The sequence below is a fragment of the Phoenix dactylifera genome, chromosome 6 (assembly GCF_009389715.1).
Source record: "Phoenix dactylifera cultivar Barhee BC4 chromosome 6, palm_55x_up_171113_PBpolish2nd_filt_p, whole genome shotgun sequence".
NCBI classification, from domain to species: Eukaryota; Viridiplantae; Streptophyta; class Magnoliopsida; order Arecales; family Arecaceae; genus Phoenix; species Phoenix dactylifera.
In genome coordinates this window covers 18,101,764-18,242,982 of record NC_052397.1, presented here as the reverse complement: position 1 = coordinate 18,242,982, position 141,219 = coordinate 18,101,764, and the positions used below count along the sequence as shown (strand labels likewise).

Sequence of the window (141,219 nt, the reverse complement as noted above, 5' to 3'; positions counted from 1 at the left end):
CATAACTTGGTTCGGTATGATCGATTTGCATCCCTATAATTACCATCTCTCTATCCACCATTAAATTGTTCCTTCCACTCATAATAAGATATGCCAAGACCTCATAGAAACCAACAATTTTTTTTTGAAAGGGAACAAAAGTTAATTCCTCACTTGCCTAAAAAGTTACTTAGAAACCAAGGTTTAATTATAACCAAAATAATCATCAACTAAATCTTAGCCCCTTTTACTTCCAAAATACCATTTGTCCATGCACTTAACAAGAAAGATCAATTAGATGTGCATTACATCTACTAATTCATCCTCCTCGCACTTGATTTTTATATTCACCAAAGATGATAAGCTATCGTGCCCGCCGTGACAACTCAGGACCTCATACAAAAAAAAGCTTGCCCAAAAATATTATTTAGATTTTTTTGTTCCACATAAATATTTAAGATTTATCCAATACATAGCCGATAGATTAGTGTATAGATCCAGATATTCACAATGCTTCAATTATTTTTCTAAAAATGTACTTTTGAAACTATTGCATCACACGGACTGCATATCATCTTATTAGTTCAATGCAAAGAATTTGGTTTCTCGTTTTATCATTTACATGAATAAAATATTTCATCTAAATTTCTCCGACATTATGTTTTTTAACTTTGAGTCTACAAGGATTGGCTATTTCGAAGAAGTTTCTCAAAAGAACAATAACAATGGTTTCTGAAAACATATTTTTTACAAAAATAATTAATTGGTTCATTAAAGGTCCAAAACAGCTAGGTTTTTACGAACTCTGTGCTTGCACTCACGCCAAATCAGCTCACGATAATGGCCATTGTGGTGGGTTTCATTCCTACGCTGCTACCGATGTAAGAAACTCCTCGACCATTAATCAGTGCGTCGAGTAGCTGCTTCTGCGGGGCCGAAAAGTAGGAGGGAGGGGCACGGCTAACTGGTTTGCCATTTAATACACGGCAATCATATCCTTCTGTCATTTTCCCGCACCAATCAACCACTATTTCTAGCATTAATCGCTCAATCATGACCCCAAGGTTCGGGAAGGGCGTGGGACTATTTATCCGGCACCTTGGTAGAAAGAAACACGACAAAACCCACGAGGGAGGGGGAAAAAAAAAAAAAGAAAAAGCCATTGCACGGTGCTCACGCTATTAATCCTTAGTTCTTGTGACGGTCCGTCTCCCCAATAGCAATATGTATGTGCTCTTGAATTTACAAAGGAAAAGAAAAGAAAGAAGGCCTGCAAAACAATCTATATCATACATTTCTATGTTCTTTTGCTATATATTTTTTCTCTAAAAAACAAAAAGGAAGGCTAAAATGGTTAAAAGAAGATTCATCTCTGTCATTAATCTTCTGTTTCCTTTAATTCTTTCTTTCTTCAACCTTTGACTCCACCCTAACAGCCACTGGAGTCCCTGACCGAGAAGCGGGCGCCCTTCTCTGCGGCATTCCCTCCGGCATGCCGTAGCCCCAGAGTGAGCGACACATCGCCAGCAGTCCCAAACCTCATCTGTGCGGCAGGCCCCAAGGTGGCGGCGGAGGTGGCCCCGTAGCGGTAAGTGTCGTCGGTGGGCCCCATGTGCACGTCGGACCTGCAGAGCTCCGGTGCGCCGATGCCGACGAGGGGGGCATTGTCGCCTCCTCCTCCTCCTCCTGCACCACCACTGGATGGATGACCCACCGCCGCTGGTGGCGGGTTGTCCGCGGAGGAGGAGGAGGTGGCCAGCAGGTGGTGGTGGTGCCGGCTGGTGGGAGGTGGGGCCAGAGATGGGTCAATTTCGGATGGCGCATCGGTGTCCGGTCTCTGGCCTTGTGGCTGCTGCTGCTGTGCCGGTGAATGTGCTCCTTGATCTCTCTCCTCTGGGCCCTCCGTGGCTTCTTGTTGGTACATCTCCTCCACCATGGGCTTCCATAGCCTGACTCTAGCATTAATGAACCAATTGGAGACCTGGAATGGGTGTAGAATTATTAATCTGTGATGTCTGATACCTGTGAAGGATGTGGATGTAGATGTGTGCGCGTGTCTGTGTTTCTGCGTCAAACGGTAAAAAGTGACATGCATGCAGTGTAGAAACTTTGGTCTGGAGGGATGGAATTGAATGCTGCTGCTATTGTGTGGGAGTGAGAGTGCAAGGAAGTGTACGTTGTTCTCTTCTTGGGTCTGACCTGTTGTGGGGAGAAGGAAGGGGAGAAAGAGCATGTGAAAAGAAATCTTGAAAGAGACCGGACCTCAAAATCCTGTGATGCCGAAAAAACATATTTTATATATCCATATATATATAGGCTACTGTTTTGTTCTGTTCCTTTTTTTTCTCTATGCTATCATGCATTGGCTCTGCAATGATTATAGCGGAAAAGGGCTCGAAATATTATTGGTCTTACAAATTTGAGCTTTGTCTGAACTATGAATTGGTATGGTCATGAAATAACGAAATCCGAGAAGAACGCGAGGGGGAAAAGAAAAGAAAGGAAATATATCTATTTTTGGTGCAGAAAAAAAAATAATAATAATTCAAGTTCGATTCCCGGAAGTGATGCAGCAGTGCGAGCAGTCCAAACAATTCACAAACGCCTACTGCTCGACTGAGTTGCTTTGACTGTGCATTCAAGCGTTAGCCAGAGAGTGGAACCCAGAAGAAAATTAGAGAGAGAAAAAAATATAACAAGAAGCAATTGAAGCCCTCAACGAGAATTGCTACTTTCTGGGCAGAAATTATTCATGGGTTCTGAAAAAGCTGCCGTCTCTTATATTATTGAGGGAGAAGAGGACAGACCTGATTTCTGGATAAACCTGTCTGCCTTGCCAACAGATGCTTATCTGCATCACTTGGGTACCTGAGAACAAAAGCAAAAGAGAGGAAAATGACATCAGCCCTGCCCAAAAATCCAGAGTGTCCATCTCTATTCACCAATCATGTGCAACCATAGATCTATGCCTGCTTTTGTGAATTAAATGGCGAGCAAGATGAGTTAGTAAATGCTGTTTCAATAGCTCTTCTTGTTATGGCATCCATGTATATATTAAAAGGAAAAGGAAGCTTTTGCCCGGCTTTCTTGGTGTAAAGACAATGCCTAAGGACAATGCATTGCTGAATCTTTCGATAAAAGTAAACCCAGACTACAGAAAGTGTAAATCATTTACTGCTTGCAGTAATTCTTTTTAAATCACTGCCAAGAAAGTAGACGGACAGAACCTAATGCTTCGCACTGTTCGCTTCCTGGAGAGCTGTGCGCACGAGAGTAAAAGTTAGCGAGTGAATGAGAGAGGGAGAACAGTGTCAACTGCATTGCTGCCGTTGCGCTTTAAATGAAACTAAGCGCAGTATGCTAAACGGCAGAAGAGAGGACAAAAGGCCCCCAAACTTTTGACAGATCTCAACAGTAGTGCGTTGTAAAAGAAGTTGAAATGCAGAAATAAGAGGGAAGCGTATCCATTACCGACCATCAGTAGCAACTCACGAATCAAGAGGAGGACGACAGGAAACGAGATGCTGTTAGCTACTGTAATACATACGAAACGAGAATTATGATGTGGATAGAAGGGAGAGAGCACATACGGATGAAGAAAATGCTCAAAAAGCCATGCTCTCAGAATATTCACTGAGCGTTCTGGAAGGCCACGCTGAGGCCTCCAAGCCTCCTGTTCCATCATCCCCATCTGGTGGAAGGCCCTTTGCTGCCGCAGGCTTTGGTCTATCAACCGAAGCCTTGGGGTCTCCCCCTTGGTCAGGCCTGAGCTGCTCCCGGCTTCCTTCTCGCCAAGGAGCTCGCATGTCTGCTTCAGTTGTTCAGCAATTGCATCCTTGAGACACCGGAAGTGCCGCGACATGGCCTTCTGGGCAAGCGCAGTGTATGGTGTCGCAGCCCCAAAGCCCATCACGGAGTCAAAGGAATTCACCACCATCTGCATCTGGTCACAGTAATGGTTGTATCTTCTGTCCACCTGTAGAGAATTATAGAAGAAACTTTGCCATCAAAACTGCTTTGGAAATTAGGGAAACTATCACAAGTTGATCCGTATCAGAAAAAATAAAATAAAATAATGACAATTCAAAAATGAGATGTAGCCAAATCCAGTACAATAATTATCCTTTTGTTTTATGCGGTTGCTACAATAACGAAATTGAAGAGAGAGAGAGAGAGAGAGAGAGAGCAAAATGAGGTCCACCCTGAAGTCTTGAGCTCTTTTAATTTGGAAGCTCAATTAAGGGCAGAAGGTTGATGAAAACCACATAACTGGAAGTTCGGCTTGCCTCTTCTGCATGCGGTGCTGTCTCACTACGGAAACGGAACAGCATCGCAGCTAAGTTTCCTCGAAGAAAGGAAAATGATACATATGAGGAGATGGCCGAGAATTAGATGACCTCAACTCTGTGAAACCTGTTAGCTCTTAGGAGGTTGTTACATGGAAAGGTAGCAGGAGGGCAGCGCCAAATCGGAACCAACGAATGCCGGAAGCGAAGGGTTTTCATAGTAGTAGAATGGTTGTGGAAGAGCTAGCCTCACAGCGCCAATACAAATATATAGGTGTATCTCTTTCCCTGGTGGGTGTGCCAATAAAAAAATATAGGCGCCCCGCTAGGTCAACTCAAGTAGAAATGAATTGGCATGATGATCGAGCAGTGTTACTACGAAGGGTAATAAGATACTTCCGGAGTTAGGAGCTTACCATATCGTGTCGGGCATGGAAGAAGAAGACTAGAGTGGGCCTTTGGGTGGCGATCTCTGCCCAGATCAAAGGCCAACATTTCTTATTGGAACTACCCCTAATAGTATTCTACCCCACCTATTGGTATGCATATATATCATTACTTATAGATAAATCCAAAGTACAACAAACACTATCGAAGAAATCTCATTAAAAAAGACGTAAGATCAACTCAACCACCTCGGTTGCCCCGGCAGACTCCAACCCCATTTGCCCGCCGGCCTTCTCTTTCCATTCAGAAAGAAGAATCCGGCCAACTTGCCGGAATTCTTGAGGCTCTCCCGGTTGCACTTATAAAACGAAACAATAGGAAGTGAGGCTCCAGATGTGTGTGTCTGTGTGTGTGAGAGATAGAGATAGAGATAGAGAGAGAGCAGTGGTAAAGTAGAAAAAAGCTGTGTCACAAGAGATAAAAGTAGGGGCGAGAGAGAGAGAGAGAGTTTAATACATGCCTCGTCAAGCATGGAGATGAGCTTGGCCTTCTTCCTCTGGTGTTCAAACCTATCAGCAGGAGACAAAGGAGGGAGGTCCTTAGAAGACGAAGAGGACCCGGCAGCGGCGGCAGAGCTAGAAGCGCCGCCGCCGCCGCCATGGATAGGCTTAAGGTTAGGGTTCGAAGAGCTGCCGGCGTGCCGCCCTATTCTACTCCCCTTCAATTGGCTCCTCCCAACACTGCAGAACTCTTCCAAGAGCTCCTGTGCCGCCCTCGCGTACTTGGCGTTCCTGAGCACATTCACCACTCCCATCGGCCCGCACTCAATGTGCACTGCCTGGCCGTGACCGTGACCTTGTAAGTGTAGCGAAGAAAGGTGCTGCTGCTGCTGCTGCTGCTGCGCTTGGTTGTTGAAGTAGAGCACCCCATCTCGAACCCTCAGCTCCTCGGCTTTCGGCATCTCGAATTGCTGCAGCGACGACGACAGCGATAGCGATAGGCCCTGGCTCTCCCCGACTCCCCCGCCGAAGGATGCATCGCTGAAGGACTGGAAGGCTTGTTGCTGGTGGTGATGGAGGTGGTGGAGAGTGGGAGGAGGAGCTGGTGGAGGTGGGGATGGAGACCTATGGTGCTGCTGCTGGGGTGGCGGTGGCTGCAGCGTCGGGTTCATGAGAAACAGCTGCATGGCGGCTGCGGAGTCAGCGTTCAGCCCCGAGATGGGATGCTGCTGATGGCTGCGATCATGGTGGTGCTTCGCTGTGGAGTCACCAAGGGAGCCCAAATTGTCAGTACCACCCAGCACCACCCCTTGTCGGTTGGCACCGTACCAGTCCCCCGAGAATCCGGCCATCGGCCCTGGCCGCGGTGTCTGGCGGTAGATCTGGCCGGCGAGCAAGTCGGAAGTGGGAAAATTGAACATCTCAGACAGCATGTTACTGGCCCCGGCGGCAGCGGCGGTGGAGTCGTAGATGCTGGACTCCTCGCCTTGCTCCTCTATGGGGACAAGAGGATGGCCGCCGGGCTCGAAGCCCGGCACTCTTAGCTTGTCCCGCCGGCTTTGCTGGGCGATGTGCTGCTGCTGCTGCTGCTGCTCTTGGCTGGTGGACCTGTCAAAGCCATCGGAGAAGCCGAAGATGCCGTGGTGGAAGCCTTGGGACATAGAAGTCGGGGAATTAGGCCTGCCGGGGGTTCTCGAGACGGTCTTCGGTGGGCTGAGGTAGGGGCAGGCGGGCTGAGAAGGCGGCGTCGCTATTCCCATGCCGGTGTTCCAACAATCATCATCGTGGTGGCCGGCAGCCCAAATTTCAGGTTAATTTAGCTGCACATGGTAATTATTTCAGGGGACTCCATGTTCACAGAGAATTTAATGAAATCAAGATATGGATATCTATATCTATATATATATACATATATATATATATATATGTGCATGTGTGTATGGATGTATATGTAGAAGAGCAAAGAAGAAAGGGATGAAAGCATGGGAGAACTGAAGTAATTGGCTTTATTTCTTTTTCCCTTCTCACTCTCTCTCTCTTTCTTTCTATTTGTAATCTCTCTTTCTGTTTATTTATTTATTTTTCATCTTTCCCTCCCTCATGGTGGTGATGCCTACCTCGTTGTGTTGTTGGGTGGGGAGGACTCTAGACTTTGAAGCCATCGTTGTCTTTCTGTGGGATTGAAAGCCTCTTCCCGACCTCCATCGATCTTTGTCTCCCGCTCTCTCTCTCTCAGCTCTTTTCTTCTCCACTCTCCTTCCTCTACAATCGCCTTCGGAAAGGGAAGAGCAAGATGGGAAAAAAAGGAAATAGAACGGAGGCCGATATCAGACAGACCCCGAAAGAAAAAGGTCGCTGTTCCTCTCCTCCTCCCCCCTAAGACAGTAGCTAGCCCTTATATTTCTATTATTCCCCACCTCACATAAAAAATGGCGACAATAGAAATGCCTGCAAGGAGAGCGAGAAGAAAAAGGGCAAAAACAAAGGGAGACCCACCCTTTTCTTTTCCCCCAAAATTGACTCCCACTCCAGATGGTAAAATGACCTCCAGATCCCCCACAATTCATACCCCTCGAAAGGATAAGGGCCAGCCCTCCACTCCTTTATTAAAACTACGGTGGGTGGCTCCTCTTTTCTCTGGTGAAACACACGCTTGTTTTAAATAAAACTACCAAAACATGAAGGCCTACTTCTCTCATACCAAGGGCAGAAACCCCTCTTTTCCTCATTTTTTATTGGCATGCATGTTGACTTAGGCAGGTCGCTAATTAATGCCTAAGCCTCTCATTGGCTGGGGGGAGGGTGTTCTTGTCATTCCCCCTACCTATCTTTGAGGCCCAGCTTAAAAGAGGAGATGGCCATAAAAGGGCCTCCGCGTTTGGGCTCACGATTATCATGATCTCCACCACCACTACAGGGGTCCGATCACTACCACATGGTTCAGTTAGATAGCCCTGATGACCGTTTGATCCTATCGGCTCTTCATAGCAAGCATCTTGTTCAATTATTGGCCCATTTGTAATACTGGATGCCACACCGACCCAATCCTAGTCCCATATTTCAATTATTTTATCCTCGCGGTTTCTAAAAAACCTAATCGTCATGATCATGTATGTGCGAGCATGATGTTGTTGATCCGATTAATGGTTTAGATATGCGAAATTTGTTAGAGGAGATATCTGATTATTTCTTAGTTTAGATCAAATTAACTCTTGTACAATTGCTATGGCATTGAAGGATTGGGCGTTATTTTAACTTAACATCAAATAAAGAGTTGATAGCAACAATTATGGAGCAGATTGCATGCTACCCTCGATTGCAACCTGCTTTCCATAATTTAGGACAATAGTGAGATTAACACGGTTAGACAACCAAAAATTCAAGAGACACATGTCGATGGCTTGAGCCAACTAGGTCAAATTCACAAAAAGATAGCGATACAATAAGCATTGCTATGTTAAATGACACATACAAATCTAATACTAAATGAGAAGAGCCGAGAATCACCGAAACAGTTGTTCAAAAAGCATGCAACCGTCAACGTATAGGACCTCATCAACAAAGACTAGTTGAAAGATATTATTTGAATTATTTGACCATGTATAAGTACTCAAGATCGACCCATGCTTAGCCGATGTAAGACTAAATACATGCCCACATGGATCCTCACAATAAAAGAAGTGGCAAGTCGTAACATTTTTAGAATGGTGGAGGGGTGGGCCATGACACATGAGAAACGAGATAGGTTGGGCATGTGGGAGGGAGAGATGGTTACATGTAACTGCTTAGATGTGGGAGATGGCTTCGTTGCTACGAGGAATGGCCACAAACACACAGGAGAGGAGAGAGGGATGGAGGGAGAGAGAGAGAGAGAGAGAGAGAGCAAAGGAAGCCCGGGCAGTGTGTGCAGGAGATTGGCGCCATAAGTTTTTCGCCAATCTTATCAATAATATCGATGGGTTTGTTTTATAGGCTATGATCCTTTTGGTACTTCACGAGCTTGGGTGGGGTTTAGTTCTTGCTTATTAACTGCGCTTAAAAAGAGGTGGGAGTGATTACTGCGCGTATGAAAGATCTCAACTGCAAAACGGATTGATGGGTGACCGGCCAACCTCTCTCTCGCGCGCGCGTCACCTTTTGGGCTGATGTCACGTGAACCTCACACTCCCTCTCGTAGGGCTCCTACTGCTCTTCCTCCCTTGATCTCAACCCCACCATCAACGAGGACCACCGCAGCACCACCCAACCTCCCACCACCATCACCATCATTATCCCCATCGCATTAAATTGCTGCAAGACCAAGGGTGGATACCCACCGTCATCCCTCTTTGGGATCGTACCAATCACCACAACCATGGCTCACCCATCACGTTGCTTTGGCTTCTTACATATAGGCTTTACAACTCTTAAAAAAGAGTACTGTTTATTGCTCATACAACAAACCCCATCAACTTAATTAAGCGCAGAAAGGAGGAGTCGCCTATCAAAATCTCACGATTAAGCCGAGGGGAAAGAAACAGGAATGAAACACCTGAAAGAATTAAAAACAAAGTTTACCTAATCTTATTTGCATGCCATGGACAGGTTCAAATGCTACATAGCATCTGTCGAGATACACCAATAAGATGCCTTCTTTCTTATCGATCGCTAATACTAAGCTGAATGGTGCCGCGCATGGCTTTGATAAGTTGAAAGTATATTTATTTGTTTGTTTGTTTATTTGGCTTGCGTGTTGCGAAGCATCGTCATCAGATTGCAAAGATATTCATTAATGAATGTATGATGCGGCAAAAGGATAATTTTATGTTGCAGCATAAACAATCCCCTTGACAGGACCTTAAATCCCCCATCAGTGATGAATTTCTTGATTGCTTGCAAGATCAAGGTAGTCTTTCTTAATCAACTTTGATTAGGATTCATATATATTATATGATCAATACGCGTTATTGCATATATAGATTATTTTATATATGGAAATAAAAATACAAGTGATTATTACATAAATTTTGTTCTAATATAAGTCCAACTTGTGCCTAGTTTATACTTCTATAACTTGTACGGTGAATTTCTATACTTTCCTATGGACACCATCCATTCTTCAATATGAGTTTTTTTTTTTCTCTCGAGAGTTTAGTTAATGCCCAATCTAATTTTCAAAAGCTAATGGGCCATGCATGATTCGCTATTGATTAGTTTGGGACCGGGGCAAAATATTTGAATCAATATGACTTTGCCAAAGAGGCCCCATAAGAAGAGCATAAATCATCCTGAGATCGATGCAATTCCATCGCCCACCATTATTCATGCATGAGACAACCTGAATCGATGATCGAACACTCACAACTCAAATCTTGTTGCGTGTCTCGCCGTGTTATATCATCCGCCACTTATTAGTGCATCGATCCAAACTCTAATAAGATTTTTTTTTTTTTTTTTTTTTTTTATGAGGGGTTGCGGCAGGTGGGACACGTGATAGTTGGCTGCCGTTGGCCTCCATGGGCTGTTCTCCCGTGACCGTGAACGACGACGACGACTTTTCAAAGGAGAAAGCTCGAGGCAGCTGCCCCGGCTCTCAAGTGTTTTCCTTCCACTTAACATTTAATAGTTGCTGTTGAATTTTAAAAGAAGGAAATACTGGAAGCGAAATTAGGTGGTAACGGGGGGCGAGGGGCAGATGCCGTCGGAGTCCGGCCCGGAAAAGCGACCGAGAGGAAAGGGACAAGCGGGGGCAGCGGGGCCCGCCGCGATGCCATTTGCCGCCTCGTTACGGAAACCGCGGGCCCCGCCTATTCCAACCCATTTGTCACCAACCGGGACCATCTATCTTCATCTTCTTTTTCGTTTGTTTTTACCTTTCTTTCTTTTCTTCAAAAAAAAAAAAAAAAATCCCTCCTGAAGAATATAGATATAAATTTTGGTACTAGGATTTGGGTTATCCTCTGGCCATATCCGGATTAGGGTGGAAAAAAATGGTGGGGACAATCAGGGAACATACCTAAGATGAAGCCAGCTGCTCGTCACCATCTACCTATAATATAAATATTTCAGAGATAAAAATCGTGCAAGCATAGCAACAACAACGATGCATTATTGTGCTAGTCTTTTAGTATTGGTAGGTCCATCCCGCGAAAAAAAGAGTTGGGACTAAGCTCGCATCCAGACATCAATATGGGCCATATCGGAAAAATGACAGGCTGCATGCTCTGACCTACACAACTAATTCAAACTCATTCTTGCTTCCTTTGAATCGAATGGATCCGTAGCAGTACAAGTCGCTGGCTAGGGTTAAAAAGCAGCGGCATGCTCGGTTGTAGCTAGCCACAAATCTATAGTCCTTGCTAGGGCTACCCACGTCACAATACTAAAATATCTAGCACTAGTTTTTTTTTTTTAAATGGTAAAAGAAAATTAGGTGACTGGTTGCTTGGCAATTGGAGAAGAAAGGGACACTTCAGGATTCGAGACAAGGACATCTCATCCTTCCGGTTAATTACAAACTTTTTTTTTTGCTCTATATATATTCAAACATACAGACATATATGTAAATGATGAAGTTTATAGGGGAGAATCGTTGCTGCTGTTTGTTGGAGTTTATAATGAGATGGATGTGGAGTGCGAGTTTGACACTTCGAAGAGCCATAATGGCTAAAAAGAGTGTGGAGACAAAGCTTTTGGGCGCACCTTTCGTCGGTTGAAGCGTCAAAATCGCACCCCATCTCACCCTCTCGCATGCCACCACGACCACGCTTTCTAGCAGTAACGCTACAACCACACCCTGATCCTAAATAAATACATATATATATGAAGCTGAGAGTCCGTTCAAAAAGAAGAAAAAAAACATATAGAATGGAACTTGTTACCAGAAAAGAATATAGAACGAAAAAATATACAGAAAGGAGAAAGGGGGAGAGGTATAGGGGCTATCTGAATTAGACGGGAATGGTAATAAATATGAGAAATAAGTTCGTACAAGGAAGGTTCAACTCGGCCCATCACTTTCTCGTCGGCAGTCTAGACCAGACCGTATGGCAGGGAATAATGGAAAACTAGGACTCGAGCCCAAAAGAATAATAATATTATATGAAGCTTGAAAACCAATAAAGGGAACGAAATCTAATGGTTAGCCGTACACAAAGGAGGGACCCTAATGATAGGAGGGGAGGCCCCCAAAGCTATGCGTCCGTCTTAATGATAGGAGGCCAGGAGCTTGACTCACTGATGCCGGTACTACTCGTGGTATTACTCAACCAGTGGCACCACTTTTATCTCTCTATTATTTTTTTTTCAGCTCTTGGCTTTGACAGAGTGCATGTGACTTTGCGAGAGACCGATGCTCTGAAAGCTTGTCTGTTTGAGAGCACTATCGACCCTGTCTTGGCATCTTCAGCCCTTGTCATCATGTTGCATGGGTTGCAGACCTTCAATGGCTTTGCTCAGGTACGTAACCTTTTTTTTTTTCTTCTTTTCCTTTTAAGGAGCAAATATGTGTACGTTGGTCTTTATGAGAGAAGAATCACGTCAAATTGTTCATGCTTCTACAAGGACAAGACCATGCAGCTGCTGAGACCAATTGTAAAATTAGCATCAACGGGTCTGACTTGGCCTGCGAGAGGCATCGTTATTAATTGACTGCATGTTACTTTTCTTTTTTTTGTTTTCTTTTCTTTGGTACAATAGAGGAGGCACAGAGCCTAAACTAATTAAGATCTAGTGTAACAAACACCACGAGCGCTGGCAGCCAATATGCAACCCATGGCCGGTGGAACAGCAGCCTGGTTTTTTATGACTCGTATAACTTCCAATTGAAGTGGTCTAGTTATTTGACCCGGTAAGCTTGCCTCCGTTTCGGATTTTCAATGATCATTCCATTCTTAGAAACTATCATCAAGTGTTATTCACTAGAGATAGTATGGGTGTCCCACATCTGCCCAGCTAGGGTTGCATAACGAATCCATGCAAGATATCATTGTCCCATAGAATGATCAAGGCCCAGGATAAAATTTTCACCAAAAGAGAAAGTAGCAATTCCTTGGTCCTACTACAACATAATTAGCGGCACTGCCCCGTCCAAATAAAACCCTGGCACATAAGCCATTTGTGATTAATCATTAGATGTAAGGTTTTAAGCACAACTCTCGCCATAGCATGGATTGTGCTCCAAAGAACTGCCGCAGGCATCGGAGAAACCATCTATGGAGGTTGGAAAACTTAAGGAACCTTTTCCATCGAGTTTGTATACATTATGGAATCAATTCTAGTCCATATTCTATTCAACTTGCGCAAATTCATCATCCTTTCGAAGGTAACTCAAAGTTGGCCGAGAACTTCAGTCTAGTCCGCGGCAGGAAAAGCTTACATAAAGAGCCCACAAAAGCGCATACACCCAGAGAGAATGCAAAGATTTGCAGAAAGGAAGAATCTTTGACTAGTGTGAGATTGTAGGTGGGATTTATTTTGTTAGGGCGCGCTGCGAAGTAGGGCCAAATACCTGAGCTGCTTACATATCAGCAAGGGCGGTGGGGGACGAGAGAGAGAGAGAGAGAGAGAGAGAGAGAGATGGGAATGAGAAGGTAAAGATACGTGGTGAGGCGAAAGCTGTGTTCCCGGATCCTCGTACGGTATGGCAATTGGGATAACTGTTGTACGTTGGAAAATGGCATAGGTCACATCGTAATCACGCTACAAGCAAATCACTGCCTACGCCGGCCGTACCCATTCGATTTGGCCATTATATATCCGCTGCGATCCCCCAGGCTTTAGCAGGCGCCCTCCTGCGCCTCTACACCGATCTACGTACGGTAGGCTATCTAGCTACAGCCATGGAACCCCGCCTTGGCCCGTTTGAGCTCCACCAAATATTTTAAAACACACATGCTCCCACCCAAAATAGCCAGTTGGTAGTTATTTTTTGAATTTTTTACTTTTGTATAAGTATTCAAAATCTTCTCTTTTAATAATCGATATAGGACTGAACACATACCCACACAAGTCTTTACATACTCCTCTCGTTCAAGCTCTAATGTTCTCGTCAGACTTAGTATTTAAATTTATTTAAATCTAATTAAAAGTATCATGATAGGCCTGTGGTCAGCTCCTATGAACTTGTATTGTAGTGTCTCCTACTCTACATAAGCTATGGGATTAAATACACGCTCTCACGGGTCCTCACACATTCACTGGACTTCATTATAACAATTAGGTTCCAATAAACGAACCACATACCCTACATAGTTTAGAATCCGCATGTTCATGAGCAGCAACCACTTATATGTTATTAGAATTGTGTGTTGCATTAATTAATTGCATTAGCTATGGCTATCTACGACTATTGGATTGCATAGTAATTTGTCCGTGTCACTCAATTTCCAACTCCAAGTGGATATACTCCACTTAAAAAATGCTTCCACGATGTAACCCATGGGTCATTGCTACAATCCTCGTTCCTACAATATTTGCCTGGAAAAGACAGAAAAAAAGTTGGAAGGCAGCCATGTATACCTTTCTAACAATGTAAAATCGCATACTATTGTTGATCACGTACAATAACTATGGAAAAAGAGGGAGTTATGCCCAACTTTGTTGCAAGTGAATCTCAACATCATTGGTGCCGACTACCAATGGTTTCACCAATAATTTTGATTCAAAAGGTGGTATTTCAAGTGCAACGGGCAATATATGCTCAAAATTATTTCTACAAACAAAATATATCTCGTTAAAGGAATTAATCAATTTTAAAACTAAAATTAAATCTTGGATCTCTTTTTACAACTCATAATTAGATGCATGATATGTAATTAAAAGAAAAAAGCCAAATAGGACCAGCTCAATTAATTTATGATCCTCCATTCTAATCAAAAGTGGGAAATCTGATTTACATTGAAAACATCGGGATATAATTGCTTAATAAAGATAAAGAAAGAGAGGAAATGATGCTCAATTATCGAGCAAAATTGGTAAATTATCATAAATTTTACACCAAGCATGCACCAAGCAATCGATAGGCTATCGTCTTCGTGTGGAAGATGCCCAAGGCTTGACCCTACGGGTAGTGTTGCCACCACATTTCTCAAAGATATATGGGACATAATAGTTTTTTACCTATCACACTTGCATAGGTTCATAATTATGCTGTAATAGTACTATATCTACTCAAATAAAAAAATAGACATGCAATACAAGGCATGACGTGGCTATTGTTTGATGGCAGCAGCTCTATCTTCGATCACATACATGATATTTTAGCTACTTTACCTAGTATACTACAACTGCAGATTCACAATTTTCAATCCAAAAAAAAAAAAACTGTAGATTCACACTTGCATCCAAATCGATTCACACTTGCATCCAAATCAATGCCAACATATATTAAAGAGAGAGAGAGAGTTGAAAATTTGGTGGATTTGTTAATCCACAACTTTTAGTTGCATAAGCAACACCTCTAATTTTCTACTAGAGGAAGATTGCCACAAATTTTTGGCTGGGGGCAAGCAGAATTCATGGGCTGAATCTATGTGTTAGATGCCATGCAACCGTTGCCACTCCATCTATTTAAGTGAAAAGCATCAAATTGAGATCCTCTCTAATTCATACTTGAACTAGAAAGGGTCGGTTCTTTAATCATGACTACCCATGATCGGTTCTTTAAACGTCGCTCCATGTATGGCATGGAGCCCATCCAATCACGACCATCAGGCGAATTATAGTGTCATGAATGGAGAACCAACCCTCTCTAATTTACTTGCGAGTCCAAACTGAAAGGCACCGACAACTCATATGCCCATGGTTAATTAATTCTTTGATCAGAAGCATGGTAATTTAGCCAATACATCATATATGCGATACATCTAAATCATAATTACGCTACAAAACAAATAGTCTTTTTCGACGCTTTTTAGAGTCTATACCGATGCTTATAAGCGTCGGTAATTTTGGCACTGATACTTTGAAAAGCATCGCAAAAGCATCGAATAGATGGAGGTGGAAAGTTTTTTTGCCGACGCTTTCGAAAAGCGTCCGCAAAAACTTAAGTTATGCCAACACTTATAAGCGTGAGCCTAGTTTGGAGTCCACCAACGCTAAAATAACGTCGGGGAAAATCAAAGATAGACCGACGCTTATAAGCATCGGCATAATTATTTTTAAAAAAAATATTTAAAAACTCTAACCCTAGAGGTCTTGAGGACAGCTTCTTCGGGCGATCCCTGATCGTTTGGAGGCGAGGAAGAAGAAGATGAAGAGGCGGAGAAGGAGGCCTCTATTTCGAATCACTGTCTATGCTCTCCATTCCCTTCAACCTATTGGAGAAATAATAAGAAGAAACTTCAGGTTAATCACAAGACAAAAAGATACTACACACCTGAACATATGGTGGGAGAGTCCTAGGTTTTGGGCCTTTTCAGTGGAAATCGATGAACTTTCGGTGGGATACTCATTAAAGAAGGGGATCCCACTCTTGTGCACATGTTCCACACTTAGCAACCTAGAAACCAAAACGTAAAATCCAAATTTGAATTAACAAAAAAAAAAGCGAAAAGGAGAAGAGAAAGATCTTGAATCGAAATGAGGTAAAGAAAGAGCGTTCGAACCAGGGAACATCAACTGCTATCCTGACCACCCTTTCGTTGTCTTCGTCCACCGCCAAGTCTCTATTGCCACTTTGATACCACCCTTTGAAACATCAACCGCCTATTCTAGACCCTCACTTTGCTTATCTTCGCAATGGGCCCCCTCTTTGTCGTCGTCCTAAGGCCTCTTGCCTTTCACAATGTAAAGGACGGAGGCACCGAGAAGGCGGTGGAGCTAGTGGCAATGCTGGAGGGGCAAGGGCGGCCATCCCTCTAGGTGGCGTCAGTAGCAAACTTGGCACCGGAGTAGGTCATGGAAAAAGGAGTCGGACTAGTGGTCAAGGGTCAAGTTCTCCAAATCAAGATCCTAAGGCATGTGACGATGGAGGCATTCAAGAGGAAGGTTGACGGATAGGAAGATACAATAGAGGCCAAGGTAGGTCGCGATTGTGTTTGAGTCCGGTGGGACTGTGAAGAAGCTTGTCGATTGCTGCCATGGTGTCCACCTTCTCCAGCTTCTCTCTTCGCTCTAGAAATCGGGAGAGGTTAGGGATCAGAGGATTTATGTGGGTGGGTGTGGGGAAAAATGGGCCTTCGACGATGCTTTAGAGAAAGCGTTGTGAGGATGGGGGTGGGTGGTTCCCTTTGACAACGCTCTAAAGAAAGCGTCGAGAGGGGGAGTTCATTTGGACTCCGACGACGCTTTAGAGAAAGCGTCGTGGGGGTGGGGGCGGCGGTTCATTTGGACTCCGACAATGCTCTAAAAAAAAGCGTCAGAAAGGGGGGGGGGGGGTTCATTTGGACTCGGACGACGCCTTAGAGAAAGCGTCGTAGGGGTGGAGGTGGGGTTCATTTGGACTCCGACGACGCTTTAAAGAAAGCGTCGGGAGGGAGAGTTCATTTGGACTCCGACGCCGCTTTTAAGCGTTGTCTAATCAACTCTCTTTCATTTGGCCTCCGACGATGCTATCTAGCGTCGTAATAATATCATGGCCGCCGACGCTATTTAAAAGAGTCGGCATATTTTGCCGCGGCAGCCAAAATTACCGACGCTTCTACCTAGCGTCGGAAGGTAAATGTCGGGATAGCCTATTTTTCCTATAGTTATCTTTTCAAGTAATGTCTATCGCAAGCTGCATCTTTTCTTTTTTTTTTTCCCTTTAAAAAAATTTGAGCCAGCTGACCTATGACATGTTAGTGTCAAATGGCCTTCCCTTTTGGTCACGCGATTGCAATCCTTCCTTGCATTTCAAATAAAAATAGTCCCGGCTGGTTATTTGCGTTATGGAGCACTTCGGTCCATAATTGGTCGATCCCACCAAAGGTCTCCTGTTTGATATTCTAAACGTTATCAGGTTGGAATCCAACACGACCTAGATGTGATCAAATTTTGAATCTCAGAGATGGCATCCTTGGATCCATTCTAAGAACTCTGAACCGTGTCCTGTAACTTTCAAGCACCATTCCCCATGTTTAAAGCTCAGTTAGGTGTGGGGTATACATCTACGGAATAGCCAAATCCATGTATAGTCCATACCAACATGACATGTGGTAAGTTCGGAATGGGGCCATCCTACCTCTTTCATGATAACTTAGAATCACAACGGGCTATATCCTATCCGAATTTTTTGTTTGCGTGTGAATAAAATAATCTCCTCGCAACCTAATATCTTTTGTCCTCACCAAGCTAGTGGTATCCCGTATCTGATACCACGCATCGACATTAATGCATGCCAACGTACCCCATATTTTACTTTGGTTCCTAGGGCTCGTGACCTGGCCTCCTCACAAAGGCCCTTTGCCTCCCCTGCAATTGATGGAGAAAGTTGAAGCAAACCCTCGTGCCATTTATTTAATGCCCCATCCCTGGAATAATTTACATCAGGGGCTTCTTTTTTCTCCCTAATTTTAATGGTGCCAATCATGTCGCACGAATGCCTTGGGATTCTAGAGAACGGCCCCGTTCACCATACTACGGAGAATTATTCTAGGGATCCACCCATATATAGCAATATACGAGATCCACCTGGGTCAAGAAAGGGAAGTAGCCTCCTCTGTGACCTAAAACGCTGTTTAGGAGATTTTATATATATTACGATGGCATTGGGGAGCCAAGTCGGCTAATAGACCAATGATATCAAACTGAGCTACGAGACCCCAATAAAATTCTATTAAATATGTCAGATGTTTGTCCATAACTTTTGTGGCATCACAAACGAGGCATCAAATCTTGCATTATGTGGCCTCCTTCGCTTCTTCCCGCTCCGGCCTCCATCATATCTCTAGTACGTAACTGAGACCTCCATAAATTAAAATTTTCGACCTAACGTCTCGCTCTGGTTGTTGCCTTTTATCTTCCCTAGATTTCTTTTTTATTTAAAGAAAAGAAAATAGAACCTCGTGTGGCGTTGAAAAATACCTTCTCCTTGGGCAAAATTATATCCTTAATAAATTGGAAATCTCCTTCACCTTATCGAGCACCAAAAAATTAAGAGGCTCAACAGTTAAGGAGGGAAGCATAGCACTAGTTTGAACTAGTTTATATAATTTTTTTTGTATCTTTTTACGATCAATTAGAGCATACCAAGTTTCACAAGGACAATTAATAAATTTTAGCTAGTATCCAATTTTAGCTGAGTATCTCCAATTATAGTTAAGTAATTCTAGTACATTATTTTTTATTATTAATTCCTATTTCAAACATAATTTTGTACCAAGTTTAATTAATTATATATATATATTTAGTTGACCATACGAAAGCGGCTTTCTGACATATTAATAAAATTTTTCGGAGAGCTTTCTTCATGAAACAATGGTTCTTAAATGTAATTTGCTTTAATTTCGATGACCACATTGCTCTTCATCCTTCTCACAGCGTCGCAGTAAACTCCATATAAGAGAGTGAATGCTAGTTATATAATAAATATGATTGCTTATATGCGGCTTGAATTAGTGCTACAAGATCTACACCTTGCGAGATGATATTAAGAATTATTAACAATGACTCGCGAACATATACGATGAATTCAGCATGGAATCTACTAGTAGTGGGGATCGGTGTCAACCCTTGAGATATGGCTCTAGTTGCGGTCACACATTTTTATTTACCATGGCCAAATTGGTATGCGAAAATATGAGGAATAGAAAATTTAAAAAGTCAAAAAGAAGGAAAAACATGCTAGCAACTTAACACTCAGAGAAGAATGCAGATTTTATTTCTTGGAGAGTTGATAATTTTTCTCTTCATTAAATTGCACCTGGCTAGTTGATAATGTAGGTCATGTTTCTCACATCTATTTTATATGCATGTTGCTGCTTGGAGACTTAAACAAACAAATCTTCATAAATCTTGTAGGTGCTGATCAGATGTGAAATATTTAGTTGATTGGGCATGGATTAAACGTGCGTTTCCCCTAGTACGGCATAAAGTGGTAGCTGGATATCTAGCCATGCATCTCTAAAATCAAGTGAGAATGATTGATAGCAAATAGTAGCACTTTATCTAAAGTGATGTTTTCCCCATCGTTGGTCGGACCCTCTCACACTGCACTCGATGGAGAAACTCTTTATAGAGAAACGAGGGCAGGTCCAATGTCCATGGTGCGCCACTACCTAATCATTGGATGACTTTGAAAGCCTGTCATGTGCAATTTTAATCTTGTGCTGCCCATGGGAGAGAGTCCGCATGCAACGGACGTGCGCAAAATCACCGGCGGTATCGGCACATCGGAGTAATTTTTTTTTTTTTTTTTTTAATTTCCTGCGAGCAGATATATGGAGATATGGCGATTATAATAAATAGTTCCCTAATAGGAATTGAATGAGTTTATCTGCATGGCATACGACAATGCCCTTCCCATGGTTACGTAAACTCTCTGCTTTTTTGCCCCCCTCCCCTACTTTTCACATTTACCAATCCAATTTGCACACACAATTTACTCTTTTCTCTTTCAGGCCATGCCAAAATCTCGATCAACAATATCTCTTCGTAGTACATGCTTCAAAGTACCGTACGCGTGGCTCACACAGACACCTGGCCAACCACCTAGTCGAAGTTATGCTCATGAGATCAATTGCATGCATGAAGTACAGGAAGCTTGCTCCATGCCAAGAATTGCTTAGAGAAATTAGCGGTGATGATGATGTCATTGCATATATAGTTGAGTCATCCTAGAATTATTTTTTAGGAAGCTATCCTTTTTGAGCGGAGAGGAGACCTGATTGATAGAATTTATTTAGCAGTTGGGTTTTGACCGAGTCAAACATTAATGTCACGGGATTAGATCTAATTAACCCCAAACCAATTATGGGACCCGACGACATACTAGTTTCGAGAACAACGTGGTAGTTCGCGAGTCCATATCCGGCCGTTCTCGAGTGGACCCCATTTGGGGCTGCCCTGAAAAGGTTAATGGGTCGAATATGGGACTAATCACCCGGTTTGGATTAGCCGGCATCCATGGTACCGGAACTTAAGCGGGTGGGCGCAGGCCCATGTCCCAGACCTGCCGACCTAGCTAGAATATATCGCAGAGGGACGTCGTAATATCCAAGCCCAATATGGGAAATTGGGAGGCCAGTGGCGGGGGGTGGTAGGGTATCCCGATTCCCGAACGAGCAAGCAGCCAGGCGACAGAAAAGTCAGCAAGACTAGCATATGAATAATTGTAAGCGACTTGAAGGACGCCACAGGTCCCTGATCCTTTCATCATTATTGTATGACTTGTTTAATATTATTCCTTCTCGTTGCATCAACTATATTCTTTTCCTCGTGTTTACTTGGGCCTGGTTAATTATTCCATCACAAATGACAGGTGCCAGCATCCTCCCCTAGTTAGTCACTTTCTACTCAGAGAACCTCGAAAGAGCGAGCGAGCAACATTCTCCTGATGCGAGGGCCCCCCGCCATCTGGGTAACTCGGGGTTTCATCCCTCCCCCACACCTCCTCTCTTTTTCGTAGTGCCCAGGGACGAAGGGATACAAAAGGAAGGAATTTTAAAGGCAAAGGGAGGAGGAGCGAGCTAAGGTGCGAGGGGAGTGCCGTTGGACGCATGTTGGTGCGGGATGGCCCCACGGCCTGACGGCCAGGCCTTTTTGGGCCGTGGGCCAGCCCGATAAAGACATGGATGAATTATTAAAGCTGACAGCACTTTGGAAATCAATGCAACGCCGACGTGGACCGATCGCGAGCCACCGCCGACAGGGATGGCCGGAGCCACCTGGGTGCGGTGGTCCCGACGTGGTCCACGCCGGCAGCTGTGGACGACCGTCGCCACACTTGGCGCCATCCGAGTGGCGCCAGCCTGGTGGGTTTGGTGCCGGAGATTTTAGGCGGGGTGGGTAGGGCTTTTGCAGCTGTGGTACGTGGGATTTATGAGTGCATGGCCCCCCTCCGTCTTGTCCACAACGGCACGGTGGCCGACTTGCTTAATCTCTTCTGCTGTCCACCTCCTATGAGATCACCCCCTTCCTTAACTCAGCCTGGGGCTCTGGCTGCACTCAGTTTGGCTGGGGCTTACAGAGTTACCGATGCTCGCATTATTTATCTATAACTTTGACAACCTTCGTATTTGGTACCTTACAAAAGTTGTGGGGCTGAGGATGCATGCCGCTGTCCATTTCTGCCCTGTCTCCTTCTTATCGGGGATTTTTCCTTAGCAGGATGAATACGTACATTCATACATATATTCAATTCAGCCATCCCCAGCATGCATACATATATACATACGTACGTACGTTACATGAAAATGGATGGACACACACATATTCATCAACTATATATCTTTTTAACCATGTTATGTTAATCATAAAGGATCATTAATCACAGCATGTCCTAAGCAAAAGGCTTCGCTAGGTATCGATCGAGGTGAGCTAGATGTATGAACCGCATGAGCTGCTTATAGCCTAGGATCGATGAATCAACCAGCGATCAGGTGCATCAACGTTACTTTCACTCCGTACAATTTATTAGGAGAAATATATATATATATATATATATATATATATATATATATATATATATATACACACCTGGCTGCCAACTTGCACGTGGATATGTGTTTCATATTGGAAGGCATCAATTCGCCTGGGGTGGTGCTGGCATCAGATTACCTGACCGATGCAGCCTCTCAATAGTTAGCTTGGGACACCTGTCCAAACTGATCAACAAGAGGCCCGGCGAACCCACTCGCAAAGGCTGGAAACCCAGCGAATGTTGCCTCGAACTATTGGGGCCAATTATTTCGCTTCTCCAGCAGCTCAAAATTCACATCGACCCATGCTTGCAGGGCCGAACATAGTATCAACTTTATGGACCATGGCACAGATCGATATAGGATAAACGAGGAAATGCTTACGAAACGCAAGAAAAAGGTTCCTTTTTTTTTCTACTCAAAAGCATAAATGATACGGTAATGGGACCGCAGCTTGGTCAAGTTGAAGAAACGATACTTGCTGCGTTAATCAAACAAGTGTCAGACGAGCAAGACATGCCCCGATATTTACTATGTTACAACATTAATATATAAAACCATCCATGGCAACATAGTTTAAGCTATGGTTCTATATATGTAAAATATGACCATTCTACAAGCCAAGCTAAACTGCTCCAAAGGTGACACGGATGACAATTACGGTTACCTATAAGTAAGAGAGAGAAACACCAACCAAATTAAGCCTCGACGTCGTTTGACATAATCATTAAATAGTTGAGCACAAAGTCTGAGAAATTGATGGGCTTGTCGGTGTTCGACAAGAATGGGAGATGAACTAAAAGACACCGGACCAAAATAATCCTCAGGTGAGAGGTACATCTGCAGAGAGAGAGAGAGAGAGAGAGAGAGAGAGAGAGAGGAGCACATCAGTTAGTTGGCCCTCAATTATGAAGAGAAGCCATGCACTTGAAAAGAGCGAACGGTGGCAGAATTCATGGCTTGGCTCGGCGCCAAGAAGCTCGGCAGAGGTCGTCCGGCGTTGCCGTGGCCATGGGGCCTCGCGGACGAAGACGGGCATTGATGTAATCATGTAATTCCACAGTTGAGTGGGCTATCATTTTCGAGATTTAACAAAGGTCCAAGATCATATAGGATAGGGCACTTCATCCGCACTTCTTTCAGGTTACACCCTTCATCAATCTATACTGCACCTTTTTCCATGTTGCTTTTAAGGACATGACTTCAAATTTTAGCTTTGTGACTTTAAGGGTTGGGCTCTCAAGGTAGCGGTAGTGGTAGGAATGGAGACTGGATGGGGCATTTTACTTATCAAAAAGAGAAGATGGGGGCATTTATTTCTGGTAGGTGAGGATGGTTATATATGGGGCACAGCAGCCCCCTGAAGTAAGGATTATGATACAATGGTACTCTCCTCTTGCCAAGCAATCTCTAGAGTCTATCTCCCATCATACCATCTTTTTAGGCGAGGCTCGCTGAAGAGTCATGAGCGTCCAGCTGCGAACCCTACGAGATTTCTCTGATGATTTGTGAAACCATATCTTCAATAATTTTGACAATTAAAATTTCCATGAATACCCATTTTGATGACACCTTCTTTTTTTTTCCGTTAACAATATTATACTGACACTCTGAAGAGCATCTCCTCCGACCAAAAAACAATGAAAGCAAATCATCAATTTGGGACTGGGCCTGCACATAGGCCATGTTTAATTGCATGCATGGCCACTCGCTTATGGACCCCGCTAAATTGTCCATGTTTGCACATAGAGGGATTTTTTGGGTACCGAAATGTAGGAAAGATTACCTGGAGGTGCATGAAAAGAAAGTAAAGAAAGTGGAGAAATAATTAAAGGATCACATTTAGATCAAACCCTGGTCACTTGTCTCCTCCTCTAAACCTAGAAGTCCCACGATTTAATTTTCCTTTTCTTGCTCCGTTTGAATATAAATGTTTTAATTAAATCATTTGAGACTTTTTCAGACTGCATATGTATTGGTCCAAGAAGCGATCTAGAGCGCTTTGCACTAAGATTCACCAAGGCTTGAGTTCTACTGGGCTTCAGCCCACCAGACATGCTTGTTTGTTTGCTTACCACGCCCATCATTGATTTATCAAATTATATACAGCACCCCTTCTTATCTCCATTTATAAATCAACTCATGGAAGTCTATCTATATTGCCTGGAAAAGAAGTTAACCTAGCTCTATTTGTCAATAGGAATAAGTGCATTTATGCATAATATTTTATAAAATATTGAGTGTGATATGCTGAAAAAAGCCCTTCAAGGTTATGCCTACGGCCAACCTTTTATTTTCTTCTTTCTCTTCCTTTTAACATCAACGTCAGGTTAGAACTTCGAGCACAAATTTACTTTATTTGAGACCCAAGTCCTTGATTAGCTAACTCTTCCAACTGAGCTGCATTGCCTGCCAGCACAAGAGAGCTGGGTCCACCGTGTCCCCAGCCCAATGGCTGAGCAACTCATGAATGTTTGTTTTGTTTTTTTTGTTTTTGTTTTTGTTTTTTTGCGCTTAAGAGGGCGATTCATACCACTTGGATACGAACACATCCAATAAAATCAGAGAATAAAATATTACGAAATACCATAGGCAACTCTCTCTCTTTAGTCCATAGCGTATCTTCAGAGTGGCTTGCCGCGCAAGCAGCCGCTCAATCCGCGGCTCCATTAACCTACCTAACACATGTTTGGCCTGAAAGGCCTTCCCATTCCCATCCATAGCCCATAAGTCTCGAATCAGAAGGTGGTCCGCCCCCGTCCCGCTCGGCGCCCTGGAAGCAACTCATGGGTGTTTCCAGGCACATCCCAACCTACGGCCACACCTAAGCAGATGCTGGAACCATTCCTGACTGCAGAGTTCCTTGACGCATGGACACCAGTGTGACACGTTAATTAAGAGGGCACCTCTAATCCTCTATTGGGCCTCGGAAGCGACCTCGGCCTCACTCCATCGAAGTGGCCCATGTTGGCAATTTCTGAATTCTGAAATTTGATCTTCGAAATTCGAGTGATGTTTACTATTTGTACGAAAGAAATTTCAAATTTGAATTTGGCATTTCATCTCCAATGTTCGATGGAATTTAAGGGATTTTTTCTCTTTCTTTGAGCCTTTTCCTCTTTTGTACGTTCTTTATCTGAAAAAAATATGGGGTGGATCCTCCCTCCCTTTTTCATCAAAAAAAAGGAAAAAATCTAGAAGTTTTTATAAGCATTGCGCGATCGCTGTCCGTTGATTTATTCATACCATGGTACTTCTGACAAATTACTAATTAATGGCTTAAAATAGATGTAAAAAAATTCAAAGAAGAAAAAAAATGATGGGAAGCAAACATTGGGCCCTCTTTCAGAAAGCACTTTGGCAACGCGTCAAGCTTACCTCGTCTATTAAATCTAGAGAGCGAAAGAGGCGGTTTTAAGGAGGCCTTCCTACTCAAATGGCCTTGGATAGCATGGTATCTATTCCTTAATATATTTTTTTTATTTTTATTTTTGGTAAAAACGGCATTCGTATATTATAAAGTACTCTTGGAGGTTGAAAAGGTGATGGTTGGTTACAGGGAGATGCATGTATCCAGACCGCGTAAACAATCAAGTCATAATGCCCAATAACATTCTTTTTTTGCTATAAGCCCAATAACATTCTTAAGATCACAAATCTAGTGTTATGATCCCACTAAATACCTCTTTCTATCAACGACTCTTAGCGCTCTGCAACATCTATGCTCACCACGCAAGAAAACAAGCAATCAACTGCAGCACCAGAACCAAAACAAGAAGCCCCACCAACAGACCTGGTCCTCTTCCTCCTCTCCTTCCCCTTTTTCTCCTCGAACCACTTCTTTGTCCTCTCTGCCACTGTCTCCTTCTTGGAGAAGGTGTAGCTCCTCAGGTACCTCTGCCTGCAGGTATAGCTCTCACGCCATGTCTGCCTTGTGGAGGAACCAGAACTCTCCTTCTCTGCTTTCAGTTTCAGGAACTCCGCATCCGACTCTGCCCACTTGTTCAGCCTCACAAAGCCCACCTTAGTTGGGGCCCGGGCTTCCAAGCACCTTCCTGCGATGCACCCGGAGCTCATCATCTCCATCAGTACCCTCTTCTCTCCCTTCACCTCCCCTCTACTCTTTCCTTTGACCTCCCCCTGATCCCACTGTTCTTACGTCCTCACACGTTCTTTTATGAAAACAGGGCGTCATCTCTCTTTTTAAATCTTCTCTAAGTTCCCTTTCCACGTTGCTTTCCAGGTTCCCTGTATCTCCGGGACTTTTCTCTGTCTTATCGTTCATAGATCCGAGTGCCGGACGCGAAAATGGGCATCATATTCGATGGCGTTTGAACGCAAACAACGCGAGGGAGGGAATCAAAAGTGGGGTCCGCCGTTCTCTCCAGCATGACGGACAGTTCTGAGTCTTTTGACCAGGAAAAGAGAGGGAAAACCAATGACTTTGTGCCACGAACGGAGCCTCGTCCGACCGCAGTGATTGCAATCTTTATCTTTATCAAAAGGCAACGAGGAACATCTGGACTTGGGATCGACATTCTCACCGCATCTGCTGTCCACGCAGCATCTAGCGCACGGTAGATTGGGTAATGCCGCATTGCATCCGACCGTCCCGGATCCACCGCATCTATATATTTCAATCACCATGTACAACATGATGATGGCAAAATATGTAAGACATCTGATAATATTTAAATTCAGATATAAAAAATAATAAAATTTTAAAAAAAATATAATATTTATGTAGTTTAGCCTATTGACATGCGTCCATAAATAAAACGACGCAAAAATTAAAAAATTAAAAATTATAAAATATATATTTTTTCATAAATCTACATCTCCCAGTATACCCGACCGTATTTGGACTTGAATTGGTATTCTATAATGGCTAGGTTAATGTGATTTTAACAACCAGTCGTGAAATTTCTATGTTTTTAGAAGAAAATCTTACGCCTTGTCATCTCTAGGTTCGGCATTTCAAAGAAGCAAAAAAATATAAGAAAAAAGTTGCCACAAACTTTAATTGCTCTTGTTAATTTCTCTCCACATGAGTGTACATACGTACCGACTCACGCCAGTGTCATCCATCCAGGTCAAAGGACAAGTGCTTTAGTTACCGGTGCCAAAAAGTAGGTGCCTATGTTTCTTCTACAGAAGGTCAAGTGCATTAATTGGTGCTTATGTTTGTACTACTAAGAGACACTGGCAATGGCACACAAACCTTTGAGATTCGAGCGTGATTATTTTCCACTGCATCTATCAAACCGCCTTCCTACATTACGTGCCGCATACAATTCTTTTTTAAGAATCCAGCATGGAACATCATATGCCCATGGAAATATAGTTCATCGCACGACAAAAGCACTCTTGGCTTGGCTTGGTTTTGCTTGCAAGCCGAGAGTATGGAAGGGCCAATACCAAAAATAATAAAAGAAATAGATCTTGCATGTAAAAAATTCTGATTCAAGAGCTAAAAAAATTTATTTAGTATTTTTTTTCTACGACAAATGGCTTGTATATTTTTAGCATAAATATATTCAAAAGAATAAAAAAAATAATAAGTTTCAGGGTATTGTAGACATATTTTTTTTTATCTACAGTACCTCTTCCAGTGAGTACCCTTTCACCCAATCTCTCTTCACACGTTCAAGCAATAGTATTTATTTAATCGCAGAACCTACGGACAGAGCCAATCTGTTGGATTAGAAAAACTACAAACGTTACAAACACGTGTCCAACTATTTGATTAAAAAAATGATAAAAGTTCTGATTTCAAACACGTGTCCGATCCGCATTCAATTTTGCTATCAGCTCTTGGGCCCCCTGAAATGCTGTTCGGTGACGTGTCAGCACAAAAGCCACAAGCACTAGAGAAAAACCCTGGCGAGACCTCCATCATGCGTGCGTGATTAGCGAACACGTCACCACACTCTCAATGCGTCAAGAGAGAAAGGATAAAACGGAAAAAAAATTCTTTTGTAAATTAAACCTTGCATTTAAATAAAATTTGCAAGTATGTAATTTAAAATGATCTGTTCACATCAAGGATCACCATTGATTTTAGTTTGGACAGCTAAAATTTATTCTTTATCGTTTTAATTTTTTTTATCTGAATAAAAATTTCTAGATGACGAATCGGTCCTCGCACGTAAAACTCTATCAGGGGTACAATATTGTCGGCAGAGACCGAAGAAGTGGCAGCCAACCGACCATTTGTTTTCAGTTTTATCGTGGAATATTTGATCGTTTCGAGGCAATGGACCTTTTGCTTGTCTTATTTCTTCTTTGGTTAGCGTTCAATTTGTTGAAATATACCGAGCTTTCAGGCTCTTGGACTGAGTGAGAAGTGACCACCAAGTGGGAGTTTTGCGAGGGACTCCAGGCCTTCCAGCAGTGCAACTTAGCCAAGCCAGTTCAAGGCCCAGGCGACGAGAATTACGCGGGCCAGTTATGAAATCTAACCGGGCCAGATCCTCTGAACTCTGGCCAGCCCAATTTATTATTAGGTGGATCAGATCTACATTGGATCTAGGATGAATTAAATCCATGTAATAATTTCGAATAAATCATCTAGAATAGTTTGGATCTGGTCCACCTAATAATTTCTCCGATTTAGAGCTCAGCATTTGCAAGATATCGGCCCAGCCATGCAAATATAGAAATTTCCAACACCTTGTGTCAAAAATCTATATGAGACTATCTCTATGCCCCGGCATCCTTCCAAGGAAAAGAAGAAGAAGAGGAAGAAAATATCTCCGTTGGGAGCCATCACAACTACTAAATTTTGCTAGTACCTTAATTTCTTACAAGAAATATCTTGGTGAATTTAGTATCAGATCCAGGCCACGCTTAAGAGGACGCTTTATCCTATATCCCAACTGGACTCACAGCAGGGAAGCGGGCCTTGAGGTACAAGATGTGCTCGGAGGCAACCCCTATATATTCTTGCCCAAGTGGCAAGGGGGGGGGGGGGGGGGGATACTTGAACATCCGTTTTTCAATTCTCTATCTGTCTAATATGGCTATGTGAGTCGCTTGCATCCTCTCTTTCTACTGTTACGTGTTTTAGATATGTAGTTTTTGCTTTATGGTGTTGAATCAGTCCACACAAAGAAGATCGACTCTCCAAAACAAAAGGAGACTAAGTGTTCAGCTGAGAAGACGAGATCCTAGGACTCTAGGCTGTTACTTGAGTAATCTGAATTTTATTGAAATATCTTATAAATCTAGCTACATATCACGTAGAGTTTGTTACGTCACTCCTATAAATTGGAAGGCTTGTACATCAAATCAAATATAACAACAAAAAAGAGAAACAGAATTTTTTTAACCTCTATCTTAATTTTCATATATAGCTAGGAACATATAGAGTTATTATGCTTCCATTCACCGAAAACACCAAAATACCAAGAGGGTTGTTTTGGTGAAGGACAAGAATGAATTATTTTATTACCACAGAAATCATTAAAAATGCAATAGAAGTGAGATCGAGCAAATGAAGACGATGGATCTTGACCTCTTCTCTTCCAATCCACTTTGCTGTGGTGCCGACGCCAAATTCTACTTGATGATTGGCTGAAACCGGTATTATTTAGATATTTGGTCGACATAATTACAGGCTTCTCTGGCGAAGAAATCCACAAGCTTTTGTTACCACCACTCCTCCAAGCGTCCATTGCCTTCTGCCATTCCAAACAAATGAAGCAGCCAAGTGCCAACGACAACGCAACAATCGCATTCTGCCACACATGACACGCCTACTGTTCCACTTAGATTTGACCAGACTCGCTTAATTAGTCCCCGATGGATGGTCAAAGCCGACTTTTCCACAAGTTACCTGAATTATATTAAAAGCAAACACTCCATGGTCCTGTCATTTTTGACATATTGCACAAGAAAAAAACAAAGGAGATAAAAGTATTCTCTTGAACAAAGGAGGTTAGAAGAGAAAAAAAAAAGAGGGGGGGGGAGTCCCATCCCATTCCTATTCTTGTCAAAATCTAAACCATACCATCTCAAACCACGCAATCATCCTCGAATCATAGAAAAGCCCAAGTCGAATGAGAAGCACCGCCAAACACTCCACCACGATTGGTTAGGTCGCAGTCCCACCATCCTCATTCTAGGAAGCGGTTGTGCTAATTCTCAACGCGACATGATAGCATGGGCTTTTGCGGGAACAAGCGCTAGTGGTGGCCGAACGAATTAGGGTGACATGATGTGCCCCGCATTCGTCAAATTTTATTATTCATCTTGCTGCATTTGTCCCACGTAAGACTTGATGAGAGCGTAAATAACATGATAAATCAAAAGTATTTGAGACATTTCTAGCCCCAAATAATTACACCATAAATTTGGCTAAAAAAAAATTATATTTTTTTGGATTTCTTACTTATGTATAAGTATTCAAGATCACTTTGACAAATAACCGATTTAGGTTTAAACACACGCTCGTAGGGATTCTCGTATTTTTTCTCTAAAATTTTATGGTTGCTTTTAGCCCGAAAATATTCCAAAAGAATCCAATGAAAAGTTTTCTTAGGGTGTTTTGTCCAATTATGTATCCATCATGCCCAATGTGGTCCATGCTGATGCGAATTCAGAATACTTGAATCGATCGGGTCCATGGCGATATGTTGGATCCATGTGTGGACATGGGCCCTATCTCTTGCTATGACAAACCCCACTGGTTAGGCACCTTAATAAATTGGGGTAAAGTTAAAATTTTCCAAACAACAACGCAATGACAAAATCCATGTGGGAATTGAAGCTAAGTATGCTTTTGAGTTGATATCTCGTGCTGGGTTGACAGTTAGCAAGATCATGGATAGTTTTTTGGAAATGAATGTTAAGCTTTTTCCCACAGATGGTGAACCGTTGACATATGCGACTCTATATCGACAATTGGTTGGCAGTTTCATCTATCTGACCATGACACGTCCTGACATTTCTTATGCAGTCATCCTGGTTAGTCAGTTTATGCATGCACCACGCTCTACACACTATGCCGCAGTCTTACGTATCCTTCGGTACATTAAGGGCACATTGTTTCATGGCTTTTATTTTTCAACCCACTCCACTTTAGATATACAGGCCTACTCTAATGCTGATTGGGCAGGAGATCGTACATATCATCGCTCTACCACAGTCTATTGTTTCTTACTTGGGTCATCTCTTATCTCTTAAAAAAAGCAAGAAGCAAACGGTTGTCTCTTGCTCCAGTACAGAGGCTGAGTATCGTGCACTGGCAGATACTACCTCTGAGTTCTTATGGCTTCGATGGTTACTACATGATATGGGTGTCCCCTTGACTAGCAGCTCTCCTCTTCATTGTGATAATATGAGTGTCATGCAGATTGCTCATAACGATGTGTTTCATGAGCCAACGAAGCATATTGAAATACATTGTCACTTCATTCGGCATCATATCAAGAAAGATACTATTCAGTTGATATATGTTGCTTCTGCGGATCAGCTTGCTGATATCTTTACAAAGGTACATCCACCATGGTGTCATCGTAATTTGGTTCGCAAACTCAGGTTGGCATCTTCGCTCTCATTTTGAGTTTGAGGGAGCATGTTAGCTTAGCTGTACACTAGCCGTTGGGATCTGTTGTTAACTTAGCTGTACACTAGCCGTTGGGATCTGTGCTGTAGTTATAGCTGTAGATGACCTGTACTATAGCTGTACATGAATTGTATACGATAGCCACCTTCATTTATAAAAAAAGGGCAATGGCTGTTCTTCAATCATATACAAAAAAAAGTGATCATTTTTCTCCTTTCCCTAGATCTCTTTCTCTCCCTCTCTTCTCCTTTAACACTACTTACAGGAGCCCTTCTTCCCCTCTCCACTGATTCAGTTTCTGTGTGCAGCGTGGGAAGGCCTTTCAAGCAGCAGCTCTGCATGCCGCCAATGCCTGGTCGGAAGGAGACTTCAGCTTTACCGGGATTTTTTCATCTCGACGTCCACTCACCAGTCACTTCCGTTTGGCTCAGAAGTTTTCAGTTTAGGCCAGCGCAGCGCAAATCTAGGCTTTCCAAGGGTTAATTTGGACTGGCCGTCTGGGCCCAGGATACGATTTATGAAGCCACCTTTTAAGGGTCATACGTCAGATTTAAGGCTCGTTTGGTTCGCGGGAAGTATTTTTCCTCTTAAAAATATGATTTCTGGAAATCAGATTTCTAGAAAAAGGATACCTAGGAAAGTACTTTTGGCATGTTTGGTTAACCATGGGAAAGTGACAAATTTCCAAAGTGCTTATGTTTGGTTGACTATCCACTTTCCTAGGAAAGTTAAGTGTAATTCCTATTATGCCCTTAATAAAAATTAGGTCTTTAATGCCTCTTTAATGCTTCTTTAATGCTGAAGGGTCTTTTTGGAAAAAAATAAAAAAGGAGTGATTCCCACCTCATGGGAAAGTAACTTTCCCAAGTTTCTCATGGGAAAGACTTTTCCATGAAATGTGGGAATCATATTCCCATGGGAATACAACTTTCCCATCTCTCTCCTTTGAAAACTCCAACCAAACAAGAGGCATTTCATTACTTTCCCGTTGACCACACTTTCTCCTCTTCTTTTCCTGCGAACCAAACGAGCCCTTAGAGTGCTATTATTCCCAAGTATCAAAACTCGAGCAAGCGGTCGTATACAACACGTGGCTCGTAATCTATTTTGAACAATCCAAAAGCTTGATGTGTCGGTGGATTATAGTTTTAATTTCCAATTTTGACCAACCGTACTTTGTTTTGTTTTGACTCTTGATGCAGCAACTTGGAGTTAATGCCAATCTACATATTGCCTTCCATATTGGACTCATTTGGCTCGTATTAAAACTTTTTACTCATTAAAATAATTTTTTTTGAAAACTGATGCTTGCCTAAAAAATATTTTTTATATATAATTAATAAAAAAATACATTTTGTAGTACCTTATATTTAGTTAAGTACTTTTTTTTCTAAAAAATTTATGTAAAATATTTATTACGCTATTCTATTTAAAAGATTTTACACCATTCTACCTAAAAGTTTAACAATATTTTTTTAAAAAATCTCAATTTTCTATTAATAAAAATTAGATTTTTTCATACCTTACATAAATTTTTATTTTTATAAAATGTAAGAATTTTTTTATGAAAAAACTATTTTTTCATATCTCTCGTAAAGACTCCAACCGAACGTGAAGTAAGTTTTTATTTTTTATTGACTACATTTTTTATTCTTTTTCTCTTCCTTTTGCGAGCCAGGATATGGTACGGAACGACTACATCATGACCGATATGTCGAGCAATGAATAAGTGGTTTGGTTAAATGGATTCTATGTTTTTAATGGTGCAAGAAGCCTAGGCTAGGTTTGCCGAGCCTTGTCAATCTTGTACATGAATTTGGATCAGTAAGTCTGTGCTTTGAAATACCGACATCTTAATATCTGAACAATATCAAAGTATTAGTTTAATCCTGATGACAGCGATGGCTTCTCGGTTAAATCACAGGGACTCCAGCGTCTCAAAGCTTACAACGACCAAACCTAAAATTAAATTGTATTCCACTCGAAGAATAAAAGTTAAATTGGACGCCCGCTTGTATTAGATCAAGCACAATTTTGTTAGTCCCAAATATTATGGAACTTGTTCAACCCAACGTAACTATAGTCTTAAATACCCATGGTTGCCGCTAAATTCCGAGCCAAGGTCGATAACTGCTCGGCATACTTTGGGGTCGGTGGAAGCCGAAGAGAAGTAAAATTGGGTGACACCGAGGTGAGTAAAAACTGGTCGCCGCCGATGCCAACTTGCAAGAAGTTCATTTGCTAGAAAGTTTTTGACGGAGATCTTCCGATGCTTAAGTCATAATAGTAGAGCAACAGTGTGAAAGAAAAAAAAAATGCAGAGAAAATTCTCCAAATAAACTTACGTGAGGATCTCTAAATTACCTTTTTTATATAGGATAAAATACGCATCCGATATTTGATTTGACACTATACATCTTAAGTGAATGGTAACGCTCGGCTGCACATTAATAATATGGTAACCATCCCGCATGAATATCACATGGCGGAAATTGCGCGCTAATCGCAGCCTTAGATTAACCGTTAATCTTTATCATTTCGATCAAAGTAAACACCTCAAATTTTGCTAAAATCATTCACCTCGATTATGGCTGAAGTTAAGGAGGTTGGTTCAAGCCGAGTTAGTGCTTTCTTAATATAGTTATTATCATCCAAGTATTTTGTAAGATCGTCCCATGCAAATCAATTAGTACTTACAGATTTATTGAAACATAGGTACCCTTGGTAAGTCATGGCAATTAGCCTTTGTGTTGTGTAAACTAATAAATACTATGCAAGTCGATAAATTATTATTCATATAAGTCTTTAACTATGTAACCATTATGTCTCACCATAAACTAGCATGAATACCTTCATCTTAGCCACATCCCACCCTTAAAATTGGGGTGGTAGTCAGATCAGATCATGAATCGGGTTAGATTTAGAATAAATTAAGAATCTATTAAATGTAACAAAAATTTAAATTCGAACTCGACAGATAATCTAATCTCCTCTATAATGAATTGAATCAAGCACAAGAACGTAAATAATAAAACATTGCCGTCCGTACTTAAAACTGCAGAGGTCTCCAAAAAGACGACAGAGACCGGCGGGTATGCTTCCAGACTTCCACCATCGTCCATTAGATAATTACAACGATTTAGCGCAATAAAGGTTTATTCTACTGTAACCAGTTACTTTTTTTTCTTTTCTTTTAGGTAAGATACTGTAACTACTAACTTGGGCACCACAAACTGGGTCCTCGTCGAGGGATCCTCGCGGGCCCAAATCCCAGTTAGAACCATGCGAGAGCACATATGTTCATAAATAGCTCAGAAAAGCCGCTCCAAGATCCCAATCTTTGCATCAAAATTTCCACCCCTCGCCATCTCTCCTCTCCGGTTGGTGGGTGGGTTCTGCGCCAGGAATCTCTTCACCCAACCCCCTTCTCCTCGTTGGATCCAGTTTTACCTCTTCGACCCCCTTTCCTCATTTTCTTCCGGAGGCAGGTTGACCTCGTGCTCGAACGGCTGTAGATTTTTACCATTTTAAGACGCCCTCTTTCTTTCCCACTTCTCCCCATGAGTCTCCCTGTATCTGTATCCACCAAAAGCCGCAGAATAATCAAAAGAAAGTACACGAAAAGAGAAGGGAAGCCCGCAGAAGCCAAAAGAGGATAGAATCGAACCTTGTATCCTACTCTCTCGTGCCCCCCTTCCCCCTTTTCCATATACGCACATCTTTCTCACTTCACGCTTTTACCAAGGTTTTGGTTTCTTTAGGGGTCGAGGGGATGGGGGTGGGGGGGTCTTCGTATTCTTATAGCGTGACAAGTAGTCAACCCCTCGCATGCGTCTGATGCCCTCCTACTCCTCCACCAAATCTCCCATGGGCTCGCTGTGAAGCCGGTGTCCATCAAAAGAAGAAGAAGAAGAAAAAAAAAAGGAAACGAAAGCGTAAGGCCGTCCTCCGTTTGACCTGTATTGGAATTCAAACAAGAGCGATTCCCGTCATCGTTTCGTGTCGTTTCGTCTATTCCTTCCTCCATTGATCTTTACCCTGCAAGATTGAAGGTAGAGGGGGAAGTTGCGGGATCCAATCGTGTCGGGGGATTTTTCTTTTCCTCCTCTCTTCCGGTGATCGGTTATTCGATCCGGGTGCTTTTTGGATCTGGGCCTCCCTCGATTCGACAAATTTTCTGCAGTTTTCGTATCAGCTTAAGGTAAAAGGCATGTGGCGTTAGTTGATGTTTTTTTAATTGGTCAATTATTGTTTGCCATTTATGTAGTTGAGGATGGTGTGGCGGTGGATGGCTTTTTTTGGGGTTCGCAATTCAGGATTGACTGCTATCTAGTCTTCAATTAGAATTACTAGCCATCTATTGTTGTCCTGCATGTCATTTCTGGTAGGTGTTTCGCCCGTTCATCTGTTTGCTTCTCTATATCATGGCATTAGGAATCAGTTGATATGTCATGCACTGAATCGCTTGGATTATATCGATATTGGGGGTGCACATAATTAATTGACTGCGAATAGGGATGATATGTAAGCGTATTGCTTTATCACTATTGATGTATAACTGGGTGGTTTAGTATGTGCTATGAAATCGGAGTTCCTAAAACTTCCATAGTATCTGCTTATTGAGAGCCAGTATGCCAGGTCCTATAAATTTTGCTGCGTGATTTTCATGTTTTGATCCCCCCCACCTCTCTTCTCCATTATTTAATCTCTTTCCTTTTTTTTTCGCACTAGCCAACCGTTCGATAATGGTATGGTTGCTAAATATATTGCCCTTGCTAAATGCATTGCCCCAACAAGGAGAGGGTTTGAACTTGTAATGTGAAAACATTGATTGGGCTATGCGGAAATGCCAAAGGAGAAGGCTTGATTCCGCACCCCCCCCCTTCCCCCCCAATTATGACTATATTAAGTGTTTAATCTCAGAAAAAGACTAGAGTAGGTGATTGCATGATATAGTAGACCAATTTGAATTGGGGATACCTTTGTAAAAATCAAATTACAGCATTCAAAGCATCAATTCAGAGGGAATCAAATACCTCTTCTTTATTGGAATAGCAATGCTGTTAAGTCATGCAGTCTTGGTTTCTGATTAGACATACTTAAGTTAGCATTATGAGATGCCACATTCGTATTGCATGAAATTCAAGGTAGAGTTTTTTTACCACTGCCAATTTGTGTCAAGATATTTCTTCGTAACAAATTGGCTCTCTGCCCCAGGGGTTCTGAGAATTTATTGATCCAGTAACATTACACTATCTTCATATATACTTTAGCATGCAAGCTTTTTCTACCCTCCCCCGATCATAATACCTTCTTCCTCCACATTGTCATGTTTCCTGAAGTACTGAGTTTCTGACTAGGGTAAGTGGTTGCATAGTGTCCTTTTGCCTTAGCATAGAGTGATCGGTGTCTCTGCTGTCCACTTTATGGTGTTTTCTGCAATATTATTTTTCATAGGCGTATTTGGCTTAACATGAACATTTTTCATGGAAAAGTTTTTGTTTTCAGTCCAATTTGACTCTCTTTCCTCAAGACTTATTGTTTTGGAGTCCAGCACTTGGTTGAAGTCTGCTTTACTCAAAGGCATACATTCAATATACTAAACTTGGATACTTTTTATTTCATATAGTGAAAACCTAAGTCATCTTTACATGTTACATTGAAAGCTCGGGAATCAACAGTAAAAATAAATGAAAGTTCAAACTTTTTATCGAAACAATGAATCAAGCTACCTAGTATTGTTATTTTCTGTTACAAATTATGAAGCTCTAGTTATTACATTATGCAGAAAACTAGTTATCAATATGGTGTGTCCTATGGAAAGACTGGTCATTGTCTAAACTATGAACATTATGTTAATGTAAATATGCTATGGTGATGTTTTCTGAATAAATTCTTGGATGTTTTTGTTTTCAAACATGTTCTAAATGCTTATTGAAGATTTTATTGTTTTTGCAGCCAAAATTAGCCGTGGCCATGTTCAGATAGCTTTGCGTATTATGGGTTGGCTGAACAAAATTTTTAAAGGTTCCAGCCATAAAATTTCTGAGGGACAGTACCATGGAAGACCTGGGGATGATAGGTTTTGGAATGAACCATCTAGTTCATTGGTAACTGCAATTCATAGCACTTGCTTGTATTATCTTTGTTGCATTTTTTGGTAATCTTTTGAGGTTCTTCACTGTTTTTATATGAAACATGAATTTTTGGATTACATCCAACTATCCAAGCACTCATATTTTAACTTGTATCCCAACTTGGGAGATGAAAGTGAAAAGACAAACTTAAAATAATCCAGGAGAAAGTTAAATATACCCGTTTAAATTGGGAATGATAATGTCTAGAATGGAGGCTTTATTATTTCGATAATTGGAACAGCTGAATCTCCTTTCTAACACTTCCTGATACAATGATACATTATGAGACATCAGATCTGAATACGATGAGGTGAGAATGAATCTCTTAGTTTATCAGTCATTACAGTGGGTGGAACTTGTTTCCCTTACCCCCTATGGCATAAGCTGGTGTTCTTTTTCTCACATTTCTAGCCATCAAGTCGTAAAAGATGCTTGCCCACTCTCAAACTCAAGGAAGAGCTTCCAATGTTTGAGACAGTATAAAAAAAAGTTGTATATCTATTGCAAGTGAATGTTGTTCAGGACTGGCCCTCCATCACTCCCTGAGTGCTTTAAACTTGGCGCCTATCAAAAAGAACATATTCTTGTCGTCTACTCTGCAGTAATTTGTCTTCTTTTTCATGGGCTTTAGCAGTTTAGCTCTAGGCCAGATTTCTCTATATTTTGTAGTTTGTCCTGCATAGGAGAGATGATACTTTGGCCTGTTTGCATCATGGTGTTGATACTTGGTAAATCTTCTCATCTAACTACTAGGCTATTTTTTCATGCCAGGACAATCCTGATCATGATAATGATTGTAGTCAATCCGTTCAATATGCCTTACAAACACATTAATGGTGATCAATATTCCAATCTTTCATCAAAAGCATTGGACAACCATTGTGTAAATAAGTCATGCCGCTTCAGTATAAATTTTTCACTGACCCCTCAACCCTTACTGTAAATCTATAATTAGATTAGCATCTGAAAGCTTTTGCTTCATCGTTTTGGTATCTATCATGCATGGGAAAATTAGAATAGTGGAAGTTTTTTGAAGCTTTATAACCCTAATCCAGCCAAGCTTGAACAAAATATGTCGCTTCATTGTTTATTCAACAATGTTGGATGTACAAGCATTCGTCCCCACCTTGTAACAAAAAACAATGAATGATGTTTCTTCACCTCTCTCTGGTATCAGCTATTTTCGTCCATCTTATGATTACAGTTTGCCAATTATCTAAAAGCAAACCTACTTGTGAGCATTGACTATTCTGTGATCAGTTTTCTATTCTTCTCAAATGCCTTTTGATTCTCTTGTGTTCCCAACACATACAGTAAATACATCATCCTTCCATCTTTGCTCTTCTCTTCATACATATCAAGTTATCCCACTAAAAAAGATTTCCATTCAATTTTTGGAAGTGTGAACAAATCCAAGTTATCCTTCCATCTTTTGATTTTTTTTATGTTCCCAACACGTACAATAAATACATTATCCTTCCATCTTAGCTGTTCTCTTCATACATCTATCAAGTTATACCATTAAAAAAGATTTGCACTCAATTTTTGGAAGTGCGAACAAATCCAAATTACTTTCTTGTGATGGTAGGATCAAGGTTTCTTACCTAAAAAAAGGATCTTATTCAATCAATTTGGTCATGGATCCTACTAAACCATAATCTTTTGTATTATCCACACTCTTTTGATGATGTGTCTAGGTTTCTTACATTAACCAAACAGTGTTTATCTTTTGCATTTCAAGTTAATATATTGTTCCTTAGGGAACAGTTTTCCTTTTTTAAGACATATTACCAAAGGGTTATATTTAGTCAAATGATATTATGCTTTCATATTTGTAACAATATTGGTTCTATTTTATCCAATAACTGTGTTATTCTAATAACGTTCTCCCTCCATTCTATAGTGTGGGCATTTTCTATGTTTTTCATATCCATTATCAATTCAGTTTGCCTTGTATCTTGTTACAGGATGTCCTCTCGGAGAATGAAAATGAAGATATAGATCGTGCTATTGCACTTTCTTTATCAGAAGAAGAACAAAAAAGGGCGAAGGCAATTGGTAAGTATTATGCTTATTGCATGGTCCAGCTGTTAGCTTATTTTGCTATGAGATCATGAATGTACCCCCCATTGGATGATGAAAGCAGGCCTGGTTCCACCTAAAAGTGTACAGATCCTTGCCGATTAAACCTCAGACCCTGTTGTCTCTCTATGTCAGAATAGAAGAATTTCTTTTAAATATATTTAAGTCAATTTTGTAGGTGCAATGTAATCTTTCTTTCTTCCTTTTACATTGGATTTAGTTGATTTTTTTTTTAACAAGGTGTTCGCTATTGTTTCTACTTCTCCTTGATTGGTTATCCACTATGTTAGGCTATGGGTTCATTTAACAAGTATATCAATGATATTAGATGATCTCAATATTACTAATTTTTATGCTGCTTCTTTCCCATTTTATCTTTATCCTACATCAGGGATAAACTACCTGCATTCTTAATGCTGTGAAACACTGTTAAATTCCTGTAGTCTAGTGTGTTTGAGTGATGCATTGTTCCAATATTATATCTGAGGATGCAGATCCTATATGTGGTTTTCTCATCTTCTATATGTCTAATCCTGATCTACTTTATGGTTGTTATTAGATGTCCTTTTTTCGGTAGTATAACTTCTTCCAGTAGAAAGTTGCATTTTCTAGTTGACTAATTAGTTTTGCCCCAAATTTGTACACTGCCATGACATTTGCATTTGTTCCTACGCTGCTGGAATTGTTCATATTGTTGACAAGTGCCACAAATCCATCGCAATTCTGTTGACATAGGGGGTTGCTGAGTATTAGTTCTTCTTACATATCTTTCTTGCTGTGATGTTCTCATGTAAGATTTTGAGAATCTGTGCTGATGGGTGTGCCTGTCACCTGCTCGCATGGTACAAGCTGTGCCATCACAATAAGTATCAATGTGGTGCCAAACAAAAGAGTATCTTAAAACTTTGTTTAAGCAAAGCTATATTGAATAAAGAGTTAAAGATGTATCTAGAAGTCTGACCTTGGAGTAACTGTAAGATTGGTCCATTGTGACTTGGGTGTGACAGGTTTGAAGCATGGGAACAACCTCTCATTGCATGCAGGGTTAAGCTTACATACACTTGAGTCTCGCTAGACCTTGCAGTTGTAGGAGCCTCGTGCACTTGGACACTTTTTTTTAAATAAGTTCCAATGCCGAGTTGTACTAGGTGCCAGTACTGACCTGCCATGGTATGCGCCAGCCTGCATAGCCAGTAGAAGAAACCTTGCTCTCCCATTGATTCCTAGTTACCAGTGTTACCTCATCTAACCAAAAGCTCACTCTTTATTGACAAATAATTATTCTTGCTAGATCTTTTTGTAAATAATACTACACGAGGTATATAGCCAACCCTCCTGCACATTGATTGAGGGATCACCCTGAGAGGGTGTTGTCTGTTGTCGCCAGCATGCTGATTTTTCTTCTTCTAAGGATCATAATAGAGAAACTTGCTGAAATTTTAGGCATTTCCCCCTTATTACATTGGAGTCAGTGTACCTTGACCATATGTCTGAAGGTTAAGTGTTATAACACGACAGATTTTGGTTGTTGGCCCTCTGATAACTTTATAACAGTGAGGAGATCTGGCATATGCCAAAATCTACACCAAACCTAGCAAATTTATCTGGAATCTGGATAGAAGCTAGCCACATGTCTAAGTATTTCAATCTGATTCTACCATCATTTAAGACCCACAAGGAATCAAAACAGTCATTTTGGTCTTCCATCTCCATGATTCTGTTGCTCTATCCCAATGATTGAAATATACCCCTGCAGGGAAGCCTAACAAATCAGCCAGTTCACAACACACTTAATTCTCGTTGTTCTCTTGACATTGGGGTGCTAAACAATTTCTGCGTAGTTCAAATATTTATATAGCAGGATCCTTCTTGATAGTCACCAAGTCATTTTAAAGATCTTTGGAAAAGTCATTCTTTAAGGGCTCGTTTGGTTCGCGGGAAGTATTTTCCTTCCTAGGAATATGATTCCTGGGAAACAAATTCCTAGGAAGAGGATGCCTAGGAAAGTACTTTTGGCATGTTTGGTTGACCATGGGAAAGTGACAAATTTCCAAGGTGCTTATGTTTGGTTGGCCATCCACTTTCCTAGGAAAGTTATATATAATTCCTATTATGCCCTTAATAAAAATTAGGTTTTTAATGCCTCTTTAATGCTTCTTTAATGCTGAAAGGATTTTTTGGGAAAAAGTAAAATGGAGTGATTCCCGCCTCATGGAAAAGTAACTTTCCCATGTTTCTCATGGGAAAGACTTTCCCATGAAATGTGGGAATCACATTCCCATGGGAATATAACTTTTCCTTCTCTCTCCTTTGAAAACTCCAACCAAACAAGAGGCATCTCATTACTTTCCCGTTGACCACACTTTCCCCCCTTCTTTTCCCGCGAACCAAACGAGCCCTAAGAGGAAGCCTTTCCCATTATGGAGCTTGCTCATGGTTCTCAGTTATGAATGCAATTCCCTAAGAGTGAAAACCTTAGTTTTTAGATATTTTTCCCATATTCACCATAATCATGATGCAAGCTTCCACTAGTTTTGTCATATCATTTTCTAATCAAAATACTCCTTAGCCTCATAATGTCATCAGAGTCTCTTCTTCATCGAGTTCTATATTCATGTTATACTAACAGAAATTCCTTCTTCAATAAGCCACATCTTTGATGTAAGATGTAGTCCAACCAAGGCACTATTGCACTTCTCTTGACTTGTTACATTGAATTTGGCTATGAGGATAGTTTCTGAGTATTAGTCATTTTTCTGGACCAGTTAAAAGAACAGCTAATCGATCAAGGCTTAGCTCATTTGATCACTGTTTGAACAGTTAATTGAGGAGGGCTTTTAATAAGGTACGCCATCTCGGCACCGGATTTTGTACTGGTGCCACCCTGTTATTGTTGGTAGGGTTGGTTAGGCGTATCGAGTGATGGTGCACCCTCCGTGCCACATATTGGTACCGATCCGGTAAGGTACGGTATGCTCTGTACCGCCAGATTTGGTACAGTATGGCGTACTTTGGCTTTTAATCAATCTGCCAATAGTTTAACTGGTTGCCGATCTTTAACCAGTGACTTTAACCAATCTGCCATTGATATAACTGGTTCTCGATATTTAACCAGTCATTAACTGTTGAATAGATCATCACTGGTTAAATGACTGAATCACCAGTTAAATCAATGGTCAAATAGAAGCTAGTCTACTAACTGAACACTGGCCGATCACAGGTTAAACAGTCACTGTTTAACTTGATTGATTTTCGGCCAGGTTCTTTGAATGCCTTGTTTCCAAGGTCTTCCTAGTTACCATACAACTGTTATCACGCTATGCTAATCTAAACAATCTAATCTACAAAAAAACTAAATAATCAGCAAGAAAGTAAACAATAAGTAAAGTTTTTTAAAGTAATCTGAGCGAGAAAGTAAGCAAATCAGCAAAGAGTCAAACTAATCTGTAGAGAAAAACAATCAGCCATAACTTAAAGAAAGTAGAAGTAATTTCAAGATAAACTACAAAAAAAATTAAAAACAAAAAAGGGCCAAATGGCCTGAATAAATTCTGTAGTTACATTCTGATGAGTGCCAATGGGGACCGATACAAAGAGAGTCCACTCTCTTTTATAGAGAGGAACCACCTAGTAACTAATTCCCTCCTAAACATTCCCTGCTTGCCAATTGCCCACTTCTAATTCCCACTTAGAAACTAAAATCTGTAGATAATCTCCTTGCACCATGTGTCCCTAGTTGTTCATGCTTAACCACCAATCGCCATGTGGCCACCAATTTGCTATTCCATTTCATGTGCCAAGTGTCGCTGTCAATAATTGCATTGTATGGATGACATCATGACAACACTGAGACCACAGTACTTCATTTTACTAATCTGTTTCACATCATTTAGCATTTCTTTTTCCATGGATCTATTGCTGTTCCAACATTGTTAATTTGTTATTTGATGCCTTAAAGGATATTATTGAAGGAGTTGGGATGTTGTAGTATTCTTTGCTTTTATGTCTCTTTTATCTTTTATTTTCTTCTATTTTGACGGAGAACATATTGGCCAATGAAATGAACAAGTGATTGTTTAAATTTTATTTAATTCCTTTTTATTTAATTTCCTTTTATTTTAATTCCTTTTTCAAGATTCTTAAAAAGTTGGACATTTATTTAACTTTTTAATGATTATCGTGTTCTAATATGCTATATAATCTTGGTTACTCTACTTCAGAAAATGAATCACACTTGGAGGAGGATGAACAACTTGCAAGAGCTTTACAGGAAAGTTTAAATGTTGAATCTCCTCCTCACGAAAATGGTCATAATTATCATCCACTACCTTCTGTCTTTTCTTCAGGGTTCAGGTATCTTTTGTTAAATTTCGTTTGCTAATTTATCACATATATAAACCCTATTTTGTCATCATATTTGTCATCAGGAATTGATAAGAATGTCATCATATTTAGAACTATTTTTCTTAACTGCTCTTGTGCATAAGGTACTCTTTATCATGCTGATTAGGGTTTCTAGCTGCAACATAAGTTGGAAATGGAAGTAATTGAAGGTGAAGACTGTATAACTGTGCCTAAGTAGTGGTTGACTGCATTCTGTCTATTCAATAAAAATAAACTATAATATATAAAAATATGGTACTTGTAATAAACAAAGCCAATTGTTTAGGAAATTAGATTTGGTTGATTTTACAATAATTGATGGTTATCTGGTCATTGATGCTATTATCTCTCTTCGATCAGCATGCCGTTGCTTGAGTGTGAAATCCCGAAATCACCTTAGACAGTTATAGCTATCTGGAACAAATGATTATCACATTTTTTTATGATATATGAAGGCAACATCATCAACTTATCAGCCCCTCATCGTTCCTCACTTCATGTTTTTGACAAATCATGAAAATTATCAACATATATTTCATGTGCAGAAATGCCCTATATGCACTCATTTCTATATTTTATTGCTCATTTCATGTACTTCCAATATAAAAGTTTGCAAAATACAGTCTCCAAATCATCTCCCTTGGGTGTGCTCAAGTCTTACAACTTTTCTACTTTCAGCACTCACAGATCCGCATTAAAGATTCCAACTTTGCTCCATAAATTCTCTTCAAATGCTCTTATGATATTAAAATAAAGTTATCTTATGCAGAGGTTGTAAATGTGTCTAACAAAGTATAGGGCACTTCTGTGAGAGATGAATCAAGAAAATCTCCATAAGCAAGATTAGGCCGAACAACCACCAAAACAGCTACTCCAAATTACCATGAGTTAAAAGTGTGCTTTTTTTATTAATCAAACATTAGGATTAGCAATTACATGAAAGGTTAGATAAAGAACAACCCAAATAAATAAATCCCATGTTGATGTCTGAAACTATGAAATCTACTCCAAAACCTACTAACTGCATACAAACTGGTGAAAAATGATCACATGAAGAAAACCTTGGAAATTTGGAACGAGGAACACAGCATTCTAGACAAATGGGCTTTGTTTAATGAAAGTTTCCATTTCGGTATCCACTAATTATTTGGTGCGTATCAAACTTTATAATGATACATACTAGAATTTTTATTTTTTAAGCTCAAATTTTGATATATATATATATATATATATAAATTAATACCAAAAACATGAAACACTTGCCTAGTATGGTGATGATCCAACCTAAACCAATGCATCTTGACTCTAGATATGATTTTTCATATTTCTTATCGAGAGAATACTAGTGAATTATTCTAAGTTCTAACAATTACTCCTGTAAGATAGAAGGCCATTGTGTTATTAGAAATGAAGGTTCTATTATGACTTGAACTATAGAGCACTGGTCAAGTAGTTAGCAAATCTTAACACCAAAGAATGAATACGACTGCATCCTTACCGTACTTACCATTAAATAAAAAGTAAAATCATATGGAGTATTTCTTGTATGATAAAATCCAATTCCTTTGACCGCCAAAGCAATCCTGCAAGACATCTCGTATATTGGATTCATATTAAACAGTGGCATGTCATTCTGACCCAATCTTTTTTCCCGGTAAAAATAAAAAACCTTCATTTTCTTAATTCATTCTATCTTGTTGTCCTTTTTTTAAAATTCTTAAAAGTCTTTCTTCAACATTTTGCTGTAGAATATGTGCCGGTTGCAATACTGAGATTGGTCATGGGCATTTTCTTAGTTGTATGGGAGCTGTTTGGCACCCAGAGTGTTTTCGTTGCCATGCTTGTAACCATCCAATATCAGATTATGAGGTAAGGAAATTAATAATACCTGCTTGGCATCTTTATGAGAAGTTATATAGAATGAGACTGAAATTCACTAGTCTATTTGTACAGTTCTCTATGTCCGGGAATTATCCATATCACAAGTCTTGTTACAAGGAGCATTATCACCCAAAATGCGATGTTTGCAAGCAATTTGTAAGTATATATAATGCTAAACTTATATTGTTTGGAACCTTTGTTTAAGTAGCAGGATGTGTAATTTGATGCTTGTTCTTGTGTTTAATTGCCAGAAGTATTAAAACACTATATTGTTGAGACTTATTGCAGCTCTTAAGAGGAACGCCAGTCTAATTCTGAGCTAAATATGATACCTTTTGCTAATAATATTGTTAATTTTTTGAACATAAAAAAATATAATTATGGAATTTGAGCGAAATTGCAAATGGGATAGCATTTTGAGGCTATTTTCCGTTCTGATTCTTCTGTCAGCAGAACTTGGCAAAATTCAATTGCATGCCTGTGAAATAATCTTCACATTTCTTGATTCTTTCATCTGCTCAACTGGGCAATATTATTACCTTTCTAATTCTCTCTCCCTCTCTCTCTCCCCCTCCCTGCTCTCCCGAGGGTAATATGAAAGAAATGACAAATCCATGTCAATCCATCCTAAGTTTATTGCTTTTTGAAGGCAATTTGGACCTTCACAATCTTATTGTTGTGACTCTATGGACATTGGATTTACTATTCTTTAAGCCAATGTTTTACCAACTTAACCTCATCAAACTCTTTTTAAGATCTTTCGAGATCTTTGCTGATACTTCAGGGACGTCACAACTAGGTTTGCTACTATCTTGGCCGAAAGTGCCTCCTTACCAATGCATGATCGGTTGTTATTTGTTGGAAGTCTCAAACAAGAGTCAGCATTATGTTGGTGCTTGCTAATGTAGATGATTATTATCAACTTGGTTCCAAAATCTAGCGTTATTACTCTTGTATGAAACATTTGCCATGCTTTTAAACATTATCATTGGTGATCTTGAAGCATTTTGGGATTATAATAAATGCTTGAAATCTTTGTGAACCTTCTGTTGAAGTTCAATGTCATCATGTCCATGTTTGCAGATTCCAACAAATATGAATGGCCTTATTGAATATAGGGCACATCCTTTCTGGCTACAGAAATATTGTCCTTCGCATGAGATGGATGGGACTCCAAGGTGCTGCAGTTGTGAAAGAATGGAGGTTAGTCTAAGCTATTATTTTGAATAATTTTATCTAGGTGTGAAAGTTGATCATTTAGTGAAGTTACTTGGTTAGTACTGTTACATGTGATAGTGCCTGACATTTCTTGTTTATAGATTGCATCTATCATTATTTACAGTGCATCAACTTTTCTATGATCTGACTCATGTCTTGTTTTTTTTGTGTGCTGCTTATTATCTCTTTTCTGTTCCCTCTTAATAAAATTCCAGCCAACAGACACACAATATGTGACTTTAGATGATGGGCGGAAGCTCTGCCTGGAGTGTCTAGATTCTGCAATAATGGACACTAGCGAGTGCCAAACTCTTTACCTTGACATCCAGGAGTTTTATGAAGGTTTAAACATGAAGGTGGAACAACAGATTCCATTACTTCTTGTTGAGAGGCAGGCTCTAAATGAGGCAATGGAAGGAGAAAAGACTGTGAGGAATTGAAACTCTAGAAGTTCTGTTTAGTACTTATGTAAATTTCTTTCTTATCATTTACTGATTTACTTTTACCATGGGGAGCAGGGTCATCATCACCTTCCAGAAACCAGAGGTCTCTGCCTTTCTGAAGAGCAGACAGTGAGCACGGTGAGAAATCTTCTATTTCACTAGCTTAGAATGTGGACTACTATGCTTCTTGAAAGGATGTATGCTAGTTTTTGTTTGATTATTATCATTTCTTAAAACAATAAACTAAGTTTTTTTTTTTTAAAAAAAATTGTAATCAGATTTTAAGGAGACCAAAGTTTGGAGCTGGAAACAGAGTTATGGAAATGGTAACAGAGCCATATAGACTCACTCGGCGATGCGAAGTAACTGCCATTCTTATACTTTATGGTCTCCCAAGGTATCATTAAGTACTACATGTCTTTCCTGTCATTATCTTGGTATGATTTTAGTACCAACTTGCTATATGAGCATGGTTGACCATGCCAGACCATACCACCCTGTACCGGGCATACGTGGCACTGGTATGGAGGGCAAAAATAGTATGACGAATGCATATTTCAAAAACTCAACAGCTAGCAATATGTTCTGCAGACAATTATGAAGTTTTCAAGCATTAATGATGGATTAAATTGCAATAACTCCAATTTTTTATGGTTCTTTTCAACTGTAAATTACAAATAATTTAAAGGTTTCGATATCATACTTATTATTTAAATCCTTATGCATACAGATTACTGACAGGGTCAATTCTTGCCCATGAGATGATGCATGCATGGCTTCGGCTTAAAGGTACTTCCCCAGTTAAGAGGTGGTAAAATTCTATCATCTTTTTCTTTCTTTTTTTCCCTCTAATTGATCTACTAGTTGATGGTAAAAGTTTTCCATTCCAACAGAGCAACACATCACACAATAATGATAGGAGGAATCAGTTAGGCTGAATATTTTGATGTCTATTGTGTAGGACCATTATTTTAAGCTAAGCAGGTTCCTGGAACCTATTGTTTGAAAGCCCTTAGGCTGGTTTTGTTAAACTATATCTCCTTGGCACAAGAAGCAGGTCGCTACTTACTAACCCTAAAAATAATGGCCAGGGTCTATCTTAAATAAAAGATGAGGTGCCAAGTTCCCAACTTGCTCTCACCTAGAGTTAGACATCGTCTGTTGGACACGCACAGTTAGGTGTTTGAATACTTGTGATGTGGTTCAAAGGAAAATCAATTTAAGCGATCAGCTCTGAGATCAAAGTGAAATTATGAACAACGAGAGGGCATATCATCTCTCTCTTCTTCCTAGTGGCTTGTAAACTTGTAGTTGTGGAATCACTCCAATCTTTCTGTCATCTGTATAGTGCATCTTAGATGAAAGCCCTGTAGAAATAAATTGAGGGGATATGGTCTGAAGTATTCTATGCTAACCTTTTGATCTACTAGTTCATCGCAGTCATTGGATCACAAATGACTTCCATTTATGCGTCCTGGTATGAGGAGGTTAGATCTCTAATGATGTATAGCGATGGGCTTGCAAACACTTTCTGATAGTTCACTTTGACTCTTTAAGTTAATTAGTCAAGCTTAATTTTGTTCGTAATTTTAGTAATCTGGATCGCCTATTGCTTAAGGATGATTTATCACATGTTAAAGACAGGCATGGGAATTAAGTGTTGTGCCCATAGCAATCTTCTGGCAGTGCTAGACTCTAGTGAGACCTAAATTGAGGACCTTGCTTCAAAATTGCCGCTACTTGTTTGGTTGTTTTGAGTCTTTCTCCTTGTTCAATAGAATTCATATTTAAAGAAAACATTCTACCTGGACCAATCACCAATTAACTGTTGCAGATGCACTTTTATGAGATTATTGGGAGTTCTAGTGATAATATAATCCAAACTAGGCTTGCTAAAGCATCACTAAGAATAACAGATTTTGGTGCTTTCTAGTGCTAGTTTTGCACTCGAATGTGGCCAGGTTGTGTGCCTGGTCCTAGTATAGCAGGCCATGGGTCAATCAGTTGGGCCAGGAATCAGACCTATGAAGTGGGCTGACTGGATTTTATGAGAGGATACTAGCATAGACAGTATGAACTTTACCAGTTACCACTAAAGACCCTAATACCAAATATGATTTCATATAGAAAGGTCTTGTATCATTTTGGTTGTGTATTAGCCGATTAAGGTGTCATTGTAAAGTATTATCAGGTTATGGTTTGATGATATATTTAGATGATCATCATTAACATTTAAACAAGTTTATTAGCTTAATTTCTCTACAGTCACATGCATATAGATTGACAAGTTTGCTGCAAGATAAATTGAAAGCCAAAATTGGTTTAGACATGCCAAATTTGAAGATAACATTCCTGTAAAACTTCAGCTACTCCTTTCTTGTGTCTTCACTCTTTTTTGAAAGCTACAAATCTTTGCTTTCCAAAGCTTTAAAGATTATATATAATTTGAAAAGCGAAGGGGTTTCATCATACATGCTGTTCAGTCTAGTTTATTTCTCTTCTTGTTGTTTTGTAAACAAAAGCAGAAAACAAGAGGGATACCAAATGGGCCCATAGTTTTTTTTTAATATCTCGGCATTTTGAGAAGAAGAGATGGCAAGTCCTTGCGGCCTGAATCCTTTCCATTTACATCACTAGGCTGTGTTTTTTGTGCTATTACATGTCTAGTCATTGTGTTTTCAAAGTAATAATCATCTGTGCTACTATTTCCCCGATCATCTTACAGGATACCATTCTCTTAGTCAAGAAGTTGAAGAAGGTATATGCCAGGTTCTTGCACATATGTGGCTGGATTCAGAGATCATGTCAGGGTCAGGCAGTAACATTGCATCCACTTCCACATCCTCAGCATCCATGTCATCAAAGAAGGGTTCTAGATCTCAATTCGAGAAGAAACTCGGGGATTTCTTCAAGCACCAGATCGAATCAGATACTTCATCAGCATATGGAGATGGTTTCAGAGCAGGCAACCAGGCAGCTCTTCAATACGGCCTCAGACGTACGCTTGACCACATCCGGTTGACAGGGAGCTTTCCAGGCTGAAAAAAAGTCTCAAACAATGTTTGATTGTTGCACGATTTTCATTGGGCCCTTGTATTTAAATTTTAGGGTTAAAGCTTATAAAGAAATTAGAGTCTTTAGTCATCCGCATAGAAAACTACAGTTTCTATACCTGTAAGTTGCACTCCCTTAATCAGTAACTCCTTTATTGGAACATTGGATATTTATCAATATTGAATAAGCTGGATGATCAATCCACACCCTATACAGCTTTCTTGTGTGTTATGGACATGATGCCATGGAACCTTGCACTTGCGTGTGTTTTACGCTTGATTGTGAATATTTGGCATTATATGATTTTTTTTATGAGATATATTGTTAGCTTGTGATTGTTCCTGAGCTTGATCCAGGGTATAAGCGCACATAGATTACAATAAAACCTGGAAAATTTGGCAGATAGAATCCATTAGTCAGGCATGAAGACAAGTGGAACCAAACAACGTGAAGTCAACAGCCTTGTTCATCAAGTTTGCAGCATCTCTATGCCTGCTGCTCATATCCTTTGCCTGCAAAACTGTTGGCATGGCTGGACCGAGCAACGTTGTCGAGCTGGAAGCAGCAGTACAAATATCAGCTATTTTTGCATCGTATTACTGCTAGCAGCAGAACATCCAAAGTAACTGCCTTTGAGCAACTCATTAGTTGTTTTTCTTTGCGAGGTAGGGAGATTTTGACAAGCGCACAGGATCCAGGGAAAAAGATTAGCATGCAAAATGATATGCAAAGAACCAGTCAAGATGGAGAAGATAACAGTTTGATGCATGCCATTTGCACACAAGATTGTGCTTAGGTGCATGACTGTATCTTGTGGTTTGCACCTTTGCAACCATGTTATTTGTTTTCTGTTTGTTGTAATATTTGTTGCCGGTTGCTCTCTTTGTTGCACTGATATTTCCATCTTTATCCCCAAAATAATGGTGTACACAGAGATACAGAAGGTCAGGTATAAATAAGATAATTAAATCAAGTCTTGTTTACTACGACCTAGCTACATTAAATACTATACAGAGGCGAATAACGAAAAATTATCATGGTTTCATTTGTGGTTGGGCTAACAAGTTAATCTTCTTGTACCTTCTACCATGCATGTCAAAATCAATGTAGAACTTGGTTTTTCCATGGCCTAGACTCTTTCTCGCAAACTAACGCTTCTGTTTTCTTCTCCCTGGACTATTATTGCAGTTTCCTTGGCACACCAGCAAACCTAGTCAAACACCGAGAAGTTAGCAAAACATAAATAACAATCTAAATCTAAACGTATACGCATAATAAAATTAAGAAGGTGATGCTGCACAGAGATTAGCATATGTCCCAATCGCCTTGGACATATAAGGATGCATTGTTTATTAAGTATTCTTACTAAAATGTGAATCTATATATGTTCAAGGCAGTTGGGAAATATGTTAATCAAAGTGCAGCATCATCTTCTTAACTATATGAATGCATCTTAATCTGTCCACATAGAGAAATGCCCTCTAGGCACTTCTTTATTCCCCCATTGCACTGCCCGGCTCAATATATGTCCTCACCAACTCTTGAAAGAGACTTTGGCCCTACCCTCACCAACTCTTGATGGTCCTAGCCCTACCAGTTCTTGCCCGGGAGAGGCCAGACAGACTATTCTGAGTGCCGACAGGGCGATTGTAGGTGCGAGCCAGGGATATTCATATGATGATGAGCAGAGAACCAGTTCAGCAGATAGAGGGAGGACGGATTTGGAGGATGCGGATTCGTCCGCGTGTGGCACTCTTCATCTGAAAGGTGGCATGGGGTTGCTTACCAACCAGGAGCTTGTTAGCATGGTGAGGGGTGAGGACCACTCAATGTTACGAGGTGTGCACGGATACCGAGAAGACTATTGATCATGTTCTTCTGCAGTATCCTAAAGTCAGGAGATTTGGAGTAGATCACCCGACCAGTTGCCTCACTCGATCGAGTCAGCACAAGATTTGATTCATCGGCTGAGAGTTTTCATGCGGAGGCCTAGTACTGTTGAGGCGAGGATCCTTTGGGCATATTTGGCTTATTATATTTGGTTGGACAGGAATGCTGGCCTGTTTGAGGGCAGAAGGTTACCCCCGAGGATGGTGGTGGATAGAACTATGCTTCATGCAAGGGAGATCACTACAGCTACCGCTATGTTCTCTTCTGGGATGGCCAAGGACATCTAGGGTACTCTTTCTGCTATCACAGCGCCTAGGTTTGCCCTTGTTTCTTGGTGTCCCCACCCTTTAGTCATCTCAAAGTGAACTTCGATGGTAGTATGTTGGTGGACGAGGTGTCTGGAGGTGTTGGCTTTGTGATCAGAGATCATCTCGGTAGAATAATAGCAGCTGGTGGCCGCCGCATGCCTGGACTTACTGCAGTTGGGGCGGAGCTGCGGGCAGCTTGAGAGGAGATATTTTATGCGAGGCGGGTACTTGGTGCTGAGCGTATATACCTTGAGGGGGACTCCTCTGTGGTGATCGACTGGGTTCGGGGAGTAGACAGATATGGTGATGGTCATTCTCTTATCTATAATACCTGTAGATTGGCTCAAGAGCTGAGCGACTTTCAGACATTACATGTATTTTGGAAAGTGAACAGTGCAACAGATTGGGTTGCCTCATTTGTTGCTTGGCACTCCGGAGAGATCATATGGACATCTGTCAGAGACATACCTCCTATCTTGTACTTTTTACTTTCTTTTGATATGGGCTGGATGTACTCACGTTAGAGCTATATGAATGCCGTTTTTACTAAAAAAAAAAGAAGAAGAGAGAGAGAGATTTTCCTTGGATATCTTTTGGTGTGTAATTTACACTTTGAGGGTTCGTTTGATTGGAGTATGTCAGATTACTGAATAATCTGATAATTTCTAAAAATTATTTATCTGAGAGGATGATTGTAGAGAAAAATAAATTTTACTAGTTGGTGAAAAAATTACTCAAAAAATGGCATAAAAATTATTATATTTGGTTGAAGGTTATCTTGTATGACTATATTTCCAATTTTCAATAATTTTGAATATTAAAATATATTTACATGAGTTAATAAATATTTTTAAATTTTATATATATTAAAAATATATTTTTTTATTATAAATAAATTTTTATATGCTTTAGGTATATAAATAAATATTAATTCTTAATAAATCCCATGTTAGATTTGTTGATAATTAATAAATATTTGTCAAATATTGATTAATAATTAATATTAATTAATAAATATACTAATATATTAAATATATTATTGTCTATAAATATTATCAACCAATTTATTAATATAATATATATTAATATAGTTAATATTAATTATATCGATGTACTTAATGTAATATGCATGAGGGTATTTTCATCAAGAAATGATATTTTTCAGGTTATCGCCATTTGGTAATCCAGCATGAAAAAATAAATATTATTCTCCTATTTTGTATCATCTTTGGACCTACCATTTATTTTACTATATCTTTCATCCATTTTTCATGCCAAATATGATAATATGATATAGAATTTATTTTTTAATGAAAGATTAGCCCAACTGCGCCCAAGAGATTGTACAACAGATTCAAAGATGAGGGGCATGCTACGCAAATTTCTACTCATAAAAGGAAGACACGGTTCAGGCAACCCACCTGTTATTGCTTTTTTTTTATATATATATATAGATATTCACGCAACATGCTGCGCTAAATCCAAGCCAAAGCCAATGGAATCTGCTAAAAGGAAAAGAGAATAAAGAGAATAAATTAACCATGGGCAGGACAATAATCTCTTATAGGAATTCAGATTTAAAAAATGCCTTTGACAGCGCCACATTAACCAAGCTAATCTCACCTTTGCACCAAATTGAAACAGAAGCTTCTCTGCAGTTCAATTGGACCTCACAAACAAAGGCGACCCAACCAAAATGGAACCATCCCTTCTCTCCTTTCAAGCTCTCCCCTTCATCTTCCTTTTGTTCCACACCTCCCTCGTTGCTCCTCAAACCATCGATACCAACACCACACTCTTCTCATGCTCTGCGAACTCGTCCAGCTCCTGCAAAACTTTCGTCGTGTATCGAACCCAGTCACCAGAATACTTGGAGCCTGGAGACATTTCTGACCTCTTCGGAGTCAGTCCCTTATCCATAACGAGAGCCAACAATCTGTCATCTGAAGAAGGTGCTTTTCTTCCAGACCAGCTCTTGCTCGTCCCGATATCGTGCAGTTGCACTGGAAACCAATCCTGCGCTAACACTACATACCAGATCAAGGAAGGCGACACTTTCTACTTAGTTTCGATCTACAATTTCGAAAACCTCACTGATTACGACGTCATCATGGACTTGAATCCAACGCTGAAGCCTTCCAAATTGAAACCTGGCCAAGAGGTGATCATTCCATTGTACTGTAAGTGTCCTACAAATACCCAGATGGATCAAGGTATCAATTTCCTTATAACTTACGTATGGCAAGCAGGAGATGAAATATCTAAATTGAGTGAGATGATGAACTCTTCGACTGACGCCATAGCAACTGAAAATAACTATAGAGATTTCAGTGCTGCAGCAGCTCGTCCCATACTGGTTCCAGTCTCAGAAATGCCACGTCTTCCCCCGCCACTTTATACCACCACCACTGCTGCACACCACAAACCAAAATCTAATAGAACCATCATTATAGCGTCGAGCACCGTGGGGGCTGTTTTAGCCTTGGTTCTGTGTTCTTTGTTGGTCTTGGCTTACTTTAAGTGCCGACCCAAGGAAACAATCATTCGTAAAGGATCCAGTTTGGAAGCTGTCGATCTTCCTGGGTCCAAGAAACCGTGCAACGATCAGCCTGCTAGTCCCATGACCAAAGGTGATAAGCTCTTGGCCGAGATCTCCCAGTTTATAGACAAGATGGCCATGTTCGAGAATAAAGCTATCCTGGAAGCTACCATGAATCTGGACGAGGTGTACAGGATTGGCGTTTCGGTTTACAGAGCCACCCTAAACGGGCGGGTGTTCGCTGTCAAGCAGGCGAAAGCTGGTGATGTCAAAGAGGAGCTGAATATCTTGCAAATAGTAAGTCATGCAAATCTAATTAAGTTGGCAGGAATTTCTTATACTGATGCTGATGGTGATTTTTTCTTGGTCTTTGAATTCGCTGAGAATGGATCATTGGACAACTGGTTGCATTCCAAGTCTTCCTCATCAAATTCTGCTAGTTTTCTCTCATGGAGACAGAGGCTGAATATAGCACTGGATGTGGCTAATGGCCTTCAGTACATGCACGAGCACACAAGACCGAGCATCGTACACAGGGACATTCGGACCAGCAACATACTTCTAAATGCCCACTTTAAGGCCAAGATTTCGAACTTTTCCATGGCTAAACCAGCAACAGTTGGTATGACACTTACAAGTGATGTGTTCGCTTTTGGAGTGGTCCTGTTGGAGCTACTTTCAGGAAAGAAAGCTATGGAAGCCAGAGAAGGTGGTGAGATAGGCATGTTGTGGAAGGAGATAAGAATGGTATTAGAGGATGAAAACAAGAGGAAGGAGAGGATGAGGAAATGGATAGATCCAAACTTGGAAGGATTTTATCCTATGGATGGTGCTATTAGCCTGGCAGAGGTGGCGAGAGCATGCACTGCAGAGAATTCTTCTGAAAGGCCGAGAATGGCTGAGATTGTTTTCAACCTTTCGGTTATAGCTCAGTCATGTACTGATTCATTTGAAAAGGTCTGGATGCCCAATTCTGAGGAGAACATTCAGATAACAAACTCAGTTTTTGCTCGTTGATTCTGTGAATGAGGAATGCGGATAAATTGGTAGTTCATCAAATTAATTCCTTCTGATAGAGGGCAAAGTCTCGGATGACACCGTACCTGCAGGTTGTTTTCACTGGATCATTTTTTGTTTAGCTCCTCTTTTTCTACCTTGTAAACAGGCTACAGCATTGTAGATTAGATGGCTAACAAAGATGTCATGTTGTGATGGAATCATTTGAAGTTTTTTTTCCCTTGGTTTTTTTTTAAAATTGACTCGTTGTAAGATAGTTGGAGTACTGTTCAGCTTTCATAATTCTTCAGATATTTTATGTAGAATTATCAGTATCATCACAGATATGAAAGCAGCGCAGTTTACATTGTTCATTCTGGCTTCTTGTTGTAATGGCTGCTGCTCCTCATTATAGATCGAATAGCCAACAGTTTTCAATAGCTTTTCCAATTTCTGAAAGTCTTTCATAGCAAATTCAGATTGTCATCCATGCAGACTGTATTATTCTTGTTTTTACCTTCTATATTCTTCAGCTTTGCCATCCAGCAAAAAACAAATAACCAACATAAATGTGCTCTTAACTTTTGAGAAATGTGAAGGTTTGTGATTGTGCAACTTCATTACCGCGTGAGCATGTACAGAAGAATGGAATGAAACTCTAGTTCTTTAATTTCTGAACATGTACAGAAGAAAGGAATAGTAACAGATCTGGTTACAGCAAAGCCTCATGTACCAATTAAATACCTTAGTTAACACAAGTACAGGTTTTGATTTCATTTTTTAACAAGCCCGCGCTCGCCGGCGCACAGTATTGTTTGCATTTACAGTCTCGAGTACAAGGGTGAGATTTCCCTCATTGTTTCCGCTCTCAATAGAAAGAAAAGTGGGGAAACACTCGACTACAAGTTAGCTTCTGCTAGATTTTACTGAAATCATGCCACTCCGGATTTCTTTGATTCCATTTGTACTCTCGAAAGTATCGACACAACTTCACCCATGCTAGGTCTGCTGCCTGGATCTTGTCTCAAACAGGCCACACTTAGCTTTGCCATTGCCAATGCAAGACCTGCTCGGCATCCGCCTCTCATGGTGGAGTCCAGAAAGTTGCTGAGCTCGATCTGTGCATTCCTTCCTTCCACAATGGAAATCATCACAGAGGATAACAGCATCTCTCTTCCTTCATGCTTAATTACAGCATCCTTTCCTGTGATAAGCTCTAACATCACCACCCCAAAAGCGTGTACATCAATCTTAGGTGTCGCTAATCCGCCTTCCAGATACTCTGGTGCCATGTAACCCAGCGACCCTTCGACAGTTCTCGTTATGGCAAACCCATTATTTCTGCCTTCCGAGGATCTTGCCATAGAAAAGTTTGCGATCTTAGCTCTCAAATTGCTATCGAGAAGAACGTTGCTGTTCTTGATATCCATGTGCACATAACGGGGTTCTGCAAAGTTGTGAAGATAGTCAAGCCCATTGGCTATATCCAGAGCGATCTGAACCCTATGATTCCAACTCAAAAGCTCCGAGCGGCTCCTATCAAGGAGCCAGTCCTTCAAAGATCCGTTTTCCATATGCTCATAAACAAGATAGCAGTGTTCTTGGCCCATACAGATGCCCCAGAGGCTGGTAAGGTTGAAATGGTTGAGTTTATGCAGCAGGTTAACTTCCTCGGATACATCTCTTGTCGCCTCCTTGACAGCCACCATCTTCCCACGAACGACTCCCCCGATAAACGGACCCCTCTATTCTGCACGCACAGCTGAAATCTTGGGTTGCCGCATTGAGTTCCTCAAATGAAAACACCTTCAGCTCATGATTCACATCTGTTATGGCTTTAAGGACATCTTTTGGTAAAATAGATTTCTTCTTTCCATCAGCTCTCGTCATCCTCTTCTTATCGTACCAGAAAGCGACTGTAACGAGAGCACATAGGACTAGAAGAGAAGGAACCGCAATGCCGATGCTGAAGTGAAGCTTAGAATACGATCTTTTGATGTTGTTCTTGATAAATGGATGGAGAGGCTGGAACGGTGATGGGGAGCTTTCGATTGGGTGGTGAATTATGGTTTGGGAGCTCAAAGGTTCTTGTGGTAAAGGGATCAGAATTGTGGAGGACGGGAAAATAGTGGGGTACCCTTGTTCAGAGAACCCATTTGCAGAAGCAGTGTCATGGTAACTGGCATTGAATCTATCGCTAAGATCCGAAAAATCATCACCTTCACTGACTGGGAAGGTTAATAGATACTTTATACCATCCGCAGTCTGATTTCTCGACGGGCAGGCACATCGGAGAGGAACCAGCAGATCTAGACCAGCAAACAAATCATTGGCATCATAAGGATTCTCACCCATGAGGGCACTGCAAGAACTTAGACCCTGGTACACTCCAGTTGCTAATGAGTAATACGTATCGACGTCGCCCACAACGTAAGATGCATTGCCTGGTAGTACCGACCTGAACAAGAACAATTCACGGGGACGATCGCTTCCTTGTTGGTTGGGAATGAGTCAGATACTGAGACATTGTTTAGCCTTGCAAGCTCCGTAGAGTCTGTGGAGAGCAGACGAGATATGGAAGATACCGAACTATAGTTGGCCTGAGACTTAAAGATCATAAATGCTTGGCAGGACAGGTTCTGGCCATTGCAGGTGTAGAGATAAGAAGGAGATGGAGCTGTTCCGCCTTGGTTGTCGCAGTCAAGTACCTCGTTGCCTGAGTAGCCTTGCTGGGCTCTGAGGTTTGAGGTGCACAGGAGAAGAAAGACAAAGAAACTCAGCTGAATCTGTTAAACGGTGATGTTTATCTTTCTTCTCATGCAGGAATGCATGAATGATTAGGATAAGGATGGGTACCGAAATCTGTAAGAACTATGGTGTTGAGAATAGTGGGAGGTATCTACAAAAGAAACAGAGCTGCAGGAACTCAGAAGGGCGTATGAGACTTAAAATTTCACTAAAAAAATGATGAGGCAGTTGATTGCTTAATAGGTCTGGTCTTCCCTTCTTGATTTAACGTAATCATTGATTAAAGAAAGTTGGTCCCTTGTACGAAAAGATATCATCTTTTCTAAAAAAATGCAGAGAGACTTCTGTCTGTTGACCCTGTCCACTTTATCATCCTTCCACTGGGTCAGCAGACCTCTTAATGATGCTGTAGTGATGTTTTGGTGAGGGCATTATTGTTGTGAGGATTGAAGCAATTGTGTTTTTCCCTTTTCTTTTTCCCACTTTTTTGAGGAGAAGGCACTGTTGCTTGATGGGCTTTCAGAAAACTACCTCCTTTTTTCTGTTTTGAGGGAAAAGAAAACATGTATCCTTTATTGAGGATGGAAACGATGCTAAAAGAAGAAGCATCGTCATGGTTTGAAGTTTTAATAAAGACCCAAAATACCCGACATTCTCATCAAGCTAAGAATTTAAATCCATTCAAATCTCATTAAACCACCACGATCAGCTCGTGGTTAACCTCTATGAACCTATGCTGCTGTGTTTTCTAATCCATATAAGCTATGGGCCAAGTTTGCTCTGATACTATTTATAATAACTCATGACCTCACCCAAAATGACTAGGTAGAAGGTATTATTTCGGTTTCTTAATTCTGCATAAATATCCAAAAAAATTTCGGCAAATAATCGATGTGGGACTAAACACACATCCGCACATGTTCTCACAAAAATAACCACTATTTGTTCGAATGATACTGGCTGACTACTTGTTATATCTTTTTTATTCTTTTACTTTAATCCATATCCTAAAAACGAAACAAGAAAAAAGGGATCCCTGTATTATGCTGAATGTGAATGAACATAAAACAAAAATGCCCTTAAGCAGATAGAAAACAAAGGGCAATTAGAAATAAAGCATGATCGTCTTGGAAGACCAAAACTAGGACAAGTTGCACAATTTAAGTTCTAAAAGGAGATTGTGCTAATAAAAGTCAGCAGGGCAGTTAGCCTTCCGCCTGAAGCCAGTATTCTTAAACTATGTTTGGAAAATATATTATTCAATAAGCTATGATTCAGGCTGGCAAGCAATTTTCCTTGAAGTACCTATCCTGGCCATACTTTGTTGAAGTCAGAAATTAATTCTCTATTCTTATCAAACTAAAGTATCGTAACCCGTTCTTTTCAAAGGTCAGTTCATCAAAAGTAAAGGCGATACGGTTTAACCGGTCTGAATTTGAGTCGTGATGTAGCCAACCTTCTGTTTCAAGTTGATCAACATCAATGCTATGGGCATGTTCTTATTTGCTCTGGTGGCTTTACCAAGTCTTGGTGTTTCATTACAGTCCAGGAAAGTGCAGCACTTCTCTTCTGCAATTAATCTTCTCGACAAAGACTTTTGCTTTCAGAATTGGGCCATTCATTTGAGTTGCTAAGCATGTCCGGAATGTGGGGAATTCAGGTCCTTAATCAGCAAAACAGATCTGCCTCGTAGAGGAATTTCGCCTCGATTACATCTTGTCCATATTATGCATCTCTTGCTTTCACCCAGCTCCAGAGGACCTCAGAAAAAAATGCAATCAAGTAAAAAGGGGTAACAGTAAAAGATGAAGAATCATTGTGATTTTATGCTAATAGAACCACTCTTCAACTAGCAGAATCAGAGATTTGGCCAAATGTGATGGAGAAGTAAATGATTTTTTCTGGTCTTAAATTTCTATTCCAGTTTAGGGTATGCGAGTCCTGAAATTCACCTTCTTCACAAAGCTTTTTCTTTTAGGGGTGTCTCATTTGGATTTTACCAAGCTGTAGGTCTCGGTTGACGAGCAAATAAGGTCCTTAATCAGCATAATTGATGTACACTATTGTTTGCATTGACCTCATCTTTTTATATTTTTCTGACCAATTGCTATATTAATAATTGAAAAACAAAGAAGGACTTTCTGATAGCAGCATGGATTTTTTTTTTCCGACATAGGCGGCTTCTAAACCACACTTACGATGCTCTTATATAATCTAGTTATTTCATCGTTTGTATCAATTGAATCTTCAAAATTTTGGATGAGCTTCTGAGGATGGGATTAGAATTTGGGGCATCATAAGACTTCGGATAAACAAAGGCTACTTATAGAGATTTTAGTTGTTTAGAACTAGATCCATGAATCTGCTAAGAATTGTCTTAGCGCTTCGTAAACAACCAGCAGTAATACCCATGAATTCTAAATTATGCATATGCTTTCTTGTTGCGTTCCTATTAAAGTTTTAAGACTTGCGTCCCTTAGCTTCGTAACTTCGTTAGTTTTTCTTCTTCCTGATAGAAGTTGAAGAATTGAAATCTTCTATTTATTATAATATATTATATTACTATATTGTATTTTAAGAATAGTTTGGATTGAAAAAAAATGCACCACATGCATCGTATAAAGCCATTATTATTAATGTCAATAGAAGTCTTTGCTAAACAATTATTAAAATTCATTATTTCACGTGCAACAGAAATTTAACTATAAAATCTTTCTATTTATTATAATTTATAATATTTTTATATTGTATTTTAAAATAGAAGAAGAAAAAAATTGGGTCTTTATATTACACGGAACAACTATTAATAACATTGGTATTAATGATGAGAGTTTAACCATTAGTGGATACTTAATATTACTTAATATTAACTAAATTTTTTGATCCATCATAATTAAAATTTATTACTTAATATCTAAAAACATTAATTTTGAAAATCTTCTATTTATCATAATATATAAAAATTATGCCTTATGCCTAGCAGGTTATATGTTCGTTATTCTGCATAGGCTTGCAAAGAATAGGGACTCTGTTTCATTGTGGCTATAGCTGTCACACGCTAAACCTAGCACCCAGGTTTGGCCATGAGACACGACCACATACTCCTTAGGGCAAAGTTCTAGAAAATATATAAGGCCTGAAAATTTATTACAATCTCAATATCATCGAACAATAATAATCTCAATTTATAACAAATATAAAACTAGTACAATTACAAAATTTAATCATCCAACAAGTATTAGTGATGGTCTATCTATTCATCCTTTCACCCGTGATCCCAACCATAGCCAAGTACTAAGCAACTTGCAACTCTAAAAGAAAAAAAAAGAAGTGGTGTGAGCTTTACAGCTCAGTAAGAATCACCACATATCCACACCACCACAATAATATAAGTTTAAAAATAGAAAAAATCGTTACACATCATAAAATTACAAATCAACTATCAACAATGCTCGAATAAATATTATACATATGTACATCAAATATCAACAAAAATCTAACTACTCAAGAGTGATATATCATATAATATCTCATAAATCTTCAATAGTATTTTTAATTAGCTTTTCATTCCATTCCTGTTTAACCCAATTTGGATCCAGGATCAATTATTTTTTTGACTTTGGGCCAAATTCCGGTCATGTTTTCTGCCTGTGATAGAGCAATCAATCGATGTCATATTTTTCGCTTATGACGGAGCATCCGATAGTGTCACATTTTTAGCCTATGACGAGGTAATTAATGATAACGAGATCATTTTAGGTTCTTATTAATTCAATAAAGTTCACATCCACATTTATATTTCCGGCTTTAGACTAACCATGGTCACGTTTTCCGCTTGTGACAGGGCAATCGATAAGTGTCAAATTTTCTGCATGTGACGGGACAATCAATGTAACATGATTAGTCCATAGCACCACATCCATTAGTCCGATTAGACAAGTGTAAGTTATACTCAAATATGCATCCATCATATTACTAATCACAAGCATACATGATCAAAACATAGTTTAATATAGAAACCATTATAAAAGAATTCTTGCATCTTATTTATCTTGATCTTTAGCATATCATACGTATGTGTACAAAATATTTATAATCATACAGACAAGTGTACAAGGATTCTTACCTCTTTACTGACAATCCAGACAGACTAATTACTTGCCCACACTGTACTTTACGAATCTAGGTGTGCAGAACCCTGCTCAATGGCCTATTGCCTCAAAAATTGTTCTCATACAGAACTAAATCAATATCAAAAATCATCCGAGGTATCTGACAACTTAGAACCCTCTACTGGTCCACTAAAGGGTCCACCACCACGTAGTAACCTAGGACTACCCACCAGTCCCTTCGACCCAAATTTTTCGGAATCAACTAGAGAGAGAAAACACCAAGGCAGAGAGAGAAGCCAACCCAAAAATCTGGGACCCCTCGTATGGTTGCATAACGCCGACCTGGACATGTTTCTATGGCTACATAACGCCGACCCAAGACCAATACCGGCTCGAAGCTCCAGTCATACAACACTGGCCCCACTAAAGGTCAGTCTGACTTCACAAAGTACTTATACCCGCCCCTAGTCCACTAAAACATGTAGAGAGAGAACAAGAGAGAGAAAGAGTGATAAAGAGAGCAAGAGAGAGAACTAGAGAGAGGAGAGAGAAAATAAGGGAAGAAGAAGAATAGAGCTGTGAGGCCCTCTCTCCTTCCTTCCCTCTCCTTCTCGAAATAGAGGAAGACCCTTGGCGGCGCTTGTGGTCGGCGACCCCCAGCGGCCAACGACCACAGCGGTGTCAGTAGCGTGCCACACCAGGCGATGACCGGCCAAACAAAAGAAAAGAACGTGAAACAGGGGACATCCTGTTCACGACCATTCCGATGACTCATGGGCCGAATTCAAAGAAAAAACGGTGGTTGCGGTGATGCCTAAGGTCAAGGGATCCACAGCCGGCCGTTGGCCGGCCGACGACGACTAGCGGCCGGCAGCACCAAACCCATCAAATAAATAGGGGTTCCGACTCCTTAAATGGTGGAACAGAGCATCCTAGTGGCCGGGACCTCGATTATGGCCATAATCCGTCGTGGGGAACCGAAGAGAGCCTTTGATCACAAGCACCGGCGGAGGAATCAATCGGAAACAAGAAGAAACAGGGTCGGTTTTCGAAAATAGAGAAAAATAGGGTGTTTCCCTTCTTGGCCAAATTCTGATGATTATCGGCCAAAATCGAAGCTCCAAATAGTCCGGAAGGAAGAAGAGAGAGTAACTCGATGGTGGTAGGATCCTTACTGGTTTTCCGACGAGGATTGGCTATGGCAACAATGAGAAGGTGATCGGCACTCGAATGAACAATCAAGGGAAATGGCGACGACGAGCTTTGATTGAGGTCAACTCTCCAGTGAAGTGGAAGAGGAACCGGGGAGGGCCTCTAAATAGCCTCAGCTGTGACCAGAATCCAACCTAGAGCCAAATTCCATTCGGTGAGATTAGGAGGAAGAAGACTCCAATCAAGAGTTCTCTTCTCTCCAGGCACGTGCGCGACACGTGCCCATTTTTTTCCTCTTGTTTTGTTCCACATTGGTTATTCGCTGGGTAGGTCTTAAACAAAAAAAGTATGTGAGGACCCATGCGAGCGTGTGTTTAATCTCATATCGGTTATTTGCGGGATAGATCTTGGGTACTTATATAGGATCAAAGAACCCAAATAATACCTTTCAGCTAGTTTTTTTGTGGCGAGGTTCTGGTTTATTACAAATGGTATCAGAGCGGACCCGGCCTATAGACCATGTGGACTTGGGGATATTGAATACATGCTCATTAAGGTTGACCATTAGGAGCCGATCGTGGTGCTTGTGATTAAATTCGAATGGATTTCGACTCTTTGCTTGATGAGAAAGTCAAGGCTTAAATAGAGAAAGTATGTGAAGTACTTATAAAGAATCAAGCCCTTCACCTTGCTGCTACATGCATAATTCATGTTGACCTTCAGTGTCTGCTGATATCCCACTGGCATGCGATTGATTAGCGATTACATGCGAGCACAGCTGCGGGCATGATAAGTCACTTCCAAGCACGATGTTGCCATGAAACGTGCAACTGATAACTGTTGTTGGTGGTCCAAACCGGGAACGATTGGCACAGCGGTGTGAACGGGGTTCCATTTGAGTTGCCTTGGTTGGTGTTGATTGCGCTCCACCTTCCACCGGGAAACCTGCAAGCAAGCCTCGCACCACCACTGGGGTAGTGGGGGCCCTCCGACGATCAAGTCAGAGGAGATTGGAGGAGAAGGAGAGATAATAGTAGCAAGTAAGAGAATGCTTTGGAAGTTCTTGCTTACCCCCCCTTCTCCCCCCAGCCGCCTATATACCAGGCTGGGGGGTCCTTTTGGGGGGTTGGTCATCGTGTAGCACGATGGAGCTGCCACTGACATGGCCGTTACAGGGCGTCGTGGGGCAGCGCTGGGTACGGCCATGACAGGGCGTAGTGGAGCTCCGCTTTGTACGGCTGTTACAGGGGATCGTGGAGCAGCGCCGGATACGACCGTTGCTGGGTGTAGTGGAGCAGAGAGCCGCGGCGTGCCTCCGGGGAATAACCTGTCGTTGTCGAGAGATGTCCGACTCGGGGTCGGGCTGCGGAGACGAAGATGTCCGACTCGGGGTCGGATTGCTGGATCAAGGGGCAGCCGACTCGGGGTCGGGCTGCGGAGCCGAAGATGTCCGACTCGGGGTCGGATTGCTGGATCAAGGGGCAGCCGTAGTCTTCCTGGGCGCGCGTGCCGGTCACGTGGGGCATGGTGGCTAAGTTCCCCCGTAACAGTAGCCTCCCACTTCCGAGCCTGGAACCAGAAGGGGAACGGGTGAAGGGAGTGATGCTTCGAGATTGCCGCCATCCCTCGGAGAGGCGCGCGCGCTTCGAGCTCCCCGCCTTCTTTATGGCGTATGGCGGTTGTTGCTGACCTGGCAGTCTGCGGATTTCGGCGGACATCCTTCCTCTTTTTAACTCTTGGTAGCGTCTCGCCGACTCCTGACTCTCGAAGTTCTTCCGGCGCTAGGCCAGGCATCCGAGGGTTAGGCCTCAGGAAATTCTTCCGGCGCTAAGCCAGGCATCCGAGGGTTAGGCCTCAGGAAATTCTTCCGGCGCTAAGCCAGGCATCCGAGGGTTAGGCCCCAGGAGATTCTTCCGGCGCTAGGCCAGGCATCCGAGGGTTAGGCCTCAGGAAATTCTTCCGGCGCTGAGCCAGGCATCCGAGGGTTAGGCCTCAGGAAATTCTTCCGGCGCTGAGCCAGGCATCCGAGGGTTAGGCCTCAGGAAATTCTTCCGACGCTAGGCCAGGCATCCGAGGGTTAGGCCTCAGAAAATTCTTCCGGCGCTGAGCCAGGCATCCGAGGGTTAGGCCTCAGGAAATTCTTCCGGCGCTGAGCCAGGCATCCGAGGGTTAGGCCTCAGGAAATTCTTCCGGCGCTAGGCCAGGCATCCGAGGGTTAGGCCTCAGGAAATTCTTCCGGCGCTGAGCCAGGCATCCGAGGGTTAGGCCTCAGGAAATTCTTCCAGCGCTGAGCCAGGCATCCGAGGGTTAGGCCTCAGGAAATTCTTCCGGCGCTGAGCCAGGCATCCGAGGGTTAGGCCTCAGGAAATTCTTCCGACGCTAAGCCAGGCATCCGAGGGTTAGGCCTCAGAAAATTCTTCCGGCGCTAAGCCAGGCATCCGAGGGTTAGGCCTCAGGAAATTCCACTCGTTGGTCGGCCAAGGCTGGCGCAAGCCGAGGCGACCGGTCGGGGCTTCAGGCTAGTCTGCTCCCGGGATGATCATCGGGTTAGCCTGGCATCCGAGGGCCGAGCCTCGGGAAATTCCGCTCGTTGGTCGGCCAAGGCTGGCGCAAGCCGAGGCGACCGGTCGGGGCTTCAGGCTAGTCTGCTCCCGGGATGATCATCGGGTTAGCCTGGCATCCGAGGGCCGAGCCTCGGGAAATTCCGCTCGTTGGTCGGCCAAGGCCGGCGCAAGTCGAGGCGACCGGTCGGGGCTTCAGGCTAGTCTGCTCCCGGGATGATCATCGGGTTAGCCTGGCATCCGAGGGCCGAGCCTCGGGAAATTCCGCTCGTTGGTCGGCCAAGGCTGGCGCAAGCCGAGGCGACCGGTCGGGGCTTCAGGCTAGTCTGCTCCCGGGATGATCATCGGGTTAGCCTGGCATCCGAGGGCCGAGCCTCGGGAAATTCCGCTCGTTGGTCGGCCAAGGCTGGCGCAAGCCGAGGCGACCGGTCGGGGCTTCAGGCTAGTCTGCTCCCGGGATGATCATCGGGTTAGCCTGGCATCCGAGGGCCGAGCCTCGGGAAATTCCGCTCGTTGGTCGGCCAAGGCTGGCGCAAGCCGAGGCGACCGGTCGGGGCTTCAGGCTAGTCTGCTCCCGGGATGGTCATCGGGTTAGCCTGGCATCCGAGGGCCGAGCCTCGGAAAATTCCGCTCGTTGGTCGGCTAAGGCTGGCGCAAGCCGAGGCGACCGGTCGGGGCTTCAGGCTAGTCTGCTCCCGGGATGATCATCGGGTTAACCTGGCATCCGAGGGCCGAGCCTCGGGAAATTCCGCTCGTTGGTCGGCCAAGGCTGGCGCAAGCCGAGGCGACCGGTCGGGGCTTCAGGCTAGTCTGCTCCCGGGATGATCATCGGGTTAGCCTGGCATCCGAGGGCCGAGCCTCGGGAAATTCCGCTCGTTGGTCGGCCAAGGCTGGCGCAAGCCGAGGCGACCGGTCGGGGCTTCAGGCTAGTCTGCTCCCGGGATGATCATCGGGTTAGCCTGGCATCCGAGGGCCGAGCCTCGGGAAATTCCGCTCGTTGGTCGGCCAAGGCTGGCGCAAGCCGAGGCGACCGGTCGGGGCTTCAGGCTAGTCTGCTCCCGGGATGGTCATCGGGTTAGCCTGGCATCCGAGGGCCGAGCCTCGGAAAATTCCGCTCGTTGGTCGGCCAAGGCTGGCGCAAGCCGAGGCGACCGGTCGGGGCTTCAGGCTAGTCTGCTCCCGGGATGATCATCGGGTTAGCCTGGCATCCGAGGGCCGAGCCTCGGGAAATTCCGCTCGTTGGTCGGCCAAGGCTGGCGCAAGCCGAGGCGACCGGTCGGGGCTTCAGGCTAGTCTGCTCCCGGGATGATCATCGGGTTAGCCTGGCATCCGAGGGCCGAGCCTCAGGAAATTCCGCTCGTTGGTCGGCCAAGGCTGGCGCAAGCCGAGGCGACCGGTCGGGGCTTCAGGCTAGTCTGCTCCCGGGATGGTCATCGGGTTAGCCTGGCATCTGAGGGTTGTTAGGCCTCAGGAAAATTCCGCTCGTTGGTCGGCCAAGGCTGGCGCAAGCCGAGGCGACCGGTCGGGGCTTCAGGCTAGTCTGCTCTCGGGATGATCATCGGGTTAGCCTGGCATCCGAGGGCCGAGCCTCGGAAAATTCCGCTCGTTGGCCACGCGCCTGTCGCTTGCCACTCGACGGGATTTCTCCGTGTCCAGCTACGATCGTGTTTCTCCTCCTCTCCAAGCGTCGCCTGGGAAACACCAGAAGGGCATTAAATGCTAATTGAAGCTTTACCTGGGAAATCGGACCGCCAGTTGCTGCTTGCAAGGAGTGTCAGTTAAGCGGCCGCGATACGCGCGTTCTTCGAGGCGGATGCGGCTTGGGCGCGAGCGGAGATACGTGGACCGAGGGATACATGCCGCCCGGAGTGTCCTGCACAAAGAATGCAATTAAGGAGAATGACGCTTAGGGCTTCCACGGGCTCCTTCCCTTTGAGAGTCGCTAGGAAACATTGCCGTGCGGTCGGTTGGTCACCTCGGACCTCTTCGATCCCAGCCGCCGTGGGGAACTGCATGAGCAAGTGGTACGTAGAGACCACCGCACGAAGGGCGTTCAGTCCAGGTCGTCCGAGGATAGCGTTGTAGGCCGAGGGAACACGGACGACCAAGAACCCGAGTCGCACCGTGGCTTCTGCGGGTGCAATGCCCGCAGTCACAGGCAGCTCAACGACTCCTTCGGCCGGGACAGCGTCACCAGTGAATCCGATGAGGGGGGTGGATGTTTTGGGCAACAATTGTCTGGTCAAGCTTATTTTTTGGAAGGCCTCGTAAAACAAAATATCAGCTGAGCTTCCACTATCAACAAGAACACGCCTTATATCATAGTTTGCCATAGTGAGGGAGATCATCATGGCGTCATCGTGGGGAGTCTGAACCCCCTTTACATCCTCATCAGAAAAGGTGATTACATTACCGACCCTCTGCCTCTTTACGATGGCCGTCCCTGACGCTTCCGCCGAGCCCCCTGCGTTCCTCACGGACCGTGAGCAGCCCCCAGTGATAGTGTGGATCACGCCCGCAATGGGTCGATTCTGCTCCCGAGGCTCCGGAGGAGCCGGGTCGGCTGGACGCGGGTCCGCGGGGGACGTCGGTCGTTCACATATCGTCCGAGATGCCCCCGGCGGATGAGAGCCTCGATCTCGTCCCGAAGCTGGAAGCAGTCTTCGGTGTCGTGGCCGTGGTCCCGGTGGTACTCACAGTACGCCCGGGAGGGCCTCCTCCCAGGGATCTTCCGCATCTGTCTCGGGGCCGGGAGGTCCTCCCGCCCCTTGATCTCCATAAGGATCTGGGCCCGGGGAGTCAGGAGAGGGGTGTACCGGTTGAAACGTCAGGGCGGAGAACGAGGGCGTGGGGCGCCGTGGTTCCTCGCCGGCGTCGGGCTTCTGCGCCGACGCTGGGGCGTCGGGCTCCTCCTCTGGCGTGCCTCTTTTCGCCCTTTCTTCCCAAGTTTTGGAGGGATCTCGGCGGCCTCCTTGCTCCGGTGGGCGGCCGCCTCCTCGGCGTCCGCATACTGGTTCGCCCGGGACAACAGCTCCGGGAAGCTCCTCGGCAGGCGTTTGTCCAGGGAGAAGGTGAGTCTGCCCTTCCGGAAGCCGCGCTTCAGGGCTGAAAGAGCTACCTCCTGGCTCAGGTTCCGGACCTCCAGCGTAGCCTTGTTGAAGCGGGTAAGATAATCCCGCAAGCTTTCTCCCTCGTTTTGCCGGACATCAAAGAGGGAGTCGGAGACCAGTCGCCGTCGGCTACTGACGGCGAAATGGGTGATGAAGAGGCGAGTAAACTGGTCGAAGGACTGGATTGAGTTAGCCTCCAAGCCGGCGAACCACGCCCTTGCCGGGCCACGGAGGGTCGCCGGGAAGGCCTTGCAGAGGAGAGGATCTGATGCTCCGTGGAGGAGCATAAGGGTCCTGAAACTCTCGACGTGATCCCGCGGGTCTGCCGCCGCGTCATAGGGCTCGATCGCCGGCATTTTAAATCCCGGCGGATTCGGGGTCCGCAGGATCCTCGAGGCAAGCGCCGGCTGGGAGGAGATCTCCAAGTCGGCGAAGGGATCTTTGGAGTGGCCCTTCAGGACCTGGAGTTGTCGGTAGAGATCGTCCACCCGCCGGTCCAGGGAGTGCGACCGATGGGTGAGAGACAAGGAGCACCGAGAGGGGGACCGACTGGAGCGCGGGTTCCTTGAGGACTGGGGGGTCTGGGAACGCGCCCGGGCCCGCCTCTCGTACCCCGCGCAGCTCCGATGGGAAGGTCCCGGCAGAATGGACCGTGCTCGAGAATCTTCCTCGCGCCGGCGCTCCTCCCCATGGGAGAGGAAGGAGCGCGAGTTGAGGAGGACAGGTGAGCGCTCAGGGAGCAGCGGCTCCTGGGCCCGCTGCGGCGCCCGAGACATCACACCCTGCAGGTTCTGCACTGCCTCCGCGAGGGTGCGAACCTGCTGGGCTAACTGGTCGAACTGAGCGGCTTCGACCATCTGAATGGGAGGTGGAGCGGTGGAGTGTTGCTGAGAATGTGTTGGAGACGCAGCGGCCTCCCGGCCGGAGGCGCGAGAGGCCCCGCGACCGGAGGCATTGGAAGCTCCACGACCACCTCGCTGTGCCATTACGATCGCTCTGAGATTCGGGCCCTCCTTCTAGCGCCAACTGTTGCGGGATTTTCACCCCGGCAACAGCCTTAGTCCCAACCGAGCCGAGCAGAAAGAGACCGCGTCCCCCACGAGGTATTGTCCGCTTTGGGCGCTCCGGTCCGCGCGTCCAGCGCTGACGGAGGGAAACGTTTCCGGCCCGCGCGTCCAGCGCTGACGGGGGGATTGCCCTCACGGTTTTGTCCCACAAAAGGGCCCTCGTGAGGAAAAGGCTTCGCCCTCCTCATTATAAGGCACGGAACCTTTCCGCTCTAGCCGATGTGGGACTAAATTCAAGGCCCCCTCCCCCCCCACAACATAGCCCCCCCAGCGGGAAGGTTCCGGCCAGGTTTTACCCCAACGGGCCCCCACAGTCCTGGAGGGTAGTCAATGGAGAGAGGAGGCTGGCCCTTCCTCTAGCGCCATCTGTTGCGGGATTTTCACCCCGGCAACAGCCTTAGTCCCAACCGAGCCGAGCAGAAAGAGACCGCGTCCCCCACGAGGTATTGTCCGCTTTGGGCGCTCCGGTCCGCGCGTCCAGCGCTGACGGAGGGAAACGTTTCCGGCCCGCGCGTCCAGCGCTGACGGGGGGATTGCCCTCACGGTTTTGTCCCACAAAAGGGCCCTCGTGAGGAAAAGGCTTCGCCCTCCTCATTATAAGGCACGGAACCTTTCCGCTCTAGCCGATGTGGGACTAAATTCAAGGCCCCCTCCCCCCCCCACAACATAGCCCCCCCAGCGGGAAGGTTCCGGCCAGGTTTTACCCCAACGGGCCCCCACAGTCCTGGAGGGTAGTCAATGGAGAAAGGAGGCTGGAGGAGAAGGAGAGATAATAGTAGCAAGTAAAAGAATGCTCTGGAAGTTCTTGCTTACCCCCCTTCTCCCCCCAGCCGCCTATATACCAGGCTGGGGGGTCCTTTTGGGGGGTTGGTCATCGTGTAGCACGATGGAGCTGCCACTGACATGGCCGTTACAGGGCGTCGTGGGGCAGCACTGGGTACGGCCATGACAGGGCGTAGTGGAGCTCCGCTTTGTACGGCTGTTACAGGGGATCGTGGAGCAGCGCCGGATACGACCGTTGCTGGGTGTAGTGGAGCAGAGGGCCGCGGCGTGCCTCCGGGGAATAGCCTGTCGTTGTCGAGAGATGTCCGACTCGGGGTCGGGCTGCGGAGACGAAGATGTCCGACTCGGGGTCGGATTGCTGGATCAAGGGGCAGCCGACTCGGGGTCGGGCTGCGGAGCCGAAGATGTCCGACTCGGGGTCGGATTGCTGGATCAAGGGGCAGCCGTAGTCTTCCTGGGCGCGCGTGCCGGTCACGTGGGGCATGGTGGCTAAGTTCCCCCGTAACAATAACCATTTCGAAGAACACGACGAGGGCTAGAGTCTGGGTGATTGACGTTTGCTATGTTGTCCAAGGCGGAGAGCAGTTGGGGGGTGGATCTCGACTAGATCTCGCAGTTTGGACTATACCCTAGAGTGGCCTTATTCCTCTGGAAGGTCGCTTGGGGTAGGCTACCAACGAGATTCTGCTGTGCGGGAGGGGGATGGGTATCCACCGTTAGTGCCCGGAGTGTCAGACTGATGAGTCGTTAGACCATGCTATCTTCTAGTGCCACCGGGCCAGGAGGATCTGGAGGCAGGCAGGTTTCCCCATGGACCTATGGAGTCATGCGGCATACTTTCTCTTGGTACTCCAATGCTTGGCTACAGCCTCGCAACCAGACCTGAGGCAGTGCGGGCGATCTATACTGTCTATCAGATTTGGCTAGCGAGGAATGCATGGACCTTTGGCGAGAGGAGCTCCCTACTTGGGGTGGCGGCAGAGAGGGCGCAGATGCTGGCAGTGGAGGCCTCTGAAGCGATCTGCTCGGATAGACCTTTGACAACTCGGAACATCTAGGGTTCTACATCTGCTTGTGGAGCACCCCGTATGGTGTTTTTATCTGGGAGCCCCCACCTCCAAGTTTCCTCAAGGTCAACTTCGACGAATGCGTTTTGCAGGGCGGGAGGTGCGGAGGTATGAGCTTCGTTGTTAGGGGCCCGGATTCTAGGGTGATCGTGGCCAGGGGCTGCCAGTTGCTCGACACTTCGGTTCTAGCGGCAAAGTTGAGAGCAGCTTGGGTGGGATTAAGCTATATTCGATGTGCTTTGCTGGGGCGAGAGGTCCTTTTGGAGGATGACTCTGCGACTATCATTGGGTGGATTCTCCAGGCATCGGGTGGGGTTGGCGATTACCGCCCACTGCTGAGAGACATCCGGACTATGGTTTGTGACGGGACAGTGATCCAGACGAGGCATGTGTTCAGGAAGGCTAATGGGGCAGTGAATTGGATGGCTTTTTTTATTGCTGACCACTTTGAGGATCATCTATGGATGGATGAGACGGAGTTGCCTAATACTCTCCATGATATATTATTTTTTGGCTTTTTTAGGTGCATCCACATAAGCTATGTATGCGAAGAAAACGGAATCAAATAAAACCCGTTAGCCCCAAAACAAAAGAATATACGGGTTAAAAATAATAAATAGAGGACGAACCTGAACCGAGAATAGGCCCGCCGCCAACTCCCGTCGCTCTCCAGCAACGACGCCTCCAAAGATCGTGGTGCTTCTATCCTCCTCCAATGGCGATCTCCACGCAACTGGGTCTCTTCGCCTCCAATCTCTTCATCCCCCGAAGCAACCCCGCCGGAATCCGGCCTCGAACCGGCGGAAGTGCGCTGGTCTCCGTCCGCTGCGGCGGCCTGCGCGCCGTCAGCAACGATGAGAGCACCATCGCCCTCGAGCCGGACTTCGACACGAAGGAGTTCCGCCATAACCTCACCCGCAGCGAGAACTACAACCGCCGCGGCTTTGGCCACAAGAAGGCGACCCTCGAGCTCATGAACCGCGAGTACACCAGTATTTTTCCCTCTCAATCCCCTTCTCTTTTTTCCGAATTAGCGTTTTGAGGATCGCGGTTTTGTTAGAATTGGGGATCGGGTCTTTTGAATGGCTAATAAGGGCTAGGGTTTGGGGAATCGCAGGCGATGTCATCAAGACGCTGAAGGAGAACAACAACGAGTACACGTGGGGCGACGTGACGGTGAAGCTGGCGGAGGCCCACGGATTCTGCTGGGGGGTGGAACGGGCAGTGCAGATCGCGTACGAGGCCAGGAAGCAGTTTCCCGAAGAGAGAATGTGGTTCACCAACGACATTGTCCACAACCCGACGATCTGTAAGGTACAGGATAACCCATTGCTATTCTTTTTTAAAAGAGCAATTGGTTTTATGAACTTGGCAGTTTGCAATTTCCCCTTTTCGCCTGTCGAGGAAGTGATGGTTAAATTCTTCCACAGCAGCTCGGTTAGTGATCAGTATAGTCGATAAATTCCAATTCTAAGTGAAATTTACTTTTCAGGAATATATCCTGAAATTAGAGAATGAAAAAAAAAAAAACTTCCTTCTATGTTTTTTTGGTTCCTATGGTAGCAATTGATTAGAAAGATAAGCAATAACGTAAATTCTATATTAAGTTTCATATAATTGATATAACTTAATTATGTATATGTGCTAAATTAAAAAAATTTATGGATTCAATTTTTTTAATTATTTCTGATGTCACTTTGTTTCTATCTCAAAAAATAATATCTTAGAAGTTGTATACTATTATTCTTGTTTAGTTAGCATATTAACAATGAGTTTGTAAATTGATATCCTTGTAGGTCTTGCAAATTTTTCAAAGTTATAAAAGTTTCATTAATCTCTGTAGTGAGCCATCTCCTGTACTCTTTATTGTTTTTTATTATACTGAAGCAATTACTTTGATATGGCATAGAATCAGAATCCTTTCATGTTTGAAATGCAGAGGCTGGAAGAGATGGAAGTCCACAATATACCTGTCGAGAGTGGGAGGAAAAACTTAGATGTTATTGATCAGGGTGATCTTGTTATTTTGCCTGCATTTGGAGCTGCTGTGGATGAGATGTATACCTTGAGTCAGAAGAAAATACAAATTGTTGATACAACTTGTCCGTGGGTGTCAAAGGTATTTTTCTTTAGGGAGAGAGTGTGTCATTTGACATAGCTAGAGATTCATTTCCCTTGTTCCATATCTTTCATATAACTATTTAGGGCAACTTATTTTCCTGCAAAGGTCTGGAATACTGTTGAGAAGCACAAGAAGGGGGATTATACGTCAATTATTCATGGTGTATATAATCATGAAGAGACTATTGCCACTGCTTCTTTTGCAGCGAAGTATGTTATTGTGCAAAACATAACTGAGGTACTTTATGGCAGCATTTGATGGCTCTTATGATCATCTGAATGTTCACTTATAACTTTAGCTTAGGTGTAATGAAAACATTTCTGTGTCACTTGTTGAAACAGGCGACCTACGTTTGTGATTACATTCTTGGTGGTCAACTTGATGGGTCTTGCTCAACCAAAGAGGACTTCCTCCAGGTATGTCTGACATTTCACTCTAATTCATTTTCTGATTGTAGGAGCCTGGGAGGGTAAGGTAAGTTTCACAGAAATATTGTGCAAACATTGCAGAAATTTAAACATGCTATTTCTCTGGGATTTGATCCTGATGTTGATTTAGTGAAAATGGGCATTGCCAATCAAACTACAATGCTCAAAGGTGAAACTGAAGAGATTGGTGAGTTGCATTGGTTTGATGCTTTGATAATCCCATCAACGTTTTCATGCTTTATGCTGTTATCATCATTTTACTTTTTCAGGTAAATTGGTTGAGAGGACTATGATGCGTAAATATGGAGTAGAAAATATTAATGAGCATTTCATTAGCTTCAATACAATTTGTGATGCCACTCAGGTAATTCTTTGTAGAGGCTGTTAAGTTATCTGGTTCCTTTTATCTCCTACAGCAGATAGTGTGCAGTCATTCTACAATCTATTGTTTTTATGAAAATTGTGAGATAATGATCTGTCCTATGCTTGATCATGGGACATTATGTTTTTTTATATATTTTGTGAGTAGTGGGTTGTTAAGTTCCAGGCCAGTTCGTAAAAGAAAGACAGCTAATTCAGTTGGTTAAGCACTTTATAAGCATTTGATAAAATCTGTAACTTAGGTAAATCTTTGTGAAGGAATTAGCTGACATAGGACGGCAGGAGAGAGAGAGAGAGAGAAGAAGAAGAGGAGAGAGAAAAAGGAGGAGGAGGAGAAGGCAGAGGGAGAGAGAGAAAAGTAGGCAACTCAATATTTTGTGTAATCTTAATAATGTTAATTATAGTCTTAATAACAGTGATAGACTTATACACTCATCCCAAAATCCTAATAATGCAAACCCTAGACTAATTAGAAAATTAAGAAAAACCCCATCAAATAAAATAAATGAGGTCCACATAAAATAAATTTTGTAGTTGTATTTGCACCTAACATGTGTGCCTAAAATCTTTAATAATGGGTGGTCCCCCATCATACTCCCCTAGTTAGAAAGAACTCGACTCTAGAGAGTTTAACTGCAACTATCACTCTAGAGGCTCGGGGTCCAAGGCGCGAAACTTGTCCTCTGTAATGCAAAAAGCATTGGATGAAGGGTGACCTGTCTATTGGACAAGATCAAGGTCTACAGTGTCAGAACTGGTTGCCCAACGGCACAGGTCGGTATGCCCCCGTACCGTTCCGTGCCGGCCCCGTACCGACATAGTAGAGAAGACGGAGGAGAGGACGAACAAAAGAGAGGAAAAGAGAGAGAAGGGGGAGAGAGGAGGGCCGGCGGAGGCTGGGAGCCCGTACAGAGGAGAAAGGTCACCTTGTTTCAAAAGTTGCAAAAAAAAGAGGTTGGACCCTTGTTTTGAGCGAAACAGGGGATCCGGCTGCGGAGCCCTCCTCCACCTCCACGCGGCTCGCCGGCCGGCCTCCACCTCTCTCTCTCTTCCTTCCTCTTCCTCTCCCCCCCCCCCGCATGTTCGCTCTCTTTTTCTCTCTTTTCTTCTTTTTCTCCATCGACGGATTTCGTTTTTGTTGCCGGAACCGTCCCGGTCAGCCACTGGTACAGCTCAGTATGCTTCGAACCGTTCGATTCAGGATGGTTCGGCCGACGACGGACGAAATAATGATGGAAGGCGCCATTAGAAGAAACAACAACCTCATCATGCAAAAATTGCCTCATCTCATCTCTTTGCTGAGGAAAATATGGCACTTAAGGAACTGAAGTGGCTGCATGAACATTAGATGGCAAAGGAATAGGCTCAAAGATGTCTCGATAAGGTGATAAATCCTCCACGATGAAAATAGGACTAATATTCATATGACTAGGTAAATCAAGTAAATATGCATTAGGTTTCAGTTTTCTAATTGTGGAAAATGGGCCAATGGCTGGGGTATGCAATTCTTGAAGGAATGTTTAGATAAATATTCTGAATGAATGCGAACCATGATATTATCTGTTACATCCTTGGCCCTACGTTGCATATCAGCAGCAAGTTTATAATCCTTATTGTTCATTGCAATTTTGTGTCTAATCTCTTTATACAAATCATGAATATGTTGGGCAAAATTTTCTGCTGATTCGGGAATATGGGTATCGGGTAGCAAAGGAACAAGATTAATAGGGGTATAGAATTGGTATCCATAAATACACTCAAATAGTTTCTTATCTATATATCTATGAACAGAATTATTTTGAGTGAATTCAGCAGTAGGCAGCACTTTCTATTTATCTCCAACAACACATCTAAGCAAATCATGTAAACTACAATTAAGTGCTTCAATTTGACCTTTACTTTGGGGGTGGAATGCAAAGGAAAATATCAAATTAGGACCCCACAATTTCCAAAGTGTCTTCCACATATAACTACAAAACTTAACATCCATATCAGATACTATGGAACTAAGTAACCCATGCATCTTGACAACATCTCTAAAGAATAATTTGGTATCATATATCTTACTACATGGAATGAAATGTGCCATTTTGGAGAACCTATCAACCACAACAAAGATTGAATCATGGCCTTGGGCTGTTCTTGGTAATCCTAAGACAAAGTCTATGTTCAAGTATTTACAAGGCATGTGTGGCAGAGTCAGAGGGGTATGGTATAAAATCCGGTATTTTGTTTCTTGGCTTTAGTTAGCCGACAAGTACAACAACGGGAAGCTATTCAAGTTACATCTCTCTTCAATGAACGCGAATAAAATCTATCCTCAACTAGCAATGGTCTTATCCTTTCCTAAATGACCAGCTAAACCTCTGGCATACGTCTCTCACACTAACTCCCTAAGTGAAAACACGGGATGCATAACCTGGTAGCTCTAAATAGGTAACCCTCACAGATAAAGAAGTTAACATACTCCCCTCGGTTGCTACTACTAACCTCCTAACAAATCAAACCAAAATCAGGGCAGACAAGATGCAATTATTTTCATTTGTGTGTAAATTGCATCCTCTCTTATGGCTGCCATTGTTGAGTTTCATTATACATGCATTACATTAGGCAAGACAAGACGCAATGTACAAGCTGGTCAATGAGAAACTTGATCTCATCCTGGTGGTTGGTGGATGGAATTCCAGCAATACCTCACATCTACAAGAGATTGCTGTGCTCCAGGGGATTCCATCTTATTGGATTGATGATGAGCAAAGAATTGGACCTGGAAACAGAATAAGTTACAAGCTAAATGTAAGTTTTAAATTAATAAGGCATGGATTGCATATTTATCTACTCCTTTTACTTCCTATTTTTTATTATTATTATAGAAAACATTTTTCTGTCATTAGTCTGTAAGTCATAAAGTTGTCCTTTTTCCTGTGCAGCATGGGGAGCTTGTTGAGAAAGAAAGCTGGCTACCTCTGGGTCCCATCACAGTTGGAGTAACCTCAGGTGCATCAACACCAGATAAGGTAACTAAATTTTAAAATTCTAGAAACAAGATTCATCGTTTAGGGTGTGATAGCATTGAAGCTCTTCCATTTCCACTGCATGGTTCCATTTCATACATTTGTGACTTGAATAGTTTGACCACCAATTGAACATTATAGGATGATCCCTGGTTGATGTTTGAATCCTGACAAACATCAGCTCTAGCTCTGCTAATCAATCTGACAAAATAAAACTGCAATAGATGCAAAACAGAGAATATGCATCAATCATAAAGGCTGTAATCTGGATATGTTCTTCAAAAGAATAAAATTATTATAAGACATAATACATAATATAATGCTTAAACTATGTAACCAGTAAGTTGGGTCCTGTTTCTGTCAACCCCAATTATTCTTTTGCCAATTTTTAGGAGGTTGATATCTGGATGGTAGAACTGGAAATTGCTGTCAAAACTATGATGGCTTCGACTTATTCATGCCTCAGAATCTCTCAGCGACCCATAAATATCAGAGTTCAAGCTTGGTTCATGGCCAAGCTCATCTCATTGACATTTCTGATCCCTAGGTAACCGAGGAGTAGATAAAGATGCTACGATAACAAAAAGGCTTCCTAAAGTTCAATGCATTTTCTACTAGGTATTGAAAAATATGTTCGCATTTATGTCATTGGACTACTCGGATGTATATTTTCATTGGGTGAGTCATGCATGTTGCATAATTAATTTGTAGGCTTACATCAGGTCACCATGCAATATGGTTCGTTTGATGAACATGGCTTCCAAACAATTAAGGTTGCCAACAGCCAACAGCCATCCCATCTTATTTACAAGGGAATATATATGAGATGTTGACTTTAAGCATCTTATTGTTGAATAATAATTTTGGAAGAATCAGTTATATTAGTCACTCTTATCTCTCTCTCAAAAAAAGCTTATTTTCAGATTTACATGATCAGAGAGAATGAGAGACGAGGTTCAAAGGTTTGAGGAACTTTGTATTAAGTTTATCTCATCAGTTTCTTATGTTAAGCTGTGTAAAGTAATTTAGGCTGAAGGTCAGAGATTTTAAGGAAAGGGAAATCTTAAAGGCTTGTGGAACTCGTATGGTCATATATGAGGATAATGTAATTCCTTTAGGTTGAGGAGCTGGAGAACCAAAGATTCCCCGGATCACCTGGACTCCTCTGCCGGCCGCGGCCGCATGAATATATTTTTGTTCATGGAAAAGCCAAAGTCCTGCAAAAATATCATAGAAGTTTTGGGTCTAGGTAGTCAAAGGATCATTCTATTGTGCAGCTTCTAGCTAGAACCTTGTCTTCCTCACTAGTTCGATTCTTTCTACCCTGTAATCTCAGGATTTAATGAAAACACTTTTGTTGTTTAGGCCTGTGAATCCAGAGGATTGCAGTCTGTTTCATTTTTCAACTGCTGTTCATCGTTGATATTGTAATCCAATTTGACAGCCAGTAGAGAACGATTTCACTACCCTGCTTGCTGGTTCATTTGTTTTCGCGTCTGGCTTGCACAGGTCATCGAGGAAGTCCTTATTAAGGTATTTGAAATCAAACGACAGGATGCCTTGCGGTCGGCATGGTTTGAGGGAGGAGCTGGAGCTCTGCAGGATTTGGGAAGCTAGCCGAAGCAAATGGTGGCACCTGTGTGACATCCTAGATGGAATGCCGCGGTAGCACCAGACTAGCATTCAAGTCTTTTACTTTTTGCTGAATATGTATTTGGTCTATATTGTACAGATCAAGGTATTCACAGCGATCAATTTATACAAGCTGCACTGACCTTTCACAGAATTGGATAAGGTAACCGAGCAAATGTTAAGATACATTTCACCAATACCTTCTCATCTGAGTAATGTCCGCTGCATACGATGATCTGGAATATTTTGATCATGTTTGATAGGATCTAATAGCTAAGCTGTTTTGCTGCAAGGTCATCGTTATTTTTTTAATTTTTTCGTTTTTACAATGGCGGTGGAAGCGCCTCCATCATCTGCTTTCTAGTTCGGAACCTCTCCCCTGTGCAGACGTTGGGGAGAGGAGGACCAACCTGGCCCATGTAAATTTAGATATGGACCGGATTGTAAGCTGCTCCGGTTGCTCTCCATAATATATTATTTTCTAACTTTGTTGAATATATATATATATATATATTATAGACATACGTCCATTTTATTTAAAAAAATAAAAAGTAGATTTAGATGTAGATTTTCTCAAAAAAGACATATTTATAGAAAATAAAATATTATAAAATTGTGAAGGAAGATCAGCTGTTGAGGTTCATAGAGTTGACATGTCCTTAGTTTTCTATGGTTTTTACTTTTCCGTTTTCAAAAAAAAATGGAAACACAAAATCTATTTTTATTTTTTTCAGATTCCTTGCAACATAAAATAAGTTGAATTTTCTTTTCCTTCTTAACAGCAGCAGGAAGAAAGAATCTGTTGCTTTCCAACAGCAGAATCTGTTGGATTCCGAAGGAAAGATCCCTCGCATTCTTACGTTTAATGACCTGGCTTCGAAATCTGTTACAATTATATTTTTCTCCTATTCTCCTTTTAACTCTTTCCTAAACTCAAGATCTCAGAATGCAGGGAGGAAAAAGAGAATGTCCAGAGATCTTGTTTAGTTGCAAAACTGGGTTTAATTGGGACTTCAAAACAACTCGGCACGTCCAGGGGCAAATCAAATAATCAACAGAGATAAATCATCCAGGACAAATTAGAGCAGCATATAATCAAAACAAATGCACAGCCGGAACAGCAGATCAGCAAGTAAACAGGGTGAAGCTCTGAGGATGGTTTAGGAGCAGTGGAACCGCAGATAACATAGAATTCATTAAGTAGGATTTTTCTATGGGTAGCCGAACGAACAATTAATCCCAAGCTTCTAAAACAAAATTCACACTACAAACTAGGATTAAATTGATTGTCTTCCTCGTTGGAATGTCTGAATTCTTACAGGGGAATTGACTGACTTCCCTGTTGAGGAGAGTCTTATCAATTTTCTGAAGGGATGAGCCGAGGTGTTTAATCTTATTAGCCCAAGTAGAAGCGAAACCTGCAAGATCACCATTCTTACAAAGCACAGACCAGTCATTGAACAGTCTAATAGCTAGTGCAACACCAATTGAAGTCGAAGAGCATTTGTTGAGAAAAAATCTAGAGTTTCGCTCCTTGTTGTAATGAGAGATAGGAAGGCTAATTGCATCTTTTTTGGAACTTGTCGCACCATCCCTCTTTTTAGGAAATGGAGAACACAGCGGGTAGTTGCTCAATGTCTAATCTTCGACATACTCCCCTCCTGCTTTCCATAGCAGATGAACACTTCAGAAGGATGTGGTCAATAGATTATGTAGAATCCCTAAAAAAAGCACACCCCTCCAATGTATCTACCAAGTTTCTTTTGGAGACTGTCCCTTGAATTGATTTTATTCATCAAACAACAACAAAGAAAACATTTGATTTTTTTGTTGGGATCTTGGGAGGCCCAGCCTCGTTGGGCTGGCCCATGTTCTATTTCTATAGAACACGGGGATGCATCCGGAGTCGAGTAGGCAAACCTGAAGGAGATTGGGGAAAGGAGATTTTAAAGGTACCTCACAAATCCAGTTGTCCTCCAAAAAGAATGTAGAAAAACAGTTACGAACTTTATATCTAATTCGGTTCCAGAAGTGAAAGAGGGACTTCTAGCCCTTCTTTGAAAGAGCTTCACTTTCCTCGAGTCTCCAACTCAATGTCACACAAGGGCTTCATTGAAAAACCCAGGACTTTTTTGAGTTCCCAACCTCCCTCTTCTTTTTCCAAACAAACTATTTTTCAGTTAACTTTACAGGCTATTTCAGAGGCAGAATCTGAATCTTTCCAGAGGAAAGCTCTTATAAGTTTATCAAATCCAGTTTAGGAGTAAGTACCTCATTTACTAACGCGAGTCTATATCCAACGGTAGAAGCTTACCTTTTCAAAGTCGAGAGTTGGATTCTACCTTCTGTATCATACTTTGAACCTACTACTTTAAACCGAGTTAGGTTCAACGATGGATGCGGACGTTTCATGTCTAGCTGGCCTTTCTCATTTTCAGTCATTTTCTCGAATGAAGTCGGACAAAAGATAGTGGCCTGGCCAATTAGTTAGTCAACATGATATCAAAACTCAAATTCTTGTTTCACATCTAAATATTCTTTAATTATGTTTAACTTTTATCATTTTGATATGGTTGTCCGACGACCCTTCTTCAACCCCAGGTAGAATCCAAAAGAAAGAATGCGGTGAGATTAGACAGCTTATTATGAGGCATCGACGAGATGGTTAAAAGAAGAGGCGGAGGGAGGCTAAAGAACGTTACCCTATTCCCCTCTTCATTTCCTATGCGGACATGACCAAAAAAGGAAAGTCGCCGTTGCCGGGGATCGAACCCGGGTCGCCCGCGTGACAGGCGGGAATACTCACCACTATACTACAACGACCTTTGGCCTCCAAAATGGAGGATAATTTAAATATGGACAAATATACGGGCAAATGGTTTTCCTCCGCGCTTCCCAGTCCCCACTACAGAGATGGCCGGCAGTCCCAGGTTCGCTGCACCCGGACTACATTTCCACAGGGGACGACGATCCGTCCGAGTTCATGCTCCGATATCGACCGAACTGAGAGCAGCGCCTGGCAAGTGGCAATTGTCAGTCCAAGTTCATCCCTACCAAGACGACCGCCCGTTGCGGAGACGGTGCGGATTGATCTCGATTCTCGGTGACGCGCTCACCTGTCGCCTCATAGTAATCCTCGTGATACGCTACGCGCCAAAATCCATCTCGCTAAAGAACATAACACCAGACGACAAAAATAAAAAATAAAAGAAAAAAGGAAGAATACGTTAACGGTCCATGATCGTGCCACGTTTTCAATACACCCTGGGCCTGGGCCACTCTTTTCTCTTTCCGTGCGTTCGCAGCGCATCGACACCGCCGCGTGGCGACGTCAAAGCTCATGCCATCCAAATCATGCGCAGACCTTTATGCCGCTATCGGATTTTTACATGCACCAAGATGGCGGCTACGCTTACCCACAACAACCATATACAGTCTCACTTTGGTGTCTCTTGCCGAGATTGAAGGGCACCTCGGACGATCTTGAGATTGACCGAAGACGAACTGAATAAAATGGCCGAGATGCGAAGAGGGGATCTCCTTCGGAGATGGCATGTAAGAAATCTACTTGCAGGAGATTTTTCAGTCGAGACCCTCCAATATCTAAATCGGAATAACGAGCCAATACTATAAAAGACAAAAATTGCAACAGAGCGTGGTTTGTGTGAGTAAAATTGCATGCATATCTGAGGTCCCTCAAGTTGCCTCTTTATATAAAAAAGCCTATGGGCTTTTAGAGCTGTCGGTTGTTGGAACTGTTAGTACTTGTCGATACGTGCTAATTGTTCTCTTCGGTTTGTGACTCCTTGGCTAATCAACTCCTCGGCCAGGGATGAGGTAGCTCATTTCGGTTGGTCAGCTTTTTGACTGGGGTTGAGGTTATTCTCCTCGGCTTATGTTTGCGGTAAAAGGGGTGGGTCTGGCCCTAAGTTGAGGTGTCCATTATTTCCCCCAACACTTGCCCTCCACTTCCGAGGCAGAGCTGCATCTCAGTTCATGCGATGGAAGTCAAGTTGTTACTTCGATCGAGGGCGAGACTCATGCCATTGAAAAAAAAATGTGCCGTTTTGTCTTCCCGAAGCGCCGACGAACCCAGGTCATCTCGATACGCCATCATTGTGGAGGACTCCCTAATAATGTAGCGATTCGGCGGATTGCCCCTTGCCATGCCCTGTGTTGACACGTGGTTCAATTTGCCCAGGTAGTCGGACGACGCTTCGATTAGGGTCGTCCACACCCCTATATAAGGGCATCCCCAACCTTTGGTCTCTACTCTTTGCTTCATTTGCTCCTCCATCTGAGGACTTGAGTGTCTAGGCCCTTGGGTGGTGCTCCAGTAAAGTCCTTCTCCAACTCCAGTGTCCTCCGTCCTTCTCAATGTCCGATGGGTCTTCGATCCTTGGCTACTCGGCCCTTTTTTTGTCGTCTTCTTCTTTTTCGTCTCCTCATCATTTTTCATCATTTTCTCTATCTTTTTCTTTGATAGATGTCGATATTAATTGCTGGGTGCTGGGTAGCCCTCCATCTAGCACCAATTTGTTGCCGCCGGATCCGGACTGAGGTTGGAGAGCAGCTCGGACGACCCTGAGATCGACCGGAAACTATGATCGAGATGTGAAGATGGATCTCCTCATAAAATAGCCTGCAAAAAGTCTGCTTGTTGGAGAATTTTCAGCAGAGATCCAACGATACCAAAGTCAAATAACGAGGCAACAATATAAAAGAAAGAGAATTTCAGCAAAGTGTGGTCTCTGTGAGTAAAATTGTGTACATATATGAAATTCTCCAGACTACCATTTTATATAGGAAAGCCTATTTTGTTGTTACTTGGCCTGACGCAGCGTACAATAATAGTCAGATAATGGCTAGTAGTACGGTTGAGGCGTGGGTACCAGTCCGCATGGGCGGCGGGCGGCACTGGTGGGCTGCAGGCCATGGCGCCGCTACGACTATAGGGTGCTAGAATCATGGGTTGTTAAGGCTGTCAGTTCTTATCGACACGTACTACTTATTTTCTTTGGCCGGTGGCTATTTGGCTGATCGGCTTCTCGATCAGAGCCAAGATAGCTCAGTTCGGTTAGCCAGCTTTTTGGATAGGATCGTGGTTGTTCTTCTCAGCTTGCATTTGAGGTAAAAGAAGTAGATAATTTGGCCAGATATCTATTATTTCTCCCGACAGTGCCAAATATGATGGATAAATATGATGGCTTACTGAGGCCCGAAATATTTACTTCATATTTGCGGTCAATAAAACAGACCGTGCGTTCTGGAGGTTTTCAGAAGGGTTATAAAGGGGAAAGGGAGCAGGGCAAATTAAGCAGCTAGCCCCAGGTCATGGCAACAAAGACCTGGTATTCTTTGCTACCGTGTTCACCCACAGTTATGTTCTCTCACCGACATGACTTGTGGGGCCGATGCAAGGGATTGGGTGTTGTTTGGGTGTGCTTGTGCCGAGGGCGAACACCCTGTTCGGGCACGCACTATGAGCTCATTCTATCCTCACCAACATCTCTTGTACCCAAAAAAAAAAAAAAAAACTCGTCGGACTGATTCCTTAAAAAAAGAATAAATAAATAAATAAAGCCTTTTGTCGGACTGATGTAAGTGAATGAACTACGCAACATTGCAATCAGGTGGTCCATCGGTTGTCCATTGCATTCTTTCCATTGAGAAATGATTAGAAGAAAAAAGAACCTCATACTCGGTGAAATAATTCTATCATTTCATCACTCCTAGAAGCAGCTCATCGTTCGTAAGAACCTTGTCTGGGGCTTGGACCGGAATATGCGCTTGCTCTCTCCATGGTGTGGTCATTTTCTTCCTTTTAAATTAGCACTAGCCCACAGCATATTCCTCTCACTCTGAGCGGATACCTCTCGGTTCTCACATCGTACTACTTCACCCTGCCCTTTTCCTCCCGTTTCCTCAGCAGCAAACCCTTCGCCACCTTTCTCCCATCCGAATTCCATCTCGCAGAGAGAGAAGGAAGTGAGAAGAGAGGATGGCCAAGTCTCCTGCATGGGCTTCCTGCGCCGAGGAGAAGAAGGCCTGCGTAGGTTGGATTGAGAAGTATTTCAAGGACTGCGTGTGCAGTCTTAGCGGCGAGATATCATTCGGCCTCGGTCTGATTAGCCTCATCTGCTGGGGGATTGCGGAGATCCCACAAATCGTCACCAACTTCCAGACCAAGTCCTGCCATGGTGTCTCCCTTGGACTCATCCTCACTTGGGTCATCGGGTCTGTCTCCATTACCATGCTATTCGTCCATCTCTCTTTTACTCGACCCTCTTAAATTATTTCTTGCCAAATTCGATGTTTTCCGCATAAGATGCAACATTAAGATGTTTTCCCAATTTTGTTGCAACATGAAGTTTTTCTTTCTTTTTTCCTAATTTTATCTTCTTCGCATACAGTGACATCTTTAATTTGGCGGGCTGCCTTCTCGAGCCAGTAACGGTAAGCATCTTAATAATACTAACTCAGGACTAGGCATGCACTGCAACAATGTTATACAGCAATATTAAGATTACTGAAAGGGTTCGTGTTGTTTGGTGGTTGCAGTTGCCAACCCAATTTTATACGGCACTGGTCAGCTCTCTCCTCTTCTTCTTTTGTGATTATATGCTCATATCTGCAAGTATAAGTTATATTTATTGGACTAACCCAGATGGAGATGGCTTTTATGATCAAAGATCTTGCTATTTGTACTAGTGTTACCTTCCTTTTTTTCTTTTTTGCGAGTACATACTAGTGTTCTTATTTATGCGCAAGTGGCTAACGTCTATTCCGTGGTGCAGCTCTACACTGCCACTACGGTGGTCTTGCTATTGCAGACGTTGTACTACGACTACTGGCTTAGATGGTGGAAAAGCAAAGTTGTCGAGTCTATAGTCGAGGTAGGTCACCTTTGCTTTTCCGAGCGTGGGGACCTTGGAAATCATCTGTGGCGAGTAGCCATTGATGTCACCATAGCAAACGATATCACCAACAATAAATCCTATCCCAACTCTTTATGTCCGTTCTTTTGAATTATCTTTTTCTAGAACGAGGAATGCCTCCGTAATTTATATATATCAGCACCCATCTTTTCGAATCTTTGCTGCACAACCTTATATTGTATGTCATAGAGATATAGTGGTCATGATAAGGACATATATAGAGCATGTTAAAGTAGAGGAACTTACCCTCTCAGGTTTGTGCCATCTGGGTCCCAAATGTTACTTTTCCGAAGCACTTCTTCGTTTATACTTTTTGAAGAACTAATGGGAGTTGAAGATGAGTCATCCTTTAATTTGTTAGGTCGAGGAAGAGAGGAAGCCTTTGAATCCAAAGCTAGATGACGATTCGAGCAGGCCAATACCTACCACAGCCTCAGATCGGGCATCGCCTCGGATCGATCTATACTACAGGTACGTAGCTACGTAACATGTACTAATGCGTTTGTTGTGCTTGTTTGCTTGGTATTTCTTAGACAGTTAAAGCGTATACATGATGTCTTAATCCATACGTATAGGTCGGCGAGGTCTTTGGCCAGCAGCGGGACTCCACCGTATGGCTCGTCTTATCTGGGAACGGCCAGGAGCGGACCATCTGGCTCAGCACTGCACGACTCGTCGTCCGAGGACGAGGCCTCTCCAGCTCATGATTCAAGGCACCGGGTAGCTGCCAAGCCCAAGCAGATCGTGTCACGTTCGGTGAGTCGAAATTAATAACCTGTGATACCTCTAGGGTGCTTGCAACGGGCATTGGTCCCGGGTGGATAAGGCTTCCACGGGTAAGGTGACCGTGGCCAAAAGGCAACTTCCTCCTACCTGGAAGGATAAGGCTCAAGTTCTATTCACCGAGCCCGAGACAACAACGTAGGGTAATCGTCTTTTATCGGACTAATTAAGTCCAAACTAACCGATCCACACGGACCCCGCAAACACACGCTCGGGTGCACACTAGCATGTGCACGCGCGCGCGACCGCACACAAGCACACACATGGATCACGCTAGTACGTGTATTTTTATTGTTTAGAAGCGGCCACAAAACACCGTGGGGTGACTTTGTTGGCCGCATCCACATTCATTATGTATAACCCGCTATTGTACTAAAAAAAATACCAGAAAATATGTAATTTTCTCGAAACTCTATAGAAGAAGATTGTTGCCCTCAACCCAGGCCACCACAATCTAATCGTATTCTTGAAGACCGGTGGTCAAAACTAAGAGCATAGTTGGTCTAAAAGAAGTAATTCTGAAATGGTAACGAGGATGGATAACTCTTATTCTAACCATTTGGTTGGAACCGGTCTCATTTTCGCTGTCATTCCAAAGAAAATGGGAATGCTCCAATTCTCGAAAATTTAACTTTAATTTTTTTTCCAGTATTTAGTTCCTATTTTTGTAGAATTTATTTTAAAAATATTTTTTTAAAATATCTATATGTTTAATTGATTTGTTGGAAAATTATTAAAAAATTACTTTAAAATTTTGATTTAATTAAATCCCTCCCTCTTTGGGGGACCACATCCTAATTAAATAAAATAATCAATTTAGAGCGGTAGATTGGGGGGTTAATGTCGAAATTATTGTATCTCTGTCATTCTTTGTCTTATTCTCTTCTTTTCCGCTCATTTACCACTCGATGTGTCCCATCGTCAAGGTATGGGCCCCCACATTTTTAATAAATCGGATTCTCTCTCTCCTTTCTGTCTCATCCTCTTATCGTTTGGATGAAAAATAATATGGGGTACACAAATTTGTTCTAAAATGGGTTGAACCTCTGGCCACAAGTACAACTAAAAGAACTTAACCACCAAGACATAACTTATAAACCCTATCGAACCAAACTGATGTACCAGGTTCATTACTCTAAAAAACAATAATATCATAAGAAACAAACTAGATAAAAATAGTAATATCATAAGAAATAAAGAAAGGTTAGTTGCACATGGATTTAATTAGCAACCATTTCAGTTTGAGTGCGCTCTCTGAGCGGTTGGGTGGTAAAGTGTTTTAATTACCATGCAGGCTCTATGGGTTTTGTCAAATGATTGGTGGGCACTGAGCCATGGATGACACAAGATAAGGCCGATGAAGGGGTCCTCCGGCGGCGAGGATCAGCAGACGACGAGGCGGGAGGAGAGCAACACGATGTGGGTGGGGGCTTCCCCGGCAACCCAGATGGACAACTAATCAGATCTTAGAAAAGGAAATCGAGAAGCTTCAACAGTACTTCACCGATGTTTTGGAGTTGCCGACGGAGTGCGTGGAAGCATCCCGGCAGACTTGGAAAAAGACAACAGTGGTGTCTCGGAGCTTCGGGTGGAGAGGCCTCGCTGAGTGGTTCGCCTAGGATCTCGACCCGGGGGAAACTCAACTACGATGTAGAATCCTTTCCACTGGTAGAGGACCACTACGTCTTCCGCTTTAAGAATGAGGCCGATTGGGACGTGGCCCTCATTGGCGGCCTGTGGTTGGTGGCTGGACAGTTGTAAGCAATGGAACCGTGGGTTCCAGACATCATCCCCGAAGTGGATAAGGTGAAGACGATTGTAGTTTGGATCCGGCTTCCGTGCCTACCGCTCGAATATTAGGAAAAGGCGTCGATCTTGGAGATCATGGCGACGGTCAACCGGCCTCTAGCTCTTGACGATTTCACTGAGGAGCTGCGGAAGCTGGGATATGTGTGGGTGAAGCTGGAAATCAATGCCCTAGATCCACTCAAACCTGGGTTCGGATCTAAGGTCAATCTAGGGTGTAATGGCAGTGTTTCGTCTACGAGAATGTATTGTCTTTCTGCTACAACTGTGGTAGAATCAGACATAAGGAGGACTATCGATTTCCTCTACCAACGCTAATGGTGGAGGACCATGGACGTGGAGATTGGTAAGCAGATTGGTGGTTGGAGGTACCTTGGGGTTTCCATCACAGGGAGGCGGCTGTGGATGGCAGAATGCAGCAAGATTGAGTAGGATATCAGATGGAAGCTGGAGGGATGGTAGGCAAAAGCTCTTTCTATGGTGGGGAGTGTTACGTTAGTGATATCAGTCCTTAGTTCTGCCCCGGTCTACCTATTGTCCCACATTGTTTCACCGAAGGGTCCGCTGGTAAAGGTGGATCAACTGTTCAGAAACTTTATCTAGGAGGTGCAGGATGGTAGGAGTCTTCACCTTGTGGCCTAGGAGGCGGTTTGCCAATCGGGAGGTAGAGGGGGTCTGGGTATCTGTTCCCTATTGTTGAGAAGGGAGATTATGGCGGCCAAACATGTAGCCCGGTTCCTGCTTAAACCAGATTATTTGTGGAGCTTTTTGATGAGGGATAATTATAGCAACCATACCTCAGCATCGGACTTTCAGGCAGGTCGACACAGTTCGTTCATCTGGTGTGAGATGTGCATTCGGGGGCCGGAGGTGATCTTCCGAATCAAGTGGACAATTTGGGGACGACTTGTTGATTAATGTTTTGAAGGATGCCTAGGTGTCAGATCGCCCTCTCCGATTGTGGCCCACAATGGTTGGTCTTGGAGACCTTCGATCTTATGATGTGCAACCTTTTCATTCCTAGGGAGTGGAGATGGGATACTATGAAGATCATGCAACTTTTTGAGCCTCAGTTGGCGGAGAGGATTTTAGCTGTGTTGGTTTCTGGAGGGAGGGCCCGACAGAAGAACCTGGAGTACGACTTGCAGATCCCAGGTACGGGCTGCTGACCTAGGTGAGCTCTATAAAGCTGAGGCTTCCCGGTCAATGGATGGTGGTTGGCTATGGAAGCTACATGTTCACCCCCGAGTTGCTTTGTTTCTATGGAAGGTAGCATGGGGCTACCTCCCGACCAGGGAGATCTTGAGTAGATGGAGAGTGGGACTCTACCCCTATTGTGATTTGTATCTGGATATGATAGAGTCTATCGGGTATGTCTTTTTTCATTGCCCAAGAGCATTTTAGGTGTGGTAGTAGGTTGGTTCTGATTGGTACTTCCTGCAGTTCTCGCACCCAGTGGCAGCCTTCCTTGAGTATTTGAAAGGTTCATTGATGAGAACCTCCACTGATAGCAGATGTATTAGGTCTATTTACACTGCTTGTCATATTTGGCTAGACAAGAACTCCAAAATTTTTAAGGGGGGCATCAGAACAATAGGGCAGTGGCTGACATGGCGCTCCTCCATGCCGATGAGTTCTTAGCTGCACGGCTTCTTAAAGGACTTGAGACTGCGAGGGATATCTGGGCTTCCCATATATAGCTCTTAGAGCACCTCGGACAATATTCGTCGCCTGGGAGGCCCCACCTCCAAGTTTTCTCAATGTAAACTTTGATGGCAGCATGCCTTGATGGGAGGAGAGATGGGCTGATTTTGTAATTAGAGATGCGGATTCCAGATTGATCACTGCTGGAGGTTGTAGGCTTTATGACACCATCATTCCTAGAGTTGAGCTCATAGCAACTTAAAAAGGCATTACCTATGCACGGCTCACTTTGAGGGCGGACCAGGTTCGCCTGGAAGGAGACTCGATGACAGTAATTAGGTGGATCCAGAGCCCTGCTAGGACTGGCAACGAGCACTCATTGCTGCAGGATATCCGCAACTTATTGAGGGAATGTGTGGCTACCTAGGTCACCCATGTATATCGTGAGGCGAATAGGGTTACTGATTAGATTGCATCGTTTGTTACACAACATTCTAGCTATAAAACTTCTCCTCTCCCCCTCCACCACCATCTCTTTTCCAACTTTCTTAGATGTATCTATACTAGAACAGTATAATGTATCCAATTTACCAAGAAAAACAGTAAATTATGTTAAAAATGTAGTTATTTTTAAGCCTGCATTTTAATAATTAGTTCTAATCATAGCAAAAGGAAAATAGCAATTTTTTTCACAAAATAAAAGAAAATATTTGTTATATAGTTAATTTTTGTCCCCACTGATAGGAGAGAGACCGAGTAAATAATATCAAATTACATATTTACCCTCATAAAAATATGTGGCTGTCATGAAGAGAGTGTGGGATACTGGGATTAAAAAGATGATGCATAGGGAAAAAAAACTATACTATTTTTTCTTATCACTTCACTTCAAGATTAGACCTTAGTACTCTGTAGTTAATCATGGCTATTATATCATGTACGAGTCTTATCCCAAATAGCTGGTTGGTTCTATGAGTCATTATCAATGGCTCACTGCAACAAAGGGCTATAGTCTTAAGCCTTTCGACTTATCACTTGTTACTAATCAATTTATTTAATATACATTTGATTGCAATATTTTACAGGTTGGTTATGGAGCAATTATCATTGGTTCAACTGGTCTTCCCTTCCAAAGTAGGGCTATGATGGAAAAATACATGGGTTTAGCTGGAAGAAGAATATTGTTGCAGGTATTTTCCACCGTTAAAAAAGATTAACTAGTGAGCTTGTGAATCATAGTTAATAAGTTGAAGTGATCAATGTTGCACTTTTTGTCCTTAATGTAGGAAGAGAGAGTGAAGACATTGGATGGTAGTCCTTATGGCCTTTTGTTAGGATGGATTATGGCTGCCATATATATGGGAGGCCGCCTGCCACAAATATACTTAAATGTAAGTATCTTCTATGAAGAAACTGAGATGCTTTTATTTCTCACAAAGAGGAAAAATGTAATTGTACTGAAAAAGGGGGGAAAATGTATATCCGTAATGAATGGATAAATGATAGGATTCACAAAGGAGTAAAAAATAGTCTGAAACAAATGCTCTTAACTGATTTGTGATTTCTAACTAGAATATAACAGAATCTAATAGCTTAATTTGCCTTCATGGGACAGTCTTGCATCTGAAAATAGATAGTAAGTATTTCTTACAAAAAAGGAAAGTACATATTTGTGATTTAGATTTTGTACCCTTGTCTTCATTGTTGTCATCATCGTCATCATCACAACTCATTTTTGATGGATTCTCTTTTGTCTTCCAGATTAAACGAGGGAGTGTGGAGGTAAGACCTGTAACTATCGTTTTCGGCCTGTTTTTTAAAATGTAGTAAGGCCGCCATTAATTATTCTCCATCTTATATGCTAACCTTGTTGTATTGTAGGGTTTAAACCCACTTATGTTCATGTTTGCACTCATTGCTAATGCAACTTATGTCGGAAGGTTCTCTCTCTCTCTCTCTCTCTCTCTCTCTCTCTCCCCCCCCCCCCCCCCCACACACACACACACACACAAACACACACACAGTCACACACATATACACACCAATCCCACTCACCAAAGAATTAACAAGAATATTTGGATGCAGCATACTCGTGAGGAGTGTCGAATGGGAAAGGATAAAGGCTAATGCCCCTTGGTTGTTAGATGCAATAATCTGTGTGCTTCTCGACTTATTTGTATCCTTTATTACTTTGATCATCTTATTTCTTGGAAACTTTATGGTTCTTGAAGAGTATGGTGCTACGATCTTAACATACTTTCATAGATCATGATACAGTTCACCTATTACAAGTGCATGCATAGAAGGGAGAGCCACGAAGAAGATGGATGCGGAGATTATGTGGAGGTCAAGAGTCCCTTGCCTGAAAGCTAAGGTGGAGTCAAGAAATCGATGTGTTTATCGATCAGATGCTAATCTCCTTTAGTTGTTTATGTTTTATCTGAATTTTATTGAGGATGTAGCCTATATTACTCAGATTTCTGCACATTATGGATATTGAAGACTTTTCTCCTTGCGAATGTTGCATAACTTGCGATTGGTCAACTACATTATGAGTACACCTAGTTGTCAAATAGAAATAAAGAGTAAAATGGATGGTGTTACCTGCCACTCCCTTCTAAGAAACTTTTTCAAGCTACTCCTCAGGCCACGGGTAAGGAACTACTGATACTTGGTATTATGGCTTTGACTACTTGCTTTCAATAAAAGCCGGGTGATTTCTACGTCCCTTATCATCAAAAAACAAAAAAAGAAAAAAAAAATATGGCTTTCAGAATACTATGGACAATCAAAATTTAAGATGGAAAAAAGAGAGGAAAAGGAACACAAAAAAATCGGGACAAGCAAGGGACTGCGGACTGGAATATGGCCATGTAGGCCAAGTCATACAATGGCCTAAGCATGGAATAACGCCAGTCAAACATGAACGGATTTGCGTGATATATCTAATCTTCTACATAATCAAAGTTTGTAACCTTAAAGGTGACCTCATGAGATTTGAACTTCATACTAGGCCTTCAGGGAACCAATGCCATTGTACCTCAACGAAGAGCTGGTACACCAGTGATATACTAGTTGACTTCATCTTTGAAGCGATCTAAAATTCATCGAAGGACAATAATCTAGATTGCACAACTTTAAGTCGAGAACATTGTGTAAACCGATGTAGGATTAAATACATGTCGGAACATTGTTTAAGCCTTAGCGTCTTCATCCGGTTAAGGATTTGAATTTATTCAAATCCAACTATAAGTATGGATTCAAATATATTCAAATTCAATCATAAGTTATCATAAATTTAAATCTAAATCTGTGCTAGGGTGCCCTTTAGTCCATATGATCCATGAGCTTAGTTAATTTTGAAACCATTTGTGCGTATCCTCGCGTAAGAACCATGAAAAATCTTTATCCTAAAGGATTTTCGCAAGCCCAACTCCGTTGCCCATCTCCGAGCCCATGGATTAGCCCGATATCACTTTCCCTCGGCCTCGCCGGTCACAGGAGGCTCGAGCGCAGGGCCTTCGCCGGTCTCCGTTTCTCCCAGAAAAAAATCCATCCATCCATGTCGACGAAACCGAACCAAGAACCCTCGAAGAAAATCTCCTCGAAACCCTAGATGTTCCCCCGATGCCAAGGTACTATCCTCCTCTCCTTCGATCCCTCACCCGCCGCCGATCGATCCATGCCTCCCGAACCCTCCTCCAATGGAACCTCCCGGATCTCAGCAGGTCGGAGCTCCTCGACCGGCTCTGCCGTATCCTGACCCTAGAGCGCTTCCACGCCGTCTCCAAGCTCCCCTTCGAGTTCTCCGACGACATCCTCGACGCCGTCCTCGTCAGGCTCCGTCTCGATCCCGGTGCCTGCCTGGGGTTCTTCAGAATCGCCTCGAAGCAGCAGTACTTCAGGCCCAATGCCCGATCTCATTGCAAGATTGTTCACATCTTATCCCGGGGGCGCATGTTCGATGAGGCTAGAGGGTACTTGAAGGATCTGGTGACTGTTCCCAGCGATAGATCATCCGTTTCCTATGTTTTTGACGAGCTTGTGAGGGTTTATAAGCTGTTCTCTTTCTCCCCGACGGTCTTTGATATGCTTCTGAAGGTCTACGCGGAGGGTGGATCCGTAAAGGAGGCTCTTTTCGTTTTTGATAACATGGGCAAGTATGGATGCAAGCCTAGTTCCAGGTCTTGCAACAGTCTTCTGAGTAGCCTGGTTAAATGCGGAGAGAGTCGCACAACGGCTCATGTATTCGAACAGATGGCCAGGGCAGGGATTCTGCCTGATGTTTTCACTGTGTCTATCATGGTTAATGCTTATTGCAAGGATGGGAAGATCCAGAAAGCTTCGGATTTTGTGTTAGAAATGGAACGGAAGGGCTTTGAGGTGAATCTCGTGACTTACCATTCGCTGATCAATGGCTACTGCAGTTTAGGACAGACGGAAACGGCAGTGAGAGTTTTCAGGTCGATGTCTGAAAGAGGCATTTCACCGAATGTTGTTACCTGCACACTGTTGATCAAGGGATACTGCAAGGAAGGCAAGGTTCAGGAAGCGGAGAGAGTTCTTAACAACATGAAAGTGGTAGCCGGTTTATCTGCTGATGAAGTTGCTTATGGTGTGCTGGTAAATGCTTACTGCCAAATGGGAAAAATGGATGATGCGATTAGGATTCGAGATGAGATGTCAGGTATGGGAATAAAAGCAAACGTAGTCATCTGTAATGCCTTGATTAATGGATATTGCAAGCTGGGAAGAATCCGCGAGGCAGAGAAAATAGTGGATGAGATGGAAAATGGGTACCTGAAACCAGATGCTTACAGTTATAATACTCTCTTAGATGGCTTTTGCAAGGAGGGTCTTATGAGCAAGGCATTTGAAATTTGTTACATGATGCTTCAGAAAGGTATTGAAGTGACAGTTCTAACCTATAATACCCTTTTCAAGGGCTTCTCTCAGGGAGGTGCCATGGATGATGCCTTGAAGTTGTGGTTCTTAATGCTGAAAAGGGGTGTGGCACCTAATGAAATTAGTTGCAGCACCATGCTGGATGGTTTTTTCAAAGCAGGTGATATTGAACGAGCCTTAAAGCTTTGGAAGGATATCCTAGCTAGGGGGTTTGCAAAGAGTCAAATCACATACAATACAGTGATCAATGGGTTGTGCAAGGTGGGGAAAATGGTAGAAGCGGAGGAGATTCTTAGGAAGATGGTAGATTGGGGTTGTTTCCCTGATAGCGTGACTTATAGGACACTGATTGATGGTTACTGTAAAGTTGGTGACATGCAGAAGGCTTTGAACGTTAGGGATGAGATGGAAAAGTTAGGATTCTCTCCTTCCATTGAGATGTTTAATTCTCTCATTACTGGACTCTTCAAATCTAAGACATCTGGCTGGGTCAATGATCTTCTTGTTGGCATGCAAGAAAAGGGACTGGCTCCCAATATTGTGACCTATGGAGCTTTGATAGCTGGCTGGTGTAAAGAAGGAATCATGGATAAAGCTTTTGAAGCATATTTTGAAATGACAGGGAAGGGTTTAACTCCAAATATATTCATATGCACTGCTCTTGTCAGTGGTCTCTATCGTCAGGGTAAGATTGATGAGGCAAATGTGTTGTTGCAGAAAATGGTAGATATCAACATGCTTCCAGATTATGAAGTTTTTAATAAGTCTTCTGATTGTAGTGCAAACAATCCCAGTATGCATAAAATTGCAAATCTCCTTGATGAAACTACAAAAGAAAATATTCAGCCTAACAACATTATGTACAATGTTGTCATCTGTGGGCTTTGCAAGTCTGGAAGGATTTTAGATGCAAAGATACTGTTCGCAAGTTTGCTACAAAGGGGCTTTGTACCTGACAATTTTACTTATTGCACTCTTATTCATGGCTTCTCAGCTTCAGGTAATGTAGATGAAGCTTTTGTATTAAGGGATGAGATGATGAAAAGGGGTCTCATTCCAAATATTGTTACATACAATTCTCTCATCAATGGCCTGTGTAAGTCTGGGAATTTAGATAGAGCGGTCAATCTTTTCCATAAGCTGCACTCAAAGGGTGTAACTCCTAATGTTGTTACATTCAATACATTGATTGATGGTTACTGCAAGTCTGGTAAAATTACTGAAGCATTCAAACTTAAGCAAAAAATGATGGAGGAAGGCATCAGTCCTACTGTTGTGACCTATACTACATTGATCAATGGTCTCTGCAGTCAGGGGGATACGGAAGCTGCCATTAAGATTCTTGATCAAATGGTTGAGAGTGGTGTGGACCCTAATTATGTGACATATTCTACATTGGTCCAAGGTTATATCAGATGTATGGACATGCATCAGATTTCAAAGCTATATGAAGAGATGCATATCCGAGGCCTTTTTCCAGCTGTTGCCTTCAAAGGAAACATGGGTCCTGCAGAACCCATGGCTGTGAAAGGAATCAAGCATGGCACCATTAATTTGTCTGAACATATTCATGCATATTAAGAAGTTGGGCACATCATGAATGTGCTTCAAACTATGAACAGAGTTTATCTGTTCCTGTCTTGCCCATTGCATGTATTCAAGTACTTGAAAGATTGATTACTTGCCACTGTATTTAGTGGAGTCAGGTACTAAATCATCACTTTAAGCTTCTATTATGCTTGTAGTTAATTTCCACTTATGCCTTGTTTTTTGATGCAGGAAATGCCAGATCGAATTTTGTTTATGTGGATGCGCAGCTGACATATTCTGAGGTTCTGTTTCTAGCAAATCGCTAGGTACTTTTTCGAGTTAATAGATTGTTTTATGTGTGGAGTGTATGAGTTTACTTGAAGCTTTTACTGGAAATCTCTCATATACGTCAGAATTGCAAAATATGTTCCAGAACTGCAGCTTATAATAGTTTATTGTTTCCAGTTCAACTCATTTATGGATGGAGGTAGAACATGAGTAGCCGCTTGTGGTGCTTCTCCAAATCCCTAGGTTCTAATTGTTTTGTTCATATGAGCTCTCATGTTTCCCACTGCTGGAAGAATGATGAAGAAATCCTCAAAATCCTGAAAATGGGATAAAATTTGCTGGTTATGGCTATGATTCTGTGGCACTGCAATCCCCACTTCAAGTATGCACTATTTACATTCAATATATTTCTTTTCACATGGTTACTTGATAAGTGTTAATGCTAAAGAGTTATTTGAAATCTTTTATCTATGAAGATGAAGAATAAACATCGATATGGAAGGTAGCTCTTATAGCAATGCCATATCTTCTCTCTGTATTAGATACATGCTAATTGTCTTTTAGGTTTTGCATACTTCCTGATTCTGTAGTTCAATCACTAATGGATGTCTTAGAAGAGAACAAGCTTTAGGAATCTTTTTTTGCCTCCCCAGTAAAGAAACAATATAATTGTTCAATAACTCATCGTAAATCCTAGGATATCAGGCTCCAACTTTGTCAATTTCCTAGTGTACATAATACCTCATGAACATGGTCTGCAAGTCTTGGTATGAAAAATCATATTCTTGCCTAAAGTTAGCTTAAATGTATTTTCACTCATTTTAGACACGTGGCAGTTCAGATGATTATAGCATTTACAAAACCAGTTCTTAAGGTGTCTGTTGTCTCATATTACTTCAAAAGGGTTACATCCGATATGTAGGATGAACCCTGAGGTCCATCAGTTAAGGAGATCAAAATCAGTTGCTGCAAAAAAAAAAAGCAGTAAGCTTTTAAATGGCAAGTCTTGACACTCGGATATTGTGTTTGATATTCTTGATTTATGTAAGAACTTCAAGTCGAATTCAAACATTTAACAGTTGATTGGCTAAAACTTATAATTCAAGGATGAACTAAATGAATGAGTCAATTAATAGAGGCTTTGCTTATTGTACAAGTCTTTGAGATGGATCTGTGGTTTGTATTAAAGATCTTCATAGTTTTAATTTTTGGAGATTGATACAGGTAACCAGTTGTACTATGCTGGATTCTAGGCATCTTCATTTTCCTTTTTTATCTTGATTTCTCTTATCTTCCCTCTCAGTTGCATTGATGTGAGTCATTATCATATAATCAAGTTATGCTATGATTTCAAATTTATAGGCTTTCCAACAGTGATTGTAAAGCTTGATAGTTAAAACTGGAGCATAAAAGACTATCTCCTATTAGAGAACCATGTTTCTTCTAAACTTATCTCTAATTTTCTTTATTCACATTAAAGATTATGAGAAGCCACATGCCGAGTTTCCATTCATGGTTGGGATGGATTTGAATTGCAATGATGCACATCAATATACTCCATTTGCAGTAGTTAATCACCTAAAAAGTCTGATTTGAATAAGGAATTGTCAGTTTTCTCTTAAAATAGAATTCATATATGATACTGTCTAGAGTTGCATTCAATCTTTTTCACTCGAGTTTCCCTTAGGCTCAGAAATGAAGGTATTAAAATGAAGGGAAGTCCTAAAGTGGATTCAGACTCGAGTTTCATCATGATTTATGTGACAAATGTGAGCTGTGATAAGGTACATGATATGGTTGGTGATAGCAGAAGCATCAAAAACCTTATTTAATTGTGAAAAGTCTACTTTGACTATGGAATTTACAGATTTCTCTATAACTGATGGAGGTAAACCCTATATCATAAGTTGTATCTGCTCTTAAAACAGAATCCTATATGATATATTGCCCTTGAGTTTCCCTTAATCCAAAAATGAAGATACTAAAATGAAGGAAAGGACAAAAATAGATTCAGACTCGAGTTTCATTAAGATCTGCATGACAAACTTGAGCTGTGATAAGGTGTGTGATATGGATGATTATAGCAGAAGCATCGAAAACCATATTTAGTTATGAAACAATTTGAATTCTGTTCATAGCTCACACACTCTGCATAACATTTCGCATTCTAACAGAATGCTGAACCAATTGTCATGAATAATCAATACCATTTCTCTTTCTGTGTCAAGAAATATGAAGATTTAGTATTGTATATCATCATCCCTATGACATGTGCATGTGCGTGAAATAATTTTTTAAATTTATAACTTTATTACATGCTAAATATTTGGTCTCCACTTTCTGTGCTTCCCGCCTCAAATTTTGCATAGATATTAGTTTTCATGATTAGTGAAGTTGACCTTGGTTTTTATCTTGCTAGACCTAAGTTGGTCTAATGCTTTTCTTAAATCATTGCTAATCTGATTTTCATTCTGTAATACGATGACATTGACTCCAGCTGCCAAGCAGCATTATGAACTACAGCAAACTTTCATCCTCAACATTTCCTGTTACAAAGCATTGCCAACAACAGGCATTGCCACTGACGTCCTATTGTGTGAATAGAAAGTGCAAGTGAATAATGCTTCCATTACTATCAAGCAATCAGTCATCTCTTGGCACTACTCTTCAGCTTATGAACTTGAGCTTGAAGCTGGATTAAGCTCCAACAGGAAAAACCAAAGTGACAGCAACACCTTGAATTTGCAAAGGTAGTGATAGTAGCAACTTGCAAAGGCCATCAATGTTTTTCAGCTTGCATCTCTACTGCTATTGTAAATATTTGTGACATACTAAGATAAACTCATGTTACAGGGTTTGAGAAAGTTTGCACTTCCTAACTTGAACGGCTTTGATGGCATATTTTGTCTTTGCAGCTCCATCAAGTGTACCAATTGGACAGATCGGATGCTGCATAGGACTGTGACAGCATGTGGGATCACAATGTGGAGGGGCCTCTTGCAAATTTCAGGTATATCTGTAACCATCCTTTGTAGGTCTCTGTTGTCAGTAAGAATTGGTAGCCAAGAAAATGATTTTAGCGGGTATGACAAGCAAACAGCCATAATTATAGAAATTTTGCTCGACTGCTAACCAACTGTGGATTCATGAGATGCTGGAATGCTAGATAAGGCCTTATCTAAAACCTTATTGAATTGAAATCTGTCAATTGAGTCAGCTTTCTTTTTGCAGGTTTCGGATCTGAATACAAACTGTGGTTCTTCTTGTAAGAGTCCTGGAAAGTCAGCCAGGCTGATGATAAAGAAAGGCCAAGCTGCTCGCAGTTAACAAAATACCAGAGGCCAATGGACCCAAAATCAATATGCCACCGTCGACCATCAAGAATTCCCAACTGTTATTGGCTCAGCCAGTTGATGGAGGATGCAAATGCCTGGATTGATTGACCCAGGCTCTTCTCGGTGATTGGAAAGATAGAGGCAAAGAAAGTTTAATTGCTTCACCAAACAATTGAGGGAATACTCGGTTAAAAAATATTGGCTCCCTAGTTCTGATATTCCTGCAGAAATTGAAAGTGGGCTGCGACAGCATTAATCACACGTCATGCGGATCCTTGACAATAATGTCGCTCAAGGAGTTTGAAGTCAAAACCTGCTGATACATGATCGGTAAAATTAAAAAAAAAAAAAAGAAAAAAGAAAAAAAAAGAAAAGAAGAAGAAGTTCCCATCGCACTTCTTTTGATTTCCTTGTGTATGGTCAGCCTGCTATTGCTTGTTTGTTTGTGTATGCGTGATGGTCTTATCAGGCAACCTGATCGGTACAGTTAGGGGAATTGCAATCTTGCCTTTAATGGGGTTTGAGTACTAGCATTCTGGATTCCAACTTGCATCATTGATGGCAACAGCAAGCAATTTGGATTTTGGACTGATCAATTGACATGCCACTTTTATTTTTCACACCCAAGATGGGAGACCTGTTGCCATACCAAATATGAACTTATAAACCACCTATTAAAGTAATCAAGGCTGCGGGCCGGCTTTCTTGGCATTCCAATGCTCTACGAATCTCAATGGGCTTGATTTCGATCCATCAGAGGAGTCACATCTAGGCTTTATGCAAAGTGACAAAACGATATCATTAGACCGGCTTTCTTGGCATTCATATACGCTCTACGGATCTCCGATGGAAGCGAGAAAATAGGAATATATGTATGTCATCGTTGCGGACCGTGGACTGGAGAGTCGGGGGCCGGTTTGTTTAGACGCTCGGTTCGGTTGGAAAGGAGGCCCGTCGAGCCCTTGTTATTGTGCTTGGTGCAGTTGCCCTTGCATCGTATCTTATTGACTTTTGGTGCAAGCCATGCCTTTGCCCTTGGGTTTCAATTAAATCGATATCTTTTTTTTATCTCCAAGGCCTTCTGAGGTGCGCTGTCGCTGCTGCTGCTGCTGCCTCGGACCTCCGATCCCGACCAGATCTCCGGCCTTTCTCTCCCTCTCCCCCGAGGTTCGTCCCTCTCTCATCGCATCCGCCACCGATCCCAATTCGAAAACTAAATCCCTCTTTGCCTCTCTCCTTTCAATCACCATTCGCGAGCCCACCCTATTACCTATCATCTGCCCCTTGATCACCCACCTTTCTTCAGAGATCGACGGATTTCTCCTTCTCCGGCCGACGATTTACTCTAATTCTCTGTGTTAATTCTTTGTTTTACTACTTATGAATCCAGCTATTATTGTTATGTTTTTATAGCCTTGTTTTTTCCTGTTTGATTCGGTATAGATTCGTTCTCTATTTATTTATGCAAACGAATTTACTACCTGCATGCAAGCAAACAGACTAGGTTTAGGTACTCGAACTGCCTGTAAATCCATCGACTTTCTTTCTCCTTTCGTTCTCTATTTTTAAAGATCTGTTTCTCCGGCAAAATCTTTGCTTAAAACGATGCATAAGTTAACATAGGGAGCCAATTCTTCTTTCAAGCTGATTGTACTTTAAGTACTGGAAGACGAAAGCATTTGCATTGTTTTAAAAGGGTATAATGTTTGAAGATGAGATCAGAGGCTGGGTTGTAAAGATTCAACTATTTTTAAGTTGATGATTTGTTGGAAATTCTTACTAGTCCAATTTCAAATTTCTTGAATGTGAAAGCCTGTGAAACATCAAATCCAAACTATTAGCTTTTGGTGCAGCATGCGTGAGGCATTCATCCTTCTCATTCAATATTTTACCATTACCCATGTTAAGACTCTTCTCATGACTCATGCAAGATGTTTTTATGGACCTTGGCCTACTTGATGATAGCTAACTTCCGAAAATCATGCAGGTTTCAAAGATGCATGGTTGAAATTATTTTTTTAATTTGATACCTATATTATCGATCTTCATCTGAAAATTATACACTCTAATTAGATTTTTCTCATAGATGTTTCAATCATTCTATACGCGCGCGCGCACACTAACTTCGCTGGATTTTATGAAGGAGGAGGCCAAGGGAGAAAGCCTCCTTAAGTTGGGATTTTTCCATGATTCGATCTTTTCCGTTCGTCAACAAAACATATAATTCATTAAGTGTAGGGATTTGTATTTGCCTTTTTCAGTCCAATGACATTTCTGGGACAAGAGTTGATTGTAAGAATCTAAAATATCTCCATCACGTCAACAGTGTGCTGATTATGTACTTTTTGGTTATATTGTGTCTCCCTTGTTTCTCTTCTTGCTTAGGTTATGAGTTTTACTCTCGTTTGGTCGCGTTATAATAGATGCCATTGGATTTAGGTAGAAGTCAATGTTTTGTTGTGTTACCATAGTTGATTGCTTGATTTACAAGAAATGGAGAAAGTTTATAAAAGGTTTTAATGAACTTGTAGTTGGTCCACCCAAGCCGCTGAATATATTTCTTTTTATAATGAATTCTGCACAAATAAGTTTTTACTAAAGTATACTCAACAGTTGTTTTGTGTTCATCATAAGCTGAGGTATCTCCCATGTATGAACAATGTTTGTGCCAATTTACTTAATATCAAGTAGCAATTACTTGATGATACTTACATAGCCCTACATTGTCCGTCTATTTGTAATTTTTTGTTCCTTAAATCTCACGCCTGCTTATCCAAATGTTGGCTGAGATATTTTTCTGGTAACAAAATATTACCAGATGTTGGGCATATTTCCTTAATGTAATCGGCATGTATTGTGACCTATGTCAAAACTTTAAACTTGTCGCATTTCTTTACCTTTCTTCTAAAGGATCAAATTATCTTCATAAACTATATATCAAGTTGGTTTAGCTACTGTTTTTAAATTTATCCTGAGTTCTTCTTCTTTTATATATATATAATTATCCGCTGGTATAGCCTTATTTTTGCATGTGTGGTTATTTGTGATGTTCAAAATAGAAGTAGGGTGCTTATATCCTCCCCTCCCTCTTGATTTTATGCAGGGCAAAAGATTTTCCAGATTTGCATTCTGCAGGTACTTTTAGTGTTGTTATGGCACAAGTAATGTAGCACAACCATCAGATTAAGCGGCACAAGTAATCACATACAGGGAGTGTTATTGTCACCTGAATTTTAGCTGTTCAAGATGAATGGTTCTACTTCTAATGAAGGCAAATATTTGATTGGAAACCGGAAGCAGATGGAGGCTTGTGAGCCTCTGAATTCAAAAAATCGACCAAAACGCTGCCGTTTAACTCCATTGAGGGTATTCAGGGGTGTTCTATGTTTGGTGATATTACTTTCAACTGCGTTTATGATGTTAATATATTGGGCCCCTGTGACTGCTCTTTTATTGCGTCTTTTTAGTGTACATTACAGCAGGAAGGCAACCTCCATTCTATTTGGAACATGGCTATCTTTGTGGCCTTTTCTGTTCGAGAAAATTAATAAGACAAAGGTAGTTTTTTCTGGTGAAAGTGTTCCTGAAAAGGAGCGAGTATTGCTTTTTGCTAACCACAGAACTGAAGTTGATTGGATGTATTTGTGGGATCTTGCATTGAGAAAGGGTCGCTTGGGATATATCAAGTATATTCTTAAGAGCAGTCTGATGAAATTGCCTATATTTAGCTGGGGATTTCACATTTTAGAGTTCATTCCAGTAGAGAGAAAGTGGGAAGTTGATGAAGCAATCATGTGGAAAAGGCTTTCAGCTTTCAAAGATCCCCAAGATCCACTCTGGCTTGCAGTTTTTCCAGAGGGCACTGACTATACGTAATATCTCCTTTCTATTTCTTCTATCATCCCTTGGTTGCAGAAATGCAACAAGTGTTTTTTAGTACTTTTCTTGACGAATAAACTGATTGTCCTTCTAGGTATTTAGTTCTTATACATTTTCTGAAGGGTGTTAACTATGAGAAATATTAAATTAAAAGAAGAAACAAGCTATTCCTCCATTTATTGTAACCAACAATTTTAATTGCTCAGTCAACATCTGAACTAATAAATTACAACATCTATGTGATACCATCTACCAGCTTCTATTTATACAACCTCTAATTGTTTTCCTATCCCAGTGAACAGAAGTGCATCAAAAGCCAGCAGTTTGCAGCTGAGAATGGCTTACCAATCCTCAGAAATGTGCTTCTTCCCAAAACAAAGGGTTTCAATTCTTGTTTGGAAGCTCTCAGGAACTCCTTAGATGCAGGTAGGTTGTTTCTTTCCATTCCTAATTTCCTCTTTCATGCAGAATGTGATGTCTTTGTCTTGGCTCACTGCAGCATTTGAATTGGCAATGTCATTCTTGTGCTCTAACTTCTAAATATATGCACATTTATTCATGTACAAGCTGTCATATTGTACACCCATATGCATCGTCGTGGCCTGTTCCTGCCTTCATTGAATAAAACTTGTATAATTTTAATTGGTTTTGCATCATTTCAACCTTGTTTCTTCAACCCCTTGGCTTTTCTTTGCAAATGCATGCACATGCACTTACACGTACACAGTCATGCTCATGCACACAGATTTGATGCCCAAACAGCCTTCTGGTATTATACCAAAAAAAATCCCTCATGCATGCCTTCATCAAACTCAGGTTTACTCTCTCTCCCTTTTTTTTTTTGAGCAAGGTTGTTGTAGGATTCAATCTCATTTATCTTCCATTAAGGTCTAGTGGTCATATTATCTATACACTCCGTATACTTAGTTTTGGCTCAACCAAGATTTGATTTTCGAACTTCAAGCATTCACCCTCATTTATCTTCTATTAATTGACACTATTTTCGTAAAATATAAACCTTATGGTCCTTTTCAGGATATCAGTAGTCAGTTATAAAGCATTCACCCTCAACTATAAAGTCTTGCTATTGTTAATGACTGCATTGATAATCCTTTTGAGTTCCTCCATGGTGTGCTTTTACTTTATTCGTGTTATAAAATTCAAATTTCTTTCTTAATGTTGATGTGTCGAGCTCTAAATTCCACAAGAATCATTAATCTTGCTCCCTTCCTAAATGTGTTACGAGTTTCTTTATTTTTCTCTTTAAAACTAGTCAATAATAGTCCTGTCCCATAGAGCAGAAACCATGAATTTTTAGCATTAGAACTCCTAAACCTGTGAGATAATTCACCTTACCTACACTTTTCCGTTCTGGTTCTCCTGCATCTTATATCTGACTTATAGAGGTACTCTCCACACCCCACCTCCACTCCCCCCCCCCCACCCAAAAAAAAAAAAAAGCGAAAAAAATGTTACAACATTTCTTGATGTAGATAAAGAGTTACAAATTTGCGATATGTTACATGAATCGAAGTTCTAACTAATAGTCCCATTACCTAGAACTCTATAGGTGGAGTTCTTTTATCCATCGTTAGGTTTCTTGATGAAGAGTGCTGTTTTCCTTTTTCTTTGTCCTTTTCTGTACAAGGTACCTGTTCCTATGTGTTTGGTACCAAATGCATGTAGCAATATGTTGTCAAATTCTAAGTGAGCAAGTGCTTCTCATATTTCTGCTTATTGAAGGCCGCTTCAATTATTTTGCAGATATGATATAGTCATAATGATTGGCAATTAGTCTTGTTTCAGTTGATTGATTGTTGAAGATCTTTTTGTCGGGGGTGACTGGCCTGGTATCTTTGAAATTTGGTTATGATTGTAACTCATGTGCTGGCCTTGATATCCTTGCCTTTGGACATAAGGAATACAAAACTTTGGAAAGACTAAATTGCCCACTCCCTTTTTCTTCTCTTTCTATTAAATCGATGAGTAACTTGTGGTCCACCTACACTTACATTCATAGGTTCTTGAGGCTGCATAGTACAATCTCAGCAAATGACTATGCACTGGACTTGTAGCTGAATCATAAGTTTCTGTACGTTCTCAGGCATTTAATAGGTGAGAACATAATCCATGCTTATCCATTATGTCATTGGCTACCTATTCCCCCATTAAATGCATACAGCCTCTTACTATGCTTAGGAAGATCTTAAATCTATCAAGTGTATCAAGCCTATTATAATAGTAAGAGTTCAGTATGTGCTTCCTCGAACGCTCCCTATTCACATTTTCTCCGGCTTCATTATATTTGTAGTCTGACTATACTTGGATAAATTCTCACGTGAACTGTTAGTTAGGGCTAAAACGTTGCTGATGCTATAAGTTAATACATTGCCTAACAGTTTCTGTTGCTTTTGGAGCAATTCTTACTTGAGAGAGTCACTAAAAATACCCAAGAAGAGTTATCACTCCTTTCAAATAACTAATGTTACTTGAGAATGGCTTCTGATATGCAACGCTTTGTTTTGGAGCCAATATGGTGCTAAATATTATGCATTATGTGAAGCTTCAGTCAATTCTTCATATCTTATCACTTAGTGAGAAGACTCATCACATCCTTGAGTTGTGATATCTTTAAGACTTTTCATTGCAGAAGCAACCCCTCATTGCTTGATGTTGGACCTAGTACTTCGCTTTTTTGAGATGTTCTATTCTTCATATGACCTTCTTCTAGTCTTCTCTGAAAATATTTTATTTTTTAATCTTTGTTTAAGAAAGGACATGTATTTAAACCTTTTTTATATTTCTGTGGTCAGTGATGAAAATTAGCTGTTTCATTGTCAACAATGGAAAACCACATTTTTTATCTTTGGACTGCTCTTGATCCCCTCCCTCTCTTTGATCCACATATGATGACATCTCTACCTGTTGATCCTATGCAGTTTACGATATCACCATTGGTTACAAACACCGTTGTCCGCTTTTTATTGACAATGTGTTTGGTGTGGATCCTTCTGAAGTCCATATACATGTCCAACGCATCCTGCCTCATGAAATCCCAGCATCTGAAAATGAGGTAGCCGCATGGTTGATAGAGAGGTTCAGGCTCAAGGACCAACAACTCTCCGATTTTCTCTCTCTAGGGTATTTTCCTCACCAAGGAACTGAAGGAGATCTATCAACACCAACATGCCTGGTGAAATGTTTTGTGGTAATTACTTTGACTAGCATATTCATATACCTTACACTTTTCTCATCTGTTCTGTTCAAAATTTATGCATCATTAAGCTTTACTTTACTTTCATTTGTAACCTACTTTGGTATACAACCACAACCAGTATTAGGTTCTGTGAAGGGCTTGTTCTGTGGCAAGAAAACATGCTAGATCAGATCATGTAACTTTGTGATTATTTGTGTTTCAACTGAAAATTGTTATTTCTGTGCTACTAGGTTGGTGAAGTAGTTTCTTTTTGTTACTAGCATTATTATGTTCCAGCACCAAATTTGTAGACTGTATCATTGTGGAGTAACCTTTTTCAAAAATTTTGTTAGCCAAGAGATGTTGCAGGAATTCTAAACACAAATACCTGAGAACCTTGTTCTTGTGGTTAAAATTATCTTTGTTTGTGTTTTTTCAACAAAGAAATACGTTGAGGTTTTCCTTGAGGTATGGCCTAGAGTGTTGCCGCTCATGAGGGAATATTGAATATGCCTGTGCATGCATTTTTTAGATCGCAGAATAGATATGACATTTGTGAAGTATTATCATGCACGGCTGCTGTTAGATGGACAAGCCTTGATAGCCACATGCATAGGAAATTTATGTTCTTTTCATAGACTAATTTCAGTTTCTTTATGAACTAGATGTTGCATAAGGAAAGAATAACTCTTCTAAGCAAATAGTACATTCCATGCTGTGTTTGACATGCTCGACGATAGTTATTACTGTGAGTGAAATGCCATCACATCCAGAAGCTAACACAAGTTAACATCCAATTCTTTCTAGATTAAGTTGATACAGCACAATAATACGTACCGTAACATGATAATTATCAGTGTAAGCTAGACTGAACATCATGTTGACCTGATATATTCCACAAAAACCTTTTAGTTTACGGTTTCAGCCAAAAAATGTGTAAATCTTCTCCCTCAGCAACCTTTTCGTCATTGTCTGGTTTAGAACCTGAAATATGTAGGTGTCTGAGTGACACAAGCCAGAATCCTCCTCAAAAAAAAAAAAAAAAGAAGGATGCTGGCCAGAATTCATTGTATTTGATGTTGAAGACTTGAGTACTCTACAAATGCATGAGGTCTTTAGTTAGAATGTAGCTAACCGCTCCAAAATGTCCATGCTGCAAGAGGCTGTTGTTCAGCAGCTTGAGAAAAAAAATGGCATCAAGATTCAAGGTAAATGAGTCTTGTGTCTCCAGACATAATTAATTCTGATTGCATCAACTTAATCGATTTTCATATAATCTGCTTGGTATTTAAGGTATCAATCTTGAACTTGAGAGAGACTTTTTTTTTCATAGCATTAACTTCCAGCAATCTGAAGCGTGGATGATTGTAAATGTCTCATGAATACGAAGAAAAGTTTGAAATCTACCCCAAGAGCTGCCCTCAGTATAGGTCAGCCGCCTCGCAAACTTGCATACCAACTCCTATTCTCTGGTCTTTATATTAATTGATGGCAAATGGACTCCAGCCTCCATATTCTCTCATCAAGTATTTCTTTAATTTTTGGGTGAGATCCCATTTAGTATTTATTTAAGGATGACAACGAATACCATGATACGGAATCCCATAATCCGGGAGAGTGGTACCAGATTCTGGTGAGGGAGGACTAACAAACTTATGACATAATATAAGTGCTTAATATATGTTCAGATTGATTATAATAATGATATTTAAATAAACATGATCTGATGGCTTCCTCTCTCTGGCTCTCTATCTCCATCTCTTGGAGAAAAGGGAGACCATCCCGGTTTCATTGGGCAAATGAAATCAGAAGTTCAATAGAAGTTTAAGCGGAGAGAAGAAAAAAAACAAGACATGGGAGGGAATGTACCAGCTTGTATCTCAGAGGCAGCTTTCCCGTTACAGGCATCGAGTCCAATCTTTGAGAAGGGTGATAATGGGGTTGATCGCTGGAGCTGTAGCGGTTAGGGTGATACAATTTATTTCATACTATAATAACTATTAAAATCATATATTATAGTAACATTATATTGTTCTTAATATAAAATATAATAATATAGTACTATATTAATGTATAATATAATGAATATTATAATCTAGGATCGGTTCGTGTAAATATAATATTATTTTATTTATTATTTAGGGAAATTTCTAATAGTTATATTGTAATAACTAATATCATATTATTTCGATAATAATTATTATGCTTGTTTATCTTCTTATAATAATTATTGTATTATATTATATTATAACTATATATAATATTATTATATTACTATGCGGTGTTATTATAATTGTTATAATATCATATAAGAAATATTATAATAAGATTATGATCATATTGTAATACTTTTATTATTATTATTAAAGTAAGATGATAAGGCTACAAGATGCAGATATTTTTGGCTGCTACTCTAAATGCAGCAAAAGGGAGCTTAGGGTGATCTCAATTGCCTGCACGCGATTCATGGATCTATCAGCTTGCATCTAGAATATAGCATCCGAGGCTCGGATGTTTGCATTTCATGTTCTATATTGGTTGCCAATGTCGGTGACTTTTTGATTCATGTTTGATCAATTTCTTGTTAACCGTTCTGATCAACCAATCCTAAATGCAAACTCGCCACTCGTGACGGCTAAAGTCAACCACCTTGTCTTCTAACTTGTCTTAATTTTATATGCTTACCTTAAAAGTGCGGGAGCCTTTGTTTTGCCGAGTGCTGCTTTTTTCAGCGGTTAGATGGATACATCGTAACCAGAACAAGTAGTTGTTCCGGAGCTTTTTATTCCAACCAAACATCAATTAATCCAGCCCAAGAATGGTTTTATAAAGTTTAATTCTGACAAGACGAATAAAAAGATGCATCTTAATCACCATTACCAGGGGAGGAAAACCTTTGTTTGGTGAAGCAGGGAGCAGATGCCATCACTCGAAGAAAGGCATAGCAAACGCAGGCAGGTGAGCGGTCACCTAATTAGGTTCCACTGGTAGGTACAAGCGTGATGGGTGCCTAAACTGCATGCATCAACAGGCACCTGAATCAAAAACCAGGCGACCAAATCAAAGCATAATAGATAAAGGGAGCTGCCGAAGACCTGGTGACGGGATAATATGGAAAATTTCTACAGCTCGCACTATTGACAGATTTTGATAGACCAACAGAGAAACAACTCCTTTTCAAAACCAATCTCCTTTGGAGAATTAAATATGGGTTGAAGTTGTGCGGCCGCTAACAATTCGTACAGAGGATTTCTTGAAAGATTTCCACCCTCGAGAAGCAGCCGCATTCAAATTCCCAGAGGATTTGTTGAAAGTTTTCATCAAGGGTGATTTGATGCGAGTTCAGCACGGGTGGTTGGTTCAAGCTAGCGTGCGTTTGTTCGTTCGGATTATTCAATCCAAGCAGGTGTAGTTTAATGTGGTTTTATGCAGTTCGAAGAAACTTCAGGCCAACTATGGCTAAGCTTGCATGTTCGAATTAAATGCCTAGGTAAATATGGCAGCTAAAAGACCGTCACTGCTGCAGCTTTTAGCCAGCTTACGTTCACGTACCACCAGTATTGGTTTTATTATTGTTATTATTTTCCGAAGAAAATGGGAGGCAGCTTTCAATTGGCTATTTGGGAAGAAAAGTTTCTAAAGATCACGAAATGGATGCGAGCGCTATAGTAGGGGCCACGATGCTGGCGTGGCGCTCAACCGTCTCCCACTCCGAGCCTTCATGCATGCAACGCCGCGTGGATGTCGTCAGAGCCTGAATCTTTTCCAAGTGCAAAAAAGTGAGGGGGGGAGAGAATTGTGGGAAAGGAAACAAAAAAGAGAGAGGAAGAAATGATGCATGGAGTCAGGACCTGCAAGGAATTCATGAACCGAAGTGGCCAGAGACTCAGCAATTCACACGTAGAGGTAGGTGGTCAGGGTGCGCGTGAACATGCATGCATGAACTCCCGTTCTGGACTAACTTGACGACGCCATCCATCTATCTGGCTTACTGCATGCATGGCAATGGCAATTAAAATCCTCTTTACCTAAATGAAAACTTCCCTTCAGATAAAGTCCTCGGAGAAAATACACGAATCATTACGCCAACTCAGTTCCCAGTAGAGAGCATGCTGTCGGACCAAGACAAAAGACGGAATGGTCTTTCGTCTCCGGCAGCAAGCATGGTACAGCTAATGAAGACAACAATCTCTTCCACATTGGTCGAGAAAAGGCTTCCTTCCCAATGATGACCGGTAACTAGCAATTGGATCACATGACTTGATAATTGAAATCTCTGATAACCAGACTTAACTAAATTCGATCGTATTCCCTCATCAAATTGCACTTGAGTTCGCCCACAAAGGGAATGATTCATATAAAAATCAAACGATATATATAGTATTGGTACCACTTGGTTTGGATGAGAGCAGTGGTGTTACTTGCATGAATTAGCCTTGCTCGGATACTCGATACTATATTGCTCACATGCAAAGGTAACCCTAACTTGCACGAATCAGCCGGCATTATTCAAGCCCAATTACTCAATTCGAGCTCGCAAATTAGGCCCATATATACGTGAGCACTTGCATTGCGTGCTTCCAAGCGTAATCGTGACCATATATACGTGCATCCGAGGCCTATCTGATCTAGTTAGCACCGAGTAACGACCCCACAATTCTCTCCCCTTCCCTCCCTCTGAATCAGAGTTAAGTAGCGCTCATCATGGAGACTCCTCTCCGGGGCCGCCTCTTCTTTTTCTTCTTCATCGTAGGTAAGTTCCTCTCTCTCTCTCGCTCTCTCTCTGACTCTCCAATTGCATTTCTGATTTGCTTCCCCACCATAAGTGTCCAATTAATTTATTAATTAAATTAATGGCAGGGGCATTATGGGCATCCGAGAGGAGGGAGGCGGTAGCGACGGTGTTCACCCTCCAGAACAAGTGCCCCTACACGGTGTGGCCGGGCACATTGTCCGGCAACGGCGCAGCCGTGCTCGGCGGTGGGGGCTTCGAGCTGCCACCCAACTCCGCCGTCTCCCTCACCGCCCCGCCCGGCTGGTCCGGCCGATTCTGGGCTCGCACCGCCTGCGTCTTCCCCCCCTCGGGCGTATCCGGATCCTGCGCCACCGGCGACTGCGGCGGTGCCCTCCGCTGCTCCGGCGGCGGCGCCCCCCCTGTCACGCTCGCAGAATTCACCCTCGCCGGCGGCGGTAATGGCGCCACCAAGGATTTCTACGACGTGAGCCTGGTGGACGGGTACAACGTGGGGATGGGGCTGCGGCCGACGCCGGCGTCGAGCGGCTGCCAATACGCGGGGTGCGTGGCGGATCTCAACGGGCGGTGCCCGGCGGAGCTGCGGGTGGCGGGGGCGGCAGGGGAGACGGTGGCGTGCCGGAGTGCGTGCGAGGCGTTCGGGGGGCCCGAGTACTGCTGCACGGGGGATCACGGGTCCCCGAACACCTGCGGGCCCACGCGCTACTCCCAGCTCTTCAAGGCGGCGTGCCCCGCCGCCTACAGCTACGCCTACGACGACGCCACATCCACATTCACCTGCTCCGCCGCCGACGGCTACCTCATCACCTTCTGCCCCGAGGCCGATGATTAATCGACGATTTAGATGTTTTTCAGTCTTTAGATAATGGATTGAAATATAGAAATATACCAAAAGAAAAAAAAAACACTCGCGATGACGGTGTGATGCTAAAAGAATAGCCCGTGACTTGTGGAAGGCCTTTGTTTTTTCACTTCACTTCCTTGTTTGCTCTGGTTTCATCACATGCGCTTGCTTCTGATGTTTTTGTTTTTTTCTTTTTTTGGTAATTTTTTTAAAAAAATTAATCTTGTAACGTCTCGTTACTTATGACGGTATTACACACTGGTTGACTGGTTGTATGTGGCGATGGTATTTTATATATTTACATATTTTTCAGTACAGTCCATGGCATGCGCTAGGGCTAATTCTTCTCCAATTAATACTTCTATTTTAATTTTATTATTTATTTCCTTCACACAAAGAAGTTGAGCAACGTTCACGCAAAGAGGCATGACCGGTAAAAGAGCAGAATGAATTAATTATTCATGGCGGTTTCCTCGAGACTTTGCAACCAACTTGTTTATTTACGAGTTCCTTGAACAAGTTTTCAACGAGACAATTCAATTCAACAGTGAGCTACACAAGTTTCTCGAGCAAGCTTCCAACCAGACAACTCAATGCAACAGTGAGCTGCATGGCGAATAAAAGATCACCTTTAAAGGGCAAAGTTGGCCAGACACTTGACCACTCGGTTTAACCTCAACCATTTAACTTGGTAAATAATAATCTTACCCACGCTCCGGAGCCGAGCTACACCTGTCTCGTTGGCACAGTGGAAATCGAGAAAGACCATGTCAGCCTACGTACGCCAATGGCCGTATCTTTTCCATTTTTCGGGTGTAGTTCGAAACGAGTAGATTGAGAAAGCATTTTACGAACCTGTGAGTCTACAACCAAGCACTAGCCATGTAAAAAGATGACAAATATCCCATATGATCATGCAGTTGAGGCCCAAGTCCAGCAAAACAGAGCCTCCTCAGGTTTACTCCGGAACCATGCTTCTTTCCTTGTATAGCATGACAAATTCTTAGCTATGGAGTATTGCAATTGCTCACACAAGCAGAACCAGAGCTGATTCAATACAATCTCAGCTAATTACTTACCACCAGCGAACGTAGCCACCTTCCAACTCATTTCATCTCCTTTCCCTCATTAAAATTCTCTCAACACAGTTTATTCTTCAACAAGATATCCGATCCATCATACCACTGGAAGCTCTTACACAAAAAAGACTAAAAATTCAACCAGCTTCAGGAGAAACAATGACACTGGGGGACAATAATACGCTAAGCTTTCTTTCCTTCACATCTCTCAATTTTGCAACACCACCAGTTCCCCACCAGCGTCAGATTTTCCTCTTCTTTGCTTGGGCTCGACCTTCGGAAAAAGCCCAACTCAATTTCACAAGCACCCAACAATCCTTCTTCAAGGATTCGATGCCTGGGTGAAATTGGACACAACATTTTGGCACGCATACATGCATGACTGTTTCCTACAATTAAAGGCCTAGAAAAAATACATAAAAAAAAGAGAAGAAAAACAGCCATCAACACGAACATTTACAGAGAATTTCAGCTTCGGCTGCTACCCCAGCTACTGCGAGCGGAGATTCTTAAGCCTCTTAACCACCCAAGTGGTTCCTTGCTTGGCCTTTCGTGTCCCAGCATTCCATCGCCATAGCCTGTGCACTGCCCCTTCACTTCCTCCTCGCTGCTGAACAAGGTCTGGTCCGAGCAATCAAGGGACGCTGCGCATGCTCTATTATATGAAGCACATGCAGAGTGGCACACTCGAAGCCTGTTATCCCCATCCTTGTCGCACTGCTGGATCGAGATCTGAAACACGATGTAAGATGATTAGCATAAACTGCATTTATCTGTGAGCAATGCCAGTAACAAGCAAGAGATCCCACCCCTTGGAGATGGCTTCAAAATTTTTAAAGCTCAAGTGATCATATCATGATATTGGTTATCTTTAGGCAGACCATCGCATGAGACTGAGTGTAACGTGGTGATGACTACTACTTCTCTTTGCCCAAAGTAGTGGAAGACAGGCTACAGTGGTCAGCAGTATTAATAAGGAAAACCTGATTTTTTAAAAAATTGTTACATTTTATAATTAAAGGAATACATCTATCAAGATGCTCCAATTAAGCATATCGATCAAAATATTCAAAATACGATTCCAAGAGTTAGTTAAATCAATTTGGATCAGTATCTAGACATTCATATGTTCATATTTCCTTTTCGTACAACTCAAAGAGAACCAAGCAAACAACATTCTCATAAGCAAACAAAAAATGACTTACAAAAACAGATTGATCAATTAAAACATAAACAATGTGAATTCTAACCAAGAAAATTCTCAGAAAATCATTTTGTATTTCTCGAGCATGTTCGCGTTGATATTTTGTTTCAAAATGTTTCTGTAGCCAGTGAGAGGTATTAAAAGATTAAGAATCCTCTCCTATGAATTTCGGATCTGAAATTTTCTTGCTTGATGTTGTGCTCTATTGTCTAGCCCATCTTAATGGGTATGTCTTTGTTGTGATGATAATGATTGCTATTAAACAAAAGAAAAATCAGAAGAATCATGAAAGACTGGAACTATCGATACTGATAATGGTTTCAAGATGTTTCTAACCCTGCTACCATCTACTGACAAGTTCAACGCAGAAATGACACAAACTGGAAGGATATTTCAGAAAACAAAAAGGGTGAGGAAAAGAATACATACCCAGCAAGCCAACTGCTTCGCAGCTGCCTCACAGTAACTACTTTTAGAAAAGAGTCCACTAAGAGACCAACGTGCACCCGGCATCAAACGATTGTAGTTAGGCATGACCACAGCTGCTTCGAGCTGCTGTAGTATGCTGGGTTCACTAGGGGCACAGTGCTGACCAACTGCATCCCCAGCTAGCACATCACCACATATTGAGAGGCTAGGCAGCAATGTCGAGCTGTTCTGGCAAGTGTAACCTGCATAATCAGAACACCGGAACTCGCACACACCATCATCGCAAACTCCACCATGCAAACTGCACTGCTCATCACAAATGGCTGCGTAATAAGGAAGATGGTTTAATTATCCATTCTTTTGGTTTTCTTAGCAGAACACCATGCTTTATCATAAAAGGTGAGACAGGAAAGAGCTTCATGGGGTCATCCATACACTTAGTCAACAGAATGCAAATAATATACCTGTAGAGCAGTCAATGCCAGTACGACCACCTTCACATTCACAGATCCCTTTAGGGAGGCATGTGCCATGTCCACTACAATTGCTAGGGCAGGATCCTGCAAAAGAAGAAAAAAATAGCTTATAGGTAAATATTATAGTAACCAAAACATAGTTCATGAATCATAACTAACATGAAAAGGCAAAAAAAAAGAAGGGGGATGAGGGCAATGGGAGAGGACACCATTGTCACTATCACAAAAAAAAATATCTACCAAAGTTTGAAAAAATCCTCTTAAAGTCATGAAGAAATGTCCAATCATGTTTCAAAGACAAGATAACATTTTCACATAGAAGCTAGTAAAGAGAAACTGCAACTGCATAAGCTTGCAGAGATAACTATGGTAATTCAAAAATTGCATGTTCATCCACAAAGCATCCAATAGGATAACCCATGTCTATGTTTATAAAAAAAAGGATACCACGCATATGATGCTGGCAATACATTAGACAATGTCACCTATGACAGTAGAGACATAGAACTCTATGATCCTCTATTTGCAACTCCTTTGTTGAGCATTTTGCAGGATTAAATGTTATTAAAACATTCCCAAATAAAATATGGAATAAATTATGCTTCAATTCGTTAATTTAGGAACTAAAGAAAGAAAATATGGAATAAATTATGCTTCAATTCGTTAATTTAGGAACTAAAGAAAGAAAATTTAGGAAGTGATCCTCTAAAAAAAAAAAAAGTTATAAACTTACGCTTGCTACAATCATGGCCATGAAACCCAAGAAAGCAGTGGCACTTCCCATCAATACAATCACCGTTAAAACTACATGAGCTAGGGCATTGGCCATTCATACTGACAGGCACAGTCCTGCATAATTCATGATATGCTGGACAGATCAGCTCACCTGCATCAAGAACACAACAGAATCCATCAGCAGGAGAGAAAATCGATTCCCTTTTTTAATCACAAAAACCATTTAAAAATACCAACCATTGAAGCCAGGAAATTGAATAGGACCACCTGCTTCAGGACATGCTTTCCAGATCCCATCAACAGCAACCTAAACAACAAAGGCATCAAATCTATCATGGACCAGATTAAGACCTCGGAGAAAAAATGTATGATCTGGCTATGCAGTGCATGCATGGGCTAATTACAGCACTGTCAATTTCAAGGCATAGTCATAAAGCATATAAATTGACCTAATAATAAGACTGGCCTCGACCAGGCATAAGCGGGCAAAAGAATCACCGCCCATTTTAGGTGGAACACAAGTGAGAATTTGATAATGTCCAGCAATCGGTTCAAACAAAGTTAATTAGACAGAGAAAAATGCATGAGAAAGACCCATTGCCACATAAGTATAAAAGAAATAACTGTGTCAATAACGACCCCTTTATAACCATAAGCAGCAGTAAACAAGAAAGTATTTTCTTAAAGGTCGACTTCAAGCAACTTTTGGCCTATAGAGCCAACATGGATAGATAAATGTCCTAATCCATTTAGGACTATTTCGGATGAAATCTGGCTGGTTTCATCAACAAAGGTTTTGAACATAGGTGCTAAAATTTCTTCCAAATACTTACTAATGGAAACCCAAATAACACATTATTAATCTCAATCTTAGTTTCCGTAATTACATCAACAGCCACTCACAGGAGCTAAATAGAAGAACCAGCATTTGCAATGCAGCAAATCAGAATCTATTGTTCCTGGCACAGAAGGAAATAGAAGTAACATATCTACCTCCAAAGTGTTGTTTGTGCACTGATGCTGATAACAGCCATTCCCTTGGGTCATAGATCCTCTAACAAATCCAGTACGCACCAATGATGAAGCCATACACCTATATAAAGAAAATGGTTAGAAATATAGAGATTAAGAAGGTTTTCACTATTAACAGAAATGTCCTACTTATCTCACCTTGAATTACTTCCTCGCACTTCACCCAACATTCTGTCAGGTGCCCGTGCGCTATTTACATCAGTGCATGAACCATCAGAATAAGCAACAAAATAGGTGCAGTAGTCAGCCAATGATGATTGTCCGCCTGCTTCAACCAAAAGAACTGTTTATTAACTTGGAACTATACATTGAATGAAATACAAAGGTTTTATCCTGCTATCGTAAAAGCCAAGAAGTTACATGTCTATTAGCAATGTTTAGATGACCTATGTTTCAACTAAAAGAAAATAAATTTTAGACGGCTTATGGTGAACATTTTCTATAAGAAATAAGGATCGATTATTAGGAGAGATAATTTGATGGGCAAAACAGCTGCTACCTTACTATATTTTCTAAGGCCAGAAAATCAATAAGTTCCACTAAGGAATCGTAAAAATAACCTGGTTAAACATGTATAGTCCAGGAATAGGTAAATTTCCTTCTCCAAGATACGAAGTACTACTTCCAATATAAGTTTAAAACAAAATTAATTGTCCATGTCAATTTAAATCTGTATCTATTGTAACTATGCAAAAGAAAGATATCAGACTTCATATATTTAAATTAAATATTATCATCAAATATAGCAGACCAAGAATTATTAAATTTAAAACGAAGATTGGTGAGAGGAAATCTATATCACTGTATTAATGTAAATAAAAGTAACGGAGCCATTCAACTATATCAAAATATAATGTCATCATCAAATAAAGCATATTTCAATGTTCAGTGTTTTAAAGCAAGATTGCAAATAGAAAGAGAAATCACCTTTGTTCGCCTGGGGAAAATATCGAGCCCATTGCGGCAGGTCCCCACTATAGCTTACAATAGGACAGTACCCTTCTGCCTCCCTGTTATATGTACAGCCCGACAATTGGGAGGTGTTGCAATGGTATGCCCCCTTCCAAAGATTGCAAGGCGAGGTAACAAATTCTGTCCCCTGATTTCGACCCCAATCAAGGCGGTCTGCCATGCTATAGTTAGCCTGGTACCATCCACTATCCTCTAATAAAGCCAAAGTCATCTTTGAAACGACCGATCTTGTATCAACAGACCCAGTCATGATCTCATTCATTAAAAGTCTCTTCTCCCAATGTGAACCTTCCCACAAAGCACACGATATTAATTAATGATAGTGAAGAAGTATCAAATGGAAACCACTATTACATGGTGAATTCACTAGTCCAGCATTTCCTGCATAAAAGTAAGTACCTGAAGTTCCCCGCCCCCCTCCATCTTCCAACTCTAAGCCAGTAAAATTTTCAGAATATGCCTGGCATAAAAGCACAATAATCGAGTTCACATGACAGCACAAATGCTTCTCAGTCTTCAGGAAACTACTGTGTGTGTGTGTTAACCCGTGGATTAATAATAACGTTTCCTGTTTTGTTCCAATTTCAACTACTTACTCCATAATGATGTCTAGAATACATGACAACATGGGGAAGAACCACACGAGTAACCATCCGTCCGAGCTTTTCATCCATAGCCTGCACAGTGACCTGAGCAGTGCACATCGATAAAAAGTTGAAAGTCATGATATGTGGCCCTTATTCTCATCCAGTTTAGTTAAAACAAATACAGAATTCTGGAAAGAAAACAACGACGAGCTACGAGGCGACTACCTGACTACGCCTTCTTTTTCCTTCATCACGAAAATGTGCGAAGGCATGAGGATCAAAACCTAAAACATGCATGACCTGCAACGAAAAATTTGTCATCTGATGAGTAGTTACTGCCAACATCCCACTACACTTCATGGATCAATACACACACACATGTGAATGTATGTATGTATGTATGTGTATATTACCAACCTCATGTATCAGAGTAGCTGAAAGTAAATTTTCAGCTTCTGCTGTCAAATGACGAGGAGCAACATTCACATGCCCTATAAACAATGCAAGATCATAATTACTTCAAAGAGGAAAATGTACTACATGGTACTAATAGTAACCAAAGTCTATTTGGAACATATTCTGACTCATAAAACACCTGCAATTGCACGACCCCATTGATCACGCTCGCATGCCACTGCCCATGCAAGAGTGTTACCAGTTGTAGGTCTAGTGGTTACTAAGAGAACAAGGTCAGCATCAGCAACACCATCTGCATAAAAGAGAATCTTCTTTCATAATGTCAAACAGGAAGAAAAGGAACTAGACACCAAAATGCATTTTAATAGAAACTAAACCAGCAAACAGTACATGTAGCAGAGGTACCTTCAACGTATTCATGAGGAAGCTGCACCCCACCATCTTGACCACAAGCAGAATATCCACTTAACCGCAAGTTCCCCTTGACAGGCTCAACAGCTAAAGCTCTTTTGAACCACTCAGCTGTTTGCCCTAATGCCTGCTCAATATCATTTTGAGGTGTTAAATCTTAAATTTAGAGTCATTCGAGCCTCCCACATAAGAGTTAGGTATATATCGCATGACCCAGCACCTTTTCAAAAAGAGGGTAAACCCAGTTCTTGGTGGAACAGTTAATTTGGGGCAAAGTGCCAATTTTTCCTTTGGTGGTTTGCAGAAAACCATTTGTTGCACCCATTTCAGGGAGGTTTGTGGGAGATGAAGCATTTCTATAAAGTATATACTTATATTCCAACACAACATTTTTAAAACTATGGTAGAACTCATGTCTGTTTCTCAAACAATTTTAGAAGCTTGGATGAGGAGCACCATGCACATTTCGAGATACACAGCTTCTACTTTCAACATTAAGCACTTAAATATTTCCATATATATATGAAATCCTACAGATTATACACAAGTACAAACAGGGAACAATCTTATGAAAATAACGACAACATAGCCAGAAGCAGTAGAAGGGTAGAAATGATACCTTGCGAAGGCGTTGTCTTTTATCCTCCCCAGTTATGTCTTCCAGGGTACAGTTATACCAGCAGTCCCCGAAAACTGGTGGATCTCCATGAGCATTGCACACAGGGGTCCCAGGAACTGATGCTGCAGGAGGCTCACCAAGCTGAGACATAACCATCGGATATTACCATATAAAAACGGTGTGATGCCTTAAGTGTGCAGTTTATAACATTACTATAAGCACACCTTCACAATGTCTCCAACATTTCGGCAATCTCTATCAGGAGAGTGTCCAACAGCATCATAATTTAGATAAATCCTGATGGGCTGCCTCACATCTTTTTCCAGCAAAGATGATGATGACAGTCCAAGCAAAGATCTTCCTCTTCGATGTTGGTGTCTCGTTAAACTGGATTCCTCATAAACCTGAGGAGTGACAGAGTACTCCTTGCGACCAGGACGCCGCCTCTCATGGAGTATTTGATCATGGATGCATGAGTGTGTGAGATAAACATCTTTGTCCCCTACTTCAGGACCATGCCAATGCAATGGCTTATTGTCTTCAGATTTGGCGTGAGTCCCTCCAACCCATATCAGAAGCAATGCAACCTAAAGCATAAAAGAAGGAAGCACGTGTCAAGATTTGATTAATTTTATATGATATAATAGCCCTGAAGGTAAAGCCTGGAAATAGAATTCTACACAAGGTGGAAACAGAAATAATCCTGTGAAAGAGCTAAACAAAAATAACTGATATCTCTTTTTATCAAACTGGATCGACCATATAGCATCATCAATCAAAAGTTGGCCGGGATCTCTCCTCCGGACATGAGGCATAAGTGTGAGAACAAAAAAAATAAAATAAAAGCTGTCTATTTGTACACAAAAGACAACTGATAAACAGGAAAAAAGAAGGGGAAAGATCAACCCAGAACTCAAAGGCTTTTAATCATACCCAAACGAAATGAGAAACGTCTTGAAGAGTTCAAAAACTGCAGAAAACAACGAAAGACGAACCCTCGTAACAATTCCACCACCAGCAACTGAAAAGAAACGGCATCAAAGTTCAAACTTTTCGAACAAAACCGGAGCAAAACAGTAAACCCTAAACCACAGAGGCCCTAATTCCGCCGTCCCTATCACCAAATCTGCATAAACCATTAGAGTAGTTATCAAACACGCAAACGCCCTAGACCGCCAACAAGTCTCTCCAATTTCCCCACTTTTATCCAAATTCCTCTCACCAATAATATCGGCGCCCCGATAAAATTCAAAAAAAAAAAAAACTCGAAATGGCATCCATCCGCTCTAAGGCAACGGATCAGAGCGGCCTTACCTCGATCGCGACCACCGAACTGCGAGCCAGCACCGGAAATGCTGCCCCCGACCACACCCCACAGGGACGCGAGGGCTTCACCTCCATAAATCGACTCAGAGGACCTCAGAACCACTTCCATCAAACCACCAGGAACTCCACCGCGATCCGCTGCTCCGAGTAAAGCCGCCGCCCTCTCTTCATCTTCTCGGCAAGGAGCTCCTCCGCCGCTGCCTCCACCCTAGGCCTCCATGCGGCGCGATCCCATCGGAGATCGCGTCAAATTCCCACCTTGAGAGCGGATCGGAGTCCCATTCGGCGCTGGGATTCAATCCGCGAAGCTCCGGCGGCGAAAGGCCGAGGTCGGAGATTTTGCGGAGCTGAGGAGATGAAGAGAAGGGAGAGAGAGAGAGGAAAGAAAGGAATTGCGTGGAGAAAATCTAGCGGCCTTAAAAAGAAAGTTTTAGTCTATTCAGAGGGAAGGGGAAGGGGAGAGAGTGTGTGAGGAGGGCTCCGGTCGCCTTTTTTTTTCCCCACTTTTGTTGAAAAATAAAAATTAGAAATTTCAATACTTTTTTTTAACAATTTCAAAACCGAAACTGCAAGCAAGATTAATACAATAACATGCACTTGTTTGGATTTTACCCACGGCCACGCCACCTAGAGTTCTTCTAGTGGTCCCATATAGATTTGCTTACTTTCTAAGACTTACAGTGATCTATTTGATTAATAGTTTGTCCAATGCAACTGTCCGTATCATGTGATATGTTTCTTAAATACAGCTATATCAAAGAGCCATGCGCTGTTACACAAAAAAAAGTTGATATTTCCTTTAGTTGGTGGATCCATAGTCAACTGATATTGAAGATATATTTATTTAAAATTAAATATTTTAAATTTTATATCAAACTTATCTAAGATATTTTTTATTTCTTGTCACCAAACTAATGTAAATAAACAAAACATTACAACGTATCTTTTAAACATGGTATTGACATCATCAACTTTTTGACTGGATGTTAACACGCGTTGTAATTACAAAGAAAATCATTAGCATCAGTCAACAATTGTGAACGTTGATCTTTTCCTTCACAAAGCAATTAATGTTCGATAATTTTTACTGAGTCATGTTCTTTAATTGTTTATTTACAATGGACTTGCATTCTTTTACCATCATAACTTTTTTTTTGAATGTTTATAAGGCTCCACAAAAATAAGCACTACAAAACATAAAAAACAACATGACGGACAAAATTTCATGCCATCCAAAGACAACAAAATATATGGCCTCAATAATGAAACACGCTCATATTTACTCTTTGCTTCGTACTCAGATAAAAAAAATAGCTTAAATAATATATTTATAAACAGTATCACATCACCATGCCAATAAAGAAAGAAAACCAACTATAAGGAACAGGACAAATGAAGTAACTCGAGATGCGTCGTTTTGCCGATTGAGGCGTAATTGATATTTTTCTAAGTGGAGCCACTTGTGGGATTAGGTCCTAACTTTATACCAAGTTTTCAAACTTGTAAAATCCACCACCAATTTTCATCTTTAATTTGAAATTCCGCACATATGTAAAAATTTGCAAGTCCAGGAGGTATTTTCAATTTCTAGTCCTAGAAGCTTTTTAGAGAAAAAAAAACAAGATAATAAAAAAATAATCTTGAAATGGCAAGATGGATATTGGAACAATTCCTTATTGAATAGGATGAGAAAAAAAAACTTCTTATTCCTCCAATCCCATCCTTTTAGGAGAAAAATCTCTCTCTCTTTTTTTTTTACAACAGTGGCTCACATCCTACATGTATGAATGAGGCCTACAAGGTCAAATAAACAGAAAGCTACACAGAGGCTATGCGATACTAAGTGCTCCACTACCAAGTCTTTTTTTAGTCCTCCTTCCAATTGTTCCCGTTACTTCCGTGGGCTAGAATACAGAGGCTAATTAATTTAAAATTGATTGGAATACAGACCATGTTCTTGGACAAATTTAGCGGGTTTAATACACAATGTTTCGTTATCCGTGTAGAAGTTGTTTGGGAATCGCAGAATCGTGGCTTCGTAGTGCCCGTGTGTTGGTCTTTTTTCTTCTTCTTCTTTTTTTTCTTTTTTTTTTTTCTTCTTTTTTTTTGCTTAGGCAAAATGAGAAGGGGAGAGGAAGGGACAAGCCCACCCCCTTGTAGCAGCTTCCACTGGGCCCCCGTCCCACTAGAAAAATGTTCAATGCAGGCAGAAATGACCGTGTGTTGGGCACCTCGACTGGTTTTACTCATACCCTCTCCATCCGTGGGCTCGGTCCAGCTACCCCTCTAGGCTCTGGCTCGAGTCCCACGTATGAATACGTCACATCTGGCACCACTCCGGCTACTAGAGGTTTAATAAGCATTTCTATTTCTCGTATCTAAGCAGTAGCCGAAGCCACATTTTAATCAATGCCGCAGCGACTCGAACTTGGGACCATAATGATAGAAATTCCGCCCAGTACCACTAGATTACCACCTTGATGGCCCCGTGTGTTGGGTTTCGCTGAGTAATTTTTTAATAAATTTCATGCGAACACTTTAAAAAGTCCTGAGCAAAAATCGCCCTGGACTAATTTTAGGTTATGCTGCATCAGCTCATATTGACCAGCTTAATTTACCTCCTTAATTTGCTTGCTAAATCTGTCAAAAAAAAGAAAAACAGAGATTGTTTGCTTGATTACAGGATATATGTTTTTTTGTTTAAAAAAAAAAACCTTCTAAAAACTTTATTTTGGGAAGGGGGGAGAGGAGAGGGTTTACACAGTGTTGCATCTTACATGGATCAAAACATCACATATAAATTCCGCATAAGAAGATAGCCTTTAGGAGAGTAAACAGAAATTATAAATATACTCGACCGTTATTATAATTTATTGCTTAGTATGTTATATTTCCATATTAGAATTTTAAAGTAGTTGAAAAAAAAATATACTGCACGGGGTTAATATTAATGATGGAAGGTCTCTATTTGTACCGTTTCTCCGTTCATCCTATGGGCATCACCATTAGCAAACCTGATATTAACAATGGAAATTTTTATTAGATTACAATTAAATTTTATTATTTTATATACAATAAAAATTTAACTATTAAATTTTTTATTTAATATAATTTATTTTATTGACGATCGTATTGCATGGCAGAACTCGTGGACGATTAAATTTTATCTAAGTATAGCAAGCTATAGAGCCCAGTTCGGTGTTTCCAGGCCTTTTCGTTTTGATCCATACGGGATATTTATATCGCGGTGCCCCTTGCCGACCGGCAGCACATACGGGCTTTTTTTGGTCTTCGGGTTCAAACACGTAGGCTTCAATGCGTCTTGTCGTCATACCAATGCAGCAATACACCGAACGGGCGCCGATGAGGCTTCTCATCCGCTATGAGTATTTTGGGAGATCAGAGAATTGGATTCCCGCGGCAATTTGATGAGAAGAATTGATGAGTGGGGGCTCGAACTTATAATTATCTCATGGACAATGACTCATTGCCTTACAAACACATAATTTGGAAAACATCATGAGCTTAAATCATTTCTTGAATCAAATTCCGTGTAGTGTACTTTACTATAGCCAATTAGAAGCGTAAGTTCCATTTGGTTCGCGACTGGAATCGAAATTGAAATGGACTAAAATAAGAATCAAAAGGCAGCGATATCTTGTCACGTAACCGAGATTTAAATACTAAAGAAGAGTAGGAATCTGATTTTGGAGGATTGGAGCATTTTTATTTTTTTTTCAAATTGGAATGGAAATGAAGTTTTCCCTACGAAATATGCCTGCAATGTTCTTAAAATTATCAATACTACTATAGTAGCTTTGCTAAAAAAAAAGTTGATAATTTATGATGTTGCATGGAATATTTAGGTGAAATTCAATTTTGAATACTGTTTTCAGGGACCATCCCTCTCCCAATTTTCTGTGTCCCTGGTCTTAATCCTTCACAATAGCAATCTTTCTTCTTAATATTTTAGCTTTAAAAAATCCTCTGGTTTGTTGGAAATTTTGAAAATTATTATACCTTAGTAGTTAGTTCTAATAGGTTAAGCTTTTTGAGTTGATGGGGTCATGAAGGTGATCTGTGAAACGTGCAGCAACAGGCTTACAAAAGGATGATGTATTGACCAACCGTACAAAGTTGTTGGGCATCATGTTCAACCCAACGGATCATCGTGACATGCCGTAGTCTCCAAATTGATGATTATAGAAATTGAATGAGCAAATGTTGTGATCTCAAGATGTTTTGATGAACCAACAAGAAAAATGGAAAATCAAAATAAAAAATATATTTGATGCTATTTTTTTATTTTGATTTTTAAAATTATTTTATTATTTTATAGAAAATAAATTAAGAAATTCTTGCTTTATGATATAGGAGATTTATTCAAACTCGATGTGAACCGCTTTGCCCACTACAAAAAACACTGAATATAGTCCAGAAGTAAGATCAAAAAGTACCTATCCTCAATAAAATAAAAATTCACTATTTTTTAAAAAAAATATTTTTTACCACTATCATAGGTACCATCTCCATCGACTGCTATCATTACCATTGTTGCCTCGATCATCTTTACCATGGCCATCACCGCCATTATTGCTATTGCCAACATCTCTATTGTCCTCGCTAGTGTTTTTACTACCTTTATTATTATCTCTATTATCCTACTGCCGCCATTGCCATCATCGAAACCTTCTCGTACTACCTCCATCATATAGTCACCACCACCATGGCCTTTACCACATAACCACCAGCATCATGGTTACCACCATTATATTGTCAGTACCTCCACCATTATAGCAGTCTCTATAATCTTTTCTATTATTGTCACCATCTCTGCAACCATTATCATATTTATATTTTTAAAATAATTAATTATATTACATATATTAATATTTTCATTTTTAAAATAAAAATATTTTTTTATTTTTATTTTTAAAAATAAGTAATGGGAAAGTAATGCTAAGAAGCTTAAGAAGGTGACTTAAGAACGCATATACTTTAAGGGGTGCAGGCCTGTGCCTCATCTTCCTTTTGAAATCTTTTTATCAAAGTGGCACCATTATTGCATGGAATGAGACATTAAGAAATATATCATAGCTTCTTAATCTTGTAATATGGTTGGTGGTATGCTTACCTTTACAGCATGCTTTAATTTGAGTGCAATTTTAAAGACCAGTCCACTTGTTGCAACGTAGCCAATTAATTCAGAAAAAATGCTAAACATGATGTGGACCATTTTAGTCTTTGCGGATGGGACTAGACGGGATCAACGAGCGAGATTTATCAAGACACCTATTAAGATAATCTTTCTTTTTAATTGTATAACTTTTCGAGATCTACGATGTGGCTCCCTCCTAAGAGCAGCCATGCAGCTAGCAATCAAGCCTAAATTTCATTATTTAGGATCCAAAATAGATTGATCAAACCAAAAATTTTCTTTTCGAAAATGAATTTGACCGGACGTATTTTTCAATTCAAGAAAAATTAAATAGAGTAACAGAAATCAAAGTTGATGTAAGAGTTAAGATCTTTCTCTCATATAATTTTTAGTTTTGGCATATTTATTTCTACTTATCATGTTTATTGTTCAAAAACTAGTTCTATTTGAAATAGAAGAGGAATGCGGTTTGAATTATGCAAGAACGGACCTCATTATTATAAATAGAGGCTATGTACCTCGATTTTTGAATTATTAATAGAAGAAAAGAGACCTAAATCCTACTTTTATCAATTTTTTAATTTTTCATTTTTTTTTTGAAAAAATTGAGTTGAGGAGAAATTCCTTGATCTCCACGATCGGATCATCCATGGCTATGTCATAATAAATTGGATTAGGTAAATGGAGCGTCAACTGAGATATATTTTCCACTATGGTCTCTATCAATTTAATAATGTTTGGGGAAGAGCTCAAATAGTCATGATCTTGATGACAATAGTGACATTGGGTGACATGATGCTACTTCCTTTCTAAAGGCTTCCTTTGACACCTCGAGTCTCAGCTTTGTGAAAATATCTCTATATTCCACTGGAGAGTCCTTTCCGGTGACCTAATATAAAGCAAGGGCCCATACATATGCCTCGCGGGGTCCAATCCGTCCCTCAGGCATCTTGTTTGGGACCTATATTAGATAAGAGTGGTTCGAGTAGTGAGACGAACTTTTCTAAAAGTCATAGTTGGTAGGTTACATTATTGATTTGCCGGATGGTGAACAACCCCGGAGCTTCTGATGGCCAACCAAAAGGGTTGAAGATGGGTGAGTGGAGAGCAGTTGAGAAAACTGATGAAGTGAGTCCTACTACCTGTAGATCACTACTGATCCGTATCAACTTCCATCCCTGTCACAGTAGAAGCAGCAAAGTAGCACCCCACAAAAGTACCGTACTACCTGGAGACTTGTTTCTCTTTCCCCTAATCTGAACTTGGTTGAAACATTTATCAAAACAATGCCAACGAGGAGAAAACCGTGCCAGTTTCCAAATGCTGCCTTCATCAGCATAAGCCTTTGCATGATGATCAGAGATCCTTCTGGAAGTGCTTTCGTGAGCAAATGAACTCTCATGTAGCTTAAAAAAATTCCTCACCATAGGCTATTGTTAGAAAAATATGTAACAAAAACCGAAACATGAAAGCAAAGTGACGAGAAATCTAGAATGTTTTAATGCACGAGTCTTGTAGTAACTCCACCAATCTACCATGTCATTACATTCACGTCAACACAAGATGGTGTTAATAAAACAACACGCATATAGGATGGGCCTACCAACATCAATATATCCAAGTCCATTCTCGGTGGATTGGACCGAAGCAATGAATACACGACAGTATGCAAGCTATTTGTAGCCCAGTAAGTATGAGTCATGGGCTGGTTCTTGCTTTCTTTGGGTCTGCAATGGTTCGGTGTGGAGTCCAAGGTTGGGGCAGGCCCAGACTAATTGATCCTGATGGGCTGAGATTGAGCCCTGTCGCAAGCACTTCATTTAAGAATCCTCCACCGGACATTCCACGGAATACCCATGATGCAGCTTGAGACACCAAGGTTGTCTGGTCCTATCCGTACATGCGATCTAAATGATTCCAACACTGCTTTGCAGTAAACCTTCTTTTTTAAGAAAAAAAGGGAAATGATCCAAAAAATGCTGCAGGCACTTTCACCTCTCAGATCATTGAGAATTTTTCTTCTAATTACATGGTTCTCATCTGTTCTCTGACAACCAGCTTAGCATCAAGGTTGGGAACGACTTTTTTTTTTTTTTTTTTTTTGCTAATACGGGTGGATCATACCTGACGGATACGGATACCCCCAATAAAGTCAAAAAATAAGATACCTCGAAGTGCCAAAGACAGCTCCCCATTTCCAGTCCACAAGGTGCCTCCGGAATGACTAGCTACATACGCAGTCACCCAATCCGCCGCACCATTGGCTTCACAGTAAATATGCTTGGCCTGAAAGATCCATCCATCCCTCACCATAGCCCAAATGTTCCGGAGCAAGGGATGGTCTGTACCGTCACCCCTAGGACCCCCCTAGATCCAACTGATAACGATAGCAGAATCACCCTCCAGGATGATAGACCTGGCCTGTAACACATACCAGGCATGGCAAAGGCTGCCCAAGCAGCTCTCAGCTTCGCACTCGGCACCGAGGTGTCAAATAGCTGACTACCCCCAGTAGCCACGACCCTGGCAGACGGGTCCCGAATAACGAAACCCGTACCTCCCCTAGTGCCACCATCCAGGACTGACCCATCAAAGTTGACCTTGAAGAAGCTCGAAGGTGGGGGCTCCCAGGTGAAAAACACCGTGCGGGATGCTGCCGAAGCAGAGTGGGAGCTCCAGATGTCCCGAGCTATCAAGGTCTCTCCAGCGGGGATGATGTGATACAGCTCAGCCGCCTGACAGCGGGCACTCTCAACCACAAATCTTGGCGACATATATCGTTCGTCGAATGTACAAGCGTTCCTGGTCAACCAGATCTGGTAGGCGGTACAGCTCGCTCGAACCACCACCTGACAAAGCGTCGGGGACTCCGAGCCCTGACGCATAGACTGTAAGAACTGGTCCCTACAGCTCCAAGCCAACTGTGGGACCCCTGCCAGGCGCCAAGTATCCCTTGCCCATGTGCACCGAAACAGGACATGGTCCACCGTCTCGACCGCACCGCACACCCCACACTCCAATGGGATCCTCATTCCTCGTCCTCCAAGTACAGCTCTCGTAGGAAGCCGGTCCCAGACCACCTTTCAGAGGAACAACGCGACCCTCGGAAGGAGGCCCAATCGCCAAATCCAGGCACAATCAGGACTAGGCTCATACTCTCGCCTAAGAATGCGGGAAAGATCGCCCATCCGGACTCTAGGACTGGTCGAGGAACTCCACACTTGTACATCTGGTCCACCATTCCGAGGTAGGGAGAGAGAACGGACCCTCTCCGCCAGATGCTCCCCGAAGAAGCGGGCCAATCGAATCTCATCCCAGCCGGCCTCCCCGGGGGACATGAGATCACAGACATGTAGACCCTCCCCAGCCTTGACACTAACTATAGTTGGCCAAAGGCGCAGGGGAAAGCCATCAACCCATGGGTCCTCGGTCACATCGATGCTGCGCCCGTCGCCTATCAACCATCGGGTATGATCCGACACCATGGGCACATACCTCGCTATCTCACGCTATAGAAAGGAACTACTCCGCCCTCCTCAAGCCCAACCCTCCGGGCCTACCCTCCCATAGCGGGCAGTCATGATCCGGCTCCAAAACCCCTGCGGCTCCAGGATGAAGCGGGAAGCATGCCGGGCGAGGAGCAGCTCTCGTCTCTCCAGGAGAGACAACACCCCTAAACCACCTTCTCTGAGAGGGAGGCAGATACTCTCCCATGCCACCAGGTGCACCCCACGGCCCCTGCCAAGCGAGCCCTATAAGAAGCCCCGAAGAAGTCGCTCGATCTTCAGAAGGACTGATCTTGGCACCACCGTGTTTGCCATAAGATAAATGGGCATGGAGCCCAGTACAGATCTAATCAGCGTTACTCTACCCATCATAGATAGGGACGCTGCCCTCCAACCCTCTAGCCTACTCTGGACCCGTTGCACCATCCCGGTGCACTCGGATACACGCAGTCTCCTACCTGTGATCGGAACACCCAGATAGGTCCAGGTCCCGTCCTGCTCGGGCATCTCCAGAATCCTCCGAATCCCCCGTCGAATCCCGGGTGGCGTACTCGGACTAAAGGAGATGGCGGATTTCTGGGCATTCACTTTCTGACCACATGCATGGCAGTAGGTGGCCAAAACCCGCCTGATAGCCTGAGCATCTGCTATGCAAGCATGCGTCAGGAGGAGGCAGTCATCGGCAAAGAGTAAATGTGATATCGGCTGGGCCCCTGGAGCTGGGACGTAAGCCTCCAGCTCTCTAGCGGTGCACGCAGCCCGCAATGACCGAGACAAGACATCAGAACAGATGATGAACAGGTACGGCGATAACGGGCAACCCTACCGAAGCCCCATAGTAGATCTAAAGAAAGGGGACAGTGAGCCGTTGACCAAGATAGAAAACCTCGGACCCCGGACACACCCCATAACCCAACCAATCCAGGTATCATGGAAATCAAGACTTTTCAAGGCTAGCCTAAGAAAACTCTACCTGATTCTATCGTAAGCTCGCTCCATATCCAGCTTGATAGCCATCAAGCTTCGTCGCTTCGAGGCCCATCGAAGATTCCACATCATCTCTTGGGCCATCATCTCTTGAGATATGGTATAACAACTTGTATCGAAGATCCCACATCATCTCTTGTGAGCGACTTTCACCCACGTCTATTCAAAGTCGAGATTTTTTTTTCTATATATAATTCATTCTTCAATTCATTCCAATATTCTCACGACCTTTTAGGGTCTAAGTTCTCGACAAAGCATGGTGCTTGTCTCCGAAATAGGAATATAAACTTTGAAGCTTTTCAATCCAATTAGAGGGGCAATAATTGGTCGTACTACTTCTGGATTTATAGATAAGTAGTGGAGGCGGCATTTTGGATGGTAAAAAGTACTAGAAGAAAGTTCGATACAAGTTGTTGTACCATATCTCATCCAAAAAGACTAGTCGGAAGGTATTATTTGAATTTCTTGATCTTGTATAAGTACCCAAGATCTACCCAGCAAATAACTGATGTGAGATTAAACACATGTCCGCACGGATCCTCATATACTCCCTCCGTTTAAGTCTTGATGTCATCGTTAGGCTAAGGATTCAAATCCATTCAAATCTAATCACAAACATCACGATCGGTCCGTAGTCAGCCCCAATAGAACCGTATTGCAATGTCCCCTAGTCCAATTACGGGTGGAGCTTGCTCTAATACCATTTGTAACAATGCAAGACCTCGTCCAAAAAAGCTAGCGAGAAGGTATTATTTGGATTTCTTGACCCTGTATAAGTATCCAAGATCTATCTGGCAAATAACCAATGTGGGACTAAACACATGCATGCACGGGTCCTCACAGTTACAGAAAAATTCCGTGGAGCACCGGTAAGTTCTACACTAATTTTGTCTTAGACTGCAAGCTGATGTACTATATTCTTAAACCGAAAATTATCTTAACCGCTACCTTATTCCTTCCATTATATACTATAGGTAACCATACAATAGTGGGGCACAATTAATACCATCCAGAAGAGAAGATGGTGAAGTGTGGCTCCAAATTATATGCTCCCTCTTCCCCGAAACACCAAAGTTCCATATCCTCGCATTGTGTCTGCTTGTGTAAAAGAGTATACGGATAGATGGGAATATGCTCTGCCTGCTGGACAATAATATAGGCATCTAATTCCAAATATTATTTGAGCAGAGCAAGCTGTGGTAGTAGTGTGAGACAGCTTGATTGGATGACATATCTCATAGCAAATGATTCATTGGCTCTCTCTCTCTCTCTCTCTCTCTCTCTCTCTCTCTCTCTCTCAGCCTCAGAAAAGGGGGGGGGCAAGATTCATTGACTTCATGCATGCATCGGCTTGGCCTGCTTAAGGAAGAATTAATAGAGATTTTCTGCTAATCAAAAATGGTCTCCCAACCTGCCTCGAGATGCATGCTAAGCACGTCAGCACTAAATACTGCTGCATAAGTTTTGGGGGTAGATAAAAAGCCTCAATTGTCACTGTGACACTATTGTATTGTTTTTGGAGTAGTCTTTGAAGTACTGGTGGTGTAATGGGGTTTGCTGTCCATCATATCCCGAGACGCACGACAACAGCACCTAACAGTTGTGTATATATCCTCATATTATTTTGGCATTTTATCAGCAAGAAAACTTATATTCTTGTGCCGATTGTGTTGGAGTTATGGTTTCAAACCCGAATCTATAATGCTGAACTAATAACTTCACACCTAAAATTTTCAATACGAACGTTACTGTACTTGGAGAGGGGATTTATTTTTTTTTATGTCAGGGGAAGCTAAATTGAGCCACCCGGCTTTTATTCAGTAAGATGAAAAAATTACAGCAAAGATGGGACCATCGGATAAGATACAGCATATATAGAAGAAGGCGACCTAAATGAAGAGTTTACATCCAACCAGAACCACAGCTATGAATGCAAAATCTGAGAAAGATGAGAGAGAATATGATGCAACGGCTCCAAATTCAGGTAATCCTGAACCAATTCCAAAGGACACCAGTTCCTGTAATTAGAGCCGTAAAGAATGAGACTTTTAAGTCCCGTAAAACCTAAATAAGTTCGGGGTTATTATCAATCCTAATTTTGGAGTTTAATGGTTTTAATTCACGTTGCATTATCTCTTAATTTCGATGTAGTCTGTAATTGTCCAATCCTATATCCTATTAAATAAGGGCTGCACCATTTGTTAACGGCGAAAGTGGAAGAAGGCCGCAACCTTTCCTTTCCTTTTTTCATTCCTTTGTTATTTTGACTTCATTTGTGTGTGCGCTTTGAGTGAATATGTTATCTTTTTTAGCCGCCCGAGCCCACCATTATAGGTGTTTGGGATTAGCAATCTATCAAACCTTCATTAATTTGTATCAAGTCTAGCTCCAATTTCCTCTATTCCTCTTTGTAGAGATGGTCTCAAATCTCGTTCAGTTACAGGTTTCCAAGATTGACAAAGGAGAACTACATCAACTGAAGTATCCAAGTCAAAGCTTTAATTGGATGTCAAGATAATTGGAAGATTATTAGCAATGGGTACGCTGAACCCATTGCTAAGCAAGAGGCGGCATACACTGCAGGGAGACGAAATGTTTTTAGAGATTAAAGGAGGAAATATAAGATGGAAGATACCGACGCTATGGAGAAGCTGCTTTAATATCTCACCCCTAAATCCAAGCATGTGGTAGCGGCAGTTTGCCAAAAACCTAGAGGGTCTGACTGTCGAGGAGTTGATGGGATCATTCCAGGCGCATAAGCAATGCATTCAGGATGGTGCAAATCCTAGTTCGCAGGAGCAAGCACGGTAGTCAAAACTGACTCTAGGCCAACAAAAAGGTGGTCAAGGACATTGGAGATTCAAGTTGTAGAAAATTCCTGTGAATTTGGCGTTTTGCACCATTTAACAGACCAAAAGATAAAGATTGTGAATTTTGAGAGGAAAAAACACAAAACCCAACCAACCTTTTTAGATCCCAATAGACAGATATTTCAAGCAGGCTGATTTTGTTTCTTCAATCCTTTGCCCAAGATTGTTTCTTATTTTAGCAATATTTTTAGCAAACTTTCGAAGGAGTAAGGATGCGTTTAAAGAGAGATACTCCCCCACGCACCTACAGACCGGTAACGTAAATATTTTTTGATCATTAAGAAGATGGGTAGAGTGGTTAGTTTCGTATCCCCTGCCGAATCAAAATCTCACCAGAATAGCTTAGCCCAGCTTCATCATGTCTAGTTTTCACCTCATGCTTCCTCTTGTGTCATTGATTCATTTCATATGTCAAACGAAACTAAATGGCTCCGTTCGAATATGTCACAAAAAGATAAGAAGTTACAACTACTCTGGATAAGAAGTTACAACTACTCTGTCATCTTTTTTTTTTTTTTTTTAATTCTCTTCCAATGTAGACTATGTTATTTCAAATGAACCTAGCAGTCTAATGCATGGGCCCAAACAAGGTGCTCTTGCTGTGACAATCGCAGTAGGAAGAGCAAGATGAGGGAGAGGACTCTTTGAGAGGCTGCGATGGAGGGATGCGACCGGCTCTCCCGAGCTCATGGAATTTATTGATATCAAAGTTGTGGGCCTTCATGAGCCGCTTCTGTTTGGCGGCGAAGCGGCTCTCGAAAAAGCCCTCGAAAGAGGGGTCCCTGGAGGTCCTCAGGAAGAAGGCATAGCCCGCCATGAAGTAGAGGGAGGTGACGAAGAAGCAAATGGGCTCCATCACGTCCCAGGAGAGCTCCCAGAAGGTCAGCCGCATGAAGCCCACGGTCTGGATCCCCAGGAAGCCCAGCCCGCACCAGAGCTCCCTCCTCACCTGGGCCTCGGCCTTCATGTCGATCTCCGCCTTTTTCTTCTCCATCTCCTTCAGCTCTTTGATTTCCGGGTTGTTCGCAGGGGGCACCGATGCCGGAATCATGTTCTCGATTGCTTTTGCCACCTAGTGATCGACATACGTATCTTTATTTAGTCATCATAGAAAGAACGAAAGAGCTTGCAAGTATATTTATATTTTTTAAAAGGATAACACGGTTTTCACAGTTTAAGGGCGCATATTCCCCCATTTTTCTTGGTTATCATAAAGCTTGGAAGTCTCCGTTTTTTTTTTTTTTTTTTTGACTCTCGATAATCGAAGTAAAACTATTTTAACAAAAGAAAAAAAATTACTTTATACAACACAGCTCGGGCCAAAAAAAATTAAAAAAATATTTTCTTATATATTTTACTATAAGAGAATCCAATGTATCTTTCGTTGATTTTTCTTTTTGTTTTTGGCTGACTTGCACCGTTGGATTGCAAAATTTTTCATCCATCATCTGCACAGATCTTGAAATGTCTATTGCAATAATTTTTTATGCAGTCACGGTTCCTTTCCCGGAGCCCTGCAGGCTGCAGAGGGCTGGGGCGGTGCTATCAGTGTGAGAACTCTTTAGACCCCGCAAAATAATTAATTAAATAAATTGATGAAGGGCGCTAGAACAATAGAAACTAGCTAACTACGGCAGAAAATGGAGGGGGCTCACGAGGTCGGGACGGAGGAAAACGACGTCGCCGAGGACGATGACGGCCCCGGAATCGTCGAGCGCGCGAGCGACGCCGAGCCCCTGATCGACGCCGGCGACCCCGCAGCAGATCTGGGTGAACTCCGCGTACGCCACGCAGCTCCTCTGGATCCCCCTCAGCCGCGCCCGCGCCGCCTCCATCTGCGCCGCGCGCAGCACCTTCCTCGCCTCCTCCACCGAGAGCCGCTCCTCCTCCTCCTCCTCCTGCGACGCTGCCAGCTGGGATCTGGGCGGGGGGGCGAGCCCCTCGAGGCGGAGGCGTTCCCCGTTCAGCCTCCGGATACGATCGGCCAGGGCGTCGCCGACCGGGAGGGGGAGCCGCTCCGCCGACTGGAAGAGGGCCCGCCACTGGAGGAACCGGCGGAGGAGCCCCCGCTCCTCGCTGGAGTCCGCGAGGAGGTGCCGGAGGTAAGAGGACGGCTCGGCGGCGCGGAGGCGGGGAGGGAGGAGGGTGCCGGCGGAGGAGGACCTGGCGGCGTTGAGGAACCGGTGAGCCAGGGTTTTGCCGAACGCCATTGCTCGGACGTCGGAGGAATGGGGGTGGAGACTAGAGAGAGAAAGGGGAAGGGACAGAGAGAGAGCGCGCTGCTCTCTTCTCCTGTGCTCCGGGGTCTTGCTTTCAGAGCCTGCGTTTCTCTTTCTTATTTTTTTGTTCTGTCTTCGGACGGGGTAAACCGGTACGAGGGAGTGGCTTATATAGAGTTCCAAAGGGATAGGATATCGTCATATCTCAGGAGATATTGGAATTAGTGGAAAGAAGGGGAAGAGAGATTCAGGAGATACGCTGGAAAATTTTTATGTAATCCGCCTTCCAGAAATATTTTTCTCCATTTCGAAATAAATTTTGTAAAACCCTTCTTAATTATTTTTTTAAAAATAATGAATATTTGGATCCCATACATTAAAAATGATTACGAAATAAATTTCTCCATGCACGCAGAGGGACTCTTCATAATTATTTCAGAAAAAAACTGAATTTAAAATTATTTTAGAATGCCCTTCACTAATTCCATACATGCTTAAAAAATAAAAAAAATTAAAATAAATTGTTATGTGAGGGGTCTCTTCTTAAATATTTAGAGAAAGCATCAAATTTAGAGTTATTTAAAAGCCATTAACTAATTTAGAGTTATTGGTTGTTTAAAGTCCACATGCACAAAAAAAGAATTCGAGAAAATTTTCGTCTATCAAACAAAAAAAAAATTCTTCCAGAAATATTTCCCTCCACAAATTACTTATTCTTTTATTATATATATATAAATTGATATTTATAATTTTATTATCTTCCAGCGCATTGCATAAGTACCATACTTGTTCTATTAATAAGAATTAATTAAATTTTAGAAAATAATACTAGACATATTTTATAAAGTTTGGTTAATGTCATATTTGAGAAAAGGTACATGACACATCCCAAAAAAAAAGGGTCATATTTGCGCAACACAATCAATATACGCATAAATGTTTATCTCGATATGGAGTGATGTCGTGCATGAAGTGTGCGAGTGGCCACGAAGCCTGATAACATAGCATTTCCTTCATGCGGACAACTTTCTCACCAAATCGTCCCAGAACATCTGGTCACCGCCCTTCGGGTCCCGACAGGAGGTGAGCACAATCCATGGGGCAAGAAAAGAAAGGAAAAGTGAAGACCGCCGCCTCGATGTCACAAAAGGAGCCACGAGACCGCAACGGGAATTTCCCCCTTTTTTGTTAGCAGCCAAAATATCGCGATAATTCTTGCGAAACTTCTCCGGTGAGAAATTTCTTTTTGTTTTGGGACCGACACGTGTACGCTCGGCATCAACTCCGCTATGTGGACCGCACACCGCTTCCTCGCGACCATCCAAGGCACGCATTAACCCCACAACCGACGAGCCAGATAACCGTATTTGTCGCCCTTGGGCAGAGACCGCCTTTTGGTTCGCAACCAGCGAGTGTTGAGCCAGCTGGCCTCCTCCATGGTTTTCCCTTTTTCTTTTCTTTTTTTTTTAAAATCTTTTATGTTATAATTATTACATAACGTATGGACATAAGATGGAGCTAGATTTACAGGAACAAGCCAGATTACATAAATGTTATATCCTCTCTTGCAGAGACCATACTAGTACATATGCTTTGCATATATAAATGCATACTTAGAAAATAAATAATGCTAATTTATATGTTTTCTAGAAGGTTTCATAGTGAATTGATTAGTGGAGAATTTCATGGGAGGCTTAAAGATTGTGCTAAACAAAGTAGCAAAATATATGCAATATTGCAATCGAGATCGAGAGCATTAATACTGAAAAATCATTCACTGTGACATTATATGGTTAGATCATGTTAGTATACGCACCTTGATGTAGCACGGCTGGTAACCATATAGATTTTTATCGTTCATGCATCGCAATATGTAACGTTGGAATCAGTCGCATTTGGTCATCAGATTTTAATGCACTTTGTCGATAATAGTACATGATATGTATGGTTCAATCGACTATGTCTAGCTAATTATCATGTTTTGGAGCTTTATGTCGTTCATGTAACATGATATACACAATTGAATCAAGAAAACATGGTTATTATGTTTGCTCGCTCTTTATTGTTCGTGCACCGCGACATTTATAGTTTAATCGGCTACTTCTTATTATCGTGATATATCACTGTTTGTCGTCCATGCAATATAGCATTTATGGTTGAATTAATTACCAGCAGATAGCAGTATCTAGTCTGCGATCTATCTCTTACAAAGATTGCCGATAATAAGATGCATATAGCCGACAATGACTGCAATGGTCACACTATCATGCAAGTTTATCATTATGATAAACTTAAGAACGTAAGACCTAGTGATTTAACATAATATGATTAATTTCTGAGTAATTGATCCATCCTCTTCTTCTTTGTCCTCTTGGTTCTATTCAATTCACACCACCAATATAAATTAAGGTTTAAATGAATGAACTT

General features: G+C 42.0%; 12 protein-coding genes and 1 non-coding gene across 17 annotated transcripts; 7 read left to right on the top strand and 6 right to left on the bottom strand.

Moving 5' to 3' along the window:
• Positions 1–1,149: 1,149 nt before the first annotated feature.
• LOC103723946 (BEL1-like homeodomain protein 4) lies at positions 1,150–7,094 on the bottom strand. Its single transcript, XM_008815042.4, has 5 exons — positions 6,769–7,094; positions 5,173–6,471; positions 3,570–3,955; positions 2,787–2,847; positions 1,150–1,960 (listed from the first exon to the last, which is right to left on the bottom strand). Exons 2-5 carry the CDS (start codon positions 6,409–6,411, stop codon positions 1,409–1,411), a joined length of 2,238 nt encoding a protein of 745 aa, XP_008813264.2. The 5' UTR covers positions 6,412–6,471; positions 6,769–7,094; the 3' UTR covers positions 1,150–1,408.
• Positions 7,095–25,783: 18,689 nt separating this feature from the next.
• LOC103723947 lies at positions 25,784–26,371 on the bottom strand. Its single transcript, XM_008815043.4, has one exon. It carries the CDS (start codon positions 26,272–26,274, stop codon positions 25,891–25,893), a length of 384 nt encoding a protein of 127 aa, XP_008813265.2. The 5' UTR covers positions 26,275–26,371; the 3' UTR covers positions 25,784–25,890.
• An 8,706-nt stretch (positions 26,372–35,077) lies between these two features.
• LOC103723948 (protein DA1-related 1-like) lies at positions 35,078–51,167 on the top strand. Of its 4 annotated transcripts, XM_039127691.1 has the most exons (13): positions 35,080–35,957; positions 36,024–36,140; positions 37,715–37,866; positions 39,861–39,951; positions 44,196–44,328; positions 46,107–46,227; positions 46,312–46,395; positions 47,323–47,442; positions 47,673–47,885; positions 47,976–48,038; positions 48,179–48,297; positions 48,631–48,689; positions 50,626–50,990. In XM_039127691.1, exons 3-13 carry the CDS (start codon positions 37,756–37,758, stop codon positions 50,940–50,942), a joined length of 1,431 nt encoding a protein of 476 aa, XP_038983619.1. In that variant the 5' UTR covers positions 35,080–35,957; positions 36,024–36,140; positions 37,715–37,755; the 3' UTR covers positions 50,943–50,990. The 4 variants fall into 4 exon arrangements, with proteins under 4 accessions (XP_038983621.1, XP_038983619.1, XP_038983617.1 ...); XM_039127693.1 differs by lacking the exon at positions 36,024–36,140 and having other exon boundaries at positions 35,078–35,957; positions 48,631–48,708; positions 50,626–50,849; XM_039127689.1 differs by lacking the exon at positions 36,024–36,140 and having other exon boundaries at positions 35,080–35,964.
• Positions 51,168–54,829: 3,662 nt separating this feature from the next.
• LOC103723952 (serine/threonine receptor-like kinase NFP) lies at positions 54,830–56,839 on the top strand. Its single transcript, XM_008815050.2, has one exon. It carries the CDS (start codon positions 54,849–54,851, stop codon positions 56,706–56,708), a length of 1,860 nt encoding a protein of 619 aa, XP_008813272.2. The 5' UTR covers positions 54,830–54,848; the 3' UTR covers positions 56,709–56,839.
• A 780-nt stretch (positions 56,840–57,619) lies between these two features.
• Positions 57,620–59,042, bottom strand: LOC103723953 (protein LYK5). Its single transcript, XM_039127768.1, has 2 exons — positions 58,429–59,042; positions 57,620–58,313 (listed from the first exon to the last, which is right to left on the bottom strand). The coding sequence occupies exons 1-2, from the start codon at positions 59,040–59,042 to the stop codon at positions 57,620–57,622; spliced, it is 1,308 nt and encodes a 435-aa protein (XP_038983696.1).
• Positions 59,043–73,892: 14,850 nt separating this feature from the next.
• Positions 73,893–81,117, top strand: LOC103707496 (4-hydroxy-3-methylbut-2-enyl diphosphate reductase, chloroplastic-like). The gene is made up of 10 exons (XM_008792005.3): positions 73,893–74,279; positions 74,405–74,601; positions 75,227–75,406; positions 75,515–75,646; positions 75,751–75,825; positions 75,919–76,024; positions 76,107–76,201; positions 78,829–79,014; positions 79,149–79,235; positions 80,742–81,117. The coding sequence occupies exons 1-10, from the start codon at positions 74,003–74,005 to the stop codon at positions 80,847–80,849; spliced, it is 1,443 nt and encodes a 480-aa protein (XP_008790227.2). The 5' UTR covers positions 73,893–74,002; the 3' UTR covers positions 80,850–81,117.
• Positions 81,118–83,615: 2,498 nt separating this feature from the next.
• Positions 83,616–83,687, bottom strand: TRNAD-GUC. Its single transcript has one exon. It is a non-coding gene; the product is annotated as a tRNA-Asp (tRNA).
• Positions 83,688–86,576: 2,889 nt separating this feature from the next.
• On the top strand, positions 86,577–94,582 carry LOC103707497 (probable vacuolar amino acid transporter YPQ1). The gene is made up of 13 exons (XM_008792007.4): positions 86,577–86,668; positions 86,794–87,101; positions 87,278–87,320; positions 87,426–87,452; positions 87,662–87,760; positions 88,164–88,273; positions 88,378–88,558; positions 93,121–93,225; positions 93,322–93,426; positions 93,797–93,817; positions 93,917–93,975; positions 94,121–94,211; positions 94,301–94,582. Exons 2-13 carry the CDS (start codon positions 86,866–86,868, stop codon positions 94,406–94,408), a joined length of 1,185 nt encoding a protein of 394 aa, XP_008790229.2. The 5' UTR covers positions 86,577–86,668; positions 86,794–86,865; the 3' UTR covers positions 94,409–94,582.
• Positions 94,583–95,479: 897 nt separating this feature from the next.
• LOC103707499 (putative pentatricopeptide repeat-containing protein At1g19290) lies at positions 95,480–102,281 on the top strand. The gene is made up of 6 exons (XM_008792013.4): positions 95,480–98,646; positions 98,720–98,796; positions 98,936–99,140; positions 101,256–101,508; positions 101,674–101,768; positions 101,990–102,281. The coding sequence occupies exon 1, from the start codon at positions 95,663–95,665 to the stop codon at positions 98,519–98,521; it is 2,859 nt and encodes a 952-aa protein (XP_008790235.1). The 5' UTR covers positions 95,480–95,662; the 3' UTR covers positions 98,522–98,646; positions 98,720–98,796; positions 98,936–99,140; positions 101,256–101,508; positions 101,674–101,768; positions 101,990–102,281.
• Positions 102,072–109,583, top strand: LOC103707498 (probable 1-acyl-sn-glycerol-3-phosphate acyltransferase 4). 2 transcript variants are annotated; one of them, XM_008792010.4, is made up of 4 exons: positions 102,072–102,423; positions 105,197–105,965; positions 106,268–106,398; positions 108,912–109,583. In XM_008792010.4, exons 2-4 carry the CDS (start codon positions 105,340–105,342, stop codon positions 109,352–109,354), a joined length of 1,200 nt encoding a protein of 399 aa, XP_008790232.1. In that variant the 5' UTR covers positions 102,072–102,423; positions 105,197–105,339; the 3' UTR covers positions 109,355–109,583. The 2 variants fall into 2 exon arrangements, with proteins under 2 accessions (XP_008790232.1, XP_008790233.1); XM_008792011.4 differs by lacking the exon at positions 102,072–102,423 and adding an exon at positions 102,443–103,260.
• A 4,107-nt stretch (positions 109,584–113,690) lies between these two features.
• Positions 113,691–115,040, top strand: LOC103707500 (pathogenesis-related thaumatin-like protein 3.5). Its single transcript, XM_008792014.4, has 2 exons — positions 113,691–113,921; positions 114,029–115,040. Exons 1-2 carry the CDS (start codon positions 113,873–113,875, stop codon positions 114,751–114,753), a joined length of 774 nt encoding a protein of 257 aa, XP_008790236.3. The 5' UTR covers positions 113,691–113,872; the 3' UTR covers positions 114,754–115,040.
• Positions 115,041–115,884: 844 nt separating this feature from the next.
• Positions 115,885–124,506, bottom strand: LOC103707501. The gene is made up of 17 exons (XM_008792015.4): positions 124,041–124,506; positions 122,951–123,313; positions 122,727–122,867; positions 122,102–122,234; positions 121,875–121,988; positions 121,697–121,770; positions 121,505–121,579; positions 121,289–121,381; positions 121,092–121,152; positions 120,648–120,980; positions 119,859–119,985; positions 119,682–119,781; positions 118,926–118,995; positions 118,687–118,839; positions 117,942–118,037; positions 117,478–117,800; positions 115,885–116,576 (listed from the first exon to the last, which is right to left on the bottom strand). Exons 1-17 carry the CDS (start codon positions 124,125–124,127, stop codon positions 116,313–116,315), a joined length of 2,607 nt encoding a protein of 868 aa, XP_008790237.2. The 5' UTR covers positions 124,128–124,506; the 3' UTR covers positions 115,885–116,312.
• A 12,430-nt stretch (positions 124,507–136,936) lies between these two features.
• LOC103707502 (calcium uniporter protein 2, mitochondrial) lies at positions 136,937–138,918 on the bottom strand. Its single transcript, XM_008792016.4, has 2 exons — positions 138,229–138,918; positions 136,937–137,645 (listed from the first exon to the last, which is right to left on the bottom strand). Exons 1-2 carry the CDS (start codon positions 138,781–138,783, stop codon positions 137,142–137,144), a joined length of 1,059 nt encoding a protein of 352 aa, XP_008790238.2. The 5' UTR covers positions 138,784–138,918; the 3' UTR covers positions 136,937–137,141.
• Between the last annotated feature and the right edge of the window lie 2,301 nt (positions 138,919–141,219).

What these genes read in the sequence shown, in the direction of transcription:
- LOC103723946 (XM_008815042.4), bottom strand. Translation starts at nt 6,411, where the DNA reads ATGGGAATAGCGACGCCGCCTTCTCAGCCCGCCTGCCCCTACCTCAGC. An exon ending in TCATCTCCATGCTTGACGAG is followed by an intron (nt 3,956 to 5,172) that starts GCATGTATTAAA and finishes AATTCTCTACAG; the next exon opens with GTGGACAGAAGATACAACCA. An exon ending in TTTGAGCATTTTCTTCATCC is followed by an intron (nt 2,848 to 3,569) that starts GTATGTGCTCTC and finishes TTTTGTTCTCAG; the next exon opens with GTACCCAAGTGATGCAGATA.
- LOC103723947 (XM_008815043.4), bottom strand. Translation starts at nt 26,274, where the DNA reads ATGGAGATGATGAGCTCCGGGTGCATCGCAGGAAGGTGCTTGGAAGCC.
- LOC103723948 (XM_039127692.1), top strand. Translation starts at nt 37,756, where the DNA reads ATGGGTTGGCTGAACAAAATTTTTAAAGGTTCCAGCCATAAAATTTCT. An exon ending in GCAGTTGTGAAAGAATGGAG is followed by an intron (nt 47,443 to 47,672) that starts GTTAGTCTAAGC and finishes ATAAAATTCCAG; the next exon opens with CCAACAGACACACAATATGT. An exon ending in ATACTTTATGGTCTCCCAAG is followed by an intron (nt 48,298 to 48,630) that starts GTATCATTAAGT and finishes TTATGCATACAG; the next exon opens with ATTACTGACAGGGTCAATTC.
- LOC103723952 (XM_008815050.2), top strand. Translation starts at nt 54,849, where the DNA reads ATGGAACCATCCCTTCTCTCCTTTCAAGCTCTCCCCTTCATCTTCCTT.
- LOC103723953 (XM_039127768.1), bottom strand. Translation starts at nt 59,042, where the DNA reads ATGGGTGAGAATCCTTATGATGCCAATGATTTGTTTGCTGGTCTAGAT. An exon ending in TGTGCGTGCAGAATAGAGGG is followed by an intron (nt 58,314 to 58,428) that starts GTCCGTTTATCG and finishes CAACCTTACCAG; the next exon opens with CCTCTGGGGCATCTGTATGG.
- LOC103707496 (XM_008792005.3), top strand. Translation starts at nt 74,003, where the DNA reads ATGGCGATCTCCACGCAACTGGGTCTCTTCGCCTCCAATCTCTTCATC. An exon ending in ACAACCCGACGATCTGTAAG is followed by an intron (nt 74,602 to 75,226) that starts GTACAGGATAAC and finishes TTTGAAATGCAG; the next exon opens with AGGCTGGAAGAGATGGAAGT. An exon ending in GAATAAGTTACAAGCTAAAT is followed by an intron (nt 79,015 to 79,148) that starts GTAAGTTTTAAA and finishes TTTCCTGTGCAG; the next exon opens with CATGGGGAGCTTGTTGAGAA.
- LOC103707497 (XM_008792007.4), top strand. Translation starts at nt 86,866, where the DNA reads ATGGCCAAGTCTCCTGCATGGGCTTCCTGCGCCGAGGAGAAGAAGGCC. An exon ending in CCCAATTTTATACGGCACTG is followed by an intron (nt 87,453 to 87,661) that starts GTCAGCTCTCTC and finishes TCCGTGGTGCAG; the next exon opens with CTCTACACTGCCACTACGGT. An exon ending in TGCCACAAATATACTTAAAT is followed by an intron (nt 93,427 to 93,796) that starts GTAAGTATCTTC and finishes TTTGTCTTCCAG; the next exon opens with ATTAAACGAGGGAGTGTGGA.
- LOC103707499 (XM_008792013.4), top strand. Translation starts at nt 95,663, where the DNA reads ATGCCAAGGTACTATCCTCCTCTCCTTCGATCCCTCACCCGCCGCCGA.
- LOC103707498 (XM_008792010.4), top strand. Translation starts at nt 105,340, where the DNA reads ATGAATGGTTCTACTTCTAATGAAGGCAAATATTTGATTGGAAACCGG. An exon ending in CCAGAGGGCACTGACTATAC is followed by an intron (nt 105,966 to 106,267) that starts GTAATATCTCCT and finishes TTCCTATCCCAG; the next exon opens with TGAACAGAAGTGCATCAAAA. An exon ending in CAGGAACTCCTTAGATGCAG is followed by an intron (nt 106,399 to 108,911) that starts GTAGGTTGTTTC and finishes GATCCTATGCAG; the next exon opens with TTTACGATATCACCATTGGT.
- LOC103707500 (XM_008792014.4), top strand. Translation starts at nt 113,873, where the DNA reads ATGGAGACTCCTCTCCGGGGCCGCCTCTTCTTTTTCTTCTTCATCGTA. An exon ending in CTTTTTCTTCTTCATCGTAG is followed by an intron (nt 113,922 to 114,028) that starts GTAAGTTCCTCT and finishes AATTAATGGCAG; the next exon opens with GGGCATTATGGGCATCCGAG.
- LOC103707501 (XM_008792015.4), bottom strand. Translation starts at nt 124,127, where the DNA reads ATGGAGGTGAAGCCCTCGCGTCCCTGTGGGGTGTGGTCGGGGGCAGCA. An exon ending in ATTCTAGACATCATTATGGA is followed by an intron (nt 121,153 to 121,288) that starts GTAAGTAGTTGA and finishes CTTTTATGCCAG; the next exon opens with GCATATTCTGAAAATTTTAC. An exon ending in GTGCGAGGAAGTAATTCAAG is followed by an intron (nt 119,782 to 119,858) that starts GTGAGATAAGTA and finishes TTCTTTATATAG; the next exon opens with GTGTATGGCTTCATCATTGG.
- LOC103707502 (XM_008792016.4), bottom strand. Translation starts at nt 138,783, where the DNA reads ATGGCGTTCGGCAAAACCCTGGCTCACCGGTTCCTCAACGCCGCCAGG. An exon ending in TTTTCCTCCGTCCCGACCTC is followed by an intron (nt 137,646 to 138,228) that starts GTGAGCCCCCTC and finishes GTCGATCACTAG; the next exon opens with GTGGCAAAAGCAATCGAGAA.